The sequence below is a fragment of the Monodelphis domestica genome, chromosome X (genome assembly GCF_027887165.1).
Source record: "Monodelphis domestica isolate mMonDom1 chromosome X, mMonDom1.pri, whole genome shotgun sequence".
Lineage (NCBI taxonomy): Eukaryota > Metazoa > Chordata > Mammalia > Didelphimorphia > Didelphidae > Monodelphis > Monodelphis domestica.
This window is the reverse complement of record NC_077235.1, coordinates 69,020,919-69,165,097: the sequence shown is the minus strand read 5'-3', so window position 1 is coordinate 69,165,097 and position 144,179 is coordinate 69,020,919. Positions and strand designations below refer to the sequence as shown.

General features: G+C 39.0%; 2 long non-coding RNA genes across 5 annotated transcripts; both read left to right on the top strand.

Moving 5' to 3' along the window:
- The first annotated feature begins 13,240 nt into the window (after positions 1-13,240).
- Positions 13,241-21,387, top strand: LOC100011882 (uncharacterized). 4 transcript variants are annotated; one of them, XR_001625430.2, is made up of 5 exons: positions 13,241-13,362; positions 15,235-15,318; positions 15,497-15,588; positions 16,357-16,462; positions 18,556-21,387. It is a non-coding gene; the product is annotated as an uncharacterized LOC100011882 (long non-coding RNA). The 4 variants fall into 4 exon arrangements; XR_001625429.2 differs by having other exon boundaries at positions 13,322-13,473; XR_001625431.2 differs by lacking the exon at positions 13,241-13,362 and adding an exon at positions 13,741-14,464.
- Positions 21,388-45,110: 23,723 nt separating this feature from the next.
- On the top strand, positions 45,111-104,126 carry LOC130456102 (uncharacterized). Its single transcript, XR_008914438.1, has 3 exons — positions 45,111-45,246; positions 61,936-62,027; positions 83,165-104,126. It is a non-coding gene; the product is annotated as an uncharacterized LOC130456102 (long non-coding RNA).
- The last annotated feature ends 40,053 nt before the right edge of the window (positions 104,127-144,179 follow it).

Below are 144,179 nucleotides of genomic sequence, written 5' to 3'. Positions count from 1 at the left end.
AAAATGTTCTAAAAAATTAATTTATTTAGTGAATATATATCTTTTTAATTTGTGGTAGAGCTGAGATTCTCAGGATAGGTCTGCATCCTAACCTCCATTATTCATTAGAACACATTATTCCATTTCCTCATTGAGTTTCTGGTAGGGGTAGAATAACCTTGTGTTATTCAAAATTATTTTCCTCTTTGTTTGAAGGTGTTTCTCCTTATTACTTGCAATTTTTTTTAAAAAATTGTATTATTTAACTACTTTGTGTTTGGGAGTTTGAAGCCTTAGACTTTTTCTGGAGGTCATGCATGAATTCTTTCCATTGATATTTCATTTTCTGAGTTCAGAAATTCTATGAGATTCTCTTATGTTACTTCTTGTGTTATAGTGTTCATGTTCTTTGTCTTGTCATGGTCTTTTGGGGAGACTGATGGTCTTTAAGATGTCTCCACACTTTGGAGATCAATATATTTTGCTTGCATAGTGACCATTTTTAGTGTCATTGCTTTTTTGGCTTTTTCTTCTTGAACTATATTGTCCTTCTCTTCTGTGTATTTGTACTCCTAATGTAGTTTATTATTTTTAATTAATTACTTAACTTGGGAATCCGGCATATAAATAAGATGGGCGAAATTATTTCTACTCACAAAATCCAATCCATATTACTTGAGTGCTTTAGGGAGTTGACATATCTGACCTACATCCCCTGAGAAGCCATTATCAAAATGTATGCCAGTTGGTCTAAAGCAGAGGCTAGGATGGTAAATGGAGATAGCTCGGTGTAGCCCATCTCCACAGATTTTATACAAGGCAGAGCCTATGAGCCCTCCCCTAGACATCCTGAGACATCTCTGGTGAATGACACTTTCAGTACTTCCCAGATTCCTTGATTAATCATGGAAAATAACATGTCCAGATCCAGTATCTAAAAGAAGAAATCAGATTCTTCCTGCTTAGGAGTGATTTTGTTCAATGTTTATCAATGAAAGATTCAAGGACTCTATCCTGGTTACTGAGCAAGATAGAACCCATAATTTCACCTTTTTATTACCCTACAATGGGAGATATTCTAGGGTGGGGGCATTCCTTCAATTTGCTAGGAACAAAGGAATGAATAAAGAGATTTGAAGAACAAGCCTGAGCCTCAATTCAAAACTCAGAAATAGAAATAATTCAAAATATATTAGAAATAAATCTTCTCAACAGGAGACATATCCCAATGTGCTGATGGGGAGAGAGAGTCAGACAGAAAGAGAGAGATTAATAGAGAAGCTCCCTGCAGATGTCTAAGAAGTTGTATTAGCCAGCTATGTTGACCATACTTGAGTCAGGAGAAGGAATAAATATGCCATTGGCCATGCCACTCAAAGATTCACTGATGGCCTCCTAGCCAGTTACCAATAAGTCTATCCATAGCCCAAATTCATGGCTCAGTTCTTGAGTTCCCCAAGAAAGTTTCTGAATATTAAGGAATGCTATGGATGTTCACAAGTACTTCAGGGACTACAAAGCATCTTTCAACTGCCACATGAGGACCAATGGATAAAATTCACAAGACTATTATTATACAGTTTGAAGAAGGAACCCCAAATATTGAGAAGCTTTAGTTCCAAGAGTAACACAGAAAATAAAGAATGGCTAAAATAAGTGTAAGGGCCGTGAATCAAAGGATAAAAATCTAGAATAGATAAAAAGGAATATAATACCAAAAAATGAATGAATAAAATCCTTCTTAGAAAATGTGTAAAAAATTAAATTTTAGAAAATCATGAATAAAATCAATGAGGGAACAGAATAAGAAGAATTCTCTTTAACTACTTCTCTGGAAGTAGTAAACAAGAGGAAGAATTAAAAGAACAAGATAAAAAGAAGGCTAAAAAAGAATAATAAGCAAAACTCCTAAATGAGGGAAAGGGGAAACAAATGGCAAGGAAAGAAAGCAACTGAGAATAGGGTTGCCTTTAAAAAAGATTAAACTGAAATAACCAAAGAAACAAATTTCTGTGTTAAAAGAGTGAGAGGGAGGAAAATCCTAATTTCAAGAAAAGGAAACAATATTAGAGGCAAATAGAGGAAAATATTAACCTATCACATAACTTTGTGAATAAATTTTTAAAATCCAATTTAAAAAGGGTGTTGTATAAGATAAGAAAATAATAGCTGATAAGCTGTTGCTTAAAGGAAACAGTAAAAGAAAAGACAAACAGAATAAAAATGAAGAACTGAGAAACATTTACTATGCATCAAGTGAATCTATAAAAGCTCTTGTTACAATTCTGCTATATGAGAAAGCAAAAGCAAATAATCAAAATATTAAGAGTGATAAAATGAAGAAACCACATTAGGCTGAAAGGAAGGGGGGACAACAAATCAATACTAATACTAAAGATTTATGTTCCAAATGCCTTAGCATCTAAATTCATAAAAAAATATTAATTGAACTACTAGAAGACCTAGATGGTAACACAATATTGGAAGGAAATTTCAAAGTTCTTTCAGCTTTAGATAAATATAAAAGATAAACAAAAAGGAAAATATAGAGGTGAATAAATTGCTGGAAAAATTAGCAGTAAAAGACAATGTCTTTTAATTGGACTGCTAAAAAAATCTATATTTCTGCACACTCTGAGACTTTTACAAAGTATGCCATAAACAAAGACTCAGAGATATTGCAAACAAATGTGAAAAGGCAGAAATAGTATACAGATTCTTTCTAGAATGTAATACAATAAAAATAACAATCAGTTGAGAGATCATCAACAAGAGATAGAGACCCAAAGGAAAATTATAGCAAAAGTCTAATAATAATGAGTGGTCCAAAGAACATGTCACTGAAACAATAGTGATGTGAAAGAAAATGACAACGATGAAACAACATACCAATATTTCTATGATGCTGATGAAACAGTACTCTGGGGAAGAAACCATATATCTACAAAGACATATTGATGAAATAGGAAAAGGGAGAAATAATGAACTGAATATTTACTGGAAGAAATAGAAAACCAACAAATAAGCAAATCTAAAAGTAGCATAAAAGAAAAAATTAAAAACTAGAGGGGGGAGGTGCACAGCTGGGTGGCTCAGTGGATTGAGAGCCAGACCTAGAGACAGGAGGTTCTGGATTCAAATCTGACTGTAGACACTCTCTAGTTGTGTGACCCTGGGCAAATCCTTTAACCCCCAGTGCCAAGCCCTGACCATTCTTCTGTCTTAGAACCAATACACAGTATTGGTCCCAAGAGAGAAAGTAAGGATTAAAAAAACAAAACTAGAGGAGAAATAGATAAACCAGAATCCAAAAAGAAAAAGGTGGGAGGAAGCCTAAAGAAATGATATATAAAATGAAAAGTAAGTACATCAAAAAGACCAATAAAATTGATAGACCTTTAGCAAATATGATGAAAAAGAAGAGGAATAACAATCAAATCAATAACAGCAGATAAGCAAGATGAAATCACCAAAAAAAAAAGTCAGAAGGAAGATAAAAAGAAACTGTAAACACTTAAGTGGTAACAAAATTGAGACCACAAAATAAATAGAACATCTTCAAAAAACACAAAATACCAAATTAACAGAAGCCAAATAGGGATCTTACATCACTTGATTTCAATCTGCCTTGTAAAGAAACTAACAATGAAAGATTTCTGGTCCTGGTGGATTCAAGAGAATTCTACTGACATTTTAAAGAGCTTTTTGATGTAATTGAGACAAGATGAGATAGTCTTATGGCTTACAAGATGGCTGAGTTGGGGGAAGGACTTGGCAAATATGTCCAAGGGTGGAGTCATCAGATGGGAGGACACCATGTGGTACTTGGTTACAAAAGATCACATATAAGGAGTCCTATCTGTCGGACAGGAAGCAGGCAGAGAAGGTAGCTCAGTAGGATCTAAAGGAGGCTTCCAGAGAAGGTGCAACAAGTCCACCATTTCCTACTTGTTCTTGACCTTCCTCCCTAAAGTGGAATGCCCAGAATAATAAATCTGAAAGGGAAGGGGCCCAGTGCATTCAGCCTCCAGCTACAGAGCTCTTGGTTTTCAGGGACTACGTAATCAAAGTCATGGGGTAGTTAATGCAGCTGGTGGATGTAGAAGTGAAGGGATCTCTCCTGTTGGCTCTGGGGATGGACAGACTCCAGCTACCCTATGGCCTTGGACCCAGCAGATGAAGTTCCTACTGAGATCAGACTTGAACCATGGGAAAGGAGAATGAGAGTGAACAATGAGGTATAGACCTGAGAAGTCCTACCAGGGGTCAGAGTTTTATTTTATCTAATTTTATCTAATTACTGTTCCAAGAAGCAAATGGCAACCACTGCGGTATCTTTGCTGAGAAAATCTCAAAAAAGATCACAGAGTCACATAACAAAAACAAACAAACAAAAAAAAACAACCAAAACATTAGATTCCAGCCTAGGATCTTTTTTTTTTTTTGCATGCAACCAATAATACTTTTTACAAGTCGAATTCATAAGTATCATAAAGTTCCAACCATAAAGATTGAACATAATTCTCTTTACATTTTCTTAAAAATGTAGACATTGCCTTTTGATATTTTGATCTTCTATGGTGTCAAGTCCATCTAGCAGGAATGAGGGGAGGGTGAGCTGGGGAAGTTGTGGGAGAAGTTGAGGCAGACACCTGATGAGACCCTGGAAAAATGAAAGCCTGCCGAGGGTGTACTCTAATGGAGCCAATGCTGAGCTCCTCTCCCATTAGACTGACGTGGGCCAGGGGAGCTGAGGACTTACTTATACATCACATAGATATGCAATGAGGCAGGTTTGTGAAGAAGAGGCAACATCTTGGACCAGAGAGAGCCAGGCATAGAGACAGGAGGTCCTAAATTCAAATTTGACCTCAGACTCTTTCTAGCTTTGTGACCCTGGGCAAGTCACTTAACCCCCATTGCCTAGCTTACCCCTCTTCTGCCTTAGAACCAATTCACAATATTGACTCTAAGATGGAAGGTATGGGTTTTTTTTAAAGCAATCTGAAATTAGGCAAATTAAAGTGAACCTGAAACTCTGTTACTAGGCTTAAGGAAGCTATAATTAAGAAGAAAGATCTCATATACAACAAAATCATTACAGCAGCACATTTTGTGATAACAAAAAATTAGAAACAAAAGAAATACCCACTAATTGGGGAATGTCTAAACAAATTGTAGTGAATGAATGTAGTAGGAGATTATTGTGCTGTAAAAAAATAATTTTTGCATGTGATTTATACAGAAAAGCATGGAAAGATCTATAACCCTTCACTGATTTACAGTGAAGTCAGGAAAGTCAAGAAAACAATACACACAATAGCTACAACAAAGTAAATGAGAAGAACAGAAACACACCAAAAGGATCAAAAGTAAATGTGATAGAGAACCAGGCCTACAGATGGGAGGTCCTAAATTCAAACCTGGATTAAGACACTTCCCAACTGTGCAAACCTGGACAAATCATTTGCCCTTGCCCTTCTTTTAGTATGGAAGGTAAGGCATTTTTTAAAATTTCATTTAATTAGTCAATTAAGAACATTATTCCTTGGTTACAGGAATTATATTCTTTTCCTCCCCTACCTCCACCCCAAGTCGAAGTGCAATTCCACTGGGTTTTACATGTGTCCTTGAGCAGAACCTATTTACATGTTGTTGATGTTTGCACTAGGATGATCATAGAGTCTACATCCCTAGTCCTATCCACCTCGACCCATATAGTTAAGCAGTTGTTTTTCTTCTATGTTTCTACTCCCACAGTTTTTCCTCTGAATGTGGATAGTGTTCTTTCTCCTAGATCCCTGCAGATTGTTCAGGGTCATTGCACTGGCACTAATGGAGAAGTCCATTACATTCAATTGTACCACAGTGTATCAGTCTCTGTGTACAATTTTCTCCTGGTTCTGCTCCTTTCACTCTGCATCAGTTCCTGGAGGTTGTTCCAGTTCACATGGAATTTCTCCAGTTCATTATTCCTTTGAGCAAAATAGTATTCCATCACCAACATATACCACAATTTGTTCAGCCATTCCCCAATTGAAGGGCATCCCCTCATTTTCCAATTTTTTGCCATCACAAAGAGCCTAGCTATGAATATTCCTGTACATTTATTATCTCTTTGGGGTACAAACCCAGCAGTGCTATGGCTGGATCAAAGGGCAGACAGTCTTTTAGTGCCCTTTGGGCATAGTTTCAAATTGCCCTCCAGAATGGTTGGATCAATTCACAACTCCACCAGCAATGAATTAAAGTCCCAACTTTGCCACATCCCCTCCAACATTCATTACTTTCCTTTGCTGTCATGCTAGCCAATCTGCTAGGTGTAAGATGATACCTCAGAGTTGTTTTGATTTGCATTTCTCTGATTATAAGAGCTTTAGAACCCTTTTTCATGTGCTTATTAATAGTTTTGATTTCTTTATCTGAAAATTGCCTATTTATGTCCCTTGCCCATTTTTCAATTGGAGAATGGCTTGATTTTTTGTACAATTGATTTAGCTCTTTATAAATTTGAGTAATTAGACCTTTGTCCGAGGTTTTTGTTATGGTTTATTTTCCCAATTTGTGGCTTCCTTTCTAATTTTGGTTGCATTGGTTTTGTTTGTAGAAACCTTTTAATTTAATGTGATCAAAGAAATATTTTTTTAATTTTGTGATTTTTTTCTAAATCTTACTTGGTCTTAAAATCTTTCCTTTCCTAATTGTAGTTCCCTGGTATCTTAATGACTTCTTAGCAGCTTGTAATATTTTTTCCTTGGTCTGGTAGTTCTTGAATTGGGCTATAATATACCTGGGTGTTGTCAGTTGGGGATTAAGTACAAGAGGTGATCTGTGGATTCTTTCAATCTCCATTTTTCCCTCTTGTTCTAGAATGTTGGGGCAGTTTTCTTGGATAATTTCCTGTAGAATGATGTCCAGGCTTTTTCTTTTGTCTTGGTCTTCAGGTGGACCAATGATTCTTAAGTTGTCTCTCCTGGACCGATTGTTCTAAATCTTCTGTTTTGTGAATGAGGTACTTCATATTTTCCTCAATTTTTTCATTCTTTTGATTTTGTTTTATAGTTTCCTGCTGCCTTGTGATGTAGTTTGCTTCTAATTGTTGTATTCTAGTTTTTAAAGACTGACTTTCATCCCTGGCTTTTTGGTCATCCTCCTTCTGGTCTGATTTTCTTTGGAGGTCATCTTTCATCTCCTTTGCCTCATTTTCAAGCTGGTTTATTTTGGCTCTCAAGACACTATTTTCTCATTTTATTTTAAGTGCCTCTGTTTCCAGATGACTTATCTTGCTTTTTAAGTTCTTTTCCCAGTTGTCTTCAGCCTCTCTTAGTTGTTTTTTGAATTATATTTTTAGTTCTTCCAAAGCCTGTGTCCAATTTGCTATAATTTCTGTTTTTGTTTGCTGTTCCTTGATCCTCCTCTGTTTCATTTGTTCCTTGTTCATTTCCTGATAGAAGCTTTCTATTGTGATTTCTTTTTTCTACTTTTATTGGTTGCTCATATTTCCCCTTCCTTCCCCCCTGTAGCTGCCTGTACACTTGCTCCTCTCATTATGTGCTGTTTGAGCTATTCTGTCCTGAAGGGGCTTCTTTTCTGATCTGCTGATTGGTCAGGTTGAGCCCTGATGCCAGATCTTCCCCAGCTGTCAGCAGAAGCTGAAAAGGAGCTGGGATTCCCACCTTGTTATTAAGGTGTTCTGAAGTATTTTCGGCCTTCACCCTTGGAGTTTAGTCAGCAGGTTCTCAGTGGAATCAGTGTGGGAGGGGTGTTGGAGCTTGAGCTTCCCTGCCCTCTGAAGGCTTCTTATCTGCCCTATTGATAAGATTAAGCCAGGGCAATGTTGATCTTGCAGAGCTGCATGTGCCCTGAGGCCAAAACCTTGGGAAGGAGTGGGGGCAGCATTATGGAGTGCCTGTGATTGGGCTGTCTTCTCTGAGCCTCTCCTCCAGCTGCCTCTCTGCTGCCTGTATTCAAAGTGCCTGCAAGGTACTCCCTCTGGACTAGTGCTCTGGTCCACCCAGAGATTCCAGCCACCACTGGAGGCTCAGTACTGTAGGTGGGGGAGGGGTCCTAGGACCTTCCTTCTTCCTTTCCCTTAAACCGGAGTATTCTAGAATTCAGGCTTTTTTGACATGTACCTTTTAAGTTGAGTTCAGCAGGAGGGTTCCTTAGCTCTGTCCTGTTGTTAGATTTGGTTTTCAGGCCCTTAGAAGCATTTTGTTTTTAATTGGTGAGGAAAGGTTTACAGAGGTCTGAAGTTTTGATGCTTCTACACCATCTTGACTCCACCTCCAGGTGTTTTTTTTAAGAGAATGTGACAATATTAATAAAGCTCAAGCATAACTTGAATGAAGAGAGATAAGAAGACAGCCTCAACCCATCCCTTCGTGGATGGGGGAGATTCACAGGAGTTATGTACTGTACGTTTTTTTAGATTATTTCAATGTATCAAATAGTTGTCCTGCTTTTTCCCCTCTTTAAAAAATATTATTTGTTATGTGGAATAGCTCTCTGGGAGTGGGAGGAGGAAAGGGAAGGACAAGCGATAACTATTCAACAGGCAACATCATTTAGAACATTTTTTAAAAGAAAACATCTTACGTCATTTTTTTGCATGGGAATTGTTTTTCTCTGTAAATCCTGTGTATTTTATCTGATTCATTTTACAATCTTATTCTTAAAAGGAGGTCTCTAGGCTTTAGCAAAACTCCCCACAGATCCATGGTAACAAAATACAAGAGGATAAGAGGACCCACCTATAGCAACTAGAGTGAAGGAAAGCAAAACCAAGCCAAACCAAACCAGGGAGAAGGCCACAGCCTTGACCATGGAGTCATCCTAGGTCTTCTCTGCATCAGTTGCCTGGCCACTGCAGGAGGCTCGCCTTGCTTGCTGCTGGTGAAGCAATCCCCTCTGTCGGGGCTTGAGCATGGCTGGACTAGCACACAGAACTCTTTTTACTGTCCTGAACCCGTCTCCTGCCTAGAAAGCTTGAATGCTTGCTGTAGGTCCAGTGAACAGGTTCTGGGCTTTCCCACATGCAGTTAGTTGTCAGTGAGATTGCTAGTAAAGGCATTCATGAAGCTCTTCCTATTTTACCAGGCACTCAGCTAAAGTGGGTGATTGAACTGTCCAGCTTCATCATCTAGACTGCAATGCAAATCAGGGAGATGACCTTGGAAAACTGCTTTCTTGGGAAATAGACCCTTTTCTATATTGCTGGGTCTAAGGGTCTACACAGTTTTATTAGTTTCAAATTGCTCTCCAAAATGGTTGGATCAGTTCCCCACTTCACCACAGTGCATTTAGTGTCCTCATTTTTCCACCCCCCTTCCAACATTTGTCATTTTGCCCTTTTGTCATTTTAGCCAGTCTGATGGGTATGAGATAATATTTCAGAGTTGTTTTTGTTTCCATGTCTCTAATCAGTAGTGATTTAGAGCATTTCTTCATATGCCTCCATATGGCTTTGTTTCTTCATCCAAAAAATGTCTATTTGTATCTTTTGCCCATTTATCAATTGGAGGATGAATCCTACTTGGCTGCCAACATTTAATCATGGATTTTGCCAAATTCAGTATTTGCTCCATTACTTCAACCTCTCTCATTGCTTTTCTAAGCAGCAACATTTGCACCAGGAATTAGCATTTTCTTATTCTGGTTAGTGGGTTTCAAAACAGAAACAGATTCATCCATGAGGATCAACTGGACCACTTTTTAAAAAATAGGTTTTTATTGATATCTTTGGTTTCTTAGATCTCCAGAGTTATCTTGAGTATCCCTTCCCCCCCCCCCTTTATCCTATCACCCCACAGGGCAGAATGCAGTTTAATGGCCTAAAGGGGCAGTGGGAAGTGTCTTCCAGTTGTAGGCACAGGGCCTAGATCAGCAGAGTTTACAGTTTTCACACATAGGACATTCTGTGGCAGCTTTCCAAAGGCTGGTGGGTGAGGAGGTCAGGGAACGTGGACCAGGAGCAAAAGAGGCATCTCAAAAGATGAGCCAAGAATGTACTCAGGATGAGGAGGATGGAATCAAAGCAATGCTTCATTGGCAAGCTTTCAGGGAGGTTTCAGCAGCCAGTTCTAACCCAGAGCTGGAGATGATTAAGCCTTAAATGTAACAGGAGCCAGGTATAGGAGAGTGGGTCCATAAAATAGTCTGGCTATGGGATCCCACAATCGTATCCCTCCTGCCCATAGGTTTTTTCAGGGGGTGATTGAATTCAACTTACTGAACCTCAGAGGGCTAGGGTAGTGTCCATTGATTATTTCGATACACTACATTGGACTAATGTGAATACTATGGCAATTAGGATGAGTATTGGGGCAGCTAATTGTAGAAGACCTCTGAACTACCTTCTCCAAGTGTCCAGACTGGACCAGGAGAACCAGTCTCATAGCTCTCTACCTGCTAGACCTTATTGAGCCAGGTGGCCTATTCCCCAATCATCTCCATCTACTTCTCCACTAACTAGCAGATAACTCAGGACAATGTAGTACTCTGAAACCATGAATGCAGTGCAGTTAAGGCTTCTTTCCTGATCATCTGTGACCGTGTTCACTTCATTGGCTATAATGGCTATGGTGACTGTGTGGCAGATGAAAGATGAAATGATTAAGGAAACAAAGGTTCAAGCTTCTGAGCATTTCAATTCATTAGGCAACACATGTCAATTGCCTAACAGGTCAGGAGCCAGCCCCTTCCTCAGCTTAGGACTGGACCCTGAGTACAGGGGACTCCAAACATTTGAATAATTAACCAAATAAGGCCAATTAATAAAAAAGAAACAATACAATATCAGGTATTCCCATTCCTGATGAGATGAAAGATTAGGAACTTTCCAAGTTGGGAAGGGGGAAAGCAAATAGGTACAATTCTCTGAATTCCGAAAAAGAGGTGCTCCTCTTCTCCCAAGCATCTGTTGTGAAAAGGAAAGGAATACTGACTATAATAACCATTTGGATTGGCTAAAGCTTCCATTCTGTCTAGGGGGCTCCGATCCTATAGAAAACCTTGACATAATAACAATGCTTTGTGACTAAGCTTGAGAAAAGGCAATTAATTGCCAACTGAACCTGAACCAGGAACAGTCTTGGGGACTTTTTCAGATAAAGGAACCTTTATCTCAACCAAGAGCAGCCCAAGGAACTTTCCAGATAAAACAACTGGCTTGGCCTGTTTCCCTGAGGGTCCCCAGACCTACCCCAGGGATTGACTGTCACACCTGTCCCCCTGAACTATGGTGGTTTTGAGCAATAAAAAGCTAGCTAGTCCTGTAACTTGGGGGCTCCTTTCTTTCCAGAGGAGTTCTGCATGCATGCCATTCTGATGAGAAGAATGTAATAAACCACTCCTCTGCTTCTCTATGTCTTTCTTTCACTCTTTTCCACTCTGGTGTGGTCCATGGGAGAGGTAGTGGATTGCCACTGTAAACAAAGCAATGTGGAAACAATGATGACTGGTCAGTGCAATGGGCCATCTTCAGGCAAAGTAGCTTTGGATCTGACCAGCCTCTAGCATAACTCCCATGTACAGGTCCAGCTTCCCAGAGAGGAAATTTTTCTCAATTCCCTCAACTGAAGATAGCTTCTCACTAGATAGAGACTGGACTAGACCCACAGCTGAACAGAGAGGGAGCTGCTGCAGCTCAAGTCAGGGTGGGTCACTCACTTCCCACAATTAATCACTTGCTTTTCTAAAGTGCCTTAATTTCTTGAGCTGAAAAATCGTGGATCCTGCATTCCACCCCTATTCCCCTTTCCAAGCTAGGGAGAACCTGCCACATCTGTGCAGTCTGATGCCTGTGGCAGCCTTCAAAGGTTCCTTATGGATCCTGTGTATTCAGGGGGCCCTTGTGGACAGTCGGTGGCCTGCTGTGCCATGTGAGATGTCTTTAGTTATACCGAGGTGCAGGGCTCCCCTGGATGACTGTCAGGATAGAGAATGGGCTTCCAAGTGAGTGGGGGGGGGCACACCTTCTGCCACGGAGGAGTTCTAGATTAAGAGGGTTTGGCCAGGTAGCCACAAGGGCAGCGGTTCAGTCTGACCTCAGCTTTCCCGAGGAGCCCAGGGTAAGGGCAGGGTCGGCCATGGCCTGTGACAGAGCTTAAGTTTTCCACAATGCCATTTCCACCACAAGAGTTGCCAAAAGTCGCCGAGCTTTCCTTGCCTGATATCAAAGTGGTGTCTAAGCACAGTCAAGGCTCATCTGTCCAGCCCAGGGGAGTTGGTGGGCTGAGGGAAGGGTCACTTTAGATTGGACACCTCCCTTGGGCCCTGCAGGGACTGAAGAAAATGTTGGTTATGGCCTCTCTTATTTATTGATGTTTAAAGTGTTGGGAAAGTTTCATTTCCCCCCAGGATTGCTTTGCCCAAATCCGGAGAGTCCTAGCATGCTTTGTCACATTTTGCTCATTTTCTTTGAAGAAATGAATGAGCTCCGGTTCCTCTGATTTGCCCCATCACACACTCCAAGTCTTGGGGATGACGTCATTGTCTCCAGGTTTGAATCCCTCTAGATTACACCATGATCAGTAACAGATGGGCCTAAGCTCTTTACATTGGTTTCTGAGGTTTTCCTGGGGTGGGTAGGTGTGTGTTCCTGGCCAGGTCCTGCTCCCTCCTCTCCTATCCCCCCACCTTCAGCCTTCCTGAACCCTTAGTCAGGCGGGGCAGGGCTGGCTTCAGCACCTCAGGGCGGCCATCTTTGCCTCGCCGAGGTCGGGAGGAGGAGGGGAAGAGGGATGGGGGAAGACAGGCAGGAGCCCCCTCCCACGCCCTGGGATCAGAGGAAGAGGCAGTTTCTTCTCCTTCCCTCCAGGGTCTGGAGGGGGGGAGGGTCTCTCTGCCCAGGAGAGGCCGGGCTTCCTCCCATCCTGGAGCCGGAGCCCACGGGAATGGGAATGGGGGCGGGGGAGACAGGAGCTCTAAGACAGAAAGAGAAACGCAGGAGACTTTGTTCAGCATCTCTGTACTCCCCTTCCCCGTGGGGGCGGGGCGGGGCGGGGGAAGAGTTGCTCTCAGTTGTCCCTCTCCTCCTCTTCCCGCTTTCCGGAGGGGTCCCTCCCAAAGCTTACTACGCCCCCTCCACAATCTTCTCTCTTAGGCCCCTCCCAATCCCTTCCCCTCCGCCTCCAGCCCTAGAAAGACTGGATGGGGGAGGTGATTCCCGTTCATCTGTGGCTGGATCCAGTTCCGGGCTTTCCTGCGCCTGACCTCAAGCCCAGCCTCGTCCTCCTCCTGTTTCCGGCCCGAGCGGCTGTCCCCAAGTCCCTTTTCCGCTTCCTCATAGCGGTGCCCCGCCCTCGTCCCACTTCCAGAGGAGTTCAGCTCCACCTCCTCCTCCATCATTCCCGCCCAAGGCCCCATGACAGACAGACAGTGGTGAGCCCCACCTCCCAGGAGACATCACAGACCGGTCCTCTCTCCCCTTCCCCTCAGAATCCTCCCTGGCTAGGGAGTGGCCAGTTCTGTGACGAAGGGACCGCCTGCCAGGTGGAGGTCCAGCCCCCCCGGCCCCGCCCCCACCCCGATTCCCGCCCCCCCCCGACTCCCGCCCCCACCCCCACCCCGCCCCCCCAAGATCCCTAGGGTTCGTTTGTGAGTGTCGTGGTCGGGAAATCTATGTCTGGTGCCCCCCTCCCCCTACACTTCCTTCCTCAGAGCCCTTCCAGTATGGTGGTGCCCGGCGTGGTGCGGGAGGGGGGGGGCGGGGAATTCTGCCCCCTCAGGGAGGTGGGACCGCACCCCCAAAAGTGGCGATTTGTTCTTCCTTTCTCTTCCCTTTCCTCCTTTCCTTCATTCTTTTCTTTCCTCCTCCCTCCCTCCCTCTCTTCCCTTCTTTCTTATCTCCCTTCCCGTTCTCTCTACTTCCTCCCTCCTTCCTTTTCCTCCTTCCTTTCCTATCTCCCTCCCTCTCTTCCCTCCTTTCTTATCTCCCTTCCTTCCTCTCTTTTCTCTTCTTTCTTTCCTTTCTCTTCCCTCCCTCCCCTTCCCTTCCTTCATTCCTCCTTTCTTTTTTCTCCTTCCTTCGTTCTGTCCTTCCCTCTCTTCTTCCCTTCCTTTCTCTGCCCTCCATTCCTTCCTTTTTGCTCCATCCTTCCCTCCCTCCCTTCTTCCCCTCCTTCCTCTTCCTTCCCTCACTCCTTTCCTTTCTTTTTTCTCCTTCCTTCGTTCTGTCCTTCCCTCTCTTCTTCCCTTCTTTTCTCTGCCCTCCATTCCTTCCTTTTTGCTCCTTCCTTCCCTCCCTCACTTCTTTCCTTCCCTCCTCTTCCCCCTAAATCCTCCATTCCCTTCTTCCTTTTTGCACCTTCCTTCTTTTCCTCCTTTCCTTCCTTCCTTTCTTTTCTCCCTCCCTTTTTCCATTTCTTCCCCTTCTTCCTTCCTCTATTTCTTCCTCCCTTCCTCCTTCCCTCTCTTCCTCCCTTCTTCCCCTTGAGTATATCTAGGGAATGGAGCTAAAGCTCAAACAAGATCACATTTGGTGGTAATTAAGAAATGTGTTGATGTTTATATTGTCCAGTGATTTCCCAGCACTGTGGATTTTTTTCTTTTCAAGTTACAATAAAATTAATTTATGTAAGCCAGAAGGAAGAATAATGTAGGCATTTGAGGTTTCAGGTAAAATTGTATGGAAGTTAAGAGATCTCATGATGAATCAGTAAATGGGTTATGCCACAGTTACTTACCTACCTTGATTTAAAGTTTCGTTAGGAAGCCATGTGTTGATTGCAAAAAAATTTTTTTTAGAATTTATTCCCATAGTGGGATTAACATTTAGCTTTTGGAAAAAGGAGGATTTATTTTCTAGTACTAGTTAATTGGTATGTTGACACAGACTAATACCATAGAATATTTCATAAGTGATCTCTTTTTTTTCCCTTGGGCTATCCTTTTATTTATTTATTTATTTGTTTATCTATCTATCTATTTATTTATTTATTAAGCCTTTACCTTCTGTCTTAGAAGGATTCTAAGGTAGAAGAGTGGTAAAGGCTAGGCAATTGGGGTTAAATGACTTGCCAAGGGACACAGAACTAGGAAGTGTCTGAGGCACATTTGAACCCAGGTCCTCTGGGCTCCAGATCTGGTTCTCTATCCCCTGAACTACCTGGGTCCCCCTTGGCCTATACTTTTAAACAGAAATGTGGAAACTCTTAGAGACTGACCAAAGAAATTATTAGGCTTGTATACTCATCATAAGCTCATTTCATTACTAAAAGTTAATAGTTAAATGCCTTTATGCATTTGGAATAGGCCTTTGGAGTTCTCAGTACCAGAGTAATTGCAGCCATAACGTGGACGGGACCTCAGTGGTGCTTAAAAACAGTCATTGAACAGGTAAAAACGTTTTTCTGCTTACTAACATTGAAATTTCATTGATTGCCATTTATTTGCCATTGATTTTAACAGTCAGGAATAGAGTAAAAATCCAAGAAAGAAATTGGAGGCTGTGTGCTGCCAAATAGATTTTGCCACTGAGATCCTGATCTAACACTCATGCTTTCTTTTCATTCAGAGACAGATTAGTTTGCTCCAATTTGGGAAACCAGCTAATCAAATTTCTCAGGAAGACCATACTTGAGACAGGAACCTTGACAGCATTCAAAGGTAACAACTGACAGCAAATGAAAAGCTAGGAAATATTGAAAAGCAGATGTTGAGGGTCACCTAAGCATCCTGGAGCTCTTGGTTAGGGACAGAAAACCCTAATAACTCGGTTATTCCTGCGGGTGTGACAGCATTAGGCAACAAGCTAATAGTCAAAATAATTTTCAACTGCCAACCTACTCTGTTTAAGAAGGCAAAGAAGTATATAGACATTTGGGGGAAGATTTTGATCCAAAATGATAATGTGCTTTAGGGGATAAATTGGGGGGGGGTACTTTAAGGGTTAAACTTGCTGATGTGGGTTATTCACTGTATAGGGAATAATCTCATTCCCTGACAACGAAGAAATGAAATATTATTGCTCTTTAGAAATGCAGATGTAGGGGGCAGCTGGGTAGCTCAGTGGATTGAGAGCCAGGTCTAGAGATGGGTTCAACCTAGAGGTCCTAGGTTCAAATCTGGCCTCAGAAACTTCCCAGCTGTGTGACCCTGGGCAAGTCACTTCACCCCCTAGCCCTTAACACTCTTCTCTCTTGGAGCTAATACACAGTATTGACTCCAAGACAGAAGGTAAGGGTTTAAAAAAAAGAAGAAGAAATGCAGATGTACTCCCATTGTCAGCAAACCCTATATTTGAAAAATCAGACCTATAAAACCAGGGTTTGGTGAATTGAACGGATTGGACTTGGGAATTGACTGACATCTTGTCTACCTTTGAGGTTTTTTTCCTTGTTTACCTGCCCTGACTCTGCTTTTTCATTGCCTTAGGTTTATGCAAATAGCATCAATAATATTGATCTCCATCATATACCTGGACAACTAGCCATACCGGTGATACTTCTACTGTGGCTTTTCCTTTGTGTGCCTTTACTAGGTGAGTAAAATTCTATTGTGTTGTTCAGTGCTTTAAGAAAAACTGGAGTTTTTAATTTAATATCTTATTAGTATTATGTTTGCTCTAGGTTTCTTATGGTGTCTTTTTTCCAAATTTTAGACTCGGTTTTTCACCAAAAAATTATTTTAAACTATGTTTTTGTCAGTTGACTCCCCAGAGCCAGTGGAAGGAAATCTTAAAACTTTGATGGGGTTTTTCTTACTGAAAGTTTTGTCTTTCAGGATTTGTGATCTTTGAAACTATCCGTTTTATTTATCCTAGCTATTGTAATTTAGCCTTATTGATACTGGATTTCAGGAGGCACATCGGTCCGTAAGAAGTTATAATTTGTCATTTTTTCAATGCTTCAGCATTGTTTGGCATACAATGAATTAATGACATCTGAAACATTATAAATGGCAATGTTCTTCAAAGTGGCCCTTTAAAAATAGGAAGGAGGACTGAAATGTGCTCTTTCTCTAAATAGAAAGGCAGGAACCTATATTATGTTATCTGTGTTAGGATCATCCAATTCCTTTAATGGCTTTTTAGTGATGATAGAATAAATTTAAACTATATAGTGTATATTGGTCATTCATGGAAAATATGCTGAATGCCCTCAGTTCATTAAAGGTTTATTTTACCAGTGGAGTTAAGAATGCCATACTTAAAGCTCTTAGGCTGGTTTTATTATCTTACCTATTATTATTTGAGATATATGTATACACACACACACACACACACACACACACACACACACACACACACACACACATATATATATATATATATATATATATATATATATATATTTGAGCATAATAGCATAGGTCAGTATTAATTGAAAGGGAAGAAAACTGTTCAAAGGTTGGTTTTTGAGCATTTCTGGGGAGCGAAGCCAGATTAGAGGATGAATAATGAGGAAGAGGAAGCAGGAGATGTGGAAAACTTTCAAGAAGTCGAACAGTGAAGGGAACAGATGGGTAGTTAATTGGGAAAGAAAGGACAAGGAAATGGCTGTTAGAATTCGGGAGCCAAGTAGAAAGCCTGATGAGAGGAGAGAGGCTGGCTCCTTTAGCAAGATGCTGGAAGAAGTAGAGAAATCAAAGGCACAAGTACAAGAATTAGCCTTAATGAGTTGCTGGGAATAGTTACATTTTGTGACAGGAGGGAAGAGGAGGAAAATGGGATGTTTAGAAATTTTCCAAAGTACAAGAGAGGTTCTGAGGGAGATTCTGCTGAAAGAAGAGAGAGGAAAATGGTTGGAACAACTGGCATTAGGAATAAAAATAAAATAATATAACACTTAGCGTTTGCAAAGTGTACTTCTCACAATTACAAGGTGTAGTCCAAGTGCAATGCTCACTCCACCTTTAAATTACTTTGCGTTTATTTATCTCTTTGTGTATACACAGTGGAATATAACCTTTTTGAGGACAGAAGTGTTTTCATTTTTCTTTGATATTCCTAGTGCCTAGCATAATGCATGCACATGGTAGGGGTTTAATAAATGGTTGCCAAATTATCCCCATTTTACAGATGACAAAAGGAAACCTGTAAGGTGTTAAATGACTCACCAGTGGTCACACAATCTATGAGTTTGTGAAGGGTAAATTTAGTTAAATCAGTTAAGGTCTCAGAGTCTCAGCTTCCTCTTGTATCAAATGGAGTTGTTATTGCCTCAGGGAGCCTTAAAGTATTATATCAGTCTGATTTGTTATAGCGATTAAGATCTTCTTTTTTATCACTTTTTATCACTCTTTATCACTTTTTATCACTTGGGTCTTATAATCCATCTTATCCCTGCTCTGTCCTTTTTTCTTGTGTTCCCTTTTTACCTTTCCCTTGCTTCTGTTCCTATTCTCTATATCCATTTCTAGCCCAAGTGTCTTCTAAAGTTGGGGTGGTTATTACTGAAATTCAGGCTAATTAGATTTGAAGTTCATCTGTTGCCATTCCCTATTTTCCAAATAGCAAAATGTTATGATCTTGTATGTAAAGTGGTTTGAGCCTAGATGTGCTGCTTATTTATCTTCAAATGGAAGGATGCATTACTTTTTCCTAGGTATTAAGTGTTTTCTTTTAAAATTTAGATATCTTGTGGCACAATGACGAGTGAACTAGGAACCTCTGAAAGTCAGGTAAACAAGGCAAGTGAAGACGGTCTTCCCAAGAATGAAACAGTTACATTGGGGGAGGCCAGCCAGGCTCCTCCAGAGATGACCACCAAGGGGACTCTAGTAGATCATTCCTACGTAGACACCCATATGCTCCTTCACCCAGAGCTGCTCTCTCGGGAGTTCCTGCTGCTCACACTGCAGGAAAAAAATATAATTGGTAAAGAGGAAATAAAGACCAGCAAAAATGACCTTATTGCTCTCTATAACCGCCATGCATTGCCATTGCCTCAAAGGCAATTACCAAAAAGTAGATGGGGCAAAGTAGTTGAAGAGAAAAGAGAAGTGAAAAATGAATTGAAAAATGAGCAAAAAAGTGATGTGAGTGTGGCAGCTTCAAGGAAAAGACCCCGCATAGTCTTTGATGGCAATTCCACAAGTACGAGGATAAAAGTAAGAAGGACAGAAAAGGCAGCTAATGATGGCTCACAACCTCCTCCATCAGCTGGCTTTACTAACAGTACCATTATCAAGTTACCAAATTCAAAAGCTTCCTCTGTACCTTCCACTTTGCCTACAGGCCTTAAAGTGAACCCCCCAAATGACACTAAACAGAGCCCTGTGTTAATGGATAGTAGTACAGTGGCCAATGTAAAATCACAACCTTTGTCTCATGTTGAGGAAACTTCTGTTGTGAAATTAAAGAGAATTGTTCCAAGAGAAGACGCAAAGTCAGTGAACGAATTCAAGTCCTCAGGAACAAAGAAAAAGATCCAACGTATTACATGGCCATGAATGAAAGGGGTTAGATCTTGAAAGATTTAAAACAGCCCTTTCCAAAATTTACTTTCCCCTTGACCATTTGTTTTCCTTTTTGATCCTTACCTCTAATGTACTGGTAGTCAAATAGTTAAAAATCAGCCTTTTTTTAAAAACTAAAAGTCCTGCTCTATGTCATTAATTACCTTGGCCAAATGGCTGTTTGCAATATGATATATATAAAGTTTTCTGATTCGGCACAGAAATAATTTTCCCCAGACATCTTCAGGAAAAGGGACAATTTTCCAAATTTTTGTTCATGTCTCACTCTTTGACATAGCCAGTTTGATGGTTCTCCTCCTCATCATATAGATGGATCGGCCAGTATTACTAAATGAATTCCCTAGACAGCACTAAGGAAAGTGCGTTCATAGCAAGGTTCTGAAATAATCCGAACTTGCCCGTAAACTGCTGTCACTTTGATGGTTTCCTTTAGCCACAGGTAATAAGAGTTTTCATTGATGGCAACCTGCTTTAGTTATGAATTTATTGGGTAGAAGGTGTTGAATTTAAAGTCTGCCTACCTGTGGGATCTTGCATGTCATAGTTTGATCTACTGTTATGATAATTTGAGGTTCAAGAAGTTTAGAACCATAAAAAATGATCAACTCACTGTATTTAACCTAAAGGTCCATTCAAATAGTCACAGCTGTTCACAGTCTGTGCTGCTACTACTACAGGCAACCCTAAGAGATATTGTCTGTACTCCTAAGGAAGAAAAAGAGTTTTATTGGTTGGATGTATAGAGACAAGGGAAAATGGTCTGGAATGGCAGAAGCAGATTCTAGAGCTAGAAGATAGCTACAAAGGAAATAGCTGCCTGCTGGTATATTGTAATGGCCTGCCATGTGAATGACCATTATTTGTTGTTTCAGCATTTTTAAATTTATGTCCCCCTTTGGGGTTGTCTTGGCAGAAACAACAGAATAGTCTACCATTTCCTTCCCCAACTTATTTCAAAGATGAGGAACTGAAGCAAACAGGGTTAAGTGACTTGCCCAGGGTCACACAAAGGAAGATGAGTCTTCCTGATTCCAGGCCCAGAACTCTGTCCATTGAGTCATTTAGCTACCCCACCCACTCATCCAGCACCCATCATCTTAACTCTTAAATCACTAAAACATTGAACTTATGAAATAATTTGTTTTAGTGGACTTGCATCTCTGATTTTACACGAATGTGCTTTATGTGGAACTTTTCTTGGGGACGTTACTTATATAAAGGGCTTGTATGGTTCACCTCCAACCTGGGGTGGGATTTTTCCAATACTTTGTAGAGAAGGACCTTCCTTTGCTTTTGGATGCTAAACTCATTTGCTCGAGTTTAGTTCTTGACTAGTCTTTCAAACTGTTGTTTAGCTTTGTGGATAAATACTTGAAATTCCAGCCCGTGATTTTTTAAACCATCAGATGCCTTTAACTCAGGTTGTATATTCTGTATAATAAAATATAGCCTAGCTATGGATGCTTCTCGGATAGATGGTCATTTGCTGGCCTGATTGGGCTGAACTTGGGAAGCAAGTTCCAAGGGCACAAATTTATGTTTGAAGATTTGCACAGTTGCAAACTTGGAGTAGTCCAATAGTTCACAGTTTTCATTCATTGGTCACACTGGCCTTTCATGGCCGTTTTTTCTCTCTTAAGTGAAAAGTATTCTACTGGCAATACTTAGTCCTCACCACTCTTCTGCCTTAGAACTGATATGCATTTTAAGACAAACGTTAAAAAAAAAGTTTACATTAAGTCAAAATACCAGTCGATTGTCATAAATGTATGTTAGCTTCCCTTCTCCACTATTGTAAATTTTTTTTACATTTCAATGCTGTCAAAATGTTATTTTTTTAAAAGTGCTCTTTTAGTAAACACTTGCAGGTTTTATACTTCAGTGCAAACAAGTTTAATATTGTAATGTGCATTTTTGTATGTAAAGATTCTTTGAAATACCCTCATTCTTATTTGAATAAAATGAATTCAATTCTAAGAAGTAAAATCGACTAGTTTCTTTGATTGACCTTGTCCTTCCGTTCGCCTTTATGTGTTCTATTTTGTGGGCGCTTCTGTCTCTGCATAACATTTTCCCTGGTGATCCTCACAGACAGCAAGCAGTATGTTTACTTTAACTTTTTAAAAACAATTTCTATTCTCAGCACTTAGGTAGCAGTTAAAGACCTCCTTACCTCTCTCTGCATCTTCACTCTTCATTCCTGTCTGAGATCTGTATGTGGGTAAATATAAAACCCTGAAACCTTGGATTAGGTGGAATGTAGATTATATAATACATATTATATATTAGTCAGCTTCAAGTCCAATGGATGGCACTTTATTTGGGACCTGCTGTTTTGTTGACAAGAAAAGTGCCCCAGAGCAATGGCGCAAAGAGGCAAAACTTTGTGGTTGAACATTTCCTGTAAGATCCATGGCTCCATGATCTCTTGGGTAGGGAGGCTTTATCCAGAAGACAAAGTGTCTGTGCGAACATGAGTAAGATGACTCGCTATCAAACTGTTGAAAAATGAGTCCGCTTGTGCCATCCCAAAGCTGGCAGCTATTTTCTGCCTGGTTTGGCACATTGTGTGCTCTCTGGCTGTATGTAGGTAAGGAGTTTCAGAAGCCTAAAGGTCAGCTGTGAAAGCCAGGCTTTTGTGCTTGTTAAGGGCATGTTTACCATTCCCAAACACCAAAAACAGCAGGCCCAGATTTTTTTATTGCCTTTACTCATCTGCTTTTGTTGGCAGCAGTGGCCAAAAGTCATTCAGAAGCACCCATCTTCCAGAGCGACATCAATATTTCAATTTGACTGACGTTAGTACACTGGGCTGATGGGGTTGCTAATTGTTGGTGCGGTTTATTTTCCTTAGGTAAAATATGTTGCAGAAATGGAAAAATCTCACCTTGTGAGCTGGCAAATGATTGGGTGGGAATTAGGGAAAAGATTTCTTCTATTTCTCAAGCCATCATCTCTGAAATCTTAACAGCTTTACATGTGAGTAGATGCATGTGTGGGGGATGAGATCCCGTGGGTAATTCTCAATTTGGCTTGTTGTAACCCCACTTCTCAAGACCCCTGAGTGTCACTATTCCTTAGACTAAGACTTCCTGCCCCCCACTCCACCCCATAAAACTTGTACAGTTTGGGCAACTAGACTGCATGTTTTCATTGGTATATTGTATGAAATGGTCAATGAATCTGTCTTTTTTTATTTTTAAACCCTCACCTTCCATCCTGGAATCAGTTGGTTCCAAGACAGAAGAATGGTAAGAGCTAGGCAATGGGGGTTAAGTGACTTGCCCAGGGTCACACAGCTGGGAAGTGTCCAGGGTCAAATTTGGACCTCCCTCTCTAGGCCTGGCTCTCAAACTCCTGAGCTACTCAGCTACCCCCGAATCTGTCTTTTTTAAAGAAAGGAAGTATTAACTTTGATGAGCCCAAGATGGCCATAGGAGAATGATCTTTGTAAATTACAGAAAAAATCCATAGAGTATTAAAATACATGAACTAAAATATGCAGATTTAAAAAAATATATACAAAAGTACAGCTAAACACAAGCCACCAAACCAAGTTCAACAGTCTCTGGTAGTTTCATTTATATGCAGTAATTCCTATCCCCACCCCCAGCCCAACAAAATAATGAGCAGTTCTTTTCATTTAAAGTTTTATTTAAAACAATATAGATGTAGGGGGCAGCTGGGTAGCTCAGTGGATTGAGAGCTAGGCCTAGAGACAGGAGGTCCTAGGTTCAAATCTAGCCTCAGACACTTCCCATCTGTGTGACCCTGGGCAAGTCACTTGACCCCCATTGCCTAGCCCTTACTACTCTTCTGCCTTGGAACCAATACACAGTATTGACACAGTATTTTAGAAAAAAAAAAGACCAGTATAGATTTGATTATTTTTCCTAGTTCAATAAAATAATTTTTGGTCATTTAACTGAGATGGCATTGAATAAGTAAATAAGTTTAGGTAGGATGGTCATTTGATTTCCATTGGCTCTGCCTACACATGGGCAATTAATATTTCTCTAATTATTTAAATCTGACTTTATTTGTATAAAGAGTCTTTTATAATTACATTCACATATAGTTTCTGGATTTGTCTTGGAAGATATACTCCTAGGTATTTTATTCTATCTATGATTAATTTAAATGGGTTATCTCTTACTACCTCTTCTTGCAGGACATTGTTAATGATGTATAGAAATGCTGATGATTTCTGTGGGTTTATTTTATAACCTCTTACTTGCTAAAATTGATAGTTGATAGTTTATAGATATGTAAATTAGAAAAATAGTCTATATATAGAGAGTATCAAAAGAAATAATGAAAAAAGTGTTAAAGATAGAGATCTAGCAGTAAAACTATCTAATATTGGCCAAGGAATAGAAAAGTAGATCAGGAGAACAGAATAGACATACAACAAAGAGTCTCAAAAAGATTATGGTAATCTCATATTTGACAACAGACAAGATCTAAGTTTTTGGAATAAAAAGTCACTAGTTAGTAATTGTTGGGAAAACTGGAAAGCAGTTTGGCAGAAACTAGACATAGATCAATGTCTTACACCATTTACCATGATAAGATCAAAATGGATACCTGACTGAGGTATAAAGGCAGATATAAACAAAGTAAAAAAAAACAAGGAACATATTATATAACAGATTTATGGATAAAAGATGAATTTATGAATAATCAAGAGATAGAAAAATATATTCAATTGAAAAGATTTTGTACAAATAAAACTAATGTAGCTAAAATTAGAAGGAAAGTAGTAAATGGGGGGATTTTATAGGCAGTTTCTCAGAGATCTCATATCTAACATATAGAGAAATTTGTCAAATATATGAGCCATTCTCCAACTGACAAATGGTGAAAAGATATAAGCAGATTGTTTTTGGTTGAAGAAATCAAACCTATATATAAATATATGATAACATGCTTTAAATCATTAATTAGAGAAATGCAAATCAAAACAGCTCTGAGATACCATCACACCTACCAGATTGGCTAAAATGGTAAAAGGGCAAGATAACCACTGTTGGAGGGGATGTGGAAAAATAGGAACACACGTTCATTGTTGGTGAAACTGTGAGTTGATCCCACCATTCTGGAGAGCAATCAATCTAGAATTATACTCAAAGAGTTATAAAACTGTGAATACCTTTTGACCCAGTGATACCTCTATTAGCTTTATTTCCTAGGATGATCAGGGGAAAGGGGAAAGAAAATATATATCCTAAAATATGGGTAGCAGTTCTTTTTGTGATGGCCAAGAACTGGAAACTCAAGGGATGTCCATGAATTGAGGAATGGCTGAACAAGTTGTGGTATATGATTGTAAAGGAATACTATTGTACCATAAGAGATGATAAGATGATCAAAAACACCTGGAAAGGCTTATATTAAATGTCACTAAGTGAAATGAGCAGAGCCAGGAGAATGTTGTACACAGTAACAAAATAATATATGATAATCAACTATGAATGGCTTGACTATTCCCGGACAGCTCCAAGAGACTCCATATAAAATAAAGGGATCTACCACCACGTGTAATAATTAAAATGGGTTTGACAAATATAAGAATTTTAAAAAGTATTGTGGTTGTCCATTGATAATTAACTCAAGTCATGAGACTGTAGTAGCTTCAGTAACTTTATTACAGCAAAATAATGATAGTAAGAGAGAGAGATGTAGAAAATATGGCCTAAAAATACCAAGATGGCCAAAGAAAGAACCTCCAGGGTCCCGGGGGCTCCTGCTTTATACACAATTTTCTCCACCCATCAGCTCTCTTCCTCACATGTCAGGAATCAATCACAGTCTCCCAATCTGCCTAGCACTGTGTGTGTGTGTGGGGGGGAAGAGGCAGTGCTTATGATCTTTTAGGGTATGAGCTTCCTTTTATAGTAAAAGGTTCCGACTAACCAAGTGTTAATGACTAAGTGTGAAAGGCAGGGGGACTTCCTTCCAGTTCTTGACTGATTAAATTAAAATAAACAAAGAGAGTTTAAATTCTCTTTCACACAGAAGAAACAGATGGAGTGTGAATGCAAATTGAAACATATTTTTTTTCACTTTTTTCCTCAAGGAATTTTTCTCTAGTATAAGCGATATGTGTCTTTTTCCACAACACAACAAACATAGAAATATGTGTCATATGATAATGTATGAACAACCTATATCAAACTACCTTCTTTCTTGGAGAGGGGAGAGGAGCAGGAGGAAGGGGGAAACAAGGATGAGATAGATTTTTGGATATAGTTGATATGAGAATTTATTTCCCTTGAATAAGGATATTTACTATAATTTATTATAACAAATCATATATATTATTTTACATATTATGTTGATACATATATAGCTGTGTGACCCTGGGCAAGTCACTTAACCCCAACTGCCTAGGCCTTACCATTCTTTTGCCTTGGAACTGATATTTGATTCTAAGAAAGAGAAAACAAAAACAACATGGATGGAAGAAGATTTACATGGGGTGTAATATTACAAGCACTGCACATTTTGTAATACTTCTCTATATGGAAATTTCTTGTACTGCATTAAGGAATGTTCAAGCTAAAGCTCTGCTCAGTTCTTTTGTCTAATAAAAATTTGAATTTTCTCTGTTCTCAATACTTGACAAAATCTGTCATGTCAAATTTGTATAGAAACGGCTCTTTAGGAAGACAAAGACCTATTGAATTTGACAAGTAAAAAATGGTTATGACATTTGGCCAAGTTCTTTTCCTTTTTTTGACTGAGTATTAATAGCAATTTAAATTCTTTGATACAAAAGTCTGGGCCATTTGAAAGACATTTGTGATATTTTACAGAATTATATACTGCTTGATATATACTTGGGAAATTTCGGATAAAACGTAATGTGAAAAAAGGTCAAAATAATTTTCCCTCTGATTTGCTCATATGAATATTACATTTACATTAAATGTACAATTACAATTACATTAAATGTAAAACTTGGAGTATCTTCACCATAAACTATTTTTCATTTGATGCTAGAATTTTGGGCTAACATTGCATTCGTATCTTACCTTTTTAGAAACACTAAAAATTATTGTAAGAAACTAGCCCATTTAGATTATAAATGTTTTCCCATGAGTTTTCTACGATGTTTCTTCTGTTGGTTTTTTTCAGCTTTGGCAAAAGGCTCTCTCCTAACACTGAAAAGTTTACTTATCAGGAAGAATTTAGAACATAGAGAACATAATGAAAAAATGAAACCAATAATTTTGATTATATCAAATTAAAAACGTTTTGCACAAACAAAAGCAATGTGAACAAGACTAGAAAGGAAACAACAAATCGGGGGGGAGTTTAGAGCAACTTTCTCTGACAAAGGTCTCATTTCTCAACTATATAAAGAACTGAGTCAAATGTTTAAGACTAGAAAGCATTCTGCAACTGAAAAATAGTCCAAGGATATTAACAGACAGTTCTCAAAGGAAGAAATTAAAACTATTTATAGTCATATGAAGAAATGCCCCAAATCACTATTGATTAGAGAAAAGCTAATGAAAACAACTGAGATTCCACCCTACACCTATTATGATCAAAAAGGAAAATTATAAATGTTGGAAGGGATGGAGGAAAATTGGGACACTAATACACCGTTGGTGGAGCTGTGAACTGATGCAATCATTCTGGAGAACAATCTGGAACCATGCCCAAAGGGCCATAAATCTATACACACCCCTTGACATCACAATGCCACTACTGGGTCTGTATCTCAAAGAGATTTGTTATAGGGGAAAAAGTCCTACTGGCACAAAAATATTTTAGCAGCTCTCTTTGAAATGGCAAAGAACTGGAAGCTGAAGGGAATGGATTGAGGAATGGACAAATGAGTTGTGGGATATTGTTGTAATGCAATACCATTGTACCATAAGAAATGACAAACCTGATTCATTCAGAAAGAAGCTGGAAAGACTTATAAGAGAGAATGAATGCAAAGTGAAGTGAGCAGAAGCAGGAGAACAGTGTACACAGTAACAGAAATATTGTATGACAATCAATTGTGAAGGACTAAACTATTCTCAGCAAAATGAGGTCCCCAAAGGGATGCATGATAAAAAATGCTGGCCAGGGGAGGAGGGGAGAGAAAGAACATGAATCATGTAAGCATGGGAAAACATTCTAAATTAATTAATTAAATTTTTAAAAAAAGTAAAGACATCTCCTGAAAGCCTCCTTCATGGAAAAAACCCGCTATCCAAAGACAAAGAAGGAACTGTTGAAATCTGATTGCAGATCAAAACATTCCATCTTTCACTTGATTTTCTTTATGAGTTTTTTTTTTATTTTGTGTGTGATATGTATCTTCTATCATGGCATGGAGAATATGGGAATGTGTATTGCGTGAAATAATGTGTAATCTATAAGAGCCCATTTACTGCCTTGGGAAAGAGAGAGTCTGAATTGCAAAATGTCAGAAAGCAATTGTAGACAATTGTTTTTGCATGTAATTGAAAAAAAAAAGAAAAGAAAGTTAAAAAAAAAGAAAATCTCCTTCTGTAAAGGAGAGAGTTCAACTGCCAGTGGCTACTGGAGAAAATAAATAGAGGATTGAGATGAAGATTCCTTCAAGTTGTACACATACAGGTACAGAACTTGTTCCCTCCAAGCAACAAGTAATTCATCCCCCTCCCCACCTTTTTTAAAAATCTGAGGGAAAAAAAAGAATCAATTCTGTATATTGGTTCCAAGATGGAAGAGGGGTAATGGCTAGACATTGGGGGTTAACTGACTTGCTAAGAAGTGTCTTAGGACAGATTTGAACCCAGGATCTCCTATGTCTAGACCTGACTCTCTATCCCCTAAGTCACTTAGCTGTCCCCTAGAAAGCATTTCTGATACTGAAGTACATATAGACAATGAGTTGGAATTAGAGTTCCCTAAGTGGAGAAAGATGGGCTGGATTGCCTTCAGGAAAACATCAAATGCTTTAATGACCTCAGTCTTCTGATGAAAACAAAGGACCACCCTTTTAATAGCAAAGTCCTATAGGTACTGCTTTTTAATAGTGTGATTTGGGGAAAATGATCACTAAAGAATTAAAAATGATTATCATACAGAGGATCCTGGAAAGTTACACGGTAGCTATGAGCAGGCTATAATGTATTACTAATATTGAGCTTTAAAGAAGAATAAAAGTAAATTGGAATAAAAGCTGTCATCACAGAAACATATTAGAGTAAGAAAAGATGGTCTGGTTATGTAGCAAGGGCACAACAAGGCAAGGGGTAATGATAGGTAGTCAGAGTGCTCCGCCAGTATCTCTAAAGCATCAGGAGAAAAGAAAGAAAGTCTCCAGTATATTGGGAGACTCTCCAAGTAGAGAACTTATAAGAATATATGAATGACAAATTGCCCAGAATGGGTGAATTTTTTGGAAAGAACTTCTGAATCAATAAGACCATGGATCCATTTGAGGGTCCGAGAGGGAACTCCCTGTGAGGAAACTCCCTTCTACTAATGTTGATTTAGGCTTGCATTGTATTTATAGTCTTAAGAGAATTGGCTGGAAGAACTAAGGGACTAAACATTTTGCCCAGAGTCACATAGCCAGTACACATAAATATTTGACCTTGACACTAATGTTTCCATACTCCAAGGCCAGTCCATAGTCTACTTGTCAGTGTTCCAAACAACAGAGTTAATTATATATCATTACAGAGGGCTTGGCAATATCCATTAGGAAAAGGAGTAGATCTTTAATGGATACATAATTAATAAGGTTTTCTTGGCTTATTTAATAGAGGTTTGTTTGTTTTTTAATTTGGGGAAGGTAAAAAAGGATTTTATGTCATGTTCCTCATATAGACTAGTAATTCAATAAAGGCAATTGTGTCTGATTTGATCTGTAAAAAAAATCTGTATTGTTATAGCATCTCTGTACTCTATCTCATGCTGTTTCTATGGTTTCATTTGCTTTCGTTCTTGTAATCAAGGCCACCTAAGTGTACCATAAGTGGTTGCCACCAGCCACGAATAGGAATGAGTCACATCCAACAAATTGTAAAAGTTTATGTGAAGAGGGAGCATGTAGAATTACATAGAATTACTGTGTGTACTCCAAGATTCCATGATGGACTGTTGGGTTTCCCTCTGGATGATCAGGAACTCATTTATGTGCGGAATACGATCTGGTTTGGATTCCCTTGTTTTTCCCTGAATAAAGTTATAACTCATTTTTAAAATACAGATTCCCTTAAGCTCGTGAAGCTCGTTTCTAATTCTGACTACAAAAAGTGGTGGATTTCAAAAGCAATTATCCAGGATTTCTCTCTCCAGGCCACATATTCTGATCTTGATTCTAAATGTGAGAGCTGTTCTTCTCGGAAAGAAAACTCTTGCAATGATTTTTCTTTTTGGCAGAGAATATTATTTTCATGCCTCCTAGACAATAGGAAGAATAAGATGACATGGAAGCATGTGACATGGCGCTGCACCAAATTCTTGGAACTTGTACAAACTAAGTCCAGCCTTGGGAGCAGGCCTCAAAAACCCCATCTCTTCAGAAAAAAGTTTTCTAGCTGTTTAATCAGGAAAACAACCCTATCCTTTGGGCCACCACTTTAGGCGTCTTTGACGGATGGTCCTCACCTTGTTTTCAGGGGGCTCTAGGAAGCAGCTAGTTATTTCATCAGCATAAAGAGCACCTGAGAGGGGACTTGGCTTTTCTTCCCTTGAAGTCTGTATTTCAGGTGAGGAAGCATCTTCCTATGGAAATCTGATCACAGAAGGAAACAGCTTCAATAATTAATACAAAGCAGGCTTTGGATCTCAAAAGCTCGTATTCATCGCACAAGTAATCTCTTCTCACATCTTTTGAAGTATTTTGCTTTTCAGGAAGAGGTTAAATTGGGGGAACAAAAATTCTTTGTGTGACCCTGGGAAAATTCCTCCCTCACAGCTTCAGTTCCTTCCCCATAATGAAACAAATCATCTTTGGTGTCCCTTCAGCTCCAAATCTTATCTTAAAGATGCACAGTATTATGAGTTTCTTAAAAAAAAACACACCCGCACCTTCTGTCTTAGAATAAATAATGAAGATGGGTTCCAAGGCAGGAGAGAGGTAAGGGCAAAGTAACAGGGCCAAGTGACTTGTCCAGGGTCACCCAGCTGGGAAGTGTCTGAGGTCAGATTTGAATCCAGCTCTTACCAATTCCAGGCCTAGCTCTCTACTCACTGTGCCATGTAGCTGCCCCCGGTCCTTTTAAATTCAATGACATTAATTAGTTAAATGTATTTAAAAGTTACAACACTGAATACAGAAAAAATGTTGGTAAGCTTCACAAATCCTTTTGTTGCTGCTGTATAGAAAACTTTGGTATCACATCATTAGTTACAAAGAAAGTCCTTGCACATCTTTTCACGGCCTCCCTAACCTGCTTTTCATGGTTTCCTCCCTTATGAAGCAAGCAAAAAAGTAATACTGAATCAAATAGGCTATAAGAAGTGATTTAAAGATGTGTCTTCGGGGGCAGCTGGATGGAGAGCCAGGCCTAGAGACAGGAGGTCCTGGGTTCCAATCTGGCCTCAGACATTTCCTAGCTGTGTGACCCTGGGCAAGTCACTTGACCCCCATTGCCTAGCCCTTACCACTCTTCTGCCTTGGAGCCAATACACAGTATTGACTCCAAGATGGAAGGTGAGGGTTTAAAAAAATGAATAAAATAAAGATGTGTCTTCATCAGCTTATAAAATACCAGTCAATCAGTCAATGCACATTTATTAAACACTTACTGTGTGCACCACGGGACACAATAGGAATCGAAAGACAGTCTCTGCCCTCGAGGAGCTCACAATCTAATGGAGACAACAAGCAGAAATATATCCAAATAAGCTCTAGACAGGAGAAATGGAAAGTCAAGAAGAGGCCAGAAATAAGACTTTAGCAGGCCTTGAAGCACTCCAGGGAAGCTGGGAAGCAAAGATAAAGAGGAAGAATATTCTAGGTGTTGGGGACAGTCCTAGAAATGGAAGTTCTTGTTCATGCAGTAGCAATGAAGGCATGTCATTGGATTGAAGCCTGGAGACAAAAGGTCCTGAATTCAAATTTGACCTTGGACACTGTGAAATTGAGATTAACTTCACCCTACTTATTCTTTGGAATTTTAGCCACCAGAAATGTATACACCTCCATGTAAGGATTAAGTATGGGGGAGGAAGGTTTATGAGTGCTAGCAAGTGACAAATCAGAAAAAATTGACTGCCCCCTGGGCAAGTCAAAGCCAAGTTTAAGCCACCATTGGTACATGTAAGACACAGGAAGTGACACAAAGAACTGCCTTTAAATTTCGTAGTCATGGGAGTCAAGGTGGCACCTTAGGGACTGCAACAGCCCTGACCTCCGTTAACCCTTCCTCATCGATCAAAAACACAATGCTTCCAGGGGACTGAAAATCAAACCTAACAGGACAGAGCTAGGGAAGCCTCCTCCTGGACCATCTTAAAAGGCACCCCCCAAAAAAGCCTGAACTCTAGAACACACGGGTTTAAAGGGAAGGAAGAAGGAATGTCCCAGGACCCCTCCCCCACCCACAGTGCTGAACCTCCAATGGTGGCTGGAATCTCTGGGTGGGCAAGGGTGCTAGTCCAGAGGGAGTACCTTGCCAGCAAAGCTGTGCCAGGCTCAGGGCATAGAACACAGGCTGCGAGGTGGCTGGAGGAGAAGCTCAGAGCAGGCAGCCCAGTAAAAGCCTCAATGCTCCATCTTGCCCCCCCCCTTTTCTGGAGGTTTTGGCCTCAGGGCACAGCCAAATTTGCAGATCAACTCAGCCCTAGCTCAAGTTTATCAATAGGGCAAATAAGAAGCCTTCAGAGGGCAGGGAAGCTTAAGCTCCAACATCCCTTCCCCACAGACTGATCTAAGAGCCTTGCTGACTAAGCTCCAAAGGGGCAAAGGCAGCAACAAACTACAGGCAACACCCTTGACAACAGGACAGGGAGCCCAGCTCCTTTTCAGCTTCTGCTGTCAGCTGGGGAAGATCTTACTAACTTGATCAAATAACAGAACAGAGAAGAAGCCCCTTCAGGACAGAACAGCCCAAACCCACAGATCCAGTACATGATGAGAGAAGCAAGTCTACAGGCAACTACGGGGGAGGGGGGTGGAATATGAGTAAACAACAGAAAAAGAAAAAAGAAATTAAAATCAACAGCTTCTAACCAGGCAATGAACAAAGAGCAAACAACACAGAGGAGAATCAAGGAACACCAAGCAAAACCACAGAAACTCCAGTGAATTTGACACAGGATTTGGAAGAACTAAAAATACAATTCAAAAAACAATTAAGAGAGGCTGAAGTCAACTAGGAAAATAACTTAAAAAGCAGAATAAATCATCTGGAAACATTCACAAAGATTGACCATGGGCTAGGGCATAAAAAGATTGCAAACAAGTGCAAAAGAGCAGAAATAATAAATGCAACCTTCTCAGATCACAATGCAATGAAAATAATAATTAGTAAGGGTACATGGAGAGGCAAACCAAAAATTAATTGGAAATTAAATAATATAATTGTCCAAAACTGGTTAAAGAATAACTCAAAGAAACAATTAATAATTTCCTAAAAGAGAATGACAATGATGAGACATCCTTTCAAAATCTATGGGATGCAGTGAAAGCAGTACTCAGGGGGAAATTTATATCCTTGAGTTCATATATTAACAAATTAAGAAGGGCAGAAGTCAATGAATTGGGCATGCAAAAGAAAAAACTAGAAAGCGAACAAATTAAAAATCCTCAGATGAAAACTAAATTAGAGATCCTAAAAATCAAAGGAGAAATTAATAAAATCAAAAGTCAAAGAATTATTGAATTAATAAATAATTTTACAAGCTGGTACTTTGAAAAAACAAATAAAATAGACAAAGTACTGGTTAATCTAATTAAAAAAAGAAAAGAAGAAAACCAAATTAACAGTATCAAAGATGAAAATGGAGTCCTCACGTCTAATGAAGAGGAAATTAAGGCAATCATTAAAAACTATTATGCCCAATTATATGGCAATCTAGGTGATGTGGATGAATACTTACAAAAATATAAATTGCCTAGATTAACAGAAGAAGAAATAGAATACCTAAATACCCCCATGCCAGAAAAAGAAATTGAACAAGCCATCAAAAAACTCCCTAAGAAAAAATCCCCAGGTCCAGATGGATTCACAAATGAATTCTATCAAACATTCAAAGAACAACTAATCCCAATATTATACAGACTATTTGACGAATAAGCAAAGAAGGAATTCTACCAAATTCCTTTTACGAAACAAATATGGTACTGATTTCAAAGCCAGGCAGGTCAAAAATGGAGAAAGAAAACTATAGACCAACTTCCTTAATGAATATAGTTGTAAAAATTTTAAATAGGATACTAGCAAAAAGACTCCAGTAAGTGATCACTAGAGTCATTCACTATGACCAGGTAGAATTCATACCAGGAATGCAAGGATGGTTCAATATTAGGAAAACCATCCACATAATTGACCATATTAACAAGCAAACCAACAAGAACCACATGATTATCTCAATAGATGCAGAAAAAGCCTTTGGCAAAATACAACACCCATTCCTATTAAAAACATTAGAAAGCACAGGAATAGAAGGGTCTTTCCTAAAAATAATAAACAGTATCTATCTAAAACCATCAGCAAATATCATCTGCAATGGGGATAAACTAGAAGCCTTCCCAATAAGATCAGGAGTCAAACAAGGATGCCCATTATCACCTCTACTATTTAACATTTTACTAGAAACATTTAAGCCCTTCTCAACCTAGTTTCCACCTTACCTTTCCAGAGTGACTGCACATTGTTCTACCTAACACACGCTACCTTCTAGCTAAGTTGGCCTACCTGCTATTACCTATTCTTGACAATCCAACTCCTATGCATAGGCAGTCATTCATGCTGACAGTCTTCCCCTTCCTCACATCCAGAAACCCTGAAGCCACTAGATCCCTTCTGGTTCTCCCTCCAACTCTCCACTATTCACAGTTCCCCCTCTGCTCCTGGAATTTAGTTTATATATACTTGATATTTATCTGACTGCCTGGTGTTGTATCTTTCCAGTAGGAAGCTCTTGAGGGCTCTTTCATTTTTGTCTTTGTATCCTCAGCTGCTGGCCAGGTTTTGTAGGGCTTCTAAGGGTCCAATGCCCTATGGAGACTCCAGAGGAGGGAGTACATCTGGGGAGGGGGTTCTAAGTGACACCTAGCTACAGGCTGGCCAAATGGCAGCACTTAGAATGTTTGGGAGACTGCCTCTGACAGCTACTCACTGTGTGACCTTTGGCAAACCACTTTCTTTCTCCAAGCCTCAGTCTTCTCATCTATAAAATGTGGAGAATAATGCCAAGGTCCTGATTCCCAAAGTTAATGTTAGCTCCCACATTTGGTATGCCAAGGGCTCTGAAAACATTACAGTGGGACAGAAATGGAAGCTGTTGTTGGCCCAGGGAGCAGGGAAAGAAAAAAATGAGCGAAATCCTATGACTCTTCTGACTTTCTGCCTTTCAGTCCAATGCAGCCCAGAATAGAAAAGAAAGTTAGCTTCAGTGTCAACCAGGCACTCTTAGCTCAGCCTCCAGCTGCCAGCCATACAATACTGAGGACCTGGCTTTCCTGTTCTCCTAATGGAGATATTTACAGTGTAAAACCTCAGTGGAGAAAAGACAGAGGGACTGGAGGAGGAGGGAGCAGGTAACCTGTGACTTTCATCAGGCACATCATTCAGAGAAGAGACTCTCCTGGAATTTGTGTCTCAGGCCACAGGGTGGGTGGCTCCCCCCTTAAAAGTGGGAGAAGGGCACACCATGGAGCAGAATATACTGTGCCTCAGCTGATCCAGAGAAAGCAGGGGGTAGCAGTCATGATCCTAACAATGTTGAGGGGGGCAGAGTCAAGATGGCGGCTTAGAAGCAGTAAAAATGATTCCTCTGTGTAAACCCTTCCACACCAATCAAAAAAAAAGAGCTTCAAGGGAGCCAGAAAACCAAATCCAACAAGAAGACAGACCTGAAGGACCCTCCTGCTTGATTCAACTCAAAAGGTATGCAGAGAAAGTTAAATTCTTGGGTCTTAGGAAAAGAAAGAAGGAAGGTCCCAGGACCCTCCCTCCTCCCTACTGTGCTAAGACTCGGTTGGTTGGCAGGATCTCAGGGCAAGGGCTCCAACCTGGATGGAGTGCCTCACTACCACAGCTGTGTGGGGCTCAGGGACGATTTCTATCTGGCAAGGAGGCAGCTGAAAGAGAGTAGAGAAGAGGGCAGGCTGGTCTCAGCCTTTAGTCACTACACCTCCATCGTGGATCTCTGCCTCTGGAAGTTTTGGCCTCAGGGCACATTCAGCTCTGCAGATCAGCTCCACTGGCTTAATCCAGTTTATCAATAGTGCAGATAAGAAGCCTCCAGAGAAATGAGGGGATGCCCTCCAATTGGGGAATGGCTGAACAAATTGTGGTATATGTTGGTGATGGAATACTATTGTGCTGAAAGGAATTTGTGCTCAAAAATTGTGCTCAAAGGAATAATAAAGTGGAGGAATTCCATGTGAACTGGAACGACCTCTAGGAAGTGATGCAGAGTGAATGGAGCAGAGCCAGAAGAACATTGTACACTGTGGTACAATAAACTTCTCCAGTAATGGCTTTACAATGTCCCTGAACAATCTGCAGGGATCTATGAGAAAAAACACTATCCTTAAGCAGAGGACAAACTGTGGGAGTAAAAACACCGATGAGAGGCAACTGCTTGACTACAGGGGTGGAGGGGACATGACTGAGGAGAGACGCTAAATGAGTGCCCTAATGCAAATACCAACAAAAAGGAAATGGGTTCAGAGCAAGGACACATGTGATACCCAGTGGAATCGCACATCGGCCAAGGGGGGGGGGGGGAGAAGAAAATGATTTTTGTTTCCAATGAATCATGTTTGAAAATGACCAAATGAAATAATTTAAAAAATAAATAAATAAATAAATCACAACCCTTAAAGAGAAGAAGAGAGGAGGAGGAGGAGGAGGAGGAGGAGGAGGAGGAGGAGGAGAAGAAGAAGAAGAAGAAGCCGTCTCCAGAGGACAGAAAAGCTCAATCTCACCGAGCTAACAAACAACCAGAAGAGCAATTGAATTCTCAGGTATAAGGGAAAGATCCAACACCTTTCCCCCACCCAGTGCTCTGAAACCTGTGGTAGGAATCCAGTTGACTGGGATCCAAGGGCAAAGGCTGCAACTGTAACAGAGTGCCTTGGTACCACAACAAGAAGCTCAGATTGATGGGGAGAGAGCAATACAAGGGAGGGAGAGGTTGGGGGTCTTTTAAAAGGTACTATATGGGCATCTGGGTAGCTCAGTGAATTGAGGGCCAGGCCCAGAGATGGGAGGTACTGGATTCAAATGTGACCCAAGATACTTCCAAGCTATGTGACACTGGACAAGTCACTTGACCACCATTACCTAGCCTCTTCTGCCTTAGGACCAATACACAGTATTGATTCTAAGATGGAAGGTAAGAGTTTTTTTTAATTAATAACAAAAATTTTTAAAAATTAAAGGCATTATATTAAGAGGGGAATAATAAGAAGGGAGGGGTTTGGATGGGGAGTAACATTAGGGAAGGGAAAGAGGGGAGACTGACTAAAAGTGAAAAGTTGGAGGGGAGGGTAAGAGGGATAAGAGAAAAGGCATAAGAAGGAAAAGGAAGTGGATAGCAGAATGGATTAAAAATGAGAAATCCTACCTTATGTTGTCTATAAGAAACACACTTGAGGCAGGTAGATATACACAGGGTAAGGGTAAGAGGATGGAGCAGAATTTACTGGGCTGCAACTGAAACAAAGAAGGCAGGAGTAGCAATTATGATCTCAGACAAAGATAAAGCAAAAATAAATCTCATTAAAAGAAATAAGGAAGATAACTATATCTTGATGAAAGGCAGTATAAATAATGAAGAAATATCATCAGTCCTCATTATATATGCATCAAATGGTATAGCATTCAGATTTCTGATGGAGACATTAAAGGAGCTAAAGGAATAAGTAGATAGTAAAATCATACTAGTGGGGGACCTCAACCTTCCCCTATCAGAACTATATAAATTGAAACAAAAAATAAATAAGAAAGAAGTAAGGGAAGTGAATTAAATCTTACAAAAATTAGAGTTGATAGATCAGTGGAGAAAAATAAATAGGGTTAAAAAGGAATATACCTTCTTTTCAGCAGCACATGGCACATACAAAGATTGACCATGTACTAGGGCATGAAAACATTGCAAACAAATGTAGGAAAGCAGAAGTAATAAATGCAATTTTTCAGGCCATAATGCAATAAAAATCATATCAATAACCAAACCAACAGAAATCACATAAAGCCTTTGACAAAATACGACACTCATTCCTATTGAAAACAGTAGAAAATATAGGAATAGATGGGCTTTTTCCTCAAAATGATAAACAGTATATATTAAAAACCATCAGCAAGCATCATCTACAATGAGGATAAGTTAGAAGTCTTCCCAATAAGATCAGGAGTGAAGCAAGGATGCCCATTATCACCTCTATTATTTAACATTGTACCAGAAACGCTAGAAGTAGCAATTAAAGAAAAAGAAATTGAAGGGATTAAAGTAGGCAGTGAGGAGACCAAGCTATCACTCTTTGCAGATGATATGATGGTCTACTTAAAGAATCCTAGAGAATCAACCAAAAAGCTAATTGAAATAATCAACAACTTTAGCAAAGTTGCAGGATACAAAACAAACCCACATAAGTCACCAGTATTTCTATATATTTCTAACAAAGTTGTGATTAAAATGGATATAAAGAACAGGGTAACTATATTTTTGGGTGGATACTATGGATAATGAAGCATTATCAGTCTTCAACTTGTATTCACAAAGTGTTATAGCATTGAGATTTCTAAAAAAACTAAATGATAAACATGAAAAAAATAAAATAATAATAGCAGGGAGTTTTAATTTCCCTTTTTAGAATTAGAGAAATCTTATAAAAATACTTAAAAATAAGTTAAGGAGATGAATAAAATCTTAGAAAAGTTAAATATAATCAATATCTGGAGAGTCCCCATAAGTCTACATGAGGTCAACAGTAGATCTAAGCTTAACCATACACATAATCCAAACATAGTTTCTGGTGGGACAACAATGGAGAGCACAAATATTCTGTAAAGGTCTTATCTTAACATTCATCATACTATGGAGCTAACCCTGCATTCCTTAGGGGATGCTGCGCTAGAACAGATATTCCACTAAGTATGACCAAACTGGAAAGACTTGGTTTTGGAAAAAGTATGATCCTGCCTACAGACAATGTCTGCTGCATAAGAGGCAATCTAGCTAAATATGGTGCTGTTAATGTATGTTAACTGAGAACTAGATAGGTTATGTTGATTGAATTAAATGGTGATAGGAACATGGAGAATTAAATGGTGATAGGAACATGGAGAAACAAGCCTAATATATTGCTAGATCTGCTGTGAATTTTTTTTTTTTTAGAAACAAAGTGGAAATGTACATTAGGACTTGTGAAGGGATTCATATTCATTAACCTAGGGATCATATTACTAGGATTAGACACTAGCTGTGTGACATTGGGCAAGTCACTTAACCTTTGTTCACCTCAGTTTTCTTAACTATAAAATGAGGATAATAATAGCACTTATTGTAAGTATTTGGCACATAGTAGACATATATAAATAACAGTTATAATTTTTATTAGAATTATTCTCTTTGTAAAGCATTTAGAACAGTACTCAGGAGACAGTTGGCTCTATATAAACACTTATGTCCTGTTCCCCCACTTCCCCTTTCCCTATCTAACATCAAGTTGACAGACTGGACAAAAGCATGGAGGCCTGAGATGAATATCACCAGCAGAGAATAGAAAGTAGAACAGTTCAGCTAGACTGGAAAGTAGAACAGATGTGAAAAGATCCTGAAAAGGGAGTTAGGTGGAAATCAAACTATGAAGAACTCTTGAAGCCAAAAGGAGGCATCTGAACTTAATCCTGCATTTAGTAGGGAACCACTGAGGCATCAAGAGCAGGAGAGGGACTCAAGTCAGATCTCTGTGTTGCTAAGATTATTTTGGAAGTATCCTGGAGGATAGATTGGAGCATTAGAGACAGGGAGGAAAATATGAAAGCTAATCCAACAAGAGATGAGGAGCTTTGGAACCAGGGTTAGAGCAGATTAAATGGATCTCTGAGACTATCTAGCCCAATCTGTGCCAGACCAGGAATCCCTTCTAATGCTCTCCTGAGGGTCCCCAGGAACAAGGCCTCTTCTGTCTCCCTCTACCATCCCTTCTTAAACAACTCTAGAGGCCTTTCAAGCCCAAGTTAGTCCCTTTCCTGCCACTCATTGCTCCCCACCTTACCCCTGAGGATGGAGGGGGAAAGCCACATCCCTCCTCTCCAGGAGAGCCCTTCCAACACTTGAAGGCAGCTCTCCTATCCCTGGTAAAGTCTTTCAAGGATTTTGTAAAGTAATCCTGTTGATTATCTCTCTTTTTATCTGTGTCCCTGGGACTTAACACTTGCCAAATACCTCTTTATTGACATTTGACTCTGGACAGTGTCCTATATCTCTAATAGACTACAAGCCCCTGGAGGGCAGGCAGTCTCTTCTGGCTTCTTCCCCACTTTAGACACTTAGATCTGAAGGAGTGAGTGGAGGGCAGGCTTGATAGGCCATAACAGTGTGGCTTGGTCATGCCAAAAGCAAACTCCATGTTAGTCTGTGTTAAGAGAAGCATTAAGCTCAGGAGAGGGGAGGCAAGAGTCCTCCTCATTGGTCAGACCACAGGGTACTTGCTGGTTGGGTAGCACAGGGTCTCACAATTTAGGTAGGGCACTGATCCATTGGGAGAACTATCTAGACCAGGGGCACTGGGCTGGGCAAGGACTTGAACTTCATGCCATTTGGGGATCAGCTGAGGAAACTGGGAATGCTGTGCTGGAAGAAGAGAAGCCTGACAGTGGAGGGATGAGAACTGTCTTCAAGTATGTGGAGGGCTGACTGTCATGGGAAAAGGGAATGAGTTAGCTTGGCTGTGCTTGACCCCATGAGGCAGAATCAGAAGCAGCCATGAGAGTGGGGTGAGGGACTTGTAGAGGACACTTTGTCAGGAGACTCAGTTGGTTCTTTGTCAGGAGAAAGAAACTTCCTCCCACTGAGAGCTGCCACAGGATGGAAGGGTCGACTTGGCATGGGGGTGGGGTCCCCTTCCTGGAGATCTTCAAGGAGGGGCCAGACAAGGAGGATGTGACAATAGGAATTCCTTTCAGTTGTATGGGTGATCCTAGAGGAGTCCCAGTGCAACCTTGTATTCTGTGGTTTGGGGAACAATGAACTAAAACACTTGCTGGTCTGGAGATTCAATCGATTCACCCACAAGGCATGAGTTCCCTGACTCATACCATTCCTCTCATTGTCTGCAAAGGATCCCCCTTGCTGGTCTCTAGTGTCTCTTGCCCTTCTGGGTGAGAGCCTAAAGACTGCCTGGCTTGGAGAATCAGAACTTTTGGCCTGGAAAGGGACAACAGGTACACCAGAGACTGTGAGAGGGTCTTGGTGGTGGAAGTTGACTATGGAGGAGCTTGAGCTTGAGACCTCAGACTGCTTCCCTTAGACTGTCACGTGGTGAGTACAAGGCTGACTCCCCTTTCCTTGGCTTTTCTGGAGGCACCAGCTTCTGGAGAGGCCCATCTCTTGGGACTTCTTTTCCCTGGGCTTTCTGGAGACAACAGCCTCTGAGGAGGCCCCTCATCTTGGAGGAGGCCTTGTGGCTGAAAGCCATGCTAGATTTAATCCTTTGCCCCTCCCCCCCCCACTGGGACCTCTAAACTCCTGCCTGGTATCTCTCTCCTTTTCCTCTCTTTCTTTCTTCCTTAATATCTTCACTCTATTGTAAATAAACCACCATAAAATTCCATTCTGACTTGAGTATCTCATTGGGACTTAGAATTTAAAATCCCTGGTGACCAACTAAAATATATATTCACTCCAACCATAAGTTTTACCCCTAACAGTCTGGTGACCTCTCACAGTAAGTGACATGAAATATAAAGGTAGTTATTTACAACACTTCTTGTGTCTCACATATACCAGTGGTGGCTTAAACTTGGTTTTGGACAGCCCAGAGGGTCAGTCAGTTATCTCTGATTTGTCAAATGCTAGCACACACGGGTCATAGACCTTCCTCCCCCACACTTAATCCTTTAGTGGGGGTTATACATTCCTGGTTGCTAAAATTCTAAAGACTAAGCAGGGTGGAGAAAATTTAAATTTAAAATTCACACAGCCAGGGTCTGTACTTCATTTTTCTCTTTGTATTCCAGGTGCCTAGCTCAGTGCCTTGCCCATAACAAATGCTTAATAATTCAAGAACTACCAGACCAAGGAAAAAATATTACAAGCTGCTAAGATGAAGTCATTCAGATACCATGGAACCACAGTGAGGATAATACAGGATCTGGCTGTATCTACACTGAAGTACTGAAAGGCATGGAATATGATATTCTGGAAAGCAAGGGAACTAGATCTAAAACCAAGAATCAACTACCCAGAAAAACTGACTATATTCTTGCTGAGGGAAAGTATGGTCATTCAACAAAATAGAAGAATTCCAAGCATTTGCAAGGAAAAGACCAGACCTGAACAGATAATCTGATGCCCAAGCACAGAACTCAAGAGAATCATCAAAAGGTAATTAAGAAAGAGGGAAAAAAGAAAAACAAAACAAACAAAACCCCCCTTTTTTAAAGAGACCCAATAAGTTAAAATACTATGTATCCCTATAAGAAAAGATGTCATTGGTTACTCTTAAAAATTGTTATTTTCAACTGGGCAGCTAGAAGAATTACACTTAGAGGGAACAGTGACAAACTGTATAGGATGAAAGGACAAGACATAAATAGGTATATATATATGCATGCATAAATATATATATATATATATTCATATATCTACAACTAGAGTTAAAAAAGTTAATATTAAGAGAAACAGGAAAAGAAAATAGGGGTGAATTTATGTCACAAAGAAGCTCATGGTGGGAAGGGGGAGAACATCAATACACTGGAAGGGTAAAGAGGTTGGAGATGGGAAATACTCAACTCTTACATGGCTTGAAACTGGCCCAAAGAGGGAAGAATAATGCAATTCATTGGGGCAGAGGATTGATTTGCTCCCTATAGGGAAGTAGAAGGGTAACAAAGACACTATTGGGGAGGAAAGCAGTAAAAGGGAGGGAGAGTGTGGGGTAGTTTAAAAAGACTATAAAGAAAATAAGAGGGGAATAAGAAGGGAGGGATCAACAAGAAAGAACACTATCCACATTCAGAGGAAAAACTGTGGGAGCATAAATACAGAAGAAAAACAACTGCTTCATTGCATGGGTCGAGGGGATATGGTTGGGGATGTAGACTCTAAATGAACATCCTTGTGCACATGGAAATAGGTTCTGATCAAGGACACTTGTAGAACCCAGTGGAATTGCATGTCAGTTATGGGGAGGTTGGGGGGGAGGGAAGGAATATGATTCTTGTAACCAAGGAATAATGTTCTAAATTGACTAAATAAATAACTTACAATGGGAAAAAAAGAACAAAGGATAAATAGCTCACATGTCTGCTGGTTGGCCATTTCCCAACCCCTTTCCTTACAGAACCCTTGTGGGAAGCTAAGTATTCCTATGCCCAATTTAGAGGTGAGGAAACTAAAATACACAAATAGCAAGTGTTAGAACTAGACCTTGAGATCTGGCTCCTTCCTCTTATTACTTTCATAACTAATTGTATCATTTGAGCCTAGACCTGCCTGAATGTGAAGCTGAATCACCTCCACCTGCTGCTTAGAAATCCTCACCTAAAGTCCTAGGTCAGGCTGACCTAGAAGCCAGTCAGATGCTAAAACTGATGGAAGAAATTTCCTTCTGATTGTACATCTCAAGCAACCCATATGTGTTTATCTGAAAGCTGACCCCACACTAATCAGTCAGATATTGTTTCCATGTTCTTTTGACTGTTTACACATATTTTGGGAAGTGAGATGCCTCCTTTTCTGATTTCAGGGAACTGCCAAAGACTGGACCTGGGTTTGTCTGCTGGACCCAGGGAGGAGGAATGATTGAAGGAGATCCAAGCCATAAATAGCAGCCTCTCTACTCTGGATCTGGCCATCATGGTTCTGAGCAAGAAGGTAGGGAGAAGGGATAACATAGCTGAGCAGTTTGTGCTGATATCTTTAAATGCTGATGTGTTCCTTTTTCATGCCACCTCCTCCACAACCCAGAAATCCGATGTGCCGTACCACAACAGCAAGCTCACCTGCCCTCTTCAGAATTGGGTGGGGGTGTGTGTCAAAATGTGAGTTGGGTTGTGAGTTGTGGGAGTGGCAACTGATATACAAGGTTGTTAAGGACGGAGGGGCCTTGGGGAATGGCTATAAGCCACAGGTAGGGATAAGGGAGGGAGAAATATCTTAAGAATATTGCCCTTGTTGGGGCAGTGAGGTGGCTCAGTGGAGAGCCAGGCCTAGAGATGGGAGGTCCTGGGTTCCAATCTGACCTCTGGCACTTCCTAGCTGTGTGATCCTGGGCAAGTCACTTGACCCCCATTGCCTAGCCCTTACCACTCTTCTTCTGCCTTGGAACCAAGACACAGTGTTAATTCTAAGAGAGAAAGTAAGAGTCTAAAGAGAGAGAGAGAGAGAGAGAGAGAGAGAGAGAGAGAGAGAGAGAGAGAGAGAGAGAGAGAGAGAGAGAGAGAAAGAGAGAGAGAGAGAGAGAGAGAGAGAGAGAGAGAGAGAGAGAGAGAGAGAGAGAGAGAGAGAGAGAGAGAGAGAGAGAGAGAGAATGTGCTGAATGAACTCCATCTCCCACCTGGGCTTATGTTTGAAGTCCCTGAACTCACTGTGATTTGCCCTCAAGATGCCTCCCCTAAGATGCCTCCCTTCTTGGCCTGTAGGCTTCCACTGGAGAACTGTTTTGTTTTGACTCTGGTCACTTCAGTCCCTGGCTCTACGTCTTCAAAGGGCCCTTTGCCCGGGTTGCCTAAAACCATAGGTCTCTTCTTTCCCAGGGCTAGGGGGTCTGGGCACCTTGGCCTAAACCAAGTTTGGGCACTGGCCCAGATTTTCTTTGATGGATTACTTCTAGAAAGGCTGTATCAGTCCCAGAGGAGCTGTTCTGGTGCTGAAATAGCCATCTCTTCTTTTCCCTTTCCAGGGAAACCAGTGTGTTATTGGCACTGCCGGAGCCAACCGGGAAGAGAGGGGCCAGCCTTCGTGGGCTGTGGGTATGTGGGTTGTGTGTGTGTGTAAATTCACGGTGGGCTGTGTAAGAAATGAAGGGTGACACGGGTTTACATCAGGTTTGTGTAACCATAAATCACCAAATAACTCCTTTGTATTTGCTGTCAGAGAAATCCTGGGTGCTGGCTCCATTTGCGATGGGGGATGGAAGCTGAGATAAAGGAGGGACGAGCTCCCTACTCGGAGCCCCCGCCCTTCCTTCTTAGTTCGGTTGGGGGGAGGGGAGGCAGCTGACGCCCACCTCCTTGTCCTTTCTCCCATTGGCTGAGGCCAGCCCCGCCCCTAGATGACGTATAAAGGTCTTTCCCATCCTATTGGCTGAGGCAGTCTTGCCTTTGATGACTTCACAAATCCTCTCCTTCCGTCGCCTAGGGCCCAGCCTCTTGGCTGAGACTCCCCTTTCCGGAGAGTCCGGAGGGAGGTGGGGGCAGCTTGAGGTACGCCTCCCCTGCCCCTCCCCTCCCCTGATAGATCAAGGAGGATCCTAGGTATTCGGGAATGGGGAGTGAGGTAAGTGCCCCCTGCCCTCTTTGCCGCTCCTGGCCTTCCTGCTTCCGCCCCGCTCCTCTTCCACCACTGTGTTGAATTTTGCCCTGCTTTCAGCCAACCCTGGAGAAAGGGGCATGTGGAGGTATGCTGTTCGGCCCCCAAAGAGGGCGCTCTCCGAGGCCCTTCGGGTCTCTAAGTACCGCCTGAAATCCCGGAGGTGTTTTCTTTTGTAGTTCTCGGCTTCGGACCATTTTGTCACGTGGCTGTTGCTGGCTTGGATTTCTTCCTTCGAAAGCTGCTCCTACTTTTTGACCTCTAGAACATATCTAAATGTTTCAAGTGGCAAATGCAGCAGCCATTCGAGCCATTTCCTCCCTTTGTAGCGCACTATCCTCAGATCTCCCCCGGGGGGATTCCCTTATGCTCTAAGGACCGGCCTTGTGAGGCTGACAGACCCAGAAGCTTCTTACCTTCGGGGTGACTGATGGCCCCTCCCCCCCCCCCCCAACACTTCCTAGGATCCCGTTACTTCCCACCTGGCAAATACACAATGCATTGGTGTTCTGGACTTGCACTGTCAGTACCATACTAAGGACTCTCCGAGCCTGAAGCCACCTCCCCTTGAGCAATGCTGCCACAGGATAAAGCCTCTTGAAACAATTCAGTAACAGCATCAGGGCCGCCTCCCCACTTCCATCCAATCGTAACCCCCCACCCCCACCCGGTATCTGTATGTAAACCCATACAACAGCTAGAACCCCACAACTAGGGCCCAGAACTTTGAGGAAGGATCCCTTCTGGGGGAGCCTTCTTCCTTCCTTGCTCTGGAGTGACAATTGTGGTTTCCTGCTTGGCTAAGCAGCAAATTCTGTGGTACCTTAACTGTTTCCCTTTTAATCTCCCTGCATCACTTTGGTTTGTGCAAAGTCTTGCACTTGAGTAGAAGCAGGTTGGCCCTTTTCTTGTCTGTGGTCCTCCCTGTCCCTTCTTCTGCCAGGTCCTCTTCCCTGGCCATAGATGTGACCTCCTTCCTCTTCCAATTTGCTAACAATACTGTTTACATCTAATTCCATGTATCTCTGTAGTTTAGTTTGATGCCAGGCGGTCCTTGAGGTGTTACTGTGCCATCCAGTTTCTGGCAAACTTTTCCACTTATTCCAGTTGTTTTTTAGTCAAATACTGTGTCTGAGTCTCTCTTACTGACCTCACACCTCAACAGCTGTTTCTAGGCTTTTTGAACCATTGTTCCTGTGTTTCCTTCTGTGAATTGCATACCTAATCTTTTCCCCTGAACAGCCCCTCTATTTTAAACAATGACCAATTGTTTTCCTCAGTGATGTATAACTTACCTTGAGATCTGCTACTCCTTTCTTTCCTCCTTTCCCTTCTCCTGATTCCCCCTGAGATTCTTGACCTCTTTTAATAGTACTGTGTATTAGGGGGCAGCTGGATAGCTCAGTGGATTGAGAACCAAACCTAGAGACTGTAGGACCTAGGTTCAAATTTAACCCCGGTTGCCTAACCCTTACCACTCTTCTACCTTGGAACATTGATTCCAAGAGGGGAGGTAAGGTTTTATTAAAAAAAAAAAGTACTGTGTATTCTGTACCTAATATACCTAATACTGATCAACCACCTCTATTTCTTAGCTAGTATCATATTATTTTCCATTAAAAAAATCTTTATCTTCTGCCCTAGTATCAGTTCTAAGATAAAAGGGTGGCAAGGACTAGGCAATCAAGGGCTGAAGTGACTTGTCACAGGGTCACACAGCCAGAAAGTACCTGAAGACAGATTTGAACTCCGGTCCTTCCTACTGAAGGCCTGGTAAAAATTAACCTTGTACTACTTAGCTTAGATTATTTTCAAGATTATTGCTTTGTAGTATAATTTGAAATGTCAAACTACTAGGCTATCTATCTTCGCCTTTTTTTCAATTGATTCCCACGATATTCCCAACCTTTTGGTCTTCTAGATGAATTTTTTTTCTTATTTTTTGTAGCTCTGTAAAATAGTTCTTTGGTACTTTGATTTATATGGACCTGAATGAATAAATAAGTGGGTGAAATTGTCATTTTTATTCTATTGGCTTGAGTTATCCATAAGCATTAAATCTCTATTGTAGAGATCTGTTGTTGTTTCTGTGAAGAGTGTTTCATAGTTGTGTTCAGGTAGTCTCTAGATTTGTCTTGACAGGTAGATTCACATATATTTTATATTGTCTGCAATTATTTTAAATGGAATATGTCTTTCTAGCTTTCTGATGGGTTTTGTTCGTAATATGTAGAAATATGAATGGTTTATGTGTGTTTATTTAATATAATGAGGCAGCTAGGTGGCTCAGTGAGTAGAGGGCTATGCTTAGAGCCAGAAAGACCTAAGTTCTGATCCAGCCTCAGAAACTTCCTACAGGTGTGACCTTGAGGAAGTCATTTAACCTTTTCTTGTCATTGAAAAAAGAAAATGGAATTGTTATAGCTTGCATTTCTAATACTGTGTTGAATAATAGTGGTGCTTAATGAGTATCCTTACTGCACACCTGATTTTATTGGGAATGCTTCAAGTTTATTCCCATTAAAGATAATGCTTGCTCTTGGCTTTAGATAGATATTATTTTCTATTTTAGGAAAGATCTATTGATTCTTATGCTTTCTAGTTTTTTTTAATAAGGGTTTTTTCTGCATCCATTTTTATGATCTTATGATTATTGTTGATTTTGTTATCATTGTGGTTAATTATATGAATACATGAACAAGCCCTGAATTCTTGACACAAATCCCACCTGGTCATAGTGTATGATCTTTATGATATATTATTATTTATTGTGATATACTGTTATAATAGCCTTGCTAGGGATTAAAATTAATCATTGATTAAAGAAATAGCTCTATAGTTTTCTTTCTCTGTTTTTGCTCTCCCTGCTTTAGGTACTAAAACTATTTTTGTGACATAGAAGGAATTTGATCAGATTTATTTTTTATTTATTTTTTCAAAGGGTTTATATAGTATTTGGGATTAATTGTTCATCATATGTTTGGTAGAATTCACTTGTGAATCTATCTGACCATGGGTTTTTTTTTTCTTAGGGAACTCATTTATGTCCTGCTCAATTTCTTTTGCCAAGATGGGCTTGTTTAAGTATTTCATTTGCTCTTCTGTTAACATTAGGCAGTTTCCATTTTTATAAATCTTTATCTATTTTGCTTAAATTGTCAATTTTGCTAGCATATAATTGGGCAAAATAACTTCTAACAATTTTATCATCTATATTGATTATGCATTTACCATTTCATTTTAGATACTAAGAATTTGATTTTCTTCTTTTTACATCAAATTAACCAATAGTTTATATTGTTTGTTATTGTTTCCCTCACAAAATCAGATTCTTCATTTCTTTTTCAGTTTTATGATTTAAAAAATTTTATATTTAATTAATATCTCCTTTGATTTTGAGGAATTCCCATGCAAGAATTAACTGGAGATTTTACATTTTTTCTATTTTTTAAATGCACACACAATTCATTCACATTTATTCTATTTTTTTAAGTGTTAAGAAAAAGATATTTTCCTGAATCTTACAGATTTGGCTACATGCCACAAATTTTGGTGTATTTCATTGCTGTCATTCTCTTTAAAGAAATTATTGATTATTTTTCTAATTTGTTTTTAACCCATTCATTTTTAAGATTAGATTATTTAGTTTCCAAACAATTTTTATCTATATTTCCATAGTCTCTTATTAAATATATTTTGTATTACATTATGGTCTGAAGAGTATTTAATAATTCTATTGCTCTACATTTGGTTATGAGATTTTTATGCCCTTTAAAAGATCAGTTTTTATGAAAGTGCCATGGACAATGAGAAAAGATATACTTCTTTATATTTCCATTCAGTTTTCTCTTTTTTTTAATATTTGGGAAATTTAATTTAATTAATTAATTTAAAATATTTTTCCATGGTTACAAGATTCATTTTCTTTCCTTCCCCTCTCCCATCCCCTTCCCATTGCCAATACACAATTCCACTGGGTTTTACATGTGTCATTGATCAAGAACTAATTCCATATTATTGATATTTGCACTACGGTGCTCGTTTAGAGTCTACATCCCCAATCATATCCCCATCAACTCATGTGATCAAGCAGTTATTTTTCTTCTGTGTTTCTATTTCCTCAGTTCTTCCTCTGAATGAGGATAGTGTTCTTTCTCATAAGTCTCTCAGAATTACCTTGGATCATTGCATTGCTGCTAGAAGAGAAGTCCATTACATTCTATTGTACCACAGTGTATCAGTCTCTGTGTACAATGTTCTCCTGGTTCTGCTCCTTTTACTCTGCATCCATTCCTGGAGGTTATTCCAGTTCCCATGGAATCCCTCCAGTTCATTATTCCTTTGAGCACAATCGTATTCCATCACCAACATATGCCACAATTTGTTCAGCCATTCCCCAATTGAAGGGCATCCCCTCATTTTCCAATTTTTTGCCACCACAAAGAGCACAGCTATGAATATTTTTGTACAAGTCTTTTTCTTTATTATCTCTTTGGGGTATAGCAGTGATATGATTGGATCAAAGGGCAGACAGTCTTTTATTGCCCTTTGGACCTAGTTCCAAATTGCCCTCCAGAATGGTTGGATCAATTCACAACTCCACCAGCAATGCATTAATGTCCCAACTTTGCCACATCCCCTCCAACATTTGTTATCATGTTAGGTGTGAGGTGGTACCTCAGAGTTGTTTTTATTTGCATTTCTCTGATTATAAGAGATTTAGGTGTGCTTATTTTTTTCATGTGCTTACTAATAGTTTTGATTTCTTGATCTGAAAATTGCCTGTTCATGTCTCCTGCCAATTTATTGATTGGGGAATGGCTTGATTTTTTTCATAATTGTTTAGCTCTTATAAATTTGAATAATTAGACCATTGTCAGAGGTTTCTGTTATAAAGATTTCCCCCCTATTGTTGCTTCCCTTCTAATTTTGATTGCATTGGTTTTGTTTCTACAAATTCTTTTTTATTTAATGTAATAAAATTATTTATTTTACATTTTATAATTTTTTTCTAACTCTTCCTTGGTCTTAAAATCTTTCCTTTCCCAAAGATCTGACAAGTATACTAATTTACTTATAGTTTCCTTCTCTATATTCAAGTCATTCACTCATTCTGAGTTGATCTTGGTGTAGGGTGTGAAATGTTGATCTAAACCTAATCTCTTCCATACTGTTTTCCAATTTTCCCAGCAGTTTTTGTTAAATAGTGGATTTTTGTCCCCAAAGCTGGGATCATTGGGCTTATCACAGACTGTCTTGCTGAGGTCACTTACCCCAAGTATTTCACTGATCCTCTTAGCCGGTACCATATTGCTTTGATGACCACTGCCTTATAGTATAGTTTAAGATCTAGTACTGCTAGGCCACCTTCCTTCACTTTTTTTTCATAATTTCCCTGGATATTCTTGATCTTTTGTTCTTCCAAATGAACTTTGTTATTGTTTTTTTCTTATTCAGTAAAAAAGTTTCTTGGTGGTTTGATGGGTATGGCACTAAATAAGTAAATAAGCTTGGGTAGGTTGGTCATTTTAATTGTGTTATCTTGTCCTACCCACGAGCAATTAATGCTTTCCCAATTATTTAGATCTAGTTTTAATTGTGTGGAAAGTGTTTTGTAGTTGTGTTCATATAATTCCTGTGTTTGACTCAGCAGATAGATTCCTAAATATTTTATATTGTCTAGGGTGATTTTAAATGGAATTTCTCTTTCTAATTCTTGCTGCTGAACTGGTTGGAGATATATAGAAATGCTGATGATTTATGTGGGTTTATTTTGTATCTTGCAGCTTTACTAAAGTTGTTGATTATTTCGACTAGCTTATTAGTTGATTCTCTGGGATTCTTTAAGTAGACCATCATATCATCCTCAAAGAGTGATAGCTTGGTCTCCTCATTTCCTATTTTAATCCCTTCAATTTCTTTTTCTTCTCTTAATTGCTACTGCTAGTGTTTCTAGTACAATGTTAAATAATAGAGGTGATAATGAGCATCCTTGTTTCACTCTTGATCTTATTGAGAAGGCTTCTAATTTATCCCCATTGCAGATGATGCTTGCTGATGGTTTTAGATATATAGTGTTCATTATTTTTAGGAAAGGCTCTTCTATTCCTATACTTTCTAGTGTTTTCATTTGGAATGAGTGTTGTATTTTGTCAAAGGCTTTTTCTGCCTCTACTGAGATAATCATGTTATTTTTGTTGGTTTGCTTGTTGATATGGTCAATTATGTGGATGGTTTTCCTAATATTGAACCATCCTTGCATTCCTGTTATAAATCCCACCTGGTCATAATGGATAACCCTCATGATCACTTGCTGGAGTATTTTTGCTATTATTCTATTTAAGATTTTTGCATCTATGTTCATTAAGGAGATTGGTCTACAGTTTTCTTTCTCTGTTTTTGACCTGCCTGGCTTTGGATTCAATGCCATATTTGTGTCATAAAAGGAATTTGGTAGAACTCCTTCTTTGCTTATTCTGTCAAATAGTTTGTATAATATTGGGATTAGTTGTTCTTTGAATGTTTGATAGAATTCATTTGTGAATCCATCTGGTTCTGAAGATCTTTTCTTAGGGAGTTCTTTGATGGCTTCTTCACTTTCTTTTTCTGATATGGGGTTATTTAGGTATTCTATTTCTTCTTCTGTTAATCTAGGCAATTTATATTTTTGTAAATATTCATCCATATCACCCAGATTGTCATATTTATTGTCATATAATTGGGCTTAATAGTTTTTAATGATTGCCTTAATTTCCTCTTCATTAGAGGTGAGATCACCCTTTTCATCTTTGATACTATTAATTTGGTTTCCTTTCCTTTATAAAATTGACCAGTACTTTGTCTATTTTATTTGCTTTTTTCAAATTACCAGCTTCTAGTCTTATTTATTAATTCAATAGTCCTTTTACTTTCAATTTTATTAATTTCTTCTTTAATTTTTAGGATCTCTAATTTAGTTTTCATTTGGGAGTTTTAATTTGTTCCCTTTCTAGTTTTTAAATTTGTATACCCAATTCATTGACCTCTGCCCTCCCTAATTTGTTAATATATACACTCAAGGTTATAAATTTCCCCCTGAATACTGCTTTGGCTGCATCCCATAGATTTTGAAAGGATGTTTCATCATTGTCATTTTCTTCAAGGAAATTATTACTTGTTTCTATGATTTGTTATTTAACTAACTGATTCTGAAGAATCATGTTATTCAATTTCCAGTTAAAGTTTCAATTAGCCTCTGATATACCCTTATTAATTATTATTTTTATTATATTACAATCTGAAAAGGTTGCATTCATTATTTCTGCTCTTTTGCTCTTGTTTGCCATGTTTCTATGCCCTAGTACATGGTCAGTCTTTGTCAATGTACTATATGCTGCTGAATAGGAGGTGTATTCCTTTTTGTACCTATTCATTTTTTTCCACATATCTACTAAGTCTTACTTTTTGTAAGATTTCATTAACATCTCTTACTTCTTTCTTTTTATTTTTTGGTTTGATTTATCTAGATCTGATAGAGGTAAGTTCAGTTTTCCCACTAGTGTAGTTTTAGTATCCATTTCCTCCTTCAACTCCATAGTTTCTTCTTTAGAAATTTGGGTGCTATACCATTTGGTGCATACATGTTGATTACTGATATTTCCTCATTGTCTGTACTGCCTTTTATCAAGATGTAATTACCTTCCCTATCTCTTTTAATCAGGTCTATTTTTACTTTGACTTTGTCAGATATCATGATTGAGATTTCTGCCTTCTTTTTCTCAGTTGAATCCAAATAGATTTTGCTCCCTTACTGTGTGTCTGCCTTCCTCATGTGTGTTTCTTGTAAACAACAAATGGTAGGATTTTGGTTTCTAATCCACTCTATTTGCTTTTGTTTTATGGGTGAGTTCATCCCATTCACATTCAGAGTTATGATTACCAGCTGTGTATTCCCAAACATTTTGATATGTCCTTTCTTCTTTTGCTATTTCCTTTTTAACCAGTGGTTTGCTTTTAATCAGTCCCCCTAATCCCCAACCTTATTTTACTTCCCTTTCTTCCCCCTCCCTTTTTGTTCCCTTCTCCTTATTTTTTAGGGTCTATTAAATTCCCTCCCTCCTCTCTTTCCATCACGTTTTTAATCCTTGCTCCAGCCTTCCCCTTGGTTTTTCAGTTTTCAATTCCCCTGACGGGTAAGATAGAATTTGATACCCCAATGGATCTAGATGCTCTTCCCTCTCAGAATTGATTTCACTGAGAATAATGTTTAAGTATTACCTATTAGGACCCTCTTCCTCTCCTTCTTATAATAGTATTCTTCCCCTCTCCTTGCCATGCACCTCTTTGTGTGGTATAAATTGTCCTATTTATCTTATTCCTTCAAGTTTCTCTTGGTTCCATCTTCTATCCCCCCCCCCCCCCCGTTTTCTTTTTTTGCATATCTTCTTAGACCACTTATTACTCCAACCTCTTCCTCTGAATAATTCTTCTATTATAATGGTGAATATAATTTTTGAGAGTTACAAATCACATTTTTCCATATATGAATATAAATAATTTGATCTTAATGAATCTCTTATAGAAGAAAATAAAAAAAAAATTGTTTTTCTTTCCCCTCTCATTCTTATTTACCTTTTCATGTTTCTCTTGATTTTTTTGTTTGGATAGCAAACTTTACTCTTAGTTTTGGTGTTTTCTTTACAAATACTTGGAATTCTTCTATTTTGTTAAATGCCCATACTTTCCCTTGGAAGTATATATTCAGTTTTAATGGGTAGGTGATCCTTGATTTAAGATCCAATTCTCTTGCCTTTCTGAATATCATATTCCAAGCCTTGTGGTCCTTTAGTGTAGAAGCTGCCAAATCTTATATAATCCTGATTGGTGCTCCTTGATACCTAAATTATCTCTTTCTGGCTTCTTGTAAAATTTTCTCCTTAGCTTGGAAGCTCTTGAATTTGGCAATTACATTCCTGGGGGTTGTCTGTTGAGGATTAGTGTAGAGGGTGATCTATGGACTCTTTCACTATTTTGCCCTCTTGTTCAGGATCATCAGGGCAGTTTTCTTGGATAATTTCTTATAGTATGATGTCAAAGTTTGTTTATTTCTGGGTTTTCAGGTAGACCAATGATTCTCAAATTGTTTCTTCTAGACTGGTTTTCATGGTCAGTCATCCTGTCAGTGAGATATTTCATGTTTCTTTCTATTTTGTCAGTCTTTTTGACTTTGCTTTATTAATTCTTGCTGTTTTGGGAGATCATTGGCTTCTAATTGCCCGATTCTGGTCTTTAGAGACTGTTTTTTCACTATATCTTTTGATTTTCCTTTTCAGTTTGGTCTATCCTCCTTTTCATGGCTTCCAGCTGTTTAATTTTGATCTCCAATTTATTTATCATTTCATTTGATTTCTGGGTTTCTTTCTCCAGTTGGGAGTTCCTGTCTTTTAAACTGTTATTTTCTTTTTTGAACCATTTCCCATTTTTCTTGCTAAATCACTTCCATTTTTCTCATAATCTGAAATTTAAATTCTTCAAGAGCTTATGGCCAATTTCAATTTTTTTGGATGTTTGGATGCATTTACTTGTTTGTTGTCTTCTGCTGTTTCCTCTGTAGTCTGGATTTTTTTCTCCATAAACATTATCCTGGGTCAATGACTTCCTCTTGTTCATCTTGGTGTTTGGAAATTGTATTTCCTGGGCATTGCTGGCCATCACTATGCTGGTTTCTCCTTCCCTTTCCAGTCAGACATCTGAGTGAGGAGGGCAGGCTCTCTGTGTATGGAGCTAAGGAGCGCAGTTTTTGCCTGAGGCCACCTCTTGAGTCTCCTTGGTTTCTACTGTGTGCCACCCCTCTCTGCTCTATCTCAGCACCCAAGATTCACACTCTTCAGCCTCCTGAGGTTTCAAGTCTAGCTGCTCTCATAGATAAATTCCTGTTGATCTTACTCAGCTCCCAAGGACCCAGAGTTTCCCCTCGTTTGCTTGCTCTGATTCTAGTGTGCTGGCTCTGACTCTGGCTCCTTAGGTGTTGTGGAGGAGGGTTGATGAGCTTGTGTTTTGGTGGGAGCTATTTCACCCACTTATAGTGTGGAAATGCCCAAATCCCATGTACTTTCAATGCTGCGCTGTACTGTGAAGTCCCTTCATTCATCTGATTTTTTTTTTTGCCTTTTGAGGTTGTCTTTATCGGTCAATGGTGAGGAGAGGAAGAGTCCTGCTTCCCCACAGCAGCCATCTTAACCCAAGAAAAAGGCATCTTTTAAAGCCATTCAGTTTTCTCTTATGGTCTATAATATCAGACTTTTCTAAGATTCTTTTCATCTCCTTGACTTGCCAATTATTTTGTGTGTCGATTTATCTCGCTTGTGGAGGGGGTTGAGTTCTTCCACTCATATAATTTTACAATTTCCTTGTATAATCCATTTAACATTTCAATTCCAAAGGTTAATACTATGCCATACTTTTTTTTAGTATTTCTATTATTAATTTCTATGGTATCTGTTAGCATGATTTAGTTTTACTCCTTATATCTTTTAATTAAGTTTGTTTTTACTTTTGGTTTTTCTGAAATCATGATTTATACCTTGGCTTTTTATACTTCTGCTGAAGCGGATAGATTCAGTTCCAGTCCCTTATCTTAAGTTTATGTGTGTCTGCCTGTTTCAGATGTGTTTCTTGTAAACAATATGTTGTTGGATTCTGATTTCTGCTATCCACATCCATTCTCTGGGTAAATTCATCCAATTCACATTCATAGTTCTGATTACCACCTAAATATTTCCTTCCATCTTATTTTCTTCTCTTCCATCTTCTTTCTTACTTTTTTTCCTGTCCCTCCTCAAAAGTCTGTTTTACTTCTGACCACTGGTTTTTTTGTCACTTTCTTTACCCGCCTCCTTTTATCATTTCATTTTTTCTCATCCTCTTTCCCTCTTAGATAGGATAAATTTTTGTACCCATTTAAATGTATGTGTGTGTATATACATATATGTATATATGTATGTATACATATATTTCCCTTTCTTTGAATGAATTTATATGAGAGTGTGGTTGAAAATCCCCCTCCTCTAAACCCAGCCACTACACCTAGTAGACTAACTGGGATGGCTTTCCTGGCTATGAAGATCTTAATACAAAAATAGGAGCAAAAAGCAACAGTCACTCATCATTCAGAGAAGAAATTGCCTAGTATCAGGCCTAGTGAGAGCACTCTGACAACATCACCAGAAGCATCATAGGAAGTATGAATTTTCCATCCACAACTATCTCCCATAGGTAGGCTTCTCATATGTGCTTACCCCAGCCCGAACCAATGGGATTATATTTGTGGGAAAGTGTGATGAATGAATATTGTTAGGAAAGGTTCTGTTGCAAATGTTACTTTTTTTTGTTAAATGCCTTTTTTTGGAACATTTTGCATCCTTTGATTGATTGGAGAAAAATGACAGCTCCTGAGCTTTCAATTTGTGTATATATGGACACACAGAGCAGAGTATTTTGAATTTGGATTAGCCGTCCAGGCAACCCTAAGTATGAGAAGACATGGGACAGCTGCTACATGTTATTAAAGAGATGGCTAGTGAACATCTATAAATGGAAATGTTGGTAAGAAAAAATCAATATGACCATCAAGAATAGGTAAAGTCAGACTCTTAATAAAGTGGTCAATGAGGAGATTTGGTAGGTATAATTCACCTAGATTTCAGCAAAGTATTTCATAAATGATTCAGTGTTCTTTTGTGGAAATAGTGTGAAGATGTGGGCCGTTATAAATTAGACTCGACTTTGGCTGAATGAGTAGAGGAACAGGTTCCATGTTAACTGGAAAGGCAGTCTCTAATGGAGTGTCCCAAAGATCTAATCTTGACTCTTTGCTACTTAACATTTTTGTTAATGGTTTGGATAAAGGACATAGATGGCACCAAATTTGCAGATTACCCAAGACTAAAATGTCTTGATAGCATTGGGCAAAATATAATCACTGGCAATTTAATCAGGACAAATATAAGTCTTGCCCTTGGGGTCAAGAAGTCAACTCTATGAGTATAAAATGGAGGGAAGCATCGTTACACGATGGTTTGTTTAAAAAAAGTATTATGGGGATTTAGGGACAGCAAGGGCAATATGAGGCAGACATGTAACATCACAAGCAAAAAAACCCAAGTGCCATCCTGATCTGCATTAAGATAGACCTGGCTTCTCAGCATAAGCCATTCATGCCCCACAGGATGATTTTCTTCACTCTCTTCAGCTACTAGTATCTTTCCTCTGAAATGAATGTTTTTCCTTTGCACATACCTTTATATAAACAATTAGTTTGTTTTTTATACACATTGACACATAGATGGAGAAATACAGTCACAGACACACAGAAAAGCATAGACCCACAGACCCTCACACACCTTGTGTGTGTGTGTGTGTGTGTGTGTGTGTGTATCTGTCTTTTGTCTTCCATGTGGAATATAAGCTCCTCAATTGTGGGGATTTTGTGTGTGTGTGTTTATGTGTGTGTGTATGTGTGTATGTGTCCCTCTTGCCTAGCACAGTGTCTCCTATATAATAGGTGCTTAATAAATGTTTTTGGCTTACCTCCTTGATATTTATGGGCAGGAGAACCTTTCAGTGTTTGAGAAACAGTATCCCAGACATGACTCTCACTTTGCTTGTGTTTGAGCAGAGAAAAGACTAGAGCTGGGTATGAAAATCGTATGCTATTGGATGGCATTTGTTGCACACTGTTTGATGCTTAAGAAACAGGTCACACATTTAGTTCTTTATGGAATCTCTTTTTCCCTCCACTATCTTTTCAAGCCACCCTTTCCTCTCAATCATAGTCCCAAATAATTTGTTCTGACTCCCAAAGACCCTAGTTTTCCACCTTTACCTGCATCTCTTGCTCTTACAAACAGACGCCTGGATCATAGCTTATTGGACTTCCTGACCCTCCTATGCTACTATGTGCGTATAGCAACAAGGCTATTCCCTTAAGTAGTTGACATTCGAGCCTTGAGGAACTGTCTCAGTCTAGTTCCATTCCCCCCTCCCTTGAAACAGTTGTTCCCCCTAATACTTCTTGCACAGGGCTGGAGATGAGAAGATCTTCCCATTCCTTCAGTCGCTCACCTTATGTCGTTCTCTTCCCAGCACATTCCTGCTAACTCAAAATTTGAGTTCAGCTCCATGTGTCCCTTGGAAAGTGCTGATCTGGGTTGGGGTTCTCATCCTCCAATTGTTCTTGTCCAACTTACATGAAATATTCCCCTTATATGGAGCCCTCTGTGTCCTTCCAGGTGAGGCAGTCAGGGCCTCTCTGTAGGCACTGGTGTCTGGTGGACCTCCTTAATGGAAGTGGGAGGAACGCAATGTGCATCATGCTGAGTTCCTTCTACTACATCAAATAATGCCATTATCCTCACTTAAAAATTCCACTTCCACATATTCACATCTTGCCTCATTCCACATTGGGGCAGATCATTCTTACGATTACTGCAGGAATTTGCATTGTGTCCATACTATCTTCCGAAAGGAACCAGGTAAAAATGTGTAAAGATTAAAATTTAGAGGAGATGGGGAGACTGAGGCAGGTAGAAATTAGTTTCTCTCTGCAAGGAGTATTATATTTTTTAGAGGTTTATTAAAGGTTAAAGATTAAAGAATATACAAGTAAGAAACATGTGCCTAGGCCAGAGGCCTAGACAAAATAACCTCACATCACGCAAGAGACCGCCTGCTCCAAAACGGAAGTCCAAAAAGAGCCAAGAGCTAGAGCAGGCCTTTGAATCAGCTTAAATACCTTCTCGATCTCGGCCCAGGTGAGATTACAAGGCATTCTGGGGAAGTGGAGCAAAGGCTCATGGGGATTGTAGTCCTGTATTCGAGTCTATTTTTTACATACCCCCGTTTGATCGTTTGCAAAAAAATTAATTTTTTTCCAAAGGATCATGAAAACATAATCAATATAAAGATTACAATAATTTGAGGATAAGAGAAAGAAAAGAATAAAACCAATAATTACTGGATGCATTGACAGAAAGCCAGTTAGGGGGCAGTCCCCTTTGGCATGAAAGTATGCATGCAAATAAATGTTCATTAACCACACCCAAAGTTCATTTTTGTGCAGTTCGTGGTCTGGAGGCTTCTTCATGATGGCTTCTCCAACAGTTCAGTTTCTGGATTCAGGGAAGTAGCATCTTCTTTACCTAAAATTCTTCTCAAAAGGAATTTAAACTTTGCAATTTAAATAATGATTTTTTTTACATTCCCCCCGTTAAGAGGGTGATATAAAAAAAAGGGGATCACTTAGGGATGCATGGCTGAGGTATGAGGTATATGAATCAATTGGCAAGAGATATTAAAAAGACATCAGAAAAATCAAAAGGAAAGAAAAATTTCTGGATGAAAATATAGACTATCAAAGTCTTATGTGTAAAAATTCCAAGTAAAAGAAAGATAAATCTATAACAGGTCCTTCAATCAGGGCCCAATCAAAATGATCTAAGTAATGATGCATTTACTCAGTCAGTGCCAGGACTACAGAAAGGTACCACACTATGAGAGGTAGAAAAGGGGACCAGATTATAGGAGCCAAGGTTTCGGGGATACTCGTCTGTGAGTATCTTCAGGGTGAGTGTGGATACGAGGAAAGCCTATGTCTTAACACATGTTAAACACAGTAACCTCGAGTCTTCACACTAGGTTCAAGACCTTTGTATTGGCCTAGAAGTGCATCAATCCATCCTGGATTGGCATTTCTTTGGCTCTGTGCAATGGCTCTTGTGTGTATCTCTTCTCCTGGAATCAGACAGAATCATTAAGCAAAGTCCCATAATTTATTTAAATAATTAGTGGCATCTTTTTTATAGTCACAAGCCTTTTAGGGCATGTATTAGCAAATGTATCTTAAACTTAAAAATCAAAAGGTTAAAGAAAATCTTAATGCTGGTGACATGTGTTTCAAATATAAAAAGGAGAGAGAAAATAATTTAAAAAACTGAAAAAGTATATTGCACATGCAAGAAAAATATAATAAAAGAACTTTAAAAAATTCAAAAATATAGCTTATAATCATTGACACTCTGTGTCAGTTAAGAAAATATAAAATGCAAGTCTTTCTCACCAAAAAATGAGATCCATTTCCTCTTTGTATCTGGCCATGATCACTGTGAGTAGAAGGCAAATGAATTGAACAAGGTTAACAATTTTTTCATCTTTAAAAATACAGTAGTACAAATATGTAGATATCAAAATCCCCAAAATTCTCAATAGCCCAATTAATTACAACAGCAAACAAACACACTTTCATATTTCACATAAGTTGCTGTATGACATTTTTAAAACCTATGAATTAATGGACATTTGTCACAATTTTTACAAACAGAGCAATCCTTCAACCTTGGTATTTAAACATATTTTTTTTTAAAACAAAGTAAAACTCATCTTGGGTTTAGAACATAATCAAGAAATCTATATATCATTCTGGTGGAAGTAAAGTAGTGAGCTGAAGAGCATAAAGGGGTGCTCCTTTTTCTTGGAGGCTTATAGGGATACAAATGCCCTGAGATTAACTGCCCAACTTCCATTCACATGTGGGAAGGTTGGGGGTTATAAAATGTATTTCACTTCAGCTAATGGGCCTTAGGGCAGGCAAAAATAACCAGATTGTTAAAAAAAATTCCAAAAATCATATTTAAAAAACCCTTAAAATCAAATCATTTGAGGTATTTAGCACATTAAAATTCCAAAGGTTGTTAATACAATTATAACCAGTTCTGAAGTCCATCTATCCTCAGCAAAATAGAAAAAGGCTGTTTTTTCATATATGGGCTTATTCACAATAATATTTGTTCAACACAGTTATAGGGGAAAAACAACCGAATTTTAAAACTCAGGACATTCAAAATAAATTCAATCAACCTTCAGTTCACAGAATAATATTCAATCCAGTAATATATGAACTTAAAATCACAAAGTTATATCTTAAACAAAACAATGCAATAGAATACAGAGATTTTTTTTATAAACCATTGGAGTCTGAAATGCCTTAGAATACAGCCTTTAGTCTCTTCAAAGTTCCTTGGGTTTTTTTTTTATATTTTTAGAGGTTTATTAAAGGGTAAAGATTAAAGAATATACAAGTAAGAAACATGTGCCTAGGCCAAAGGCCTAGACAAAATAACCTCACATCACACAAGAGACCGCCTGCTCCAAAACGGAAGTCCAAAAAGAGCCAAGAGCTAGAGCGGGCCTTTGAATCAGCTTAAATACCTTCTCGATCTCGGCCCAGGTGAGATTACAAGGCATTCTGGGGAAGTGGAGCAAAGGTTCATGGGGATTGTAGTCCTGTGTTCGAGTCTATTTTTTACAAATGGGACAAAATTTCCAGTTCTGTCATTATTCCTAGCTAGGCTAGTGATAGGGTGTTTAGTCACTGAATGAAATCAAATGAGATGACCTGTGTAAAGTGCTTTCTTCTTCTCTCCTCATTGCATGATGGTAAAATCTCTTGACTGTGTGTTATCTAAGGTATGGAAGGGCCAGTCTAGTTGGAGGGGTTATGTGTATGATTTTGCTGGGCTAAGTTATAAGATTCCTCAATGAGTCTTTGAATATTTATTGTTTTCCCATTGCTTCCCCAATATATACATCTGTATTAATGCTGATCTGCATTCCCTTTTCCAGATGTTCTGATGTCAGCAGGACTGGGGCCTGCTGCAGCGATGGCATATTTGCCAGGTGTGTCCATGCAGACCAAGTGGAAAGCATCTGAAAAGGTAATTCCCAGAGGGTGGAATATGACGTGTCATCCGTGGCAAATTCTACCCTTGGCATGAAGACCGAAGCCTTGGCAAGTCTGCTACAAGGGTTGTTTTCATTGTTGTTACTGAATCATTTCAGCCACATGCAACTCTTTGTGACCCCATTTGGAGTTTTCTTGCCAAAGATCCTGGAGTGGCTTGCCATTTCCTTGTCCAGCTAATTTGACAAATGAAGAGCTGAGATAAACAGGGTTAAGCGACTTGCCCAGGTTCACACATTCTACTAAGGGTCTGAGGCCAGATTCGAACTCCATCACCTGGATGCCTTGGTAACAATGGAGAAAATCCTCTCCATACCTGTGCATTGACTCTGTGTGTATCTGACCTTTATATATCACTAGTGATAGCAGTGACTTAGCCCCTAACTTCAGAAACGTTTTATTGATGCTCTTTAGGAAAACCAAATGAACCACATTTTCCTGGAGGGACCAACCCTAGTAGAATGGCCCAACAGAATCAGGAGCCAGTTAAAGATCTGCAAATGTTTGTATTGCAGTGAGAATACCGTCAGTGCTCCCTAAAAGAAGTCTGTGTAGGCCAGAGAAAACTTTCAGCTGGCTCCTGAGCATCCTCACAGAGCTTTGGGAGTGGGAAACCATGTTGGCTTGAGCTCAGTTATGCAGTTGCTTTATACCACCTGAACCACAGTACCCCAAATGCCACCTCAGTTATAGCCACCCTATAACACTCAGTGCTTAGAACGCCCTGCCTGCTAACTCAGGAGAGAATTTCCTTCTTCCCAGTCTGCCTCCAACAGAGTGGCCTACTTAAAGTAGCTACCATCTTGGATAGGGCCCAGTACGGGAAGAATTAAAAATTATGAGGCTGCTTGTAGCTTAACAACTTTATTAAATCAAAAGTAGTAGGTGGGGAAGGAGAAGAAAAAGTAGGTACTTAGCTGCCATTGTGGGCCTCCTTGCTACACTCTACCACGGCTCTAGTCAGCAGCATCCACAGCATGTCAAAGACCCCAATTCTTTCTTGGCTCACCTTATAAAGTCTTTTCTCTACCCACTAACTGTCCCATGTCACATCTTAGGAACCAACCATAGTTTCTTCATTTCCCTGGGCCACCTAGGGGAGCAGTGCCTGGGAAATTGCTTTGCTATCTTGCGATATTCTTGACTCCATTACTTCCAGTTTCGTGACTTTAAAAAAAAATTACCTTCTATCTTAGAATTAATACCGTGTATTGGTTCCAAAGCAGAAGAGTGGTAAGGGCTGGGCAATGGGAGTTAAGTGACTTGCCCAGGGTCACACAGCTAGGAAGTGTCTGAGGCCAGATTGGAACCCAGAACCTCTCTTCTCTGGGCCTAGCTCTCTATCCACTGAGCCAGCTAGCTGTCCCCCCACCCCAGTCTCATGACTCTTAACTTCCCTTGGGGGTGGCTTGTCTATCTCAATTTCTTCACTGGTATTTGGCCTCCAGGTGACATCAAGAGAATGACAAGGGAGAGAGAAATTTACTTTAGACAATAGAAAGGCCATCTCCTTTTTCTTCAAAACTGAACAAGACCAGACTTCGCAAATATCTTTACAACAATCTAGTTAATAGTTAAACCCAGAGATCAACACTTCCTCATTAAAAAAACAAAAACAAAAACAAAAACAAAAACCAGAAAGAGAATTGCGGGATGCACATATTAAACAAGTTTACAACTTATAGAAATACTTTGGAGCAAATAGATAGAACACTTCACTTAGCGATGGTAAAAGTAAGTCAAACAAAGTATATAGATACCTCTGGGTGTGTTCAGATATATACCTAAAAGTGGCTAGCTCGGGGGGAGTGAAGAAAATACAAAAGGTCCAAGATTGGAGTCAAAAAGCATTGCATACATCACAGTGTGGGTGAATCCAACCAACACCATGTGTTACGAGAAGTACGAGAAGTACCAAACACGTGAGTCATGTGACATTCTCACAGCAATTCCTTGCCAGGTCACTGACACCAGAAATGATACCAAGATTGTGCTTCCGATTCACAGATTATGTAAGGAAATGGCAGAGACTGAACAAGACTTCGTGCAGGTGGAGAAACATTAGTACCTAATGAGTACATAGCAAGACATGGACTGATGATGAGAATGACATATCAGAGGTTCAGTGTCTTTCAAAAATGAACACGTGTGTTTTGCATGATTGCACACGTAAAATCGGTATCACGTTGATTCCCTTCTCAGTAAGGGGTGTAGAGAATACAAGACTCAAATTTGTAAAAATGCTGCAAATTGTTTTTACATGTAATTGGGGGGAAAATAAAAGAGAAAAAAATAACAGTAACAGATGGCTAAATTTCTTATTGCAAATGGAGACCTCAGGATATTCTTGGGAATTCATTAAATAATTATACAGAAACTAGATTTAGACAAGGATGCCCCACACAAACCACATACACAGACATACAGTTAAGCAATTTTACTGAGAGGACAACTTGAAAGCAAGAAAGACTGAAATTTCAAACCCTAAATTCGTGCCTTTGTGAAGCTAGCTGGCTCTTTGAATAGAGGGCTGTGTTTGGAGTGGGAAATTCTGATCCAACCTCAGAAACTTTGTAGGTGTATGACCTTGGGCAAGTCACTTAACCTCTTTTTGCCTTTGGAAAAGGGAATAGAATTGCTGTAGCTAGCATATAGCTATGTTGAATGATAGTGGTAGTAATGAACATCCTTCCTTCACCCTTGATCTTATTGGGAGTCCTTCAAGTTTATCCCCATTACAGATATGCTTATTCTTGGTTTCACATAGATACTACTTAGTATTTTAAGAAAGGCTGTATTAGAGGCTAGGCAATGGGGGTTAAGTGCCTTGACCAGGGTCACACAGCTAAGAAGAGTATGAGTCCTATTTTGAACTCAGAACATCCCATCTCTAGGCCTGGCTCTCTATCCCCTGAGCCGCCTAGTTGCTCTTCTAGAGTTTTGCCAAAAGCATTTTTCTTTTTTTCCCCCATTTGAATTAGTTTATTTAGTCAAATTAGAACATTATTCCTTGCTTAAAATAATCACATTATTTCCCTCCCTCCCCTCCACCCACCCTTCCCACAGCCAATGCACAATTCCACTGGGGATTACATGTGCCCTTGATCAGAACCGATTTCCATGTTGTTGTTTGCATAAGGTTGTTCATTCAGAGTCTACATCCCCAGCCATATCCCCTCGACCCATGTATTGAAGCAGTTGTTTTTCTTCCCTGTTTCTACTCCCACTGTGTTTCCTCGGAATGTGGATAGTGGTTTTTCTCATGGGTTCCTCCAAGTTGTTCAGGGTCATTGCATTGCCACTAATGGAGAAGTCCATTACATTCTATTGTACCACAGTGTATTAGTCTCTGTGTACAATGTTCTCCTGGTTCTGCTCCTCTCGCTCTGCATCACTTCCTGGAGGTCGTTCCAGTCTCCATGGAACTCCTCCACTTTATTATTCCTTTGAGCACAATAGTATTCCATCACCAAGAGATACCACAATTTGTTCAGCCATTCCCCAATTGAAGGGTATCCCCTCATTTTCCAATTTTTTGCCACCACAAAGAGCCTAGCTATGAATATTCCTGTACATTTATTATCTCTTTGGGGTACAAACCCAGCAGGGCTATATAGCTGGGTCAAAGGGCAGACAGTCTTTTAGCACCCTTTGGGCATAGTTCCAAATTGCCCTCCAGAATGGTTGGATCAATTCACAACTCCATCAGCAATGAATTAATGTCCCTACTTTGCCACATTCCCTCCAGCATTCATTACTTTCCTTTGCTGTCATGTTAGCCAATCTGCTAGGTGTGAGGTGATACTTCAGAGTTGTTTTAATGTGCATCTCTCTGATTATAAGAGATTTAGAACACCTTTTCATGTGCTTATTAATAGTTTTGATTTCTTTAACTGAAAATTGCCCATTCATGTCCCTTGCCCATTTATCAGTTGGAGAATGGCTTGATTTTTTTGTACAACTGGTTTAGCTCTTTATAAATTTGAGTAATTAGACCTTTGTTAGAGGTTTTTGTAATGAAGATTGTTTCCCAATTTGTTGCTTCCCTTCTAATTTTGGACGCATTAGTTTTGTTTGTACAAAAATGTTTTAATTTGATGTAATCAAAATTATTGATTTTACATTTTGTGTTTTTTTCTAGCTCTTGCTTGGTTTGAAAGTCTTTCCTTTCCCAAAGATCTGACGAGTATACTATTCTGAGTTCACCTATTTTGCTTATATTTTCCTTCTTTATATTCAGGTCATTCACCCATTCTGAGTTTATCTTGGTGTAGGGTGTGAGATGTTGATCCAAACCTAATCTCTCCCATGCTGTCCTCCAATTTTCCCAGCAGTTTTTTATCAAAAAGTGGGTTTTGGTCCCCAAAACTGGGATATTTGGGCTTATCATAGACTGTCTTGCTGAGGTCATTTACTCCAAGTCTATTCCACTGATTCCCCTTTCTGTCTCTTAGCCAGTACCAAATTGTTTTGATAACCACTGCTTTATAGTATAGTTTGAGATCTGGGACTGCAAGTCCTGCTTCCTTTGAATTTTTTTTCATTATTTCCCTGGATATCCTTGATCTTTTGTTCTTCCAAATGACCTTTGTTATGGTTTTTTCCTAATTCAGTAAAGAAGTTTTTTGGTAGTTCAATGGGTATGGCACTAAATGAGTAAATTAATTTGGGTAGGATTGTCATTTTTATTATGTTAGCTCGTCCCACCCATTAGCAATCAATGTTTTTGTGTGGAGAGTGTTTTGTAGTTGTTTTCATATAGTTTCTCTGTTTGTCTTGGCAGATAAATTCCTAAGTATTTTATTTTGTCTAGGGTGATTTTAAATGGAATTTCTCTTTCTCATTCTTGCTGCTGAAATGGATTGGAGATGTATAGAAATGCTGATGACTTATGTGGGTTTATTTTGTATCCTGCAAATTTGCTAAAATTTTTGATTGTTTCAACTAGCTTTTTGGTTGATTCTCTAGGATGCTTTAAATAAATCATTATATCATCTGCAAAGAATGATAGCTTGGTCTCCTCTTGGCCAATTTTAATACCTTCAATTTCTTTTTCTTAACTAATTGCTACTCTTAGTGTATCTAGTACAATGTTAAACAGTAGAGGTGATAATGGGCATCCTTGTTTCACTCCTGATCTTATTGGGAAAGCTTCTAGTTTATCCCCATTGCAGATGATGTTTGCTGATGGTTTTAGATATATTCTGCTTATTATTTTTAGGAAAGATCCTTCTATTCCTATACTTTCTAGTGTTTTCAATAGGAATGGGTGTTGTATTTTATCAAAGGCTTTTTCTGCATCTATTGAGATAATCATGTGATTTTTGTCAGTTTGCTTGTTAATATGGTCAATTATGTGGATGGTTTTCCTAATATTGAACTATCCTTGCATTCCTGGTATGAATCCTACCTGGTCATAGTGAATAACCCTTGTGATGACTTGCTGGAGTCTTTTTTGCTAGTATCCTATTTAAGATTTTTGCATCTATATTCATTAAGGAGATTGCTCTATAGTGTTCTTTCTCTGTTTTTGACCTGCCTGGATTTGGGATCAGTACCATGTTTGTGTCATAAAATGAATTTGGTAGAACTCCTTCTTTGCTTATTCTGTCAAATAGTTTGTATAACATTGGGATTAGTTATTCTTTGAATGATAGAATTCATTTGTGAATCCATCTGGACCTGGGAATTTTTTCTTAGGGAGTTTTTTGATGGCTTGTTCAATTTCTTTTTCTGATATGGGGTTGTTTAAGTAACTTATTTCTTCCTCTGTTAGTCTAGGCAATTTATATTTTTGTAAGTATTCATCCATATCACCTAGATTGCCATATTTGTTGCCATATAATTGGGCATAGTAGTTTTTAATTATTGCCTAAATTTCATTAGAGGTGAGGTCTCCCTTTTAATTTTGGATACTGTCAATTTGGTTTTTTTCTTAACTTTTTTTAATTAGACTGACCAGTACTTTGTCTATTTTATTTGTTTTTTTTTTCAAAGTACCAGCTTCTAGTCTTATTTATTAAATCAATAGTTCTTTGACTTTCAATTTTATTAATTTCTCCTTTGATTTTTTTTTGGATCTCTAATTTAGTCTTGATCTGAGGATTTTTAATTTGTTCCCTTTCTAGTTTTTTAATTTGCATGTCCAATTCATTGACCTCTACCATTCTTAATTTTTTAATATTTGAACTCAAGGATATAAATTTCCCTCAAGTACTGCTTTGGCTGCATCCTGTAGGTTTTGAAAGGATGTCTCATCATTGTCATTCTCTTCAGGGAAATTATTAATTATTTCTACGATTTGTTCTTTAACCGGTTTTGGAGAATCATATTGTTTAATTTCCAATTAATTTTTTATTTACCTGTCCATGTACCCTTACTAATTATTATGTTCATTGCATTGTGATCTGAGAAGGTTGCATTTATTATTTCTGCTGTTTTGCACTTGTTTGCAATGTTTTTATGCCCTAATACACGGTCAATTTTTGTGAATGTACCATATGCTGCTGAAAAGAATGTATATTCTTTTTTGTCCCTATTTATTTAGTTTTTCTTTTGTTTTTCTTTTTCTCCTCTTTTTTAATTACCTTTTGATGATTCTCTTGAATTCTGTGCTTGGACGTCAAATTTTCTGTTTAGGTCTGGTCTTTCCTTTACAAATTCTTGGAATTCTTCTATTTTGTTGAATGACCATACTTTTCCCCATAGGAATATAGTCAGTTTTGCTGGGTAGTTGATTCTTGGTTGTAGACCTAGTTCCCTTGCTTTCCGGAATATCATATTCCATGGCTTTTGGTCCTTCAGTGTGGACGCAGCTGGATCCTGTGTTATCCTCATTGTGGTTCCATGGTATCTGAATGACTTCTTGGCAGCTTGTAATATCTTTTCTTTGGCGTGATAGTTCTTGAATTTGGCTATAACATTCCTGGGTGTTGTCAGTTGGGGATTAAGTACAGGAGGTGATCTGTGGATTCTTTCAATCTCCACTTTTCCCTCTTGTTCTGGAATATTGGGGCAGTTTTCTTGAATAATTTCCTGTAGTATTGTGTCCAGGCTTTTTCTTTTGTCATGGTCTTCTGGTAGATCAATGATTCTTAATTTGTCTCTCCTTGAACAGAAGTCCTCTGTTTTGTGAATGAGATGCTTCATATTTTCTTCAAATTTTTCATTCTTTTGGTTTTGTTTTATAGTGTCCTGCTGCCTTGTGAGGTTACTTAGTTCTAGTTGTTGTATTCTGGTTGTTAATGACTGGATTTCATCCCCGGCTTTTTGGTCATCTACCTTCTGGTCTGATTTTCTATGGAGATCATCTTTCATCCTTTTTACCTCTTCTTTCATCTCCTTTGCCTCATCTTTCATCTCCTTTGCCTCATTTCCAGCTGTTTGATTTTGGCTTTCAAGACACCATTTTCTCGTTTTAGTTCAAGTGCCTCTGTTTCCAGATGAATTATCTTACTTTTTATAAAAGCATTTTCCTGCATCTTTTGATATAATCACATAATTTTTGATTTGTTATTGATATGGTTTACTATGCTTATAATTTTACTAATTATGTACCAGCCCTCAATTCTTCATATAAATCCCTCTTATACATAATGAATGATCTTTTCTGATAAATTGCTGTAATTTCCTTTCTAGTGTTTTAGTTTAAAATTTTCATTAAAGAAATTGGTATATAGTTTTCTTTCTTTACTTTTGTTCTCCCTCTTTTGGGTATTAAAACAATATTTATGTCATAAAAGGAACTTGGTTAAATTCGCACCTTACCTTTTTTTTTAAATGGTTTATATTGTATTGGGATTAATTGTTTACCAGTTATTTGACAGAATTCACTTGTGAATCCATATTGTCCTAGGGATTTTTTTAGGGAACTCATTTAGGTCCTGTTTAATTTATTTTTCTAAAATGGTTTTGTTTAAGTATTCTATTTGCTCTCCTTTTAATATATAGGCAGTTAATTTTTTTTAGAAATCTTTATCCATTTCACATAAGATTATGAAGTTTACTGGCATATAATTGAACAAAATAACTTTTAATGGTCATATCATCTTTATTGGTTCATGCATTTACCTTTTTCATTTTGGAGATGGGTTTAAAAAAATCAAATTATCCAGTGTTATCTCATCTCTTTTCCTTCATAAAATCAGCTCCTGCTTTTCTGTTTTATTTCTTTATTTTCAATTTTACTAATATGTCCTTTGACTTTTTAGGAATTCCATTGTGATATTTAATTAGAAATTTTTAATTTTTTTGTTTAGTTTTTAAATTATGCACCCAATTTATTGATATACTCTCTTTTTTGAGATATAAACCTTGAGAGACAAAAATATTCCTGTAAGTCTTGCTTTTGCTAGATTCTATAAATTTTGGTGTATTGTTTCATTGCTCTATTAAGTGTAAATAACACAGAACTATCAAATAGTCAGAAAAACCAAGTCTTGAATCAGGATAGGGATAAGTCCAGTATTTAATTCTTTCCTCCAAGTCTGAGGCCACAACTTTTACAAGGCATAAACCCTGGACGATGGGGATGTTATCACTGGGAGTGCCACCACCCTAGATGACAACTCCAAGAAACAAAAGAATTTGGGGAACCTCTATACCATTTGGGGGATAACCAGGGGCAGGGAAAGATGACTGATCTCACTATAGCTACAAAGGAAATGGGAGTGTACAAACTATACTGACAGGATACAATCAAGCCTGGGAAAGGAATCATGGCTAGAGGCTGAGATGTGAGGGAAGGGGTGCTTCCAATGGATCCTACAGGATGGTTCCTGCCCAGGTGTGAATCTTCTTGGGGAAGGGTCTGATACAATAGGGGAGATTATCTAAGACAAAGAGGTTCCTTAGCATATGCTTATCTCACCCTAACTGGATTGTCATTCCCCTGAGGGTCCCCCACTCAGTCTGAAACTTCCAACTTGGAATTCTGTTCAGGGTAGATTCCTATGGGAAAAGGGAACAAGTACAAACTTTGGGGTCTCCAACTATAAGCTAGTTCTGAAACTTGGGGTCCATCAGATCCCACTAGGCCACAAGTTTGGGATTCCTAAATTCCATGTTGACAAAGTGTAACTGATTATCTCTTTTAATTAGGTCTATTTTTCCTTGTGTTTGTCTGAAATTATGATTTCTACCCTTACCATTTATACTTGAGTTGAAGTATAATAGATTCTGCTCCAGCCTGTTAATTTAACTTTGTATGTGTGTTTTTCCCCCAATTACGTGTAGAAACAATCTTTAACAGTTGTTTTCTAACAATTTGCCATCCAAATTCCCTCCCTTTCACCTCTTCTCCTTCCTCTCCAAGACAGCAAGTAATGTAGATTATATGTGCAATATATATTTCCATATTTGTCAGGTTGTGAAAGAATGCATAAAATGCTATGCTTCCAATTGCATTCAGATTCCATCAGTTCATTCTTTAGGGGTGGATAGCATGTTTTCATCATGAGTTGTGGCTGCTGGCAGCCACAAATTAATATATTCATGGGTGAACTCTCAGAAGGGAGGTTGAAGACTGAGGGAGAATGGGTGATGAGAGAAAAGGAGAGGGGAAAACCATCAAGGAAGAAAGACTCAGAGCTTAAGGATTCAATAGCCTGGGCTCCAGCTTGCAGTGCTCCTCTGAAGATAGAGGAACACAATAAAGACTCAGAGATAAGGGAATAGTAGCCAAAAAGTAGGCCTTACAGCCAGTAGTCTTTGAGTGGAATTGAGTACTGATGGAATAGAGCTCTGGTGTTGAAGAGCTTTGGAGGTCAAGAACCTTGGTGGTGTTGCCTGGGAAAAAACACAGAACTAATAAATAGTCAGTAAAGCCACTCTTTTATCAAGGAAGAGGGGTTCAGTGTAATAGTAGGCCTCCACACAGAGCTGCATGCTTACACTCACACAGAGTCCGAGGATTGAACTTTGGATGCTCTGAACACTGACCCTGAGAGAGCCAACCATGCTAGATTGTCAACTCCTAGGAACAAAAGAATTTGGGGGACATCTATACCATTTGGGAAACTGAGGGACTGGGAAATATGATCAATTGACATCACCATGGTTACAAGGAAATGGGAGTGTTCAAATTATACTGACAGAATACAGTCTAGCTTGGGGAAAGAATCATAGGTAGAGACTAGGATGTGAGGGAAGGGACTGCCTACAATGGATACTAAAGAATTGTCCCTGCCCAGGTGTAAGTCTTCTTGGGAAAGGGTCTCTGATACAATGGGGTCCATTATTCACTCTGAAACTGCTAGCCTGAGATTCCTTTCAGGGTGGATTCTCACAGGAACAGGAACAAGTACAAACTTTGGGGTCTCCAACTTACAATATAGTCCTGAAACTTGGGGTTCATCAGATCTTATTAGACTACAAGTTTGGGGTTTCTAGATTCCACGTTGATACCCCGCCCTTTTTAGTCAAAGGCTGAACGCTGCTGCCCAAACAAATGGACAAATGGGTGATGCTATATAGGATTTGGCTCTGTTACTAATGGTGAAAACTTTGGGGTATAGTTATGGGCAATTGACATTTGGGGGGCCTCCCCAAATATCCATGCATTGACATTTGAGCCAGAAAGGCAGGCAGTCTGCCTTTGGCAAAAATTCTGACAAACAAAATATGACCCCATTTCCCCAAAGTCTTTTAAGCCTTTCAAATCTGGTGGGTCCTGATAAATGTAATGCCTTTGGCCTCCTCTCTCCTGTGGAGTTCTCCTTTTGTACAGCAAGCTTATTGCTGCAAGAGAAAACAAGAGAAATCCATAAACACATTCTCTAACAGGACTTGATCAACTCCCAATATACTTACTCACTATAAAGATTATCCATGCTACTAACCTTAGTCTGCAATCCCATATTATTAATTCTATTAATGTCTATTATATACCAATTATAAAATTGTGTAAGCTACAGGCTTAATCAGAAAGAGTGCCTTCCTCTACCACACTAACCATATAAAAAGCAACCTTACAAACTATAGAAATATAAAAGCAAAAAATAAAATCCACATCACAGATTAATCAAAGCTTTTAAGTCTGAAAAGTGGCCCTTTCCCCTGTTCTGTGGCCAAAAATTAAAATATCATCTAATACCAAGTAAAATTCGAATTGATTATTGTAACCTCCTGTAGTTACATATTAAAATTCTCAGGGTGGACACCTGAGGAGATTGGAAACTGAGGGAAAATGGATAGAGAAGAGAAAGAGAGAGACAAAGGAATAAAGACTCAAGAGACAAGGAGTTAAAAAAATATGGGCTACATCTTGCCATGCCCCTATGATGGTATTGAGAAAGGGCACTACACATGCCTTCAAACTTTTATTGAAGAGTTTAGGAATGTGGAGTGGGAGGTAGCTAATGAACATGTGACATGGCATAGGTTTTAACATTGGCTCAATTGACAATAACGTAATCAAAGAGGAAGAGGTTAATCAAACATGTGACTTGGTATGGAATGTGGTCTAACAATGTGTAAGCTAGGACCCTGTGGCAAATAATGTCCTGCTCAGGAATTCTTTTGACCTTTGGTCTGAAGATTTGGAAATACAATAATCAATAAGTAACATGACCATGAGTCTGGTATATGAACATATAAGATACATATCAATACACTAATCATACTTTCAACATGTTAATATAGCTGGTATGCTACAAATTTTCTATTCCCAAAATCACAAAATCACATATAAAAAAACTGCATGACAATTTCAGCTTCAAAATGTTAAATTTTTTATGTTGAACTTAATATTTAATTGGTGGTCGCCAGGGATTTAATTTCTAAATCCCAAAATAAATTACTCAGGTGAATGGAATTTATGGTAGTTTATTTTTACAATTAGAGGGAAGATATTAAGGAGGAGAGAAAAGGGGAGAGAGAGAGAGAGAGAGAGAGAGAGAGAGAGAGAGAGAGAGAGAGAGAGAGAGAGAGAGAGAAAGCTTCCTCTTTCTCTGAAACAGTTAGAAATAGTAAGACCTAGCTAGGGAAAGGAGTCTCAAGACAATGGGCCTTTTTTAGAGGTTCACACCTCCAGAAACTACTAAGTCAGCCTTTACACTTACGATGACCGTCTAAAAGGAAAGCAGTGTGAGGTTTCCTGCCGGAGCTTTTCCAGAGGTCCAGTTCCACAGCTAAATGTCTTCACTCCAAGTCCAAGTGTCTGTCTTCCAGTCCAACTCCAAGTGACTGATTGATCTTGTGTGTCTCTGTTTCCACTATTTAAAAACCTTTTTTCTCTTGTGTCACCTCCCCTAAATCTTACGTCTACCAATCACAGCAGATGCTTTTCTCAAGGACTGCCTATTTCACACATGCATCACAGACCTCCCACTCAATGTATGAAATGGGTGTTCACACCTTTTTGTGGTTAGTTGGTACCTTCTTGTGGTTAAAATGGGTAGATCTACTTTAAATACTGAGTTAACACTTTGCAGATTAAAATCTAAAAATAGCCTGGGGATTACAATTTTATATTCACTATCAAGGAAGAGCTAAGTACCTTCATGGTTACAATCAGGAGATAGGCAAATCCAATCTTCACAAAAGCAATTTTAAAAGTCCAATTTAAAAAAGTCTCCAAATTAAAATTAACTCCCCAAATTCTCAAGATAAAAAAATGCTTCTGGCTTTCCTTAATTTTAAAGCTCTCACATACCCCCTTTTGGGGCGGTTGAGATGCTAGGGATTTTAAAAGCTGTTTTCATTCACCTTTAACTACTCAGCAACTATAATGATGCTTTAATAGCTTAGACTCTTTATTCCTATGAACTGTCACTTTGTATGAAAGAAAGAATTTTGCAACTGAGTCAGCCAATGCAAAAAGCCTGTAGATAATAATTATTATGAAAATAGTTCTCCTGATTTGACTGAGTTCTAGCCTTAACTAAATTAGTTTTGGTACACATTTCAATGTCCTGAGTATCTATTTATTGGCAATAATGGCTCATTTACCATTGCACATAGGCCTAGTCTATAGGTGATTTCATTAGCATCCCTAGTCACAAAGGTTTCCTTCTTATCTTTGTTTCCTCCCTTGATGCTCCAAAAATGTATAAACTTTACTGTTATGGGGAGCAATTAATTCAGCCTTCTATCTGAACCTTGTTTATTTAAAATGCTACTTAGGATTCATTATGTATATGTGTTGCTCCCCCTCCTTTTTGGCACTGATGTTTTGCCAGGTTTTCCTTCTGACCTAAATTCTTCCACCTTTTAAATCCTTAGGAAAAAGGAACCTCCTTAATCTGCTACTTCATTTAAAATGGCTGAAACCTTCTATGTGCCTGCACAATGCCTATATTCTAGGTCTTGCCTTTCTAAAGCTTCCTTCATTATATGTTTACAGAAAATTTGCTATAACTGAAGCAAAGTGGGAAGTAACTTAAAATGAGGGAGATAAGCTCCCGTAATTTGGAATATTAATGCCATGAGTAAGTTGGCCATGATGAGCCTTGCCATTTACCCTTTTGACTATCTCAATAACCAGTTTTCCTCCATAGCATTTCTATTCCCAATTATCTTCTCATACTATTCACCACCATGCTCAAGGTTCAAAATAAATTTTCTTCTGTTATTACCAATTATTTCTAGGCTCCATCATTTCTTTCCTAATTTCTTCTGATACTACCTTGAGACAAACTAGCACTCTGGAATCTCTGCTGCAAATTCTCCAATTAACAGATATTACTTTCAAGCCTCTTAAGGTAAAATGCTCCTATTTTAAACCTATACTTTAGCTAAATCTGGGAAATAACTCTTCTTTCTAGGTTTTCTACTTAAAAGGGATTTTTGCTCAGGGGAAATAGAAATCTCAGGGGAAATAAAATGGCCAGTTTTATGTCTGCTACAGAAATATTTCTAAAAGTCAATGACAATGATGAGGAACAATACTTATCCAGATTCAGTTTTGTAAAAATTAAATCTCTAATAAAAATATTATATTTTAAGAGATTAATTAATGATCATTAGAAATCAAGGAATAAAGAGGGTACAAAATAAAAACTACGTGCCCATGGTTGATCAGCCAGTTCAAACACCTTCCTCGTCCCCACCTAATATCCCCTACCTACAGGAAGTACGTAATTACAGGAAGTCAGTGGGCTCCTGGGAAATTAGTTCTTTTTTAGGGTAACGGATTTTCAATTATAGTTTCTTGGGGGCTCTTTTGGACTTCTCATAGGTATCTTCTTCAAGAATCCTTCAGATTCTAGGCTGCAGGAAAATCTTGTCCAGGCTTTTGGCTCCTACGAAATATCTTGAGATAATAGTCAGTGCTTCTGGGGTTCTAAATAAATTCCTTTTTAACAAGCAGTCTAGCAAACTTAACCTTAGAAAGTTTTAATCATTTCACCCACACTCCAAAACTGGGGTGGTAAATACAGGGCATCCCTTGAAATGTCTTAGGAATTTTCCCAGGTGGGAATTCATTTCTCTAATAGTGGTCATGTGCCAATGATCATCAGAAAAATAATATTCACAAAACAATTAGTTCTCTCCACTTAAAAAGGAAAAAATAGTTAACAATCAAGATTCACTGGTCTTTTAAAACTGTAATGGGGGGCAGCTGAGTAGTTCAGTGGATTGAGAGCCAGGCCTGGAGCTGGGAGGTCCTGGGTTCAAATGTGGCCTCAGATACTTCCTAGCTGGGTGACCCTGGGCAAGTCACTTGACCCCCATTGCCTAGCCCTTACCACTCTTCTGCCTTGGAACCAATACACAGTATTGACTCCAAGACAAAAGGTAAGGGTTTAAAAAAAACTGTAATGGTTGCACTCTGGAAATTTACCTTAAAAACTCTAAAAATCACGTTATAGTTTGTGGTCCTTTTACTTTTTTGTTTAAAGTAAAATCCATAAAAATTTCTCAACAAACACAAAATTTAGGGTTCCTAAGGAACAGCTTAAAAAGTACCTTTAAATAAGAATACCTGTCCAATTCCCTTCTCTTCCTCTTTACTCTAATTTACTCCAAAATTGCCTCGTTGACCTAAAGCAAAAATGACTTCTTAAAAGGAAATTTGTAGGTCACTTATAAAGACAACATTCCTGGTTTTCTTACCATTAACGCAAACCTTGTCCTAACAATGTCTTGTCTTTTTACAGTGACACAATAACCAAAAATGAACTTTCTTTACTTCTGAACACACATGTTAATCAGAAAGAACTTGTTCTTTGGAAACCGTTGACAAAAAGGTGAAATGACAGCCTCAGAGAACAAAGTTAATACCTGGAATTAAACACATCTCATCACCAACATTAAAACTGAACTGCCCTTTATATATGACGTTTCACACATTAACTATCCCCAAAACTAGGAAGAAAAGCTTAGATTTCTGGACCTCCTTTGGCCTCCTGCTTGATATTCCCAGCTCCAGATCGCCAGCTCTTGTCTCACCTCTTTAGCTTTTGTGAGGAATTAACTGTTAGCACAACTCGATAGACATTATTTGCTAACATTTATATCACCTGCATTTAGAAGAAATACATTAGACATACAGTATAAGCAAAACTCCCCAGAACATCGAGAAGAAACCCAGAACTTCAGTTCTTAAGCTTCTATGAGAAGCTTTCACAAAGTTTCACGACCATTTAAACCTTAAACCATGGCATTTCAGTTCCTGAAGAAACTTTCTATTTTAATATTTTATTTAATATTAATATCTCTATTTTAATCGACTTAAAGTTGTTGCCCAGTACCTCAGTTGAACACTCCATCTCAGCTTCCCATTCAAAGCTTTTGGCCAACCAACCATTCATGCCTCTGAACTGCACTCTCCTTGCCCTTACCTCTAGCATAGACACTGCTTCATTCACATACACAGGCACCAATACCTCCCCCCCCCCCCAATAGTCAATATCGGAGCTTGTAGTCAGGTTGAGCCAGACTCCATTTTGTCCAATTTGTCTTGGGGTCAAATTCTGCTACCATCTGTCATCTTAGCCAAACCTTTGTCTGAACTAAATTCATATCTCTCTCTCCCTCTCTCTCTCTCTCTCTCTCTCTCTCTCTCTCTCTCTCTCTCTCTCTCTCTCTCTTTCTCTGTATATATATATATGTGTGTGTGTATATATGAAATATATAATTTGTGGCCATTTTGTTGGGTGGTTCCTCTGGCTGCTGGCTCCCACCTCCTCCTGGGGACCACAGACATACTGTTCCCCATTCCAGTAGCTCCTGGGTAGCTCTGGATTCTGCAGCTTTCTCTGCAATACACAGACCACTGCTTAATGCCCCCTTAATTAAAACGTGGATCACTCCCAAATACATGAGACTGAGTCCTTTTTCCGAGAGCCACTTACCTGACCCCTCTGCTAACCGGATTCCTGACTCAATCCCAAATGGGTTGTGTGGGTACCTCACGTCTTGGGGTCCTCATTAGTAGGGCAGTTCAGGCAGCTGAGACTTCAGAATCTTGGTGAGACCTCTATTTGTTGACTTGGAAAAAACACAGAACTAATAAATAGTCAGTAAAGCTACTCTTTTATCAAGGAAGAGGGGTTCAGTGTAATAGTAGGCCTCCACACAGAGCTGCATGCTTACACTCACACAGAGTCCGAGGATTGAACTCTGGATGCTCTGGACACTGACCTGGGAGAGTCAATGCTGGATTGACAACTCCCAGGAACAAAAGAATTTGGGAGACCTCTATACCATTTGGGAAACCGAGGGACTGGGAAATATGATTGATTGACATCACCATGGTTACAAGGAAATGGGAGTGTTCAAACTATACTGGCAGAATACAGTCAAGCTTGGGGATCATAGCTAGAGACTGGGGTGTAAGGGAAGGGGCTTCTTACAGTGAATTCTAAAAGGGTGGTCCCTGCCCTGGTGTGGGTCTTCCTGGGAAAGAGTCTCTGATACAATACCTAAGACAAAAAGAGGACTTCGCATAAGTCCTACCTAACTGGGATTGTCTTTTACCTCAATTACTGAATAATTGTCCATTATTCAGTCTGAACCTGCTAGCCTGAGATTCCCTTCAGGGTGGATTCTCACAGGAACTAGGAACAAACTTTGGGGTCTCCAATTTACAATCTAGTCCTGAAACTTGGGGTTCACCAGATTTTACTAGGCTACAAGTTTGGGGTTTTTTTCTTGGTGTTTGGGCATACTCATTTTGGGGGGGGGGTTACAAAAAGGAGGAACAAAGGTAGTCTGACAAATTAGGTAATCACACAACATCACCTAAGACAGTAGGTGTAGCTAATGCCCCGAATCAAGAGTACATGTGACCGAAGGCATCTAAGCTTGTTTGATACGTAGGTTAATTGATTGTTATTGGCAAAAGGAGGAAACTGAGATATCCTGCCAGTCTTCAAGAGTGTAGCCTCAGAGGTGAGTTAGGAATTTGACAAGGTTAAGGTTTAATTTAAGTCAAGGTTATAGAAACCGATCATTAGAAATAGCATAAGAGTCAGCTTTTTGAGCCACCCCTAAAATAATATCAAGATTAGCACATGCTTGGACTCCTCCATATCCCCCTTTTTAATAAAAAAATCATGATGATTAGAGTGAGTAATTTAAAAGAAATCTAAAAAATTCAAAAAAATCAAAAAGGGAAAAATAAAAAAAAAACAGTCTCAAAAGGGGTTAAATTAGTCACTGCAGGAAAACAATGTGTATAGAAATCATAAAAGAAAATAAAAACAAGAAATTTGAAATAAAATTTTGTGATTAAAAGATTCTAAGTTAAAAGAAGAAGAAGAATTTTTTTTATACATCTGGATCATCAGTTGGCCCTAATTAATTTAAAATATATGTTCCACAAGCCTGTGGGACATTTGTAACAATAAAGCATTTTACCCATTGGCAGTCAAGGCTGTAGGAAGTTGTCAAAGCTAAAGGAGGGACTATAGTTTGAGGTGAAAGGGAAGTCTTATTTCCTTAGTCTGATTATGTGTAGAGCTTTAGGGATATTGGAGCCAAGATGCCAGCCACATAGAGATTTTATTGGAACTATGGTACCTGGCAGGCCTGTGTTTGAAGGTGTCAATAACCGCGCCCTTTTACCTCCAACCAAGACCTTAGCAACCAATGTCCAACCATCTCATATGGATTTGGGGTCTTTTTAGATCTTAGGCTTTCTGGCAAAGTATAATGGCTCTATTGCTGCGATTCCTCCTTCTGAAATCAGACATAATAATTCGTACCAGTCCCATGACATTTAACAAATGCTTACAGGTTCCTACAGTCTCAAGCTTTTGGGTAAGCCTATAGGGCCAATGTATGCAATGACCGTAACCTACAAAATCAGAATCTTAATACTGATTTCATGTACTTCAGTACTAAAAATAATAGGAAAAAATAAAATGAAAAAAGGAAAGAAAAGAAAAAGATTACAAATTCAAATATCCTATTGTAAATAAAAACAAAATGAATAATCAAAATCTTAAATACATAGCTCACATTCTGTGTGGCAATGTTTTAGCCAAGCAGAAGTTTCTCACTCAAAAATTGAGATTGTGATTCACAGTGTGGGTGTATAAGATCTTCCAATATGTAAAAGCTTTTCAAAAAACAACAATGCGAATTTTTAAAAGTACCAATATTCCCAAAAATATAACATTCTATATGTGGGGCAGCTGGGTAGCTCAGTGGATTGAGAGCCAGGCCTAGAGATAGGAGGTCCTCGGTTCAAATCTGGCCTCAGACACTTCCTAGCTGTGTGACCCTGGGCAAGTTACTTGACCCACATTATATTATATTATATTTTATATATTTTATATTATATATTATAGAACCATTATATCCCCTATTCAATTAAAATTTAGAATTTTTTTATTAAATGCAATTTCAAGCTGAATAGATTTATATATTAGCCTAATTCTAATAAAGACATACTTTTTTTGCAAATATTGAATAAACAGGTTAAGAGAATTAGCACCTATGCATTTAGGACAATATGAACAATTTCTGTTACAACTGAACAGCATTCAATGTACTGTTATAAGATTTCCAATTGTAAAATTTGTTTTTTGATCATATGGAACAATTCCAACAAAATAATTGCAAGTTACATATTGTAGAAGACAATTTGAAGTTTTTAGGTACATGAAAAGAGCTGATCTCACAACAAATACCCATATACTTTTTGAATAGAATGTCTGTAAGCAAATTAATACTAGTCTTTTGCCTCTTAGTAAAAAGTTCATCTGTGTGGATAGTTCATTAGACTTGTTCTTAGGTCAGTGGTTGTGCCTTGTTTGTTCATCTGCTGCTTTTCTGGTGTCTGGCCTCTGTGTTGTGCTGTGGTTGGTGCTGGACAGACATCTGCTTTCTTTGCTCTCTAGGTTGGTCTTCTCTGGGAATGTTTGATGACTCTGGTTTTCTTCCATGGATTTCTGATATCTGTGAAAATAGAAGCAAAATCTTGACCCCGAATGAAAAATTCATGGGATCTTTTTCTTGTCTGATAACATGCTTCTTGTTTTTGAATTTGGGCTGTTCAATTTCTTTTAGCTCTTTTTCCAATTGGCTGTTTTTTAGAATTTTCTAGGATACCGGCCTTATGAGAGATGTTCCATGATTTGTCCAATTGTGCTCATCTCTTGCTGGTATAATCACCCTTGTTCCAATTTTTAAACTGTTTTGGAATGGCCAGATGTGCAAGATTATTTAAAAGATGTGCAATAACGTTACATACTTCTCCATTTTGAGCTTTAGCTGATATATCATGAGAGTAATTATCTCCAATCATATTATTTTTCAATTTTTACAACAGGAGCACATTGTAATGCATCCCTTTGCCACAATTGTGCAGGTCTTAAAGCCTTGTGGTTAGCTCCAGAATATGGAACACAAAATTTGTATCACCAATTAATTTCACTTGCTTGTATAGAAAATTGAGGTTCAATAGATCTAGCACTCTGATGTAGTAGTGAGTGCGAATTACTGCTTCCTGTAAAGCAGCGGCTACTAGGCCATTTACCTTTGAAATGACCTCAGACAGAGGTCTAGGGAGATTTGTGTGAGAGCAAATGTGTGTTATAGAATTTTTACTCTGTCTTTGCAAGATAGTATTCATTGTGGTATGAAACAACAGAATTGATTCTGCATCTTGCATTAGTTTAATTTTTGCAGCTTTTAAACAACCAACCAGATAAACAACATACCATGGCTCACTCGCATATGATATTACAAGTCTGTGCTATGGCTTTAAGCATGTGTCTAACTGCAGTCAACTTTGCTCTTTGCAAAAAACTCAACTGTATCTGCATTAACATGACATGATTGTCTCATCTTGCTTCTGCTTTTTCCTGATTTGATGCAGCACTGAAAGTCTTCACGGCATCAGCAATAAGGTGCAGTGATGTTATTTTCGAACAAACAATCAGAGCTAAATTTGTAATTTGCAAGACTTTGGTACTAGGAATTTTTACAGAGTACCTTGGCCAATAGAGACACCGTGCAAGTAACATTGAGCTTGCCCTAGTGTGATGGGGAGATGAATGTTCTCCCAATCACAGTCCATTAGACGTTGAGACTTTTTCATGATCTGGGAAATTACTAACAGCATCAGTTCTAAATAACTAGTGAGGGATTTAGTTTGGTGATTAGCTAAATGCAGCCACTCAATGATAAGGTCTCCTTGATGTAAGGTACAAGTGGGTGTGTACTTGATGCTTATGACTGAGGCTATTAAAGGGAGAGAAGGGTTCATTCTAAACAATCTGGCTGTTGACAAAGCTACTTCCACTTCTTTGAATTCAGTCTCAGCCTCAGGTTAAAGTTCTCTGGGTGATGAAATGAAAGGGTTTCCCCTCAGAATGGCAAATAAGTTTTCCAATTGCCCTGTTGTTATTTTTAGAAAAGGTTTAAGCCAATTTATATCACCCATTAAGTTTGGGAAATCATTCAGAGTTTTTAAGCAATCCCTATGAATCTCTATTTTTATGGTCTAATTACCTTTTCGTATACAATTATGCCTTGATGTTTATAAGGAGGATTAATTGGAATTTTCTCGGGAGAGATTACCAGTTTTGTTTCTGTTAAGGTGGCTTTTGTGTCTGCCAACATATCTTGAACTATGCACGTAGATGGCACTGCTAGTATTGTATCATCTAAATATTGGCATATGTATTCTTTTTTATATTTTTCTCTTATATTTTTTAGGGATTGAGCAACAAACTTGACACAATGTGGTGCTGTTTCACAGTCCTTGAGGTAGGACTTGCTACTCATGCCTTTTGAAAGGTGTTTTAGGGGGCAACTGGATGACTCAGTGGATTGAGAGTCAGGCCTAGAGATGGGAGGTCTTGGATTTAAATCTGACCTCAGATACTTCCTAGCTGTGTGACCCTGGACAAGTCATTTGACCTCCATTGCCTAGCCCTTACCACTCTTCTGCCTTAGAACCAATACACAGTATGGATTCTAAGATGAAAGGTAAGAGTTCTTTAAAAAATAAATAAATAAAAGGTGTTTAAAAATTTATGGATGGAACCGAAAAAGTGAATCTATGACAGTCTTTTGGGGATAGAGGAATGTGGAAGAAACAATCTTTGAAAAATCAATAACTATGAGATTCTGATCTATGGGAATTGGGCTAGGACAGGAGATGCCTGGTTGTCTTGTCCCCATGTTAAGCATTTGTTCATTTACCTTTTTTTTAAGATTTTAAAATTTTATTTTATTTTTTAAAATTGTATTTAATGAGATGATTTAGAATAATTTTCCATGGTTACAAGACTCATGTTCCTTCCCTCCCCTCCCCCACCCCTTCCATATATGATGCACAATTCCACTGGATTTAACATGTGCCATCAATCAAGACCCATTTCCTTATTATTAGTATTTGCACTAGGGTGATCTTTTAGAGTCCACTTTCCCAGTCATAGCCCCACCGACCCATGTAAACAAGCAGTTGTTTTTCTTCTGTGTTTCTACTTCCACAGTTTTTCCTCTGAATGTGGATAGTGGTTTTTCTCATAGAATCCTCCAAGTTCTTCAGGATCACTGCATTGCCACTAAGGGAGAAGTCCATTACATTGGATTGTACCACAGTGTATCAGTCTCTGTGTACATTGTTTTCCTGGTTCTGCTCCTCTCGCTCTGCATCACTTCCTGGAGGTTGTTCCAGTCTCCATGGAATTCCTCCAGTTCATCATTCCTTTCAGCACAATAGGATTCCATCACCAACAGATACCACAATTTGTTCAGCCATTCCCCAATTGACGGGCATCTCCTCATTTTCCAGTTTTATGCCACCACAAACTGTGAGGCTATGAATATTCTTGTACAAGTCTTTTTCCTTATTATCTCTTTGGGGTTCATTTACCTCTCTTAAGTCATGAACCTATCTCCATTTTCCTAACTTTTTAGGGATGAGGAAGACAGGTGTGTTCCATGCACTATTGGACTATTTGATATGTCCCAAATCTACCTGTTCTTGTATTAATTTATTCAAATGATGGAGTTTCTCTCTAGATATAGGCCACCTGATTGACCCACACTGGCTTGGAATCATTCCAAGTTATTGGATCTGCAAATTTGGTTGTGGAGTCCATTATGGACCCTAAAAATTTTATTTGTGTCAAATTGGATGTGGTTAGTGTCAAATTCATTTCAGCTAAAACATCTCTTCCCCAAAGAGATTGTGGAATATCTAAGCTATTAGGCTGAAATATCCCCTTGTGCCTTTCATCATCAGACCATGCTAATTCTCTGGAAGTTGTTGGCTTCCCTTGGGCACCTCAATTTCAATTAATTGATGCTGAGGTGAAATAGTTTCCCAAGATTCCGGCCAATTTTTTATAGAGATTACAGATATGTCTGTGCCAGAATCCAAAATGCCTGTCATAATTTGATTCTCTACATAAAGAGACAAGATTAATGTCTTTTGTAATTCTTTGTGTCCAAAATAAATTTGAAGTATGTGCATTAAAATGCTCTGTTTACTTACTGCCTTCTGTAATTAGGGGAGTATTAGGCAGTAAAAGCAAAGTCGTTAATTCCATTCCTTTTGTGATAGTGAATGGGGAGATAGCTTTAGCTAAGATATTTACTGTCCCTTCCATCCGGTAGTCAATAACCTGAGGAAAAAATTCTAATCCTTATGCAAGCAAATTGTTTTTACCTTACAATAATCCTGTAAACTCCTGAGAAATCGAGAAGTCAAGGTTAGCAGGCAGGGATGGTGCACATTCCCATTTGAACTGTAATCACTGGATCTAAATTTGCCCCTGTAGAAACCTTGTTCTCATTTTGAGTTGGGAAAGGAGTCATGGCCATTTCCAATTTTCTAGGAGTGGCCTTTTTCTGCCTTGTGTTCTCCTGGGGCTTGAGGCCTGCCTGGAAATTAGTTTTTTGGAATCTGACTTGGATCAGTTATGTTCTAGTTAGGGAGTGCTCTGTATCTGCGGTGATGGCCATAGATTTCCTCTATGACACTTTGGGTATGGACCGAAAGGGGTTTTTTTTGTGGCTTGGGGCAAGACCTTCAGAAATGGGCTGATTGTTTGCAGGTGAAACAGGGACCAGTAGGTCGTTTAAAGTATGCTGCTAGGATATTTTCATGTTCCAGTGTGCCTATAAGCTGGCAAGCCCTGATGAAGTCTGATACTGAACCTGCTGCCTTAATGGGAGCCAGTGCCTTTTTGGAGTCCAAATGAGAATTTCTATAGGCAAGCTCTTTTAAGAGAATGTCTGTGGCTCCTTCATGAGCAATATGGCATGGCTGTGGACAGTCTGTCTACGAAATCAGCGACCTTTTCTGGGGGCCTTTGCCTAATATCTGTATATGAATTGGCCCCTTTTTCTTTTTCTGGCAAAGATTGCCACACCCTTTTTGCTGCTAAGGCAACTTGATTATAAATCTGCTCTTTATATAATATTTGCCTTTCAAGGATTCCAAATTCTCCTTCTCCTACCAACTGACCATAAGAAATCCAGCCTGTCTGTTCACTCTAGCGTGTTCTTTACATAAATCTTGACATTTTAATTTCCAATTTAAATAGTCGCCCCCATTAAGCATAGACTGCTAAAACATGGCAGTCATCTGGTATAAGAAAGTGCTGACTGCTGTTTCTGATCAGTGCCATGGGGAAGGGAGCTGTATTCTCATTCTGTACTACGCCATCTCTGAGAGCTTTAAGGGTCTTGAATTTGAAATTTCTGTGCTCTGCCAGTTGTTCATTTGGGTTCTGATGATTATCTCTTCTTAGCTTTCCAGGAAATGCTAGGAATTTGGCTCTGTCCTCTGGTGGTACTCTCTCTATCACCTGTCTGACTGTGACTACTTGGGTGCTTTGGGTGGTGGAGGCTGGCGAGGAGGGTGAGGCTGAATATTAGAGGAGTGAATATCAGAGTGGAGTGGAGGTGTGGAAGGAACCGGCGTAGCAGGTACCTGAGTAGGGGAAAGTATGGATGGCTGTGGCCGGGAAGCCATAGCCACAGCTGGGACAGGATTTGGTGTTGATAGAGAAGAGTAAAAGGTGCTGGAAGGAGAGAGTGAAGCTGAGCAGCAGGGGCTGGGGGAGGAGGAGTAAAGGCAGCTTCAGCAGCAGCATCTCAGGGAATAGCCATGGAGGGACTAGGAAAGCTAGGAGGAGTTGGGTGAAGTACGTTAGGGGAAGGCGCCGGTGGAGCCGTAGCTGCAATGTTCACAAGCACAGCTGGGGGAAGCCTAGGTAGTGGAGAAAGAAGGGTTGGGTGTAGGACTAAATGGTGGGCTGGATGAGTTGGAAAATTCTAATAAGGGGGCAGGTTGATCCATGGAATTCTGGATTGGCTCTTCTGCTAATGCCATTCATACAATTTTCCACCTGTTCCAAATTGCCTGGGATAATTTTTGTACCTTTTCCTGACTTGGTTTCATTTTCTGACCTACTTGATCCCATTCCTGGGAAGTAAGGACCCCTTTTGGTGGAAATTCAGGATAACATTCTAATGTAACCTTAAGTAACGCTTGGAGCTTACCTTCTGAAATCTTGATTCTTTGACTAAGTACTAGAGACTTTAACAGCCTCATATAACAGGCGTGGGAAGACAGTTTTTGACCCATAATCCAGACTTTAACTCATACTGCACAGCGTGCAGGTCTTCTGTTGAGTCTCCAACCTTGATCCATATAGTCCAACTGGTGCTTGAAGATCGTGGGGCACCAAAATGTGACTGCCAGCAGCCACAAATTAATATCTTCATGGGTGAACTCTCAGAAGGGAAGTTGAAGACTGAGGGAGTATGGGTGATGAGAGAAAAGGAGAGGGGAAACCATCAAGGAAGAAAGACTCAGAGCTTAAGGATTCAACAGCCTGGGCTCCAGCTTGCAGTGCTCCTCTGAAGATAGAGGAACACAATGAAGAAAGACTCAGAGACAAGGGAATAGTAGCCAAAAAGTAGGCCTTACAGCCAGTAGGCTCTGAGTGGAATAGAGCTCTGGTGTTGAAGAGCTTTGGCTGTCAAGAGCTTCCTGGTGTTTGGGCATACTCATTTTTATTAGGGTTACAAAAAGGAAGGGGGGAAGGAACAAGGGTGGTCTGATGACAATTTAGGTATTCATCACAAGCTGCACTCTGCCGGATCCTAAGACAATAGGTGTAGCTAATGCTCCAAATCAAGAGTACATGTGACCTAAGGCATCTAAGCTTGTTTGATACATAGGTTAATTCATTGTTATTGGCAAAAGGAGAGACTGAGATATGCAGCCTGACTTCAGGCTCAGGGATGAGTTAGGAACTTGACATGGTTGAGGTTTAATTTAACTCAAGATTATAGAAACCGATCATTAAAAATATCTTTTTGAGAACCCCTAAAATATTATCAAGATTAGTGTCTACCTGGACTCCTTCATGAGTCCTTTGGAGGTGTCTTGGATCCTTGCATTGCTGATAAGTTAAGTAATTTATAATTCATCCTACAATATTACTATTTCTGTGTACAATGTCCTCCTGGTTCTGCTCACTTCATTTTGTATCAGTTCATAGAAGTCTTTCCTGGTTTTTCTGAAGTAGTTCTGTTCATCATTTCTTATGGCACAATAGTTACACTATAATCGTATAACACAACTTATTTATTCATTCCCTAGTTGATGGACATTCCAAGAGTTGCTATAAATATTCTCGTATAAATGTCCTCTTACTCTTTCTTTTGTCTTTTTGGGATAAAAACCTATAATTGGGATTGCTGGGTCAAAGGATATTTATACTTCTATAGCCCTTTGATTGTGTTTCTGAATTGTTCTCCAGAATGGTTCAGTCAGTTCACAGTTCCACCAACAATATATTACTGTCCCAATTTTCTCACATCTCTTCTAACACTTATCATTTTTCTTGAAGAATTCTACTCAGTTTTGCTGAGTAGCTTATTCTTTGTTGTAATCCTTTTTCATCTACCTTGCAGAATATTATATTGCGAGGCTTCTGCTGCTTTGGTGTGGTAATTGCTAGATGTTTTGTGATCCAAAATTTAGCTTCATAGTATTTGAATGGTTTCTTGTTGCTTAATATATTTCCTCTTTGACCTGGGAACTGTGGAATTTGTCTATAATACTCCTGGTCTTCATTTTGAGATTTCTTTTTAGGAGTGATTGGTGAATTTTTAAAATTTCTATTTGACTGTCTGGTTTGTGGATCTCAAAGCAGTTTTCCTTGATAATCTCTTGAAAAATGATGGATAGTCTCTTTCTTTGATCGGAACATTAAGACAATTCAAAATCTCTTTTTTCCAGTCAAGGTTTTTACATATGTATATTATAAATACAGAAATAAAACACGCAACCAAACAAAATCTATACATAAGTATATAAAACTGTATATTCTCGTGTATATATTTTGGTTCCAGTCTTTGATTTCATCGGTATATGGAAGCCTTGGTATGAAAACGATTTCATTGATATAAATCAAAAGCTTATAAAAAAAGTTAAATGATTTCCCTTCTGAGTCTCATAGCTAATGTGATCCTCTTTTTTAAAAATTTATTTTTTAAAGTTTAGTTAAAGTTCCAAGGTCTCTTCCCCTCCTTGCCTCACGTGTTTAACAAAAAAATACGTATCTGTGTAAAAACAAATGGTACTATTTGTGTATATACACATCTCTATAACTATGTCATGCATGTTTCTCCAAAAAAAATATTTTTGTTGCAGCATATAATATAGTCTTGGTTCTGCTCTTCTAAATTACATGTAGGTCTTTCCATTGTTTTTAGCCTTTACATTCTGTCTTAATATTCTGTTAACTTGTAAAGAACAGAACTATCAAAGTAGTCAGAAAAACCACTCTTTAATCAGGAATAGGGATGGGTTCAATATTTTGGCCACCAAACAGAGCTTGCACCCTGCGGACTCTGGGAACCATATCCCTGGGAGAAGGCACCCTGCTGAATGCCAGCTTCAATGCCAGCTCCGCCCTGAGAGAAACCACTGTGCTAAGTGCTGACTCCCCCTAAGAGGGTCAGAACGGGGGGTGGGGTGGTCCCTTTATACCCTTTGAGGCATTAGGTACAGCAAACATGCAGGGACAAAAGCAAATGATAAAAAAAAGAGTATTAGTAGCCAGCCTCAGACAAGAGTTTAGCTATAACCTGACTTCAGAGAGAACTTTAAAATAATAATGGAAGCTTCTAAATCAAATAAAAGGCACTTAACATTTATACTATGTCCACAAAACCCACCCACTAAGGTCCCCAAACAGTTTAGGTCTTTAGTTCAAAGCAAAACAAGTGTGCCTGGCACTGGGGTTTCTTAAGGGGTAAACTGAGGCATCCGAATTTCATGTTGACAATTGTAACAAATGAAATTCTCTGGAGGCTATATATATTTAATTTTAAAAATTAGTTTTAAAAATATATCACTCAAAGAAATCTAATTAGCCAGTGGATTCCCTAAATAGTCCAAACAGATGCTAAATAATGTGAGCACAGCAAAAACAATCAAACAAATAAATAAATGAATGAATGAATGAATGAATGAATGAATGAATAAATAAATAAATAAATAAATAAATAAATAAAGCCCAAGAGAGACATAAGAATAAGCTTCCAATGTAGTGGACTTTACCACTAGCAGCAATGCAGTGATCCAGGTCAGTCTGGAGGGACTTATGGGAAAGAACGCTATCCACATCCAGAGAAAGAACTGTGGGAGCAGAAAGGCAAAAGCAAAACTTATGACATGACTTGTTTTTATGAGTATATGATTTGGGGTTTCGGCTTTAAAAGATTGCTCTGTGGTAAAAATGAATAATGTGGAAATAGGTATCAAGTATGTTAACTTGGAAATAACACAGAACTACCGAAGTATTCAGAAAAACCACTGTTTAATCAGGATAGGGATATGTTCAGTATTTGGCCCTTTACTCAGAGTCTGGCACCACAACTTTTACAGGGTTTACACCCTGGACTCTGGGGACATTATCCCTGGGAGGGCCACCATGCCAGATGACAAGGACAAGCTTTGGGGTCTCCAACTTACAAGCTGGTCCTAAAACTTGGGGTTCATCAGATATTACTAGGCTACAAGTTTGGGGTCTCTAGATTCCATGTTGACCCCCCCCCCCGTTTTGTTTGATGCCGAAACACCACTGACCAAACAGACAAATGGGTGATACTATATAGGGTTGACTCTGTCACTAATGGTGGGAAATCTTGGGGTACACTTATGGGCAGCTGGCATTTGGGGGCCTCCCCAAATATCCATGCATTGACATTTGAGCCAGAAAGGCAGGCAGTCTGTCTGCCTTTGGCAGAATTTTAAAAACATGACCCCATTTCCCCAATGTCTTTAGTTCTCTCAAATCTGATGGGGCTTGATGTATGTAATGCCTTTGGCCTCCTCTTTCCTGTGGAGTTCTCCTTTTGTACAGCCAGCTTTATTGCTGCAAGAGAAAACAACAGAAATCCATAAACACATTCTCTAACAGGACTCGATCAACTCCCAATATACTTACTCACTATAAAGATTATCCACGCTGCTAACCAATTCTATTCATGTCTATTCTACACCAATTATAAAATTATCTTAGCTACAGGCTTAATCAGAAAGATTGCCTTCCTCTACCATACTAACCATATAAAAAGCAACCCTACAAACTATAGAAATATAAAAGCAAAAACTAAAATCCACATCACAGGTTAATCGGGGCTCGTAAATCTGAAAAGTGGCCCTTTCCCCTGTTCTGTGGCCAAAAATTAAAATATCATCTGATACCAAGTCAAATTCTAATTGAATATTCTATTCCCCAAATCCCAAAATCATATTCAAAAACTGCATGACAATTTCAAAACAATTTTAAAAGTCTCCAAATTAAAATTAACTCCCCAAATTCTCAAGATAAAAAATGCTTCTGGCTTTCCTTAATTTTAAACCTCTCGCACACACACCCCTTTGGGGCGGTTGAGATGCTAGGGATTTTAAAAGCTGTTTTCATTCACCTTTAACTACTCCACAACTGTAATCATGCTTTACTAGCTTAGACTTTTTACTCCTGTTAACTGTCACTTTGTATGAAAGAAATAATTTTGCAATCGAGTCAGCCAATGCTGTCAATAAAAATTATTGTGAAAATAATCCTCTTGTTGTGGCAATATCACAGGATCTCCTGATTTAACTGAGCTCTAGTCTTACTAAATTAGTTTTGAGTGCACTTTTCAATTTCCTGAGTATCTATCTATTCATTGGCAATATAGTGACTCTTCTAAGCCTCCCAGTATGTCACACCGTCCTTTAGAGGATCAACTCAGGACCTTCAGCTTTCCAGACTGACACACTGCCTACTCTGCCAGTCACTCAGCTTGGGCTTAGTCCCCATCTGAAGTGGATTGTTAAGCCAATGAATAGATACTCAGGAAGTTGAAATGTGTACCCCAAACTGATTTAATTAAGACGAGAACTCTGCCAAATCAGGAGTAGTTTAACAATAATTTTTATCCATAAAATGTTGACTGGGAAAAAACACAGAACTATTAAATAGTCAAAATCACTCTTTAATCAAGGGCAAAGGGGGTTCAATGTAATAGTAGGCCTTGATGCAGAGCTACATGCCACACATGACTGCACAGTCCCAGGATTGAACTCTGGCCATTCTCATCACTGACCTCTGGGAGGGCCACCGCACTAGATGATGACTCCTGGCAACAAAAGAATTTGGGGAACCTGTAGACCATTTGGGGAGACCAGGGGCAGGGAAAGATGACTGACAAAATTATAGCTACAAAGAAAATGGGAGTGTTAAAACTACATTGACAGGATACAACCAAGCCTAGGAAAGGAATCATAGCTAGAGGCTGGTATGTGAGGGAAGGGGCTGCTTACAGGGGATACTAAATGGGTGGTCCCTGCTTGGGAAAGGGTCTCTGATACAATAGGGGAGATTAACTAAGACAAAGAGGGTCCTTAGCATCTGCTTAGTCCCACCCAACTAGGATTGTCATTCCCCTGAGGGTCTTCCACTCAGTCTGAAACTGCCAGCCTGGGATTCCCTTCAGGGTGACAAGGAACAAGCACAAACTTTGGGGTCTCTAACCTACAAGCTAGTCCTGAAACCGGATGTTCACCAGATCCCATTAGGCCACAAGTTTGGGGTTCCTAGATTCCAGGTTGACATGGTCATGTGCCAATTGTTATGGGGGTGCAGATGTGTACCCCTGGGGTTCGGGAAGGATACCTTTTGCAAGAAGGCAAGACTCCAAAACTTAGCTTAAAAAAAAGAGAAATTTATTAATTTAGGAGGTAATGTTGAGAATGGCCAGGAGGATAGCTAGGTGGAACAGCAAGATGGGGAACAGTTCCTTGGGAGGACAGCATGAATGGAAAGGCTGTTCCCCCAGACGACGTCAGTTCTGGGGATTTTATACTTTCCACAACAGAGAGTGCTAGTCACCCAGGCATCTAGCGAGATGGGGTGATCATCCTCAGGCCTGGGGACATAAAGATTCCCTAGTTTTTAGGGAACAAACAGATGTCTGATAGGATCTAGTTGTAGCCTGGAGGTGCATCTTTCTGTCCATCTTAAATCTAGAGGACGATCAAGGGAAGATAGTCATCTCAGGACCCTAGAGGGGTCATTGGGTGTTTTTAGGCTCAGAGTCACGAGGATGTAAGGGAGCAAGAGAGTTTTCCCTGATAATAGTTTGCTTGGGTTTTGGGGGTACAGTGCCCATGTCACCAGTGATTATTTACCAAGGGAAAAGGATGTTAAAAAATGGGTGCTAATTCAGGCCAATCTTCTCTACTTAAAAAGGAAAGGGAAAAATTAAAGGTAACTTACTATAAAAAATAACCATCAGGATTCTCTAGTCTTTTTAAGAAAACAAAAACTTATCTATTGTAATGGTTGCACCCTAGAAACTTACCTTAAAAATTCCAAAAATCAGGTCCTTTTACTTTTTCAAGAACTAAAACCCATAACATTTTGTCTGCAAACACAAAACTTAGGATTACTAAGGAAAAGCTTAAAAATTATCTTTAAATCAGAATACCTATTCAAATCCCTTCTTTCCCTCTTATTTTTTTAGTCATGGCTCAAAAATTGCATTTCTTTCAGCTGGGCCCTATACCTCTCTCTTTTGTCTAAGGCAAAAATGGCTAAGAGAAAATTTGTTGGGTCAATTTAAAAGTGTTCAGGGTCAGAGGCACTGAGGCCACAGGCTAGAGGCCTGGGGTTCTCTCTGCTTCAGGGGTGCTTCCTACACACCCAACAGTCAGGGGAATCTGCTTTGGTTACTGTTTCCCTAAGCTGAATCAGAATTATCTGCCCAGCTGGCTGGGCATGCATGATTAAAAAACAGGAAAAGACAGAAAATGTAAGAAAAGGGATAGTCATGGCTAAAGCAAGAAAGATTTACAATAACAAGGAGGAAGGGGGAAGGGAACTACTTACTCTAGAGTGTCCTTAGGTTGTTGTTGTTGTTGTTGTTGTTGTTGTTTTCAGAAAAGGAATTTGAGATCTTCCACTGGCTCACAGGAATAAGTGGCTTCTGTTCCCCCTTCACCACCTGTTTCTGGAGGGATAAAGGGTTTAATACAAGAGACATGAGTCCTGCCCCTCTCATTTTACAGCTGTGGGGGTGGATAAAATGACTCTATGGGGCCCTTCCCATCGAGGTGTTAGCTGGTTTGATCCAGTCCACTTTTTCAGGTATACCAAATCTCCTGTTCTGACTGGGTGGAGGGATTCCTCCTTATCCCCTCTTGAGGATTTGGGAAGGATATGATTAGGGTATTCTCTCAGAACCTGGTGGATCAGACTGAAATGCTTAGAAATCCTAACAAGGCTGTGGATTTCTGTATCTAAAAGGACATTAGAGATTAGAAAAGGTCTCCCATATAACAGTTCAAATGGGCTCAGCCCCAAGGCAGCCTGAGGAGCCATCCTGATTCTGGTCAGGGCAATTGGGAGAGCTTGGACCCAGTCAATCTTTGCCTCCTCACATAGTTTGGTGAGGGCTCTTTTTAGGGTCTGATTCATACATTCTGTTTTTCCCGAAGATTGGGGATGCCAGGCTGAGTGTAAATGATAAGTGATGCCCAATGCCTTGGAAACCATCTGTGTGATTTGTGAAATAAAGTCAAGACCATCTCTTTGGAACATTTTTGGAAGGCCAGATCTGGGAATAATTTCATTAAGTAAGGCCTTTGTGACATCTTGTGCTTTCTCTGATCTTGAAGGGAATGCTTCAGGCCAACCTGTAAAAGTGTCAACAAAGACTAATCTTGTACCTTTTGCAAGGTGGTAGGTGGGTGCAATCTATCTGCCAATCCTCACCTGGTGATTCCCCTCTCCTTTGGATGGGCTTAAGAGCTCCAGTGCTGTTGGTTTGGGCCCAGAGGGCACAGGATCCAAAGATCTATCGGATGGTTTTAGAGATGCCTTTGCCTATGAAAAGTGGCTTTATCAAAACAGTTAATGCTTCTCTGCCCAAATGTGTGGGGTTATATAACCCCATAACCAATTTCCATATTAAGTTCTTTGGGAGGAGCAGTGGTCCAGAGGGAGAACACCACCACCTGGTGTCTTCAAGGGTAAATCCCTGAAGTTCTGCCTGTTCAGTTTCCTCCTTAAGGTCTCAAGAAGATGCCAAGGTATCCTTTTCTCCTTGCCCCTTGGCTGGACCATCATGCTTTCCCACTTGGTGGCCAGAGCTAACTGACTTCATTACCTAAGATGCTCTCTAAGAGAATTCTTGTTTATAGATAAAGAGCCAGTCTTTACCCAGCCTCTAGGTGTCCTTAACCCCTTATCCTCAACAAAGACCAAAAGATGTAGACAAAAGAGAGAAGGACCAACCCATTTTCATAGCCTCAGGGAGGGCCAAGAGGGGAAACCATTTCAAAATTCAGTACCACAACTCTATATTCATTTTCCACAATATCGATTCTGAGATAGAAGAATGGCAAGGGCTAGGCAGTTGGGATTATATGATTTACCCAGGGTTACACAGCTAGGCAGTGCCTGAAGCCAGATTTGAATCCAGGTCCTCAGGGCTCTATGGTGCTCTATGCACTTGGGTTACCTAGCTACCCTGATTTTTAAAATTTATTAAAAAACAAGCAAACCCTATCTTCTCTCTTAAAATAGATACTGAGTGTTATTCCAAGGCAAAAGAGCAGTAGGGGCCAGGCAATTCGGGTTAAGTTGTTATAGCAGAATGGCTAAGGAAAACACACTGATCTCAGAATTCTGGAAGAGAGCATGGACTTAGGTGAAATAGTTTCCAAAATCTAAGCAAGAAAAACAGAGTTTCTATAGGTTTTCTCTATGTGCAGAGGCTATGGATGAGGGACCAGGGGAGGGGTAAAACAAACAGGTCTTGGGAGCCCTTGACTGAAGCCAGCTGGTGTCTGTTGCTAATATCTTGTGAGGTAGCCAAGATTGAACAGGCAGGCATGCCAAGGACATACCAAGACTTGCCAGAAAGGAGGGGCTTGGGGGATATGCATGATAGGTTAGCAAGAGTCAGCTAATTGTAGGTGATTTATTGGGAAGAGGAGAGGGAAGAGCAAGGAGGGGACTCAGTCAGCAAAAACTAGTTAATTAAAAGTGATGGATTATTTTGTAGCCGGAAGTGAGGTTTGCAGTCCTGAGACTGCTTCTACTAAGTGACTTGCCCTGGGTTACACAGCTAGGAAGTGTGTAAGGGCAGATTTGAACCTATAATATTGTCAACATGGAATCTAGGAACCCCAAACTTGTGGCCTAGTGAGATCTGGTGAACCCCAGGTTTCAGGACTAGCTTGTAGGTTGGAGACCCCAAAACTTGTCCTTGTTCCCTGTTCCCCTGAGAATCTCCCCTGAAGGGAATCCCAGGCTGGCAGTTTAAGACTGAGTGGGAGACCCTCAGGAGAATGACAATCCTAGTTGGGTGGGACTAAGCAGATGCTAAGGACCCTCTTTGTTTTAGGTAGTCTCCCCAATTGTATCAGACCCTTTCCCAAGAAGATTCACACCTGGGCAGGAAGCATCCTTTAGTATCCATGGTAGGCAGCCCCTTACCTCATATCCCAGCCTCTAGCCATGATTCCTTTCCCAGGCTTGGTTCTATCCTGTTGGTGTAGTTTGAACCCTCCCATTTCCTTTGTAGCTACAGTGAGGTCATTTATCTTTCCCTGCCCCTGGACTCCCCAAGTGGTCTAGAGGTTCCCCAAATTCTTTTGTTCCTGGGAGTTGTCATCTAGTATGGTGGCACTCTCAGGGGTCAGTGACCAGAGCAGTCAGAGTTCAATCCCTGGACTCTGTGCAGTCCTGTGTGGTGCGCAGCTCTGGGTGGAGGCCTTCTATTACATTGAACCCCTTTCCCTTGATTAAAGAGTGATTTTGACTATTTAATAGTTCTGTGTTTTTTCCCAGTCAACAACCTCCAATCTCTCGGCCTGATGCTCTATCCATTGAGCCACCTAGCTACTCCATGTTTTAAAAAATTAACCAGCCTATCATTTCTTATTACATATACTTAGTATTCTATTACAATCATATCCCAGAACTTGTTTAGCTATTCCCCAACTGATGAGTATCCCCTCAATCTCCAGTTCTTTGCCACAATGAGAGTTGTTATGTACATATAGGTTTTTTTTTCTTTTCCTGATCACCGTGGAAAACAGACTTAAAGGTGGGATTGCTGCGTCAAAGGGCATACATAATTTTATAACTCTTTGGACGTAATTTCAGATTGCTCTCCAAAATGACTGGGTCAATTCACACTTAACACAAACAGTGTGTAACATTTGTCATTATGCCTTTTTATCATTTTAGCTAATCTGATAGGTGAGATGTGATATCTCAGCATTGTTTGGATGTGCATTTCTCTAATTAGGAATAATTTAGAGCATTTTTATATGACTATATAATATATAGATTCTATTTCTTGTTCTAAAAACTGTTCATATCCTTTGACCATTTATTAATCGTGTAAGGGGTAAGTTTAGGGGTTTTTGACTAATATATTATCCTTATGGTTGCCAGGGATTAATTCAAATCCCAATAAAAATACTCAAGTCAGTTTGGGAATTTTATGGTGGTTTAATTAATATAGAGAGAAGGAATTAAGAAGAAGAGAGAGGGGAAAGGGTATAAGATTTCTCTGGCCTAGCCTAAGCCAAGGGGTATTCAGAGAGCTCAGGCATGAGGCCTCCTCAGAAGACTAAAACTAGCTCTGCTTCCTAAGAGGATAATGTTTTTGGAAAGGTAAAGGAAAATGGAATCAGCCTAAACTCCGAGAGAGCTCAGATGCCTCACCTTTACCCTGCTACTGAGCTTCTCCCAGGACTGTATCAAGGACGCTTACCACCAAACCCAGACAATAGCTGCAGCCATGCCAAGACGCCTCCTCTGCCCAACTAGAGCCATAGCCACCTCTCCAAGAAAAGAGCCTGGGAGAGAGGAAGTGACGCGAAATATATAGACCATTTTTTACATCACTTCCTGTGTCTCACGTGTAACAATGGTAGCTTAAGCTCGACTTAAGACAGCCCAGGAGTCTGTCAGTTGTTTCTGATTTGTCATTTGCTAGCACATCTGTCATAGGCCATCCTCCTAAATACTTAATCCTTAAATAGGGGTGTAGACATTCCTGTTTGTTAGACTAGGCAGAGTGGAGTAAATCTTAAAATTCACAATTGGGGAATAACTAATTCTTATAAATTTGACAAGTTTCTCTATATATTTGGGATATGAGACCTCTATCCAAGAAACTATAACATTCCCCTCAGTTTTCTGCTTTCCTTCTAATTGGATGTCTTAATTTTATTTATGGTAAGCCTTTTTATTTTAAAGTAATCCAAATTTATTTTACATCTCATATTGATCTTTATAGCTTGTTTATTTGTAAATTCTTCTATCCATAAATCTGATCTGATCTAATTTGCTTATGATATCTCCCTTTATGTGTAGGTCATGTATGCATTTGGTCCATATCCTGGTAAATGTACACTTTTGCGCTATACCTAGTTTCGACCAGACTGTTTTCCAGTTTTTTGACAATTTTTACCAAAAAGTGAATTCTTATCCACAAAGCTTAGATCTTTTTATTTGTCATACACAAGGTTGCTATTTCCTGCATGTCTGTTCTGTTCCACCGATTTCTGTTTCTTAGCCAGTTCCAGATGGTTCTGATGATTACTGCTTTATGATAGTTTAAAATATGATACTGCTAGACTTCCCTCCTTTATATGTTTTTCATTAATAACTTTAATATTCATGATATTTGTTCTTTCAAATGAATTTTCTCATTTTTTTCTGATCTTACTAAAATAAGTTTTTGGTAATTTAATTGGGTAAATGAACAAGTAAAGTGGTTTAGGTAGGGTTGTTTGGCTCTGCCTACTTGAATTCATATTTTTCCAATTATTTAAATCTCCCAGGGATATACAGCTATGAAGTATCTGAGGCCACATTTGAACCTAGGACCTCCCATCTCTAGGCCTGGCTTTCAATCCACTGAGCCACCCAGCTACCTGCCTCAACTAACTTTTTAATTGTGTCTTTAGGATTTTCCACATGTACCATGTACCATGTTGCGGGAGAGCTTTATGCTAAAAACCCAAGGTTTGTGACAGGTTATCCTTTGCATGAATGCAGGACTCCAAAACTTAGCTTAGAAATAAAAAGAGAAAATTATTAATTTAGAAGTCATGTTGAAATGGCCGGGAGACAGTGTGCAGGTAGAGCACTGCCTCACAGAGGAGATGGGGTTTGGGGATTTTATGCCCCTTTCACAGCAGGGGTTACAGGATAAGGGAAAGGGAGATGGGGTGAATCAGGAATGAGGTTATTTCATTGAGACCTAGGGGAAAGCCCAAAAGGTGGTGGTGGTGGGGGAGGATGCTCCTAGAAGGGAATTTTTCATGTCCCCTTGGACTTAGAACACTTCTGGAGTTTGGGGTGTCTAGGGAAGTCTGTACCGCCATATCAATATCATTTGCAAAAAGAGATCGTTTTATTACCTCTTTGTCTATTAGAAATCCATTAAATTTCTTTCTCCCTTTCCTTCTTCATTCCTGAAATGGCAAACAATCTGATATAGATTTTATATGTGTAATAATGTAAAACATCTTTCCATATTACTCTAACTTTTTCTAAGCCACTTATTCTTTATGATTAAGCTATTTAGACTCCAGTTAATTTTAATGTGTTTCCAGAGACTCTTATTAAATATAATTTTTATTGCATTATGATCTGAAAAGGATCTCATGGCACCTGTATCTCTGAGAGTTCAGATGATTTCAGCAACTCTTATTCCTCAAACTGTTGAGAAAGATTGAGAAACCCTATGATAGACCAATTGTCTGTCTGGAAACGGTTACAATTCCACTTGAAAGAAGATTTCCAGAAATCCCATGGAAAACACTTACAGTGCTGGGGTTTTAGAAAGACCGAGAGCTAGAGAGAGTACTCCTCTCCAGAGTGGTTACATGGGAAATGTTCACTCAGACTGTAGGGATTGTTACAGCCCCAAAGAACACAACAATGTTGGTGATGATGAGATGCAATTGTGTCCGGGTCTCCTTCTTTGTAATTTCCTTTGACCTCGAATTGCCCTGACCACCCAGTCAGGGAAAAGTCCATTGTTCCCTAGAGTGTATCCCAAGTGAGTGAGCCAGTGTGCAACAGCTCAGGAAATACCTGAAACAAGATGTCTAATCAAGACTTTTGTTGTGCAAGTCTGGATCAGCTCAAACCCATCTGGGCACCTTCACCACTATAATCCCTTTTCCTCTTCTCCTGTATGACCCTTATTTTGTTCTGACTTTTACTGGCATGATCCTTTAAAGGTTATATATCCATGGAGAAAGTACCAGGAAATGTGAATTCCAGTTTGCCCAGCAGTTTTGATCAGATGCTGTTAGGGGTAAAACTTATGGTTGGACTGGATATATTTTAGTTGGTAGCCAGGGATTTAAACTCTAATTTCCAATGAAATACTCACGTCAGAATGGAATTTTATGGTGGTTTATTTACAATAGAGTGAAGATATTAAGGAAGAAAGAAAGAGAGGAAAAAGAGGGAGATACCAGGCAGGAGTTTAGAGGTCCCAGTTGGGGGGGGAGGGGAGCAGAGGATTAAATCTAGCACGGCTTTCAGCCACAAGGCCTCCAAGATGAGGGGCCTCCTCAGAGGCTGGTGCCTCCAAAAAGCCCAGGGAAAAGGAGTCCCAAGAGATGGGCCTCTCCAAAGGCTGGTGCCTCCAGAAAAGCCAAGGAAAGGGGAGTCAGCCTTGCACTCACCACGTGACCGTCTAAGGGAAACAGTCTGAGGTCTCACGCTCGAGCTCCTCCAAGTTAAGTTCCACTTCCTGTGTCTCACATGTACCAGTGGTGGCTTAAACATGGATTTGGACAGCCCAGGGGGGTCAGTCAGTTGTCTCTGATTTGTCCGTTGCTAGCATACGTGGGTCATAGACCTTCCTTCCCCACACTTAATCCTTAAGCGGGGGTGTATACATTCCTGGTGGCTAAGCAGAGTGGAGTAAATCCAAAATTCACAATAGGGATGTTTTCTCTCAGTAACTCACATTTCCCACTTTATCAAACACACTATCGTTGAGTGAGAGTGTGAATGTGTATGTGTGTGTGTGTGTGTGTGTGTGTAAATCTCTTCTCTCTGGGCTTTTTCATCAATCTATTTTTAATCAAAATCAAAGAATTTTTATGACTTCTGCTTTATAGTATAATTTGAGGTCTGAATGTCTTCCATCACTTCAGCTACACTTCTTTTCATCATTTCCCCTGACATTCTAGATATTTTGTTTTTCTAAATGAAGATTGTTATTATGTATTGAAAGAAAAAAAACTGGGCACAGATTGGAGCAGTACTGGCTTTATTTTTATTTTTTTAAACTCTTACCTTCCATCTTAGAATCAGTACTGTGTATTGGTTCTAAGGCAATAGGAACAGTAAGGACTGGGCAATGGGGGTTAAATGATTTGCCCAGGGTCACATAGCTAGGAACTGTCCGAGTCCAGATTTGAACCCAGAACCTCTCATCTCTCTTGGCTTGGCTCAATCCACTGAGCTGACATTTCAAAAGGTTTCTAAACATTGGGGAATGATTTGCCTCTTGTGGTTAAACATTTTGGAAGATTTCCATTTATTTTATAGGATCTCAAGTATCAGATGTATGCACATGATGACAAATGCACACATATACTAATCTACATGAGCAAGCTCTTTTCTAAGGCATAGATAGTATGCCTAATGTTGGATTTCCTGTGAATAGGCAGCAGCTGCTGTGAGATGCCAGCGGCTGCTGGAGCTCAGCTGAAGGAAACAAAGGGGCTGTTGCTGGTGGTGGTCTGCAGTGGCAGGGATGGCCAGGAGAGGAAACTCATCCAAGCTCAGTGTCTCATACTCAAAGTATGGCTTTTGATGAGCCATGATGATGAATGGTTCATTGGGTGCCTTGGAGTCACAAGGCGTTAAACAGAGAGAAAGGTCTATATCATAAGTAAAATGGCGGCCTTTATAGAACCAACTCCCTCACTTCTCTCATCAGAAGTGTGAGAAGTGGCCTTGCAAGAGCTGCAAAGGCTCTGGACACCAGACCCTACTGCTTGTGTCCTTCAGTGGGGTGCTTTGCAGCAAGTGGAGGGAGCAAAGGTTTCTTAGGAAAATGCCCCATGTAGAAGTGGAAATTTTGTATCCTTTGGACTTCATCTCCCAGAATTCTCCCCTTGTCCCAAGGTTCCTTTTTCCCTTTCTGTTCATGTGCGTTCTGTATGTTATGTTTTATAAGCTGTGGGTAATGCCTCCCTCGTTCTCTTCCACGTGGGAGGCTGGTGAACTCTCTGTGTTTCTCTAGCCTTTTATTTTCCTTTTGCTTCAAGTTAAATATTAATACCTCTTATTAAACATAATACTTGGAGTATTGAATATTAATTTTTAAAATTTGCACCTAAGAGCAGAGTCCTCTACCGGGGGCAGGGGAGTAAAGGGGGAAGACATGAGTCAAATACCCTTGTTTGCTCACTAGTGACAGGAAAGATTTCAAACTATCAGTTTTCAATAAGGAATTCATAATGGATTAACTGAGGACATTAATAATGGACGTTTCCCTATGTGTGACTCGAATAGTTGGCTGAGGGTTCAGAGAAGGAGGTCAGGTTTCTGAGAGGACTTACAGTTGAGGCCAGAAGAGCAGAGCAGAGAAAAGAACATCACCAGAAAGAACAACTTAAGTAGGATCTCCATTCAAAGTTCTAAAATTTCAATAGCTTCCTATTTCAAAAAGGTCACCCATAGAGGCACCACCATCACTTTCCTTGACAGAGAGCAACCTTGACAAAGAGATACAGGTGCAGCTGCTCAGGAATGGCTCTTTCTGTTAGGAATCACAATTCGGGAAGAAACTGACTGTGCATAGAGTTGTCAACAAGACAAAAGCAGTAGAAAATTCAAATTAAAGAGAAATGTTCAAGTCAACACAGAAAGAAAACCCAAAAGAAAATAAACAAGTTAAATGTTCACAGCTTTTAAATCATCATTCATGTTTCCACCTTGTGAGGAGAAGAGACTAGAAGAATCTGTTCTTTACACACAGACAGGGGACAATGAAAGATGTTAGAAGGCAGTTCATAGGTATCTTAATGAGGGGGGAAGCCCTCTTAGGAAAGAGCAATTAAAAGTAGAGTGAAGTATAGAAAAAGGCTGTGTTACTGAAGGTGAAATGGAGCATCAGTGAAGACTAACAAAACTTAGAGTTTGCTATACAAGAAGGAAAAGACAAATGAGCTCTTGTTTGATTTCAGACAGAGTAGAGAGAGGCAACAGGATGACAATGTGGCAGTCAGGCTCAGATTTGACTTAAATGACTTTGTATGAGAAACTGAGTCAGGAAGACTTACCTCCTTATTCCCAAATAGTAGCACCCCACCCCCACCCCAGCACCACTCTCCACCTCCTTCTCTTACCCACACACAGGTATTTGCCTGTAATAGGAAATGATAAGAGCTGTCAGAGGTCATTCATTCTGATGGACGGTTTCACAACCTCAGAAGAGATCTGACATTCATGCTTGAAAAAAAGACCTTACAAATATTTCAAAATAAGTCCACAGAATTCAGTCTCAAATAGCAACTAAAGCTTATTGGTAAATGTAGCCTGAGTATCAATGATAATGTGGGCAGACACCATAGATTTTATTGTGGTTCTTTTGCAAGTGCTAGAAATCATATTATGTGCCCTTCATTCTAACCTAAGAAGTGTAAGAAAAAGAAATAGTCAAGGTAAGAGAGATAGGAATTACAAGTAGAGGTTTGAGGCACAGTAGTAGCAGTATACATGCAGTTAGTGGGTAGGACAAAGGTGAAATAAAAGAGAATTTAATAAAGTGGTGACCCAAAATAGTCTAAAAGGAAACCAAAGATTTAAAAAGTATTACATTGAGAGTGGGAGACATCCTAGTTCCTCTACTAGCAGTAATGTGACAATCCAGGACAATTCAGAGGGACTATTGAGAAAGAACACTATCCACATCCCGAGAAAGAACTGTGGGAGTGGAAACACAGAAGAGAAACAACTGCTTGATCACATGGGTCGATGGGGATATGATTGGGGATGTAGACTCTAAATGAACATCCCAGTGCAACTATCAATAATATGGAAATAGGTCATGATCAATGACACATGTAAAACCCAATGGAACTGTGCATTGGCTCTGGGAGGGGGGAGGGAAGAGGGTTAGGGTTAGGGAGGGGAGGGAAAGAATATGAATCTTGTAACAATGGGAAAATATTCTTAAATAAATAAATAAATTTTAAGAAAATTTAAGTCTGTAAGGAGGAAGAAAGAGATTCACTCTAGCCATTTGAGGAAGTCCTAAGGAAACACAGAGAAATTAAAATAGTAAATACTTATTATCTTATTTTAAAAATAAGGCAACTTCTGGTGAGTTTTTTATAGATTTATGGTGTCAGTCCAATCTCTGATCAGCAGGCTGGTTACTTTACTAATCAGAGATTCAAATTAGAGATCAATTTAAAAATTAGTGAGGAGAACACAGGTTGTCTCATTTTATCTTACCAGGATGGAAATGGAAATTTGAAACCCCTTTTAAATGTTGTAGTCTAGACTTTGCCTTTCAATTAACTTTTTACTATTCATTCTTAAACCTTCAAAAAGCTGTGCTTAATCTTTTCTCTACTACATTTTTCCATTCATGGTACGAGTTCTATCATATGAAGAAACCATATTAACATTTCATTTCAATCTCTTTGTGTGATGAGACTCATTTACATTTTCTTTTCAGTTTTTTTAGTGTGTGTCAAAATAAGAGGAAACAGGAGCATGATGGAGCTATGGTCAGGCTTATAAAACAACTTTTTTGCAGGAGTGTTCAGGTGACTTTATGACATTGCAAGAAACAATATAATTCAAAAGAAACCTCAAATTCAAAAATAATTAACAGGAAAACTTACTTCTAGATTTTAACAGAACAGAAATTTGAATATAGTGATGACCCCCCTAAAAGGTCAGAAATCTGATATTCAACCAAATAACTCTTACACCTAGGGAGAGAAACACAAGTGTTATGGTATTGATGAAAGGAAATTAGAGGTAATTAAAAGGCCACTTTGAGAGATAATTATGAAAGAACTTACACGACTATGATAGTAAACCTATGACATAAACCTTTGAGGAGGCAAAATCAAAAAGTAAAATGTTAATCATAAATTACAAAATTTTTTTACTGTGACTGAGAAGTTCCTTAATCTACAAGATCTCAGAATTTCACAATTTTGCAAGCAGGAGCTGGCAGTCTTACAATTGAACATTTTTAGGAAGTTGTAAGGGGATTCACAGACAATAGCAAGCGTACACTTATTATTTTTTTCAATTAAAAGATAACAAAGGGATCATGAGTTTTCAGAATAAAGTTTCTGTAAAAAAAGGCTTAGTTTTAGATAGTGCCCTGAAATGGCAGAGTACTAAGAATATTTTTGAAATTTAATTGTGACAAGATTTCTATTAGGAAATTGATTGGGGTATTATTTTGAAAATTATCTCAAACCTAAATTCACTTTTTCCAAGATACAAGCCACTAACAAGACACATAACAATATCGAAACCCTTTAAGTATTATGATGAGTTCTAACTTGATAGATTTTGCATTTCAATTAACCTTTCATTATTCACTAACCTATCATGATTTGCTTGAACATTCAAAATAAATGGATTTAAATATCACAATAGTATTATTCCCTTAAAGGGGTAGGTTAGAGAATAACACAATCTTTTGCTTTTGAGATCAATATTAAGTTAGGGTCAATAACATCTAATTACTCTAAGTTAATAAGTTTGGTCAGGACTATAGGGAAGCACTTTTATAATATTTTAGAAGATTTCTCATAACAATGCAATATAATTTAAAAATAGATCTCTTTAAATAAAATAACAATTTCACAATCAGAATCATATGTGTAATATTTACAAAATCCAAGATCATTAAAGAAAATGTGGTTATTGAAGTTTATGTAATTAACACCAATCCACAAGGGTATCTGTATTCCAAAAAATCTGACAGACATTTCGCAAATAATTATAATCTCTATGTTAAGAATCTGAAAATTTTCTAAGTTTATCACAATTCAGAATTAAGTTTTGTTACTTTTAGACCCATTTTTTTAAACCCTTACCTTCCGTCTTGGAGTCAATACTGTCTATTGACTCCAAGGCAGAAAAGTGGTAAGGGCTAGGCAATGGGGGTAGGTGACTTGCCCAGGGTCACACAGCTGGAAAGGGTCTGAGGCCACATTTGAACCTAGGACCTCCCGTCTCTAAGCCTGACTCTCATCAATCCACTGAACTACCCAGCTGCCCCCTTATACCCATTTTGTTTTTGAAATGATAGAAAATGCAATTGAGAAATTAAGTACTTCTCTTAGCCATGTGATTAATAGCTCATTAATTTAATACTTATCCTTTCTTTCTTCTGTGCCTTTTCAATGTGGCCAGCATTGAGAAAGAAGAAAGTGGACATAAACAGATTATCATTATTATTATTATTGCCATTTTTAAATGTCTTCTTTTTATCAATCTTTTTCCTTCTTGGTTGATCAGACCAAATAATAAGCTAGGACTAATTAAAAAGTTAGATAAGGAACAAAATCTAATCTGGTTTGGATTTGCCTTAGATGGTCTTGTAGTTAGGGAGAGGCCTACTTTAGTCTTCTTAAAGGTCAATTCCTCAATTGTTACCCAGGGACAAATAAATGGAGATAGGAGCCATCTATATTCATAGGTCATTCATCTTGATGAATGGTTTAATACTCTCAGAAAAGATTTGACAATCATAGCTGAAGGAAAACCTTAGAAGTATCTCAAAACAAGCTCTCAGCATTCCGTTTCAAATTGTAAAGTCTTATTGGCAAATGCAGACTACTGTAAGGGGCAGAAATATAAGGGGTTAATATAAAAGGTTGGACTAGATTATTTAAGAGTAGGGTCACCAGGAATTTTCATCAATTCCGAAATCATTTTTTAGTAATTTATTTATAAAATATAGAAAGAGTTAAGTAAGAAAATCAGAGAGAGGTTAGGGTAAGATATCTAACCTAACACACTAAGTATTTTGCTCCGATCTCTGGCTCAACCCAGGCAGGGCTAATTAGTCCTTAGCCAGAGGGGCCTCGGCCTTGAACCAAGGACCTGGGGATGCAGGAAGCCTCTCTCAAGAGGGTAGGCCACTCCTGAGGCTAATCCCTTCAGAAAATCCAGGAAAGGAGTCAGCCTTTTTAATTCACCCCACATGGTCATTCTAAGGGAAAAGTCCAAGAGCAGTCCAAGGTCTCGAGCTGAAGCTCCTTCAAGATCAAGTTGAAGGCAAAAGACCTCTTCACAGGAAGTTCTTGGCATTTTTAAAGACCATTCCTTTTCGTTACTTCCTGTGACTTCCATTTTACATGTACCAATTACAGCTAAAGCTTTGCTTAGGACTGCCCAGGGGGCAGTCAGTTGATTCTAATTCGTCATTCACTATTGTACAAGTGAGTCACAGACTTTCCCCAGTCAAGTGTAAGTGGGGTGTAGAGGTTTCTGGTGATTAAATCTAAAAATGGACAGGGGAGATCTCATCTTCATACTACCTGGGTGTCAACAACAATATAGGTATCATAAAAACAAATTAAAAAACAAATTGCATCACTACATATTTATGTCTACTTTTGTGTATGTGTTAGAAATCATATTAAGTGTGTCTTAATTCTAGCCAAACCAAATATAAGTAAAAGAAAGATAGGAAGTATAAGAAGTGGAAATTTTAGACACCGTAGTAACAGTACACATTTAGCTAATAGATAGGACAAAAGTGAAATAAAATAGAATTTCATAAAGTGGTGACCCAACATGGTCTAAAAAGAAATCCAAGATTTAAGCAAAGAAGTATTACACCCAGGGTGAGAGATATCCTAGTTCCTCAAAATGAGTCATTTAAGAATTCAGTTCTCCAAGAAGGCCATAGGAGGCTCAGTCCAGCTATTTGAGGAAGTTCCAAGGAGAATCACAGAGAGAAAAGGAAGTAAACAATTATTATTGTCTTATTTAAGAAATAAGGGAGCTTGGTTTTTACTTTAAAGGTTAACAAAGCAGAGATTCAAATTCGAGATCACTTTAAAAAGTAAGGAAAGCATAGGTCAAGTCTCATTTCATTTTACCAGGACAACAACCTGAATACCTTTAAATGTTGCAGTCTACACTAGTTAGTATAAATTTTACCCTTCACTTAACCCATTATTCCATAAACCTGCAAAAATACAGACTTGATCTTTTCTTTACCAGATTTTCCCATTCATGGTACAAGTGCTACCACATAAAGAAACTATATTAACATTCAGTCTCTTCATGTGATTAGACATGTAACTCATAAGAAGTCCCTCAGATTCCAAGGTAATTAACAGAAAAACTTATTTCCAAATGACATTATACAACACACTACTGTGCAAGGACAGGTTTTTTTTTTTTTAAACCCTTACCTTCCATCTTGGAGTCAATACTGTGTATTGGCTCCAAGGCAGAAGAGTGGTAAGGGCTAGGCAATGGGGGTCAAGTGACATGCCCAGGGTCACACAGCTGGGAAGTATCTGAGGCCAGATTTGAACCTAGGACCTCCCGTCTCTAGGCCTGGCTCTCAATCCACTGAGCTACCCAGCTGCCCCCAAGGACAGGTTTTAACACAGAGCAGTGGCTGCTACAAACAAAACTACAATTACTCTGTCCACAGCCACACCCCTCAGGTTCAAAGTGAAATAAAAGAGAATTTGAATGTATGTTTGAATGTAATGATAGCTCTAAAAAGAATGTCAGAGATTTGAAATTTAACCAAAGAACCATCACACATAGAAAAACAAGTGTACTAAATAATTCCCTGTCTAATTTCTGAAATAAAGTAAATCTTTTTTTTAAACTCTTACCTTCCATCTTGGAGTCAATACTGTGTATTGGTTCCAAGGCAGAAGAGTGGTAAGGGCTAGGCAATGGGGGTCAAGTGACTTGCCCAGGGTCACTCAGTTAGGAAGTGTCTGAGGCCAGATTTGAACTTAGGACCTCCCGTGTCTAGGCCTGGCTCTCAATCCACTGAGCTACCCAGCTGCCCCCTAAAATAAAGTAAATCTTAACTAAATTTCTATTTACTTACTTCCAACCAAAAAAGAACTTGATATACCAATAAAGCAGAAGCAATGCAAAAAGTAACACCAAATTGCACACAAAACAAACACACAACAAAAGAGAAAAGGAGCTAAAAGGGAAAGGAAAAATCTAGCAGTCCCATCTGGGAGGCCAATTTTTAAAATAAAAAGAACTTGGCAAAGATCTGAAGAAAACTGACTTTATTGGGAGCCAGGGTCTATAGATCCCAAGTATGTTCTAAGACCCTGAGTTCTATCTAGAAGTCACAGACATTTATAACAACAGTATAAGAATAATTAATAAGAATAAGCAAGCTGGTTCTCCGTTAGAAGGGCCACTGTGGGAACTTCCCTTTTTGAGTTCCTGATGGTCAGCAAACTGTAGGGTGAGCTCCTTATACCTCTCCTATATTGTGACACTTCTGAGAATTCAAGGTCAAAAAGGACAGAGAATTAATTTTACTTTAATTACTGACAGTATGCTTTATCTATAATTATTGCTTGATTATTCTGACTGATTATTATCTCATACACAGTTAATTAATGAACTAAAAGGTGGAACTAACTCTTACTACAAATCACAGTTACAACTTAGCATATTAATTAACAAAATGATTATAAGCTAATTAATTTAATTTCTTCTTACATAAGTTAATAAGACTTTTATCTTTCTTGTTGTATATGTTGTTCCCTCTTTAGTCCAGATGTAAAGAGAATAAGGTTCTAGCACTTCTATTACTTTTTCTCCTTCTCTGTGACATGTCTTCCACTCATACCTCTTTTGTATGAGACAATTATTCCATTTTACCTACTTATACTCAATTTTATTATTTTTTTCTTCATTCCATTATATTCACCTTGACCTAAAGCCTTCTATCTATATATATTCTTTTTAAAAAAACTCACCTTCTATCTTAGAATCAATACTAAGTATCTGATCCAAGACAGTAAGGGATAGGACTAGGCATTGGGGATAAGTGACTTGTCCCAGAAATGACAGCTAGGAAGTGGCTGAAGCCAGATTTGAAACCAGGACCTCCCATCTCCAGGCCTTGCTGTCTATCCACCTAGCTGCGTCCTTCTTGTGATTCTTATAGATAAAATTTTCTACACAGTTCTGACCTTTTTCTCCAGGAATAGTTTAAAGTCCTTTAGTTTGTTGCATATCTATTTTTTTCCTTGTATATTTATACTAACTTTGCTGGATATGCTATTTTTATTTATAAACACAGCTCATTTATTCTTCAAAATATTGTGTTCCATGCCCCTTGTTCTTTTAATGTAGAAGCTGCTAAGACTTATGTTATTCTGACTGTTGTTGCTTCATAGTACCAATATTTCTTCCACACCACAGGGGTTAGGAATAGTGCCACACAATCCTGAAAATCCATGTTAGTAGCTATTTATGGATGGTTTTCTTTTTTTGCTTACATATTTTTAAAAAATTAGTAAATTAAAAAATAGGCTTAATTGTTAGCTTTATGCTAGAGTCAGGTTCTACTCCAAGACAGTATGGGATGATCTTAGGTTTCAGGGTTTTCCTGAGTCCTACATAGTTCTTCCAATTTCTATAATACAAGAACTAGGTGTGGTCCTGGTACTCTATGGGTTACCCTTCAATCTGTGATTGGCCTTAAGTAGTCCAACCAAGGCCACCAGCATTTCTGCCATGGCAAGTAGACGATTTTACTGCCTGTGATCCCTAACTGTATCTAAGTACCAGCTCTCCTCCCTAAGCTAGGTTTGTAGCTAGAGTCTCCACTTTCCTTGGAATGACCACAGTTAGAATGACCCTCACCTCTCAGCAACTGTACTCAGTGCTGTGTACTCTCCTTGTTTCATTCCTGAAGTGAGGCCTGGGACAGATTGGTCCTGGTCACCACACCTTGAACCCTCAAAGTCATCCCATAGTCAACTACCCAACCCTGCAACTGTGGCTGGGTGGGAATCTCTGGAGTTGAATCTGTAGTACACACAGCTCCCAGAGGTCATTGTTGACTCCTTTGGTGTCCACTACTTGGATATAGACTTCCAAGTTAAGCCACAAGGTGAGGTTGCCCACTCTACACAGCTGCCCCTAGGGCTTGCTGCTTGTTTATTTTTCTCAGGGGTATTTGAGCTTCAATAAGGTGAGACTATGGCCAGTGAAATCATAGACCTTCTTTCCAAGTTGTCCTTAGCAGAGTCACTTCACTCCCAACTTTTAGCTATTTCTGGGACTTAGAGTTTACTCTAAGGCATTATTTTTGATTATTTGAGGGAAATATGGAAAGTGAGGTAATCCTATGCCATGTTCTGTCTTCTTCTCACAATTGATGCTACGTGTTATTAAATTGATGCCTGGTGAATATCTAGAAAAATGCATGATGATTAGAACATATTAGCATGAATTCCTCAAGAACAGGTCAAACTAATGCACTACTGGTGGAGTTGTGACTTTGTCCAACCATTCTGGAGGGCAATTTGGAACTATGCCTAAAGGACGTTAAAAGATTGTCTTCCCTTTGATCCAGCCATAGCACTGCTGGGTTTGTACCCCAAAGAGATAATAAGGAAAAAGACCTATACAAAAATATTTATAGCCATGCTTTTTGTGGTGACAAAATATTGGAAAATGAGGGAGTGTGTCTCTCAAAAGGGGAATAGCTTAATAAATTGTGGTATCTGATTGTGATGGAATATTATTGTGCTGTAAGGATTGATGAACTGGAGGAATTCTGTGTGAACTGTACAGACCTCCAGCAATTGATGCAGCGCAAAAGGAGCAGAACCAGGAGAACGCTGTACACAGAGACTGATACATTATGGCACAATCGATTGTAATAGAATTTTCTACTAGCAGCAATGCAATGACCCAGGACAATCCAGAGGAACTTCGGAGAAGGAACACTATCCACATCCAGAGAAAGAACTGTGGAAACAGACATGCAAAAGAAAAATATATAATTTATCACATAGTTTGATAGGGATATATTTAGCGTTTTGATGTTAAAAGATCATCCTATTGCAAATATGAATAACATGGGTTAGTAGATTTTGAAAAATGATACATGTAAAACCTAGTAGAACTGCTTGCCAGCTTTGGGAGGGGGGAAGAAAGGGTAGGGATCATGAATCATGTAACCATGGAAAAATATTCTAAAAAAATAAAGAATAGGTCAAGCAGGAGCCAAGATGGAAGAGTAACTAGAGCAGCAATGGCCATTTCACCATGAAAATCTTTTCTGACCAAGAGTAAAATATTGGACAAAACAAATACAAGAATGAAAGAAGCAACAAGGAGACAGAGTTTTTCTTCAAAGGAAGAAAAATCCAAAAGGTAGGCAGAGACCTCGGGAATTGAAGTGAGAGAGTAACAGAGCTAGCAGGAGGCATAGCAGGGAGTAAAGAGCAAGTCAAGAGCAAACCACAACCTCCCCCCACCCCCACCCCACATCTGCTCTCACAGGTTCTGAACTTAAACTCAATATAAATCAGACCCTGAGATTCTGCCATGGTAAATAGTGGGCCAAGTCTGTAGTCCCAGTGCAGGGCAATTAGAACTGAAGGGGGTGATCTGTGTGGGCCCAGAGCAAAGCCAGGTATCCCAGTCTGGGTTTGGGATGAAGACATAATCTATGGTTTGGAGTGAGGACACAGTTCTCAGAAGGAGCCTCCCCAGGATATTTTTACCTAAAACTAAGGGTGGAGCTCCAGGACAGGGCAATCAGGAGTGTGCCTGATTGAATCAGGAACTCCTTGAGACCAAAAACTTGAGCCTAACCCTGGGGCTAGAATTTGATCAGCTCCTGACCTGATCAAGTTCAGACTGAGATCAAAAGTTTATATACCCAAGCATGAGGAAAGTCTTTAAGCCAGAAAAATCTCAAGAGTCAATTGAATCAGCAGGGGAAATAGTTTTTCAGGTTTCTCAGCCCTCATCACATCTGGTAAACTAGTAACAACCCAGAAAATAAGCTGAAAATAGCATCAAGGAAGGACTGTGTTTAAGAGAGTACCCCAACTTCCCAGAAAACAGAGCCTACCTATAATTAGATAGGAAAAATGAGAGAAAAACAAAACAAAAAAGCACCTAATTCTAAAGAATTTTTACAGAGACAAAGATCAAGGTGCAGATACAGAAGGAGACAGTGAAAGCAAAGGAAACACATGCAAAGTCCAAAAGAAAAATATGGACTGGTCACAGACTCTGGAAGAACTACAAAAAGACTTCAAAAACAAATTAAGAGAGGTAAAGGAAAAGTGAGGAAGAGAAATGAAAGTGATGCAAGGGAAAAGGAAAGTGATGCAAGAAGAAAAGAAAGTAATGCAAGAAGGGAAAGTGATGCAAGAAGAAATGGGCCAGTTGGAAAAGGAGAACCAAAAACTGACAAGGGAAAACCAGGTCTTAAAAGTCAGAATTAACTATCTAGAAACTAATGATTTCATGAGAAATCAAGTAACAATGAAACAGAAGCAATGGAATAAAAAAAATGAAATATCTTATTGAAAGAACAACTGATGCAGAAAATAGATCCAGAAGAGACAATCTGAGGAATATTGGACTGCCTGAAAGCCATGATGACAAAAAAAGCCTTGGATATCATATGACAAGAAATTATCAAAGATGACTGCTCAGAGATCCTTGAACAAGAAAATAAAATTGAAATTGAAAGAATTCACATATCGCCTCCAGAAAGAAATCCTAAGCTGACAACTTTCAGGAATAAAATAGCTAAATTCAAGAGCCACCAAGCCAAGGAAAAAATACTTCAAACTTCCAAAAAGAAACCATTCAAACACCATGGAGCTACAATCAGGATCACTTAGGACCTAGCGGCTTCTACATTAAAGTATCATAACACATGGAATATGATATTCAGGAAGGCAAAAGATTTGCGTTTACAACCTAGAGTCACCTATCCAACAAAACTGTATATTCAGGGGAAAAAATGGTGATTCATTAAGATAGAAGACTTCCAAGCATTCCTGAGGAATAAGCCAGACCTAAATAAAAAAATATGAAGTCCTAATATGAGACACAAGAGAAGCTCACAAAGGTAAATAAGAAAGAGAAAATTTAAGGGACTCATTAAGGTCAAAATGTTTATATGTCTACATGGAAAGAAGATTTCTGTAATCCTCAAAAATTACTCTCAGCAGTAGACAGGATAGAAGAAATTTACTCAGAAAGAGGGTGGAGAAGTAAGCTGATTATGATGATATGATGATATATGATATGACATATATGTAAATGTGATGATATGCAACTATATATGTATGATATGATCCCTATGCATATCAATGACATTTAAAAATTATACAAGGGCTGAAAGGGAGGGTTGCACTGAGAGAAAAGGGAAGGGAGAGATAGAGTAAGGTAAATTATATAACATGAAGAGGCATGAAAAATCAGTACAGAGAGAGAGGAGGATAAGGGTGGTTACGGCAATGCTTAAACTCTACTCTCATTATAACTGGCACAGAGAGGGAAGAACGAGTATACTCAGTGGGGCATAGAATTCTATCTTACCCTACAGAGAAGTAGAAGGGGAACAAGACAAGGGAAATGGGGGGGGTTAATTCAAGGGAGGGGTAATTGGGGGGGTGACAAAAAGCAAAATACTGGTGAGGAGGAACAGAGTGAAAGGGAATAGAGTAGGATCTAAAGGGGATAATACTATGGGGGGCAATACACAGTAATCATAATGCTTATCATGAATAGGATGAACTCACCCATTAAACGGAAGCAGATAGCAGAGTGGATTAAAAACCAGAATCCTACAATACATTGTTTACCAGAAACACATCTGAGGCCAGGTGACACACACAGATTCAAGGTAAAAAGCTGGAGCTGAATATATAATGAATCATATAAAGTAGAAAAAGCAGGCATAGCAATGATGATATCAGACAAAGTCAAAGTAGAAATTGATCTGATTAAAAGAGATAAGGAAGGAAATTATATTTTTGTACAAGGTACTGTAAACAAGGAAGTAATATCAATACTAAACATTTATGCACCAAATGGTATGGCACCAGTATTTCTAAAGGAAAAATTGAAGGAGCTCAAGGAGGAAATAGATAGTAAGACCATACTGGTGGGGGATCTCAACCTTCCCCTTTTAGAACTAGATAAATTGGACCAAAAAATGACTAAGAAAGAAGTAAGGGAAGCAAATGAAATGCTAGAAAAATTAGTGGTAATATCTGAAGAAAACTGAACAGGGATAAAAAGGAATATACCTTCTTCTCAACAGTACATGGTACATATACAAAAGCCGACCATGTACTCAGGCATGGAAATATTGCAAACAAATGCAGAAAATGTGGTAAAAATTATAATTAACAAGGGTTCATGGAAAGGCAAATTTAAAATTAACTAGAAACCAAAAATCTAATTCTTCAAAACTGGTGAATCAAAAGAAGAAATCATAGAAACAATTATAGACTTCATTAAAGGGAATGACAATGAAGAGACATCATAGCCAAAACAATGCAATACAACCAAAGCAGTACTCGGGAATATGTATATCACTGAGTGCCTATACCAACAAAATAGAAAGGGAGGAGAGCAGTGAATTGGGCTTCCAACTAAAAAAATTAGTAAAAGAACAAATTAAAAATCTCCAGATAGAAACAAAATTGGAACTTCTAAAAATAAAGGAGAAATTAATAATATTGAAAGTAAAAGAACTATTGAACTAATCAATAAGACTTGGTGCTGGTGTTTTGACAAAACAAATAAAATAGATAAAGTACTAATCAATCTAATGGGAAAAAAAGAAAGATGAGAATCAAATTAACAGTATCAAAGATGAAAAGGGTGATCTCACCTGTAATGTAGAGGAAATTAAGGTAATTATTAAGAACTATTTTGCTCAATTATATGGCAATGAATATAACAATTTAGGTGAAATGGATGAATATTTACAAAAATTTAAATTGCCTAGATTAACAAAAGAGGAAATAGAACACTTAATCCCATCTCAGAAAAAGAAATTGAACAAGCCATCAAGGAATTCCCTAAGAAAAAATTTCCGGGGCCAAATGGATTCCAAGTGAATTCTATCAAACATTTAAAGAACAACTAATCCCAATACTATACAAATTATTTGAAAAAATAAGCAAAGGGGGAGTTTACCAAATTCCTTTTATGATACAAATATGGTACTAATTCCAAAGCCAGGCAGACCAAAAACAGAGAAAGAAAACTACAGACCAATCTCTTTAATGAACACACACACACACACACACACACACACACACACACACACATATATATATATATATATATGCAAAATCTTAAATAGAATACTAGCAAAAAGTCTCCAGCAAGTTATCAGGAGGATTATTCACTATGATCAGGTGGGATTTATACAAGGAATGAAAGGATGATTTAATATTAAGAAAACCATCCATATAATTGACCATATCAATAATCAAACTAACAAAAATTACATGATTATCTCAATAGATGCAGGAAAAGCCTTTGACAAAATACAACACCCATTCCTATTGAAAACACTAAAAAGTATAGGAATAGAAGGGCCTTTCCTAAAAATAATACACAGTATTTATTTAAAACCATCAGCAAATATCATCTGTAATGGGGAATAGTTAGAAGCCTTCCTAGTAAGATCAAGAGTGATACAAGGATACCCATTATCACCTCTATTATTTAACATTGTTGTAGAAAAGCTAGCAATAGCAATTGGAGAAGAAAAAGAAATTGAAGGGATTAAAATAGGTGATGAGGAAACTAAACTTTCACTTTTTACAGACAACATGATGAGCTAAAGAACCCCAGAATATCAACTAAGAAAGACTAGTAGACTAGTAGAAAAATTAACAACTTTAGCAAAGTTGCTAAACCCACATAAGATGAACCCACATAAATCATCACCATTTCTGTATATTTCCAACAAAATTAGGAATCTTATCTGCCAAGACAATCAGAAGAATTATATGAATACAACTACAAAACACTTTTTACATAATTAAAACTAGATCTAAATAATTGGAAAAACATTAATTGCTTGTGGGCAGGATGAGCTTACATAACAAAAATGACAATCCTTCCCATATTAATCTGCTTATTCAGGGTTATACCTATAAAAATACCAAAAAACTTTTATAAAATTAAAAAAAAATTATAGTTCATCTGAAAGATCAAAAGATCAAGAATATCAAGGGAAATAATGAAAAAATGTGAAGGAGGGAGGCCTAGCAGTACCAGATATTAAACTGTATTATAAAGCAGTGGTCATCAAAACAATATGGTACTGGCTAAGAGAAAGAAGGGAGGATCAGTGAAATAGACTTGGGGTAAATGGCCTCAGCAAGTTAATGTTCAATAAGCCCAAAGACCCAGGCTTTTGGGACAAGAACTCATCATTTGACAAAAACTACTGGGAAAATTGGAAAACAGTATGGAGAAAATTAGGTTTTGATCAATATCTCACACCCTATACCAAGATAAATTCAGCATGGGTAAATGACTTAAATATAAAGAGTGAAATCATAAATAAATTAGGTTAACATAGAATAATATACCTGTCAGATCTGTGGAAAAGGAAGGACCAAGCAAGAAATAGGGAAAATTGCAAAATGTAAATTGAATGACTTTGATTTTATCAAATTAATATGGTTTTGTACAAACCAATTCAATCAAAATTAGAAGGAAAGCAGCAAACTGGGAGAATATTTTTATAACAAAACTCTCTGACAAAGGTTTAATTTTCCCAAATATACAAAGAACTAAGTCAAATTTACAAAAAAATCAAGACATTACCCAATCAACCAAGGGACATGAATAGGCCATTTCCACAGGATTAAATCAAAACTATCAACAAGCATATTAAAAAGTGTTCTCAATTTCTCATAATCAAAGAAATGCAAATTAAAACAACTCTGAGGTACCACCTTACACTTAGCAGACTGGCCAATATGGCAACAAAAGAAAGTGATAAATGTTGGAGGGGATGTGGCAAAATTAGGACACTAATACACTGCTGGTGGAGTTGTGAATTGATCCAACCATTCTGGAAGGCAATTTGGAACTATGTGCAAAGTGCTTTAAAAGACTGTCTGCCCTTTGATCCAGACATACCACTGCTGGGTTTGTATCCCAAAGAGATCATAAGGGAAAAGACTTTTACAAGAATATTCATAGCTGTGGTCTTTGTGTTGGCAAAAAATTCGAAAATGATTGGATGCCCTTCTATTGGGGATTGGCTGAACCAATTGTGGTATCTGTTGGTGATGGAATACTCTTGTGCTCAAAGGAAAAATGAACTCGAGGAATTCCATATGAACTGGAAAGACCTCCAGGAATTGATGCAGAGCAAACGGAGCAGAACCAGGAGAACATTGTACACAGAGACTGATACATTATGGTATAATCAAATGTAATAGACTTTTCTACTAGCAACAGTGCAGTGATCCATGACAATCAGAGGAAATTATGACAAGGAACACGATCCACATCCAGAGAAAGAACTGTGAGATAAAAAATGCAGAAGAAAAACAAACGATTGATTATGTAGTTCGATAAGGATATATTTAGATTTTGATGTTTTAAGAATTGCTCTACTGAAAATATGAATAACATGGAAATAGGTTTTGAACAATTATATATATATATATATACATATATATAAATAATCCAGTCGAACTGCTTTTCAGCTTTTGGAGTAGGGTGGAAAGAGCTGGGCGGTGGGGAGGGGGGATGAGAATCCTGAATCATGGTACCATTTTTTTTTAAACCCTTACCTTCCATCTCGGAGTCAATACTGTGTATTGGCTTCAAGGCAGAAGAGCAGTAAGTGTTAGGCAATGGGGATGAAGTGACTTGCCCAGGGTCACACAGCTAGGAAGTGTCTGAGGCCAGATTTGAACCCAGGACATCCCATCTCTAGACCTGGATCTCAATACACTGAGCCACTCAGCTGCCCCCAAAAAATGTTGTTAAAAAATGTACATTAAAAAAAGTAAGGCCAAAAAAAAAAAAAGAAATAGGTCAAGAGAGATCCACTTTCTTCCCATTTTTTACTTAGTAGGGTTACTAAAGTTGTCCATCCAGAGTCTGTGTCAGCTATAGTTTACCTAGATTTCAGCAAATTATTTGATAAATTATTCATTGTTCTTTTGGGGGAAATGGTATGGAGACGTGGGCCAGGTTATAGTGAAATTTGACTTGGCATTGGTTGAATGATTAGAGTAATGCATTCCATATCAAATGGGAAGGATGTATCTAGTAGAATGCCTTCAAAATCTATTTGTGGCTTTCCATTTTTATTAATGTCTTGGATAAAAGACATAGATGGTATTTTTCTCATTTTTAGATGACCCCAAACTAGACAATAGAGAATCCAAAAAGATCTTTATAGATTAAAGCATTGGAGAAAATAGTGAAGATTTTAAAAGTCTAGTCAGTATATACTCTGTTATGATTAAAATTATTTTTAGAGACTGATTTTTTTGGTAAGAATGTAAGTTTACTGATTATATCCATTGCCATCACCAATAAAGCAACATATGCCTATGGTCCACTTCGATGATCAACAGATCTTGAATCTTGGTAAGGCAGCTCAATAAATAGATTTAGGAGCTCATTATTCAGCCCCTCCTTTGAACATCCCAGGACATTTCTAATTTCTGAATACCTAATTAGGAGGTGGCCCATTAAACCCTCAGCCTTTCCCAGTACCAACTGATGGACAGGTGAATGTTTGCACTTAAGCTGGAAAAGAATCTTTGTTCCTTTCATTTATTAACGAAATTCTGTTTTTTAAAACAAATGGAGGACATTCTTTAGTATTCCTAAGGACAAAGAAAATGCAAAAAGATATAGATTGCATAGAATCTCTGACCCAGGCTCTAGACACAGGAATACACAGTAATTCTCCCAAATATACAAGAATTAGGGCCTTTCTACTCCAGGGCCCTGATATGAGATTTAATACAATATATGAAAATAAATTCTCACAACTGTGTAGGTGCTATTCTACATGAATTTAGTCAGAAATATGTATCCAAAGAAGGAGTGAAAACATGCTAGGCATATGGGTTTGCTTATAGAAATGGTTTCTGATAGCAATTCTTTATCAGGTCACTATCACCAGAAGATTTAGTGATTATGGACCCTAGATTGAGTAATCAGCACAGATTATGAATGGAAATGGTAGAAACTGAGCAACATTTGACTGAAAGTTGTAAAACAATAGTACCTTATGAATATTTAGCAAGATCAGGAATTCTGTATTTTTCAGAAGTTAACAGATGGCAAATTTTCATATTGCAAATGGAGACCTCAGGATATTCTTGAGAATTCAATAAATAATAATATCAGGACTGGATTTAGACAAGGGTACCCCTACATGAATCATACTTATGTGGTTAAGAAATTTTGCTGGGGGGCAGCTGGGTAGCTCAGTGGATTGAGAACCAGGCCTAGAGACGGGAGGTCCTAGGTTCAAATCCGGCCTCAGCCACTTCCTAGCTGTGTGACCCTGGGCAAGTCACTTGACCCCCATTGCCTAGCCCTTACCACTCTTCTGCCTTGGAGCCAATACACAGTATTGACTCCAAGACAGAAGGTAAGGGTTTAAAAAAAAAAAAGAAATTTTGCTGAGAGGATAACTTGAAAGCAAAGTAGATTGAGATGGATATCAGCAAATGTGAATATTTAATAAAATTTGGCCAAAACTAAAACATTAGCTTGAGTGGACTCCAAATAAAACCTGGGTAAGAGAACCTGAAAGAAGAATATTTTGGGTGAATCCAGGACCTGGGGGAGCCACAAATACTTTGGAGCTATCTCTCGCTTTCCTGAAGAGTTCCTGAGGTCAAGGTGACATTCTCGGTTCAAATAATTTCTAGTTAAATAATTTTAGGTTTAAACAATTTCAATAAATGATAAATAGCAACCTCTATTCTTACTGTTCTTTCTTTGGTCTCCTATTGTATTTACATTTTTAAAAGTTTTATTGATATCCCACCCCTTTCTTACATTTACAGATTACCTCTACTCTGTGAAAGAACTCTTGTAACAAAGTAAAGGATATAGGCAAAACTTATAGTAAAATGACTTTGAAACTTCATTAAATATGCCACATCTGAACCACTTACACTTTTTTAAAATTGCTTTTTTAGTAAAGAGAAATCTGTTTTTCCCCTTACTTCTCCCACCCCATTAAAAAAAGGGAGATAAAGGAAAAAGAAATTTCTGGTCATAAATGTGCATAGTCAAGCTTGATTCTGTGTCAGTTCATCCAAGCCTTTCCTTCTCCCTTTCAAATCATCTGTTTCATTATTTTTAACAATACTTGCCTATATTCCTAAATGCAGTGAAATGCTGCTCAATAGCAAAGGACTTGCCGCTGTCCCTTTGATTAGTGCTGACTCCATTCTTAGTGCTTAGCTTCGCTATCAGTGTTGGCTATCATTCTGATGTGCTCAGCACCTCATACCTAGATTAATTCAGTGTTCTCCTAGCTGGGACTCTGGTCTTCCCTCCTCCACTACATCCTGCACATAGCAGCTAGAGAAAACTTGCTGAAATGCTGCTTTCATTGTGGCATGATGAAAGTTGCAGAGTTTCAGTTGTACCTCCCCCAAGGTCTACCTGGTTTTCAGGGCCCTGTAGAACTGGATCCATTCTACCTCTCCAGTTGTATTTCCTTCTCTTCCCCAATGGGAGACCTCCCTACAGTCAGATGGAGATCCTCATTATGGGTTATACTAATGGGTAATACTCTTTTTCAACTTCTTTCTTGCCTTGTACAAACTGTTTGATTTATAGGTCAGAAAATAGATCTCAAGTGAAACTGGCACCCTGGAAAGTGGACATGTAGGAAAGTTTTCATGCTTTTGCTCTTTCCTTCACCTGAAATGCTCTCTTTCTGCTCCTTCACTTATCCAGGAAGATTGTAAGCTACTAGAAAGTATAGGAGTCATGCTTGGGAGGCAGGCAATGTGGAAGAGTAGTTTAGTAGAAGATCTTAAGTTTAGTTCTTATCTTTGATGCTTACTAACCTTGAGACTGGGAAAACCACTTGCCTTTCCTAGATTTAAGTTCCTTCTTTAAAAGAGGGTTCTGGGGCAGCTGGGTGGCTCAGTGGATTGAGAACCAGGCCTAGAGACAGGAGGTCCTAGGTTCAAATCTGGCCGCAGACACTTCCCAGCTGTGTGATCCTGGGCAAGTCACTTAACCCTCATTGCTTAGCCCTTACCATTCTTCTGCCTTGGAGCCAAAATACAGTATTGATTCCAAGATGGAAGGTGAGGGTTTTTTAAAAAAATGTTCTCATGCTCCCATGACTTTTCATTATTTTCAACTCCTATTAACATATCCTATGAGGCAGCCTATTACTGTAGAAGGAACAGGTTTTTGTCTTCAAGGGGCCTGGGTTCCCATCCTGCTTATGACTTACTGCCTGAATGCCCCTGAAGAAGTCATTGTTAAATCTAGTAAATGTAATCAGTGTCCTCTAAGATCCCTTGTAGGTTTTAATCTATGATTGTCTGAACCCAGAGTCATCTCTGTGGCACTAATATAGTGCTAATATAGCACTAATATGGCACTAATATAGCAGATTTCCATATAGCCTGGCAATGGAAGGAGATAGCCCAAGACTATGTTAAATCTCGGCCACTTTTCCTGGACCTTTTCCCCCTATACCCTATCTATCCTTAACTAGGTACTGCTTGGATGAAACAGATGGGACTATGGCTGGTGGCCTAGTTGATTGTGGTGCTCTTCTTCCCACCCTCATGTTGCTTCTTGTTAGAAATTCCATGAAAGAAACCACTAGAATTGAGAGGTATCTTAGTCTATTGAGTCATATTATGTCAGTCGTAATAATAGACCTTATATACATGGGCTCAACTTACTGATATTCCCTTTCCTCTCTGGAAAACAGAGAAGCACCACAAGTTCTCCTGATCCTGTCCCCTCCCCCCCAACTTTCTTGTTCTTTATCTGTCTGCTATGTATGTATGTATGTATGTATGTATGTATGTATGTATGCATGTACCTCTCTGTCTGTCTATCTATCTATCCATCTATCCATTCATCTATCTATCTCTCTCTATATCTATCTATCCATCTATCTATCCAACTATCTATCCAACTATCTATCTATCTATCTATCTATCTATCTATCTATCTATCTATCTATCTATGTATGTATGTATCCATTCATCTATCTATCTATCTGTCTGTCTATCCATCCATCTATCTATCTATCTATCTATCTATCTATGTATCCATTCATCTATCTGTATATTTGTCTCTGAGTTTCTCTGATGCACACGCACATGCAATACACTTCAGTAACTAGGGACTCCCGTAAAGTTCATTTTCCTGGGTAGGAAGATTTACATGTTTCTGTTGGTCCCTTACCTTTACTATTAAACATAAGGTTTCAGTGAGTTTTTGTACCATCTTGGGTTGTCTGCCTGGGTAAAGCTTCAATGATGCAAATGGGTAGAAGGTGCCAGGTGGCTGTTGGATATAGAGGTTATGGATACCTGTGGAGTCAAACTATCATTCCTTCTTGTTCCGGGACACGAAGAATTCACCTGAGGTCTTCTGTGCCATGCTTAGTCTGCTCTCCCTAACCTAGTTCTTGCTGTCTTCCTGAGAAACCTACTTGGCTTTTCTAAGGAGCCCAGAAGCCAAAGATGCCTCATGGCTCTAGCTTTTCTACCCACATGGAAGAATTACTTCTAGGTTTTAAAACATAAGAGGCTGAGCATAGAATTATCCAATATTAGAGCTATCATTTAGACCCAGAGTCTTGATATTTTCTGTGGTGGATCCCTGTGGCAATCTCATGAAGACTGAAGAATGTTTTTAAATACCTACTATAAAATAAACGAGATTAAAGAGAAAACAATTATATTGAAATAAATATGCCCTTTCCCCCATCCAACTTCATAGATGTCCTGATATTGATCCATGGATGCCTTGAGGGTCCATGGATATCATGTTAAGAAACCAGGTCTTGACCCAGTCCCTCATTTTACAGACTAAGAAACTGAGGTGCAGAGAAGCTGTCACTTGCCTGTGTTGTTACAAAACTCCTTTGCCTCTGAGTGCTATGGTTCATTTCACTTTCTGGTTTGTGCTTTCTATGACCTTTCTTAGACTGTGCACTAGAATATGTGCAGCTGCAAGTGCCATATTTCCTCTGGGGAAAGCAAAGGATGGAATATCATTTGCTGGAGAATATATGGCCAAATAAATGATTTCTATATAGCTATATTAATCATTGAGGGCCTCATAGTATCCCTCTGTTCTTCAGGCACAGTTCTAGCTGTATTTCATGAAGTCTTTCCCAATACCAAGTCCTAGTACCCTTGCCCCCAAACTGCCTTGCTTTTAACTACTTTGCCTTTTTTAAAATTTCTTCTCTATATACTTTGATGTGTTTTCTATCTCATTGGAATGTAAGCATCTAATGATTAGGGACTCTGTCATTAATAGTATTTGCATCTCCAGTACCTAGCATAGTACCTGGTATACAGCAGGTACTTAATAAATGCTTGTTGGTTGGTTACTTAGGCCACTTATTTTTCTATGTGCTTTGCATTGAGCAGTAACTAATCCCATAGCTATCTAACAGATAAATGAATGAATCTTAGCTCTAAGCTGGAGTAATCATTAATTGTATATAATTTATATATCTAATTGTATTAATAACTTTCATCAGTTATCTCTCCCTCATGAAACCTTATTGGCCCCAGACACTTTGACATAGCTTCAGAGCTATAAAAGGTCCCAACCCAGGTTCAGTCAATTCTTCTCAGACTTGGAGGGTATGTGAGACCACCTGAGTCAATATTCCCTGATTGGCCAGAATTTTCTAGATGCAGTGGAGAGGGTCTGGGTCCAGAAAAACGAAGTGCTACTATATCCTTGCTGTGCTAGGGCAAAGAAAACCTCCTCTTTTGTTAAATGGTCCGTGCCTCATTTCATTCCAACATTGAACGTGAACCTAGGGAGTGTGGGTGGGCTTTGGAGCTCTGCCTCTGTCATTTGGGGCCATCATGGCAACATGAGAAAAGGTGAGATGACTCATGACCCACCTTGTGTCTAAGGTAAAAGAAGAGCCCTACCATTTGGAAGGATGGGATCCTGACTCCCTACTGTTGGTGTTTCCACACAAGAGGAGCTGTTGCCCCTCCTGTCCTCCCCAGCCTTTGCTCTGGCAGATGGGCTGTTTTAAAAAATACTGTAGAAGAAAGGCATAAACACCCCTCACCCCAAGAAAGTGTCAGAAAGAGCTGGGGGCAGAACTGCGGTACTAAGTGCCTCATAGTAGAAAAAGCTGCGTTTCAGGTACAAACACCAGCCGGGCCCCTTCTGGGCCGTGCCATCTGGAGCAAGGCTTTTCCCTTCATGGGCCCAGCTTTTCCCTCTGCAAAAATGAGCAGGGACAAACTAGCTTGTTTCTCACTGGCCCGTGCACACTCAATCCCTGACCCCTTGGAGCACGACTGGTAGACCTCTGCAGGTGGGTACAGTGGGAAGACTGTTGTAGTTGTTGCCAAAGGGCCTGGCTTCAGGTCCCTGCCATTCACCTTCCTTGCTGTGTGGCAGTACACAAGTCCCTTCCCATCTCTGGGCTTCGGTTCTACCTGTAAAAGAGGAGACTGTTGTATTGGATGGCCCTTTAGGTACCTTTTCAGCTCCCCCATTCTCTCTTCCTGTAGTTCCCAGAACTTCAGATGCATCCTAGGAGACCCAGCATCTCCTGGCTCCCACAGAGGAGTAGAGGCAAGCATTGGGTCATAAGGAAGGATCTGATTGAAGCCCTTTCGCTGCCATTTCCTATGTGGGTCATTTGGGGCAAATCACTACTGCTCCCCACCTGGCCAGCCTTTAGCCTCTTTTTCCTCCTGTGGCCGACCCTGTCCGGGGCAGACCCATTTCTGAAAGGCCCAATTTAGTAAATCAACAGGCCTGGAATCCCTTTATCTGCATAGCTGAGGAGGCCAGACAGAAACCCAAATTCCATTCCTGTCTGACCCCGCAAACCCCCATATTTGGAGATCAGAAACATGCAGAATTGTAAAGCACCTTCGGGTGCATCTAGTCCAGTTGTGGGCATTTGATAGGTGAGTGAACAGGCCCAGAGAGGAGAATGGCATCTCCCACCGGGGGTAAAAGGCAGGGCTGGGCTTCAGCTTTCAGGGGTCAGACTCCAAAGCTACGACCTCTTCCCCTGCTTTGTAATGGGAACCCTAGTCAGAGAAGGGGAGGACAGAGTCAAGCCTGGTTCTAGGTCATCCGTCAGTCAGTCAGCGTTTATGAGTCTGCAATGTCCCAGCCACTCTACTTGGCACTGTGGGCAAATGGATGAAAAGGGAGCAAACCTGTGTTCCAGGAGTTTGCAATTCTACTGCAGGCAGATGTGGCCACAAATAAGTAAATCTAGGATCTATGCAAAGTGTTTCTGGAGATAGGGGTGGGGTGGGGAGGCAGCACTGACCGCTGGGAATATTGAGAAAGTCTTCTGAGGAAGCTGGCCCTTGAACTGAGCATTAAAGAGAGCCATGGATTCCAAGAAATGAGGAAGGAGAGCATTCCGGGTACGGGGGCCGGCCAAGACAGCTTCCCATCTCTCCTTTGCCTCTCCTGCCCCCAAGAACCAGGCATTGATTTTGCCCAGTCAAGTCATACAGAAGGGGACTGAAAACATTTTCTCTTCTGACTGGCACCTGCTCTTCCCTAGAGACCCTCAAGGTTGCCCTTCCCACACCCCCACTGGGAAAGGGATAAGGGATGGTTAAAGCCTGACCCAGGAGAGGAGAGCCAAGGGAGAACTGGGACTGGAGGCCATGCTTACTCTCTCCAAATCCCAAATCAGAGCTTTTCATTACATCACAGTAAACAAGTAGAATTAACAGATCAGTGCAAGAGAGATTCTGAAATGGGGGGAGAGGGTATTTTCTCATCCCTCCAATCTTTCCTAAGCTAACAGCCATTGTGACTCCATGAAAAGTCAGCCCTGAGGAGAGACTTCATGGTTTCCTGTGTCAGTTTGTCTCTGCTGTCCTGCATTTAGGTTCCCAGGCATATAAAGTTCAGCTGCTCCCTCTCTCTAACCCCAAGGGCCCTAGGAGAATGATCAGAGCCGACCAGAGGGCCTCTGGGAGTCTTATGTTGCAGGACAAATGTGTGGACTCTGCCTTGTGTTTCTTCCCCTGTCGGCTGGGGCTGGCTATCTGGAGTTATGCCCTTTTGCCATCTCTGCCCTTGCTCTAGACCAGCAGTTTCCCTTTCTAAGGTGGCTTCACTGGGCTGGAGTGTAGAGACAGTGGAAGGATTTCTCAATCCATTTCCAGGAACGATCATTTAATTCAGACATCTAATAATGAGATGTGCAAGAACTCATCTCTTTGGACTTTCACCTTTACTAAGCACATTTCTCTCTATGTCCTGTGAGGTGAGTAATAAAGCATTATTTGGGGTTGGAGGAAGGGAGCAACTACTATCAGCAGTTAGAAGGTCTTAAGTCCCTGGGAAGGCAGAGGTAGCCAGGGAGAGAGGGCCAGGCTCTTGACCCAAAGGGCTTTCTCATTGGTAATAGGGAGACCTCCAGACTAGGATAGTCCTTGAGGAGGCAGAGAGCAGTGGAGGAGGAAGAAGAGTTGCTTTGAGCCTTTATGGGCTCAGTGGATCAAACAAGTATTTATTTAGAGCCTGCTGTGTGGCTGGCACTGTAATCCTCCCTAATTCTTGTGCATTCTCCATCCAGGAAAAAGAAGGCTTGTTCTTTCTTTGCTGTGTTTGTGGCATCATTACTCACATGGTAGCTCAAGGTCCCGTGGTAGAAAGATGGGTCCATCTTGATGGACTGCTCCCCCAACCAAAAAAGAGTCCAGCATTGAAAACGGGGGCACCTGCTGAAGGAGAAAGAAACTTAACAAAATAAGCCAAGACAGAGTAGAGTAAGGCAGACACTCCTCTGCTGTTGTAGCAACTACTTCTTGTCTTTAGAGAAGAGATCACGCAGTTTTATCTCAAAGAACGTCTCTCATAATTTCAAATGGTCCTTCTCCTTGGCTCCTACCCTTTAGGGGAAATGTTTTCTGTGAACAAATTCTGGCATTTGAATTCCAGATACTGCCTTTGGCTCCCTGGAATGAGCTCCCTTTTCTGTAACCTTTCTCTCCTGTGACAAACTTTGCTCGCCCATCTGAAGTTGCAGCAGAATATTTTTTGATTGTCTGTGTACTCCAAGCAGGCCAGAAAAGTTGTAGGAACCCAGTGTGGGCCCCAGGAAGCTGAAACCACTAGCAGGCCGAGCCATGTTACTTAGCATGCTAATACATTTCTTTGTTATTAGTTTCAACTAGTCAGTGTTTTCCCCCTTCAACTCCCCCTCTCCTCCCACCGTTTATCAGATGTCCAGTGACATGGTCCTGCCTAGAAATTCTATGCTCCTTCTTTGGGAGAGGTCTCTGATAGTATTTGACATTCTTTTTGTGTTCAATTGTGTCCTGGGGAAACTGGAGGGGCGTCAAAAGTGCCCCGAAAGACAGAATTGTAGAGTGGAAAGTACCCTAGCTACTCTGAAGGCTGGGAACTTGAGAAATCTTGACTGTGGTAGTTATTGCTAACTACCACACTTACATGTGATCTGAAGCAATTCCTTTTCAGAGAATAAAGAGAGTGAACTAGATGGCCTCTCACATCCTCTCTAGCTCTAAGCCCAAGGTCTTCTTTCTGACCAGCCTGGCTCGCCAAGGGATGCATGTCACTGGCCTCATGAACTGCTAGTCTATGATTTTTCATGGGCTTCTATAGTTCGAGGTGGTAGTCATCATAGAGCATGTCATTATAGCAATTAATACTTGACATTCTTTAGGCAGAGTTAGGGGCTATGGATGCAGAATATTGAACGCAAGTGTAGATATGGCTACACAGTAGATTGATTTTCAATAACTCCTTTTCTGTGTTAGACTTGAAAGTTTTATTTGTTACAGTGGATAGCAGCAAATGCCTGAAGGAAAAACATTTGGGGTTTTTGGGTTTGTTTTTATAACCCCTAATTTCTGTCTTAGATTCAATACTGTGCATTATTTCCAAGGCAGAAGAGTAGTAAGGGGCTAGGAAAATGGGGGTTAAGTGACTTACCCTGGGTCACACAACTAGAAAGTGTCTGACACCAAAATTGAACCCAGGACTTCCTGCCCCTAGGCCTGGCACTCAATCTACTGAGCCACCAGCTGCCCCCTTGTTATGTTTTAAAAAAGAAAAAGGTATTATAGTTAAATGGATAGAAAGACAGACTTGGAACCTGAGGAAACTCTACCTGTGACACTGTGTGATCATGAGTAAATCACTTAAGCTCTCTGGGCTTCCTTTTCCTCACCTGTAAAATTGGGATGATAATACCTCCTAGAGGCTTTGTGAGAAACAAGAGAAGTCATGCACGCCTAGCATACACTGTGGAGGTGCTCTCTGAGACCTCATTCCCTCTGACATGCAGGTTCTCAAAGGGCAGCTAAGCCATCTCTGCTGTGGCTTCTAGAGGTAGCCCTGAGGAATTCCCAACAGTGTGCCACTCCAGTGATAATCACTTGCTGTCACTTAGTCCGTCAGGCTGAACTGTGGATATTTTCTGCAGGATCTGCATTGGAACCAAATGGTTTCTGCCCCTTCACCCCACAGTCAGTGACATAGTCTCCCCCAGGATATACAGAGGACAGGGGAAGATGGATCCAGCTGGGAAGTGTCTGAGGCCAGATTTGAACCGAGGACCTCCCATCTCTAGGCCTGGCTCTCCATCCACTGAGCTACCCAGCTGCCCTCAAAAATCCTTGTTTTAATACATATTCTTGTCCTCCTGCAAACACTTTGGATTGGTCTGAGTAACATGCCCTAAAAGTCAGGCTGTGCTGGCAATGTAAGTAGTTCAGTCATGTATTTGGGCTGCTGATGGATGTACGTATTGGTCTCTGGCTGGAAGGTGATTGGTGAAGCTTTGACTGCAATGACGACAGATGGCATGTTTCTTCCTTGTGCTACGGCTCTTGGTGCAGTAGCTGGTTTACGTGTCTTCTGCAGTTCAATTCTCTCGTTCTCTACGTGTCTGTCTGTTTATCAGTACATATGCATTGGACATATTTCCTGATGTAGTTTAGTATCTAAAGATTTATGGCTATGCCTACCTGGTAGTCCAGAGGAAAATGGAGAATTACCCTCCCCCTCTTCTTGGCATATGAATGGCCTGATGAGGAGCCAGTAATTCAGAATGTGTTATAGCCTTGGAGGTGGACCAGTCACCATGGCAACCAGTGGGCAAGCCTGGCAGACTGGCTACCTTCCTAAACACTTTATTTTTCCTTTCCTGAGGCTCTGAAAGGAATATTCAATTAGGTTTGTCTGACTCCCTTGATCTGGACATTAGAGACCCTCCTCTTGCTCTGTATTGTCTGGAAAATCCTCCTTTTTACCCCAAAGTAAGCTTCTTGGTGGCTTTCTGCCAAACGAGTATTGAATGTCTGACATTTTTTCTTTCCTCTTTAGAGTTCCTTATTCAGCTCTAGACAATTAAAATGATCAATTGAGCATAACCAAATAGTATTGATCATACAATAGCAATGGACTGCGCCCTCCTGGGTTCACATGGGTTCGTGTGGGAGTCTTTTTTAGGGAAATGCATTGTTACTTTATTCATTTATTACTAAAAATCATACAGAAGGTCTCACTCCAGAATTAGCTACAATACATTGTTCCTCACATTTTCCCATCTCTTACCATAGTTGAAGGGCTGGAGGTAGGATCTGGGGAATGGAAAGGGCGATATTAATTGACTGAAAAATCAATTCGTCATAACAGACAAGGAGAAGAGATTGTGGAGGAAGGCATCTGAACTGTATAAGAGTTGGAAAATGTGGGAAGAGGGAGCTCTCAGTAAAAAGGCTCAGTTTCCTCACTGAGATGAAGGGATATTCTTTTTATATTTATTTATTTTTTAATTTTTATTTAGTCAATTTATAACATTATTCCTTGGATACAAGATTCATATTCTTTCCCTCCCTCCCCTCCCCCCTGCCCTTCCTGTAGCCAACACGCAATTCCACTGGGAATACATGTGTCCTTGATCAGAACCTATTTCCTTGTTGATGATGTTTGCATTAGGATGTTCCTTTAAAGTCTATATCCCCAGTCATAGCCCCCTCGATCCATGTATTGAAGTACTTGTTTTTCTTTGGTGTTTCTACTCCCACAGTTTTTCCTCTGAATATGGATAGTGTTTTTTTTATCACAAATCCCACCGAGTTCTTCAGGATCGCTGCATTGCCATTAATGGAGAAGTCCATTACATTTGATTTGCCACAGTGTATTAGTCTCTGTGTACAGTGTTCTCCTGGTTCTGCTCCTCTCACTCTGCAACACTTCCTGGAGGTTGTTCCAGTCCCCATGGAATTCCTCCACTTTATTATTCCTTTTAGCACAATAGTATTCCATCACCAACATATACCACAATTTGTCCAGCCATTCCCCAATGGAAGGGCATCCTCTCATTTTCCAATATTTTGCCACCACAAAGAGCGCAGCTATGAATATTCATGCAGGTGTTTTTCCTCATCATCTCTTTGGGGTACAAACCCAGCAGTGCTATGGCTGGATCAAAGGGCAGACAGTCTTTTAGCGTCCTTTGGGCATAGTTCCAAATTGCCCTCCAGAATGGTTGGATCAATTCACAACTCCACCAGCAATGCATTAATGTCCCCACTTTGCCACATCCCCTCCAGGATTATGAAGGGATATTCTTAAGTAAGAGAGTATGAGGTAGGAAGAATTCTGTTAAATGTGAAGAGGGAAGACAAGGCTTGGAAAAAGTGGTATGGCCAATGGTACACTGCATTGACTGCGGAGGTTTGAAAATATTGCCTTACCACAATCAGAGTCCAGTTGAGTTTATGCAACATACACTTATAGTGGGCCCAGTCACCCTGGTTTCATGATTTTCTATGGCTTCATTCAGCATTAAGTGAGAATGGTCAAAGACAGTAGATGATGGGACTCCTCCAGCATAGATGTTTGGTGGAGAAAAGACTTCTTTTTAAAATTTTGTTTGTCTGTTTGTTACATTAACATTCCCAGGTATCTCTCTCCCTTCCTCCTCACCTTATCCTAGGAAGGCATCATTCAACAAGTAAATTCATATGTATACATAAAACTAGGTCATGCATCTTTCTTTTTATGGGGGCTTTTTCTAGAGGTGGAAAGTCATAGCTATTCTTCAAACAATATTTCCATTGCTGCACATAATGTTGTCTTGGTTCCATTATTTCACTCTTTATTACTATATGTTGGTCTTTCTGTGTTTTAAAAAATATTTTATTTTCCCGATGTTTATGTTCCCAATAACAGTTTCAACATTTGGTTTTCCCAAGTGATTTGAATTGTCTCCCTTCATCCCTTCCTTCCACCCTCCTAGAGATGGTAAACAATTTTATCTGGGTCAAACATGCATTATCATGCAAAACATACTTACAGAATGATAACTGTTATAAGAGAATAATCATATAAAATCCCCCCAAAAGTCAAGAATTTAATATGAAAATAGTATGCTTTTGATCTGCATTCCGATTCCAACAGTCCTTTCTGTGGAATCTAAAGGTGGATATTATTCTTTGTCATAAGTCCCTTAAAATTGTCCTGAATCATTGTATTGCTGAGAGTAGCTATGTCTATTACAATTGATCATCATGCAACATTGCTGTTGTCATGTGTAATGTTTTTCCAGTTCTTCTTATTTTGCTCTGCATCAATCTGTGTAAGTCTTAACGGCTTTTTCAGCAATCCTCCTCCTCCTCATTTCTTTCTTTAAAAACTCCTTTTACTTTAATAACAAATTTCCACCTGAGTTTCTTGAAGTTATATAACTCAAATTGTCTCCCTCCGTTCTACCATCTCCTTTCACAGAACTGGGAAGCAATTCAATACAGGCTATATATGTATTATCATATAAAACCCCACATCATTTCTTTTAGCACAATAGTATTCCATCACCATCCTGCACCACAGGTTGTTCAGCCAATTGATTATCCCTCAAATTTTCAATCCTTTGTCGCCACAAAAAGAGCTGTTATAAATATTTTTGCATAAGTATATACTTTCCCCTTTTTTATGATATTTCTGGGCTACAGTCCTAGAAGTGGTGTTACAGGATCACAGCTTTATAGGCACAGTTTTATAGTCCTTTGGTTATAGTGCCAAATTGCCTTCCAGAATGGTTGGGTCAGTTCACAACTCCATCAACAATGCATTAGTGTCCCCATTTTTCCACAAACCTTCCAACATTTATCATTTTCTTTTACTGTCATATTAGCCAATCTTGTGTTTGGTGATATGTCATAGTTGTTTTCATGTGCATTTCTCTAATCAAGGGTGATACAGAAAATTTTTTCATATGATTATTGATAGCTTTGATTTCTTCGTCTGAATATTGCTTACTTATATCCTTTGACCAGTTGTCAATTGGGGAATGACTTGTATTCTTTTAAATTTGATTTAGTTCTCCGTATATTTGAGAAAATAGACCTTTATTAGAAAAAGTTGACATAAATTTTTTTCTCAATTGATTGTTTCCCTTCTAATCTTGGTTATGTTGGTTTTTCTTGTGCAAAGACTTTTTAATTTAATATAATCAAAAGTGTTAATTTTACATTTTGTAATGCTATCTGTCTCTTGTTTGGTCATAAATTATTTCTTTCTCCATAGATCTGACAGACAAACGATTTTCTGTTCCTGTAATTTGTTTATGGTATTACTCTTTTTCTGTAAGTCATATACTCATCTTGATATAATCTTGGTATAAGGTGTGAGATGTTGGTCTATACCTAGTTTCTGCCAAACGTTTTCCAGTTTTTGTCAAATAGTGAGTTCTTATCCCAAAAGCTGGAGTCTTTGAGATATATCAAAGACTAGATAGCTAAGGCCATTTACTCCTATATTTTATGTACTAAGTCTATTCCATTGATCCACCATTCTGTTTCTTAACCAATACCAGATTGCTTTGATGATTACTAACTTATACTGCAGTTGTGATCTGGTACTGCTAGGCCTCCTTCCTTCATATCTTTTTTTCATTAATTACCTTGATATTTTTGACCTTTTGTTCTTCCACATGATTTTTTGTTATAATTTTGTCTAGTGGTATAGAATAATTTTTTAGTAGTTTGATTAGTATGACACTGCATACATAAACCAGCTTAGGCAGAATTGTCATTTTTCTTATATTTGCTTGGCCTACCCAGGTATAAATAATATTTTTCTAGTTCTTTAGCTCTGAATTTAATTTTGAGAGAAATCTGGTGATATAATTCCTATGAGTCTCTTGACAGGTTACCAGGAATTTTATATTGTCTTGTGTTATTTTAAACAGAATTTCTCTTTCTATTTCTTGCTGTTGGACCTTCTTGGTAATACATATAAAATGCCAATGATTTATGTAGTTTTACTTTATATCCTGCAACTTTCAACTGGTTTTTAGTTGATTCTCTAGGATTCTTTAAGTAGACCATCATATCATCTGCAAAGAGTGATAGTTTGGTTTCCTCACTGCCTACTTTAATTCCTTCAATTGTTTTTTCCCCTTATTGCTAAAGCTAACATTTCTAGAACAAGATTAAACAATAGTGGTGATAATAGGCATCCTTGCTTCACCCATAATCTTATTGGGAAGGCTTCTAATTTATCCCCATTGCAGATGATACTTGCTGATGATTTTAGATAAATACTACTTAATATTTTAAAGAATGGCCCATTTATAGTATTTTTAATAGGAATAGGTGTTGCATTTTGTTGAAGGTTTTTTCTGCATCTATTGAGATAATCATGTAATTTTTGTTGGTTTTGTTATTGATATGGTCCATTATGCTCATAGGCTGATCTAATTCTGAGAGAGGAAACTTGAATTTTTGCCATCTATTAGCAGCTATAACTCAATTAGCTTTTCTTTAAAAATTTGGAGGTTACAACATTTGGTACATAGAGGTTTAGTACTAATAATATTTCTTATGAATTACTTATGAATTCTTATGAATAACAAAATGTGGGTTTACCTGTTTATTTCTGTTAATTATATCTATTTTAGCTTTAACTGTCTGAGATAATTGCTACTCCTGATTTTTTCATCATCTGAAGTATAATAAATTCTATTCTAGCCCTTTATTTTTATTGTGTATGCTGCTCATATTTTAAATGTGTTTCTTATAAACAATATATTGTTGAATTTGGGGTATTGATTCATTTTGCTTTCCATTTCCACTTTATAGGTGAATTAATCCTATTTGCATTCAATATTATAATTACTAATTTAGTATTTTCCTCTATTCTATTTTTCCTCATTGTCTAATCTCTCTCCCTCTCTTTTTTAGCCTATCCCTCCAGAGAAGTCAAATTTTCTTTTGACCAATTCCTCTGTAATCCCAACTCCTTTTATGAAATTCTCCCCTATCTTCCCCCACCCCTGCCCTCCTAGTATTAAGTCAACCCACCTGTATAAAGATACTACCCTTTTCTGTCCCCTCTGTCCTGCTTTGCCCTCCAGTTTCTTAATTCTATTCTGAGATTCCCTCCCTTATCCTATCCCCTCACCCTCCTGTTTTTCTGTGAGTTAGGAAGACTTTTAACCTTCTAGATGTATGAATTATTCCCTGAGACCTACATATGATGAGAATAAAGTTCTAGCATGAACAGCTCTCCACCTCCTTCTTTTCATTGTAACAGCTCTTCCATTCACAAGCTTCTTTTGTATGAGATAAATATTCCATTTGACTTCTCCTTACCCAGTTTTATTATTTTTTTGCTTATTCCATTATTTTTTGTTGTTGTTGTTAAAAATTTTATTTAGTCAATTTAGAACATTATTCCTTGGTTACAAGAATCATATTCTTTCCCTCCCTCCCCTTCCCCCACCTCCTCCTGTAGCCGACACACAATTCCACTGGGTATTACATGTGTCCTTGATCAAAACCTATTTCCATGTTGTTGATGTTTGTACTAGGATGTTCATTTAGAGTCTACATCCCCAATGATATCCCCTTCGACCCATGTAATCAAGCAATTGTTTTTCTTCAGTGTTTCTACTCCCACAGTTTTTCCTCTGAATGTGGATAGTGCTCTTTCTCATGAATCCCTCCATGGCTTATTCCATTATATTCAACTCAAGCCCAAGCCTTCTACTTATATACACACTTTCAAGCTACTGAAGTAATGATGTCATTCTGAAGGGTTACAGATATCATTCTCTCATATAAGAAGCAAGCTATTTGACCTTATTGAATCCCTTGTAATTGGTTTTTCATGTTTATCTTATGTTTCTTCTGCTTCTTATACATAATTTTTTTCTATTTAATTCTGATCTTTTACTCAGGAATTATTGAAAGTCCTTTAATTCATTAAGTATCTAATTTTCCCCCTGGTATAATTACACTTAGGCTTATTGGGAAGCTTATTGTTGGTTGTAAAATCAACTTTCTTCTGTGAAATATTATGTTCCTTCTCCTTCATTCTTTTAATATAGAAGGTATTGTATTAACTTGACTATAGCTCCACAACATTTAAATTGTTTCTTTTAGTTGCTTCTAGTAATTTCTACTTAATCTAGAAGCTACAAAACTTAGGTATAATGTTCCTGTGAGTTTCCATCTTGGTGACTCTTTCAAGTGGTGAATTGGTGCATTATTTCCATTTCTATTTTAACTTTTAGATCTAAAAGTTCAGGAAAATTTTCTTAATAACTTCTTGAAATATACTGTCTAGTTTTTTAATCATAAGTTTCATATTCTCTTCTATTTTTCAGTATTTTTACTTTTATTATTTCTTCTTGTCTTAAGAAGTCATTAGCTTCCCCTTGCCCAATTCTAATTTTTAAACAGTTATTTTCTAAAATGAGTTTTTGAATCTTTTTCAATTTGTCAATATTTCCCCCATAATTTTCTTAATTTAATTACATTGCTTTTTTTGCTAATTTTTATCCAGCCTCTTTAATGTTTTCTAGAGTCCTTTTTAAGCTCTTCCACGAACTTTTTGGATCTCTGTCCATTTTACATTTTTCTTTGAGGTTTTAGTGGTACCTGTTTTATCTTCACTATATTCTGATTGTCAACCCTGATCTTCTCTATTACCATAGTAGCTATCTATGTTTGGGTTCTTCTCTCTTGTGCTTACTTAATTTACAAAATTTAGCAGCATATTTTTAGTTGTTAACTTAGTGCTAGGGTGGGGCTTTGTTCCCAGGATGTGGGCAATAAAGTCTCAGTTTCAGGTTTTTTTTGTGTTATTCTTTCCTGTTTTCTCTAGGGGTCATTTGATCTCTTGGTTCTTCCAATTTCTGTAATCCAAGGACAGGTGTGCTCCTTGGTCTTCCAGTTTATGACCTAGTCTGTGAGTGACCTTAGATGCTCATCTTAGATGCTCAGCTCCAAGTAGAGCTTCTATTAATATTGCCACCACAAACACTCTTACTCCTTGTATTGGGACCACACAGGTCTGCTCACCCCTCTGTCCTAGACCTGCAGCCAGTGATGCTGCTATCCTGAGAATGACTACAGCCTCCAGAACCCCTCACCTCTCAGTTACTGCCCTCACCCAGGTGTGCTTTGTTCTTGTTCCTCCTTACCTGCTTCCACATTCTGGGATGGTATCTGGTCTGCTCCCTTGTATCCTCCAATATTCCCCTGTAGAGATGCCCAAGTCCTGCACAGTCTTTGAGTGAGGCTGCCTCTAGGGTTTGTAATTTGCTTATTCATCATGCTTATTCATTATTCTGGAGGTGTCTGCACTTTAGTCAGGTCAGAACACCACCTTGAAATGTCCAAACCTTTTCACTTTCCTCCCAAGTTGTCCTCAGATAGATAACTATTTTACCCAAACTGTTCATTATTTGTGGGAGAATTTGGAGAGTGAGGTAATGCCCTGCCCTATTTTGTCTCTTCCCTCCAGTGAAAGATTTTGTATAGGTGAAAGGGCAAGAGAGTGAAGGAAAGAGGACAGTGGAGAGTTTAGGCAGTTCTAGGGTTCAAAATGGAGAAGGGAGTAGAATGCAGCCAATATAAGGGGGTTGGCCTCAGAAAGAATCCAGACGTCACGAGGCTGGAGGTGCTGCTGAGAGTGAAGAAGAGGGTTTGGGATTACAAGGCAGAGGGAGAAATGGAATGACAGCAGATTGTAATCAGAGAAGGGAATTTCAGGATTCATGAATATGACAATGGAACAATTATGGGTGATACATGAAAGATGTGACCATCTCTGTGTAGCTTAGATGGGTTGAGGAAGTCATGGGAAGTGAGTAATTTAATGAACTGGAAGGCTAGGATGTTTTAGGGAGTAGCAGAATGGACAATGATGCCCCCTGTTAAGAAGGCAGGAGTTGAGGAGGAGAGAGACTATGAGATGCAGGCACTGAACTCCCTGTGGAAAGAAAGTGTGTCTCCTGGGTGTCCATAGACAACAGTCACCATCACCTTGACTGGGAGGTAAATATGGATTGAGTGATGCTCAAAGGACATGGAGAGTTTACTGAGTGATGATGATAGAGGGAGAGCCTGCAAGTGGCACTGGGGAATAAGGAATACTCCACTTCTCCCACTTCAACTAGGATGTGTTGGGGGAGAAGGGTATGTGATGGTGCCATCAGTGCTGGAAAACGTGATCAGGGCAGCTCTGTCGCCTGGCATCATATGTTCTGTGATCCCTTCCAGCTCAGGCACTCAGGGTTCTCAGGCCAGTTGCAATACTAGCATTTGGATTCCCAGAGCCCTTGAATTTGGGCAGGGTTTGGACAGCTGGCAGCTGTATACTGGAGCAAAGAGTAGAAAGAAGCCTGTCCTTAGCTCACCCTTAGCACATGGCAGTGTCAAGTTGCTCTCCCCCTTCCTGAGCCAGGAGAAATTCTCCCTGAAGGAGGGCATGTCGGTGACCCCAAAGATAGAGCATCCAAGATATGAGGAGGAGACCCATAGAGAAGGTGTGGCTTGTTTCCTTAGGACTCTTCTCCTTCTTCATGCTGTACCCCAGCCACAGCCTCCACAAACATGCACACAGATCTCCTAGCCCAATCAGTCAATTAACCAACGAAGGAGAGAGAGAAGTGGTGCCTGGTTGTGGGCAGAAACTTGACTTGATGAGAACAAGTAGGGGCAAAGTTCCTTAGGCCTTAGAACACAGGACCCTGCAGCAGGGCAGCAGCAGGGTAGAGGCCACTGACAGGCAGTTAAAGAGATGTCGGGGTTGTCTTGGCTTAGCTAGTTTAGGAGGAGGGTGAAGGATGGTTGGGGGAATCCATGAAGAGACTTATGGTAAGTCCCAGCTGGGCGGGATGTTTGCATAGAAAATATTGGAAGAGGAATAGGAAGGGTTCCTTGGAGGTCATTTAGTTATCATAAGTGAGGTTATCACTTTACAAGTGAGGAAACTGAGGCTCTGGGAAATTTTGACTATCCATGGCCCCAGAGAACCAGAATGTTCTCTCCTTCCTAAAGTTTTCCATGAGGTTTGGATCTCTCATTTGCTGCTCTCAGTCAATCTCACATCAGCTAATGTTTATTTCTTTATGGCTTTGCAGTTTACAAGGTACTTTGCATGCCTTAGATCTTGCTTGTTTCTGTGGATGTTCTCGTCTTTGCTCTCCCTCCATCTCTATCTTCTAGTGCCACATATCCCATCTGGCCCCCCCAAGACTAAGATCCTGGAAGGTAGAGATTCATTGGTTGATTGAAATGTGTGCTTCTTTTTGGATTATGAACTTGGCAGTAGCCATCAGACTCAAAAAAACTAGTATCTCTGATACTCCAAGTATTATTTTAGTACTATTTATTAAAATCAACTTAGAAGAAAGAGAAAGCAAAAGCCAGAGCAAAGCCATACCCTCCTAGCTCCCCGATGTCCTAGCCAGAGAGAGAGAGAGAATGCATGGGTGGAAACAACATAACGATGCACATCTAGGAAAGGAAAAAGGGAATTGTGGGGATTGTAGTCCTCTGGGTTCAAGATTCCAGTCAATACAACAGTTATAACTACCATCTGTGCATTCCCCTCCATCTTGATTTCCTTTTTTAATCTTGCCCTTTCTCCTTTTACTCTTTCCCTTCACACCAGTGTTTTGCTTTTAATCACTCCTCCTTCCCCCTCCCTTATATCACTGTACTTCCACCACCATCCTTCTTATTCCCTTTCTACTTCTGGGAATATCAGGGCAGTTTTCTTGGATAATTTCTTGTAATATGATGTTCAGGCTTTTTTGTTGTTGTTGTCGTTCATGACTTTAAGGTAGTCCAATAATTCTTAAATTGTCTCAACTGGATCTCTTTCCCAGGTCAGTTTTTTTCAATGAGATATTTTATATTTTCCTTTATTTTTTCATTCTTTTGATTTTGTTTTTTTTGTTTGTTTCTTGATGTCTCACGGAGATATTAACTTCTATTTTCCCAATAGTAATTTTTAAATACTGCAGTTCTTTCATTAACTTTTAATCCTTCTTTTCTATTTGGTCCATTCTACTTTTCATGGATCTCTTTTCTTCATTGGATTATTTTTGCCTCTTTCTCTAGTAGGTAAATTCTTTTTTTTTATAAGAAACTCTTTCTTCATTATAGTTTCGTACCTCTTTTTTCATTTGACCAATTTTGCTTTTTAAGCTGTTATTTTCTTTTTACATTACTTTCATTTCTTTTTTCTCCTTTTTCCTTGATCTATCATATTTGATTTTTGAATTCCTTTTTTAGTTTTTCCAGGGCTTAGGACCAATTTACATTTTTCTTTGAAGTTTAGCCTGTGGTTGCTTGTATCTCAGCATCCCCTGTTGATTTTGTACTTTGCTCTTTGTTGCCATAGCAATTTTCTAGAGTTAATAATTTGTTTTACTGTTTGCTCATTTTCCTAGCCTTCTTTTGCCCATGGAGTGAGAATTCTGAAAGCTGATGATTCTGTCTCCTCTGCTGCCGGCTTGCAGATCTTGGCACTGTGAGTTATTTTGCCCTAGGTCTTCACTCTTCACCACAGCAGAGCAAGCTTGAAAGGGTCCAATGCTATGGGCTTCTGGGCCTAACTATAGGCTAGTGCCAGGGCCTGGAACTTTAAGGGGGGGGCTTGAGGTGCTCTTTTAGTGTAGCCTGGGTCCTGGGATCCCGAAGTTGGCCTATGCCCAGACATGAAACATGGAATAGTAGGTAGGTGGATAGTTGTCCTTTTTCCAAGTCACTTCCTGTCCCTTCTTCCACTTTATGGGAACCACTTGTAGTCTTTTAATTTGCCTAGCATTGCCCAGGGGCAGGGCAGTTGCCTCTGGGGTTGTCCCCCACTTTTAGTAAATGACCTGGGAACTCCCTCACTTAGTATTAAGTAGGGGTGTTCAAGCTTTTGGTTGATTAATTTTAAAATTGCTGATTGATAGACAAAGAAAGTTTGATTCACTCTTCACAATCTAGAGATTTTAAAAGGATTGTATTTAACATAAGAAAATTTATAACAGAAGTTTTTAAGCTAACCCCTTATCTATCACAATTAACAAATGAAACAAGTCTTTCTAATACTTCAAGTTAGTTGTTGGTCAGTCTTGCATTAATAATTCCACTCCACAGCCATACATGAATAATAAGTTGGGGAACATTTATATTCATTAGGAGTCACATAGGGATCCTCTCCTCAGGTTATGCTGAGCATCATCCCCTTGATCTCTGCTAGATAAAGATCTCTACCTATGACAGCTCCAGATCACATTGTGAGGCTCTTCCCTTTGTTGGACAATGGTCCAACAATACCTGAATTCAAAACTCAAAATAATATCAGTTGTACTCCCAAAAGCTTTTATCTCAAATGGCAAATCTCACAAATCACCACTTAAAGCTAAAAAAATTGATGTGTTCAGTAATCCAGTTTTATTGTTTTGAAACTCCATAACCCAAACAAGCTTTCTGTTTGGCAGGGTTGATTACTTTACCCACTCAAATGACTTCTTTTTTAAAATAACCCCACAATGTTACAAATAAAATGTTTTTCCTTTTTAGCTTTTCCATAAATTAATTACCAATTATTTATTATATTTTTTACTCTCTCATATTTTTATTCCTCACAGAATGTCATCATCCTATACTGTATCTGACTAATAGGATTTTACTCTAAAGTGTTACATTTTATTTATCAGAGGTTTCTCGTGGTCATGGGCTTACCCCACTTTGTCTCTTAAAAGTTTCTCTTTTTTTTAATGAGGGAACAAAATAGTTCTTATACTATAATTAAACAATTACAAAATAGAAAGGAGACCTTACAGCAAATAATCTAAAGAGATAGATTTTAACAAGCCTACCAGCCATTCTCCAGTGAAGTGAGTCTCAGGCCCACAGGGGCTTCCTTGTGTCCTTTGTCTCCACGTGGATTTCCTGGTAAATCCTCAGCCAGAAGTCACGGTCATGTCTTCAGCCAGAGTTCCACCAATGCAGCCTCCTCCAAAGTGAAGGTAGAAATTTCAACCACTCACCCAGCAAACCAACGCAGGATCCAGGGAAAGGGTCTCCTCCAAGCCAAGGCAGGGATATCTGGAACCAATTTCTCTAAATGCCAGGAAGGGAATGAATGCTAGACCGTGTTGGTCTCTTTTTATACCCCTTTTTTCCATGTCACTTCCTGTCACTTTGTCACTCCTCCTTCTTCACAGAAACCAATGGCAGTCTTTCAATTTGCCTAACATTGCCCAAAGGGTAGGGGTAATGTCCTTTGGAGTTGTCACTCTAGTAAGTGACTTCTGAACTCTCATACTTAATAGTAAGTAGGGATACTTTAAGTTCTTGATTTGATTAGCTAAAAATAGGCAAGGGGGGAGAGTTAATCCTATCTTTATATTTAATAAATCTAGAAGCAATTTAAGTCTTTACTAGCACTATCTCAAACCTGCCTTTTTATAATTAACAATAATTCCATGTTTTAATTTTTTAACTACACAACTGTAATCCTGAAAGTTGGGAAAATGCTCTCAACTACTTTAAACCTTAATAATGACTTAAACTTGTTAGCATAAAAACATTCAACCTTTTACTTTCAATCCCTCTGTTTACTCAAGTAATGCAAACAGATTACAACTTTCTTGACTCTTCTCATTTCTACATACTTAAAACTTTCTCTGAACAGTTTATTATCAAAACTGGATATGCCTTTCTCTTTCATATTCAGATCCAACATTCCTTGTATCTTTATCAATTCACTTTCATCACTCATCTTTCCAAAGAATTCATATTCCACTGAGTATTATTTTAATTGCTAACGAATGACTCAAAGAATCTAGATTTTAAACAGAATTTACAGCTTAAACACTATATCAATGCTTTATCTGATTTATTTCTTTTTAAACCCTCACCTTCCGTCTTGGAATCAGGCAGAAGAGTGGTAAGGGCTAGGCAATGAGGGTCAAGTGACTTGCCCAGGATCACACAGCTGGAAAGTGTCTGAGGCTAGATTTGAACCTAGAACATCCTGTCTCTAGGCCTTCCTCTCAATCCACTGAGCTACCCGGCTGCCCCCTCTGATTTATGTCACATTAATTTAGCCTATAGTGTGAAGTGGTAAACTCAGATAACTTCTGATGATCCAACAAATCCCTGATTCATGCAGTCTGTATCATTCAAATTGATGTTTACATTCAAACATTTCTATTCTAAAATATATATTTTTAATAGCATGCTATAGAGAATTTAGCTATATTCCATATAGCATTTAGCAGCATTGCATGGTGATAGATGCTCCATCTTAAATTGAAAATCTTCTCCTTTCTAATGCTAACATTTTAAATATGCAAAGGAAGTTGGAAGCACTATTTCCTTGCTTGCAAAAAATCTTAATGCTTAATTGCCTCTTCCTTCTATAAAAATGGTAATACATTTTTAATGTTATACATCATTGAATTATTGCATTTAATTAAGCAGCTGGTAATTTAATTTTGTCTCTCAGCCATTTACTCACTTATTGCTTGCTGACCTTAAAACAAACTCTTCCCTTTCTGTATTGATAACAGGACTTGCTTGGTGTCTAAATTTCTGACCTTCATCATATCTCTGATCAGCAGGCTGGTTCACTAT